This window comes from Symphodus melops (assembly GCF_947650265.1).
Source record: "Symphodus melops genome assembly, chromosome: 8".
Taxonomy (NCBI): domain Eukaryota; kingdom Metazoa; phylum Chordata; class Actinopteri; order Labriformes; family Labridae; genus Symphodus; species Symphodus melops.
Window position 1 is genome coordinate 13,086,727 of NC_136698.1, and position 117,714 is coordinate 13,204,440.

Sequence of the window (117,714 nt, forward strand, 5' to 3'; positions counted from 1 at the left end):
AATACTGTTTTGTATTTGCTTGCTTAAAAAGTAGAGGTTTGGCTTGATGCACTCACTACGAACATGAAACAAAAGAATGAGTTTTGAATTTCAGAGTGTGTTGTTATGTTTGAAACTTATTTCATGTAATGAAAATGGTCCCAAAGACACATGTGGTTAGCGTTGACAAAAGCAAGCTATACACTATTTGTTTTACATGGACACTATTATTATTGAGTGTGCCTTGCCAAGTAGGATCAGTCATGTTTGGGCTCTGTAGTATCTTTGCTGCAGAGCTCCGGGTCCCTCTTGTAGCTCACATTAAAAATAAAAGATGACAAGCCAGTAAAGGAACCAGATGAGGATTGCTTTGTCCTCATATGAACACATGTAACGCAGCCTTTAAATCCCACCCCTACCCAAATTCCATGTTTGTCTGCTTTGGTAAAAAAAAACTATCGTCACTGATAGGTGGAAGTGTCATGATTCAACATCATGGTTTTGCATGCGAGTTTGTTCGAAATGAGATCAGGTGTAAGCCGACTCTTTTTTTCCTATACTTTTTCTTGTTGAATTCCTGAAGCGATGCCGGATCTCTCCCGGTGCTAAAAGAAAGATCCTTGAGAGACCACAAGAGTATGATGGGGGCTTTTAAACTGTCTTTAGCCCTGCTAGGAGAGCCATCACTAGTCCAGATAAGTTCCATGACATCTACTCTGCAGGGAGAGATTCATGGCCAGAATTAGTCATACTGTACTGCTGTTTCTGGGGGTGAACCAGTGTGTTTGGGGATCTATGATTCAGGACTGTGCCTGAGGAGAATATATGAAATGATTTAAATCTATTTGCATTACAGCTTTGTATAATAGCTAGTGGTGTCCCTTAGGGGATAACAAAAGGTAAATGTTATACAGCCAAGTCATTATTCATGTTTACATAGAGGTTACCACAGACATATATACATTAAAAAACACATAAAAAAGATACTTTAACCGCAAGGTTGAAATAAATAAATAAAAAAACCATTTAAAGTGATGTGAGTGCACAGAATACTTATGCTTTTATAGGGTGTTTAATGTGCGGTAACTCCACAACCCTTTGCCTCAGGTCTGGTGCAAGATAATCCATATGGACTTCTTAGAAATCACAAGTTTAACACAGGTGGGAAGGTTGGATGAACATCAACGAAAGGATGTTCAAGCTACATCAAGGGTTAGCCTGTGTTGTATTTGGTAATGGGAAATTGAAGGTCAATGGACTCTTGAGAAATAGACAAAGAAGAATAATGATGTGTTCCAGAGCAGAGATAAAATCCCCAAAGTTTATTTAATGCTTGTTTGAAACTGCGGGGTTAAAAGATTAAAAGGGGAATTTTTTAAGGATTTCTTGTCATTCTACGTAATCGAGTCAAACGAGGCAGAGATGAGACAATGATGAGGACTTATTTGTACATCACAAACTGTCACAGTTCCCATTTTCCACATTGACTCTAAAAACTCTGTAACTCCGTAGCTTGTAGTTTGTTTTGGCAGAGTTTCATCTTAAGGTCATTGGAGCAGGGAGGTGTGTGTGTTTGTGTGCGTGCGTGCGTTAAGGTGGGGCTGAGGGATTAGAAGTTGGTTGCATGGTGTCATCATGGTCTTGGGGTTTGCGGTTGGAGCCTGTCGGGTCAGGGTGGAGTGTGACTGGGTCTAGAGATGATCCCAGTTTGGGAATCCTGTGGTCCACTTGTGGGTTTTTTCCCTGGTCGGATGGAAATATGATCTACAACACAAACACATTAATTTAGTATTTAAATTTATTTTGGTGCTTTTTTGAGAGAGAGGCAGTACGGTGGATAGTTTTGGAAAATGGAGAGCGAGAGAGTGAGTGGGGAATGACATGAAGCAAAGGAGCCACAGGTAGGCTTTGGACCCAGGCTGTCCACTTTTGAGAAATGTTGCCTCTGTACATAAGGCATGTAAACTAACCCATAAGCCCATAGACAGACAGACAGACAGACAGACAGACAGACAGACAGACAGACAGACAGACAGACAGACAGACAGACAGACAGACAGATAGACAGATAGATAGATAGATAGATAGATAGATAGATAGATAGATAGATAGATAGATAGATAGATAGATAGATAGATAGATAGATAGATAGATAGATAGATAGACAAATCATGTCCTCTCACGTGCCCACAAAGGATACGCTTGTCCCCCTCCTCACCAACATTTTTTTCTTTCCATCATAACTTCCAAACAGGCAACTTGCCTCACCTTACCTGCTTCATAGTTCTGCCTGTCTTTGCAAAGACCTGGCCTTGTGCAGCTGTGTGCCCTGGTGATGCAGTGGGAGAGGAATGTCGAACTTCAAAGTATAACACGCGCAGAGACAAAGAATGGCAGTGTTCAAGGGGGATGAGAATATGTGATCTCATAAAATGGCACACAAACACATTGGTCTATTTTATGTGAGGTTAGAAGCAAAGGAAGATGATGAGGAGGAGGGAAGACCTGCCTCACATGTCCCCTGTCTTCCTTGTGGGAACCAGGAGAGGAAGAGGCGGGTGTACACGTGAGGTTGTTCCCCAGTGGTGGAGCACATTGTAACTCTGCACAGCTTGTTTGTCATCGGCTACATGACTGTTAAAACATACAAACAGGAGAGGGATGGAGAGAGGTTGACGTTTGTGGGACTTTGTTGTAAGTGGGGCATGGACTTCCTGAATAAGAGTTTTAGAATTCCATAACCGTTGTGAGTGCAAAAGACAGACGTTGGGGCCCCTGAATAAAGAAATAAATGAGAAGAGAAAGGAGGCAAAGAGGGAAATGTAGCAAGAGTCCAAGAGAGCGGAAAGAATCCTGAGACTGCTTTCTTACAGTTTAAGAGGCTAATGGCTTTCAGATGTGCACGACGTCCATTGTATTTTCAAAGGAGCATAAAACATTCCCTCAGAGGAATCCAAACAACGGCTGGAATCCACTGACTGAACGCACATAACAGTTGACTAAATGTTTATCCAGTGTTTATTCATGTTACAAGTACTGTCTGCTTTAAACCCCCATATTAACACTACCTTTTATGTATTATTGTGATAGTAAAAGGAACCACTATGATGCTAAAGCTTCAGGTAAAGAGTGATTCTATTCTCTCTCTTAATGCTGATGTTTTCTCTTCACGAGTGCTATACGGGGTGCATGGAGCTGGGCGGTGGTGTGTCCCTATTTCCTGTTCAAACTTTGGGGGAGTGGGGACTTGGCCGAGGTGAGGTCATTTCTCGCTCCAACTGTAAAGTTGACTTCAGAAGTAAATGCAGTGCTGTATATTCCTGTCCACTCTGCCATACGTATGCTTGTTAGAGCTACTGTGTAATAGACCAGGGACTTCTTTTATCAGGACACAATTATTATATTGTCATGTTAGTCAAAAAATGTATGTAGGCTACAACAAACGATTCAAATGTTAAACGCAATTAAAAAAGGTGATCATATTTGATAACCCATTTTCTACCATCAGAACACAGCCAACATGAGCATTCAACCACTTGCTATTGAACATTTAGATTTTGAGAATCACTCAATCATGATAGGAAAGACTTAGATTAAAGAATTTAAAGCTTATCTTGAACACCATTAGCTTGATAACTACTAGATTTTCATTTTTGTGTGGGCCTGGCTTTACAAGTGACCTTGTCTGGCTCCTTCTCAGATTGTTGTTTCAGGTACTGTTGTAGAAAACAACTCAGCCTTATTTCACAGATTTTGCTTTCGCTCTGTGTTTGGCTGTGATTTCTCACAAAACATCCTGAGATTAATTTCAATATTTGTTCAATGAAATGATTACAGTATACGCTTACTACTGTAGCAGTGCCGATATTTATTTCATTTTTCTATTTTCTTTGTAACGTTAGCTAACGTTAACGTTAACAGGCAGAACCTGGGGGTCTTACATAGATATAGCCTCAATCCAATTGCTGTGTCCCATTTTTGAGTCTTTAACAAGGCAAACTAATCTGCCCATTTGTTGAATTGTCTGAAAAAGTGCTTGTCTATAAATACCGTCTCGTCAATTTAGCCATTTTCACACAGACTCCATGACACACTGCTCAAATCTAACACCCTGAGCATAACGACATCACCAGAAAAAGTGGTTGGCATATGAATATGGTCCAGGCGAGGAAAATGCCTGACATCGCCTGAAAAAGATACTAGGAGGATCAAGAAGATGTGGTCAATCACAAATCAAAATAGACATTAAATAGTACTGGCTGTTTCCAGACATGTGACTTCATTTGACTGGAAATGACTGACCAACTTTGTGTAATGCTATTCAATAACTTTCACTTGTAGTTTGCCATTTGTAATAAAAAACCTCCATAAATTTCCCCCAAGCCCAGTCTCAGTGGTCCATACTGGGTGTGGTCCTTCAGAAAGTCTGGTGCCACTGAGTTAAAAAGAAATAGAGTGATAAATGATGCACAATCCTCTGTCTCCCCCTCCGGTTGACTTTGGGAGGGGGGATGGGAAGCAGCGCCAAAGGAAATGGTGTCTGGGTTTAGGAGCAATCCATCAAGCAGAACCTGAGTATAACATCTTCGATATCTCCTTCCTTCCCCTACTCTTAAATGTATGCACTTTAGCGCGCCATAAACTTGTAATTTCTATCACAGGGAGCCTTAATTTTCACAGTGCTGGAGTACAAATAAAACCTGTAGGATTGTAATCTACCATAGTTTTATGTTATAAAAGGGATTTTTGTACAACATATTACAAGTTTGAGATTTACTTGTGGAGGATCTTGTTTCCGCAAGGCAGTTGTACATAGTTTAAGCCCACTTTTATCCTTGTTAGCATAAGCTTGGTTGGAGGATTATGCCTGAATATCTCTGGGGCCTTGCATGCCAGGGCCTTGCATGCTTAGGAACATAAAATAATCCCGTTAATATATTAATATACCATTATCTATCCTGAACAAGTTTGTTGTTTTTTGAGGAGATACTGTTATTTTGTTCACCTCCAATTTACTCATTTAAAAGAATGTCTTTGACAGTCCCAATAAGAACAGGCCTGATCTGTAAGAAAACATAGCGACAACATCATTTTGTATAAATATTTGAGGCATCATTTGCTAGAATTTCCAGGGAAAGACCATGAAGTAGCTGTTTTCTTGGCTTGGCAGGGTGTTACTGTAAAAGACTGCAGTGCAACTTTGTGGATCAAGTGTTTGTCCAGAATGTCAACATGAACGGCACAGACAGATGTCGTTCTTTTGTTCTTCAATTCTTATAAACATAACCTTGACCTGCACCCTGCTGAACCCTGACCTTAAATGTAGTAAAATTAATAAAGACACTTTGAATTGAATAACATTTTTCGAGTTTAATTGTATATCATGTACACATATTGTGTGTATATTTGTACTCAACATTCAATATATTCTGTCCAGTTTAATGTGTAAATAAAAACTTAGGAAAATCACATTGGCAAGAAGGGAGCCAAAAGCTGCAGATATTAAAAATAAATAATAAAAGTATTCAAAGCATTTTGGAGACAGACCCCTTCATATGATATAATACCTAATTTGTTTCTGTTTAAAGTGATGAAATAAGGTCATAAGCTATAAATTAGATCTCAAATGGACATCAACTCACCAAAATGTATGATTTCACCCTGTTTCTCTCTCTGTCTTTCTTACACTGCGATTCATTTCTTTAGTTGATAAACCAAAGCTGGTTTCATCAGCATCCATGTCATAACAAACATTTATCATGTTTAAAACAAAAGTGTGGAACGAGTCAATAAATTAAACAGTCAGGGCTGTGTGATTCTGCAAATCAATATAAAATTATGCATTCAGAGAAAAACTTCATTTTGATAAAGATTTGTTGATCAAATAAATGTCAGCGGGGTAGTTGGATCTTTTACACAACTCTTGGATATCCACAGTTGTTTGTGACCGAAGAACTGAAATGACTAAATCAAAGCAAATATTCAGTCTAAACACCTCACAATAACAATGAGTGCATGTGAGACTGACCAAATTTCCTCCATCTGGAAACTGGACCTCTCCCATTAAAAACACAATTAGATTTTTGAATGCTTGTACCTAAATGTGAGCATAGATAGTGCAGAGAAGAGGTTCAGACTGCATGAAATCAGATCAACAATGCCATAAAATACTATTTCTTACAAGTAGTTGAACCATGTTCTTAATTCATCATTCCAACCCACAATGTCAATTTATTATTTATAATCAAGCCAAAAAAGCCCTGCTTCACCTCACTTTACTACGTATAAAATCCATGCCATTGGGCATCTTTAGAGCTACTCTTTTTAAAAACTATCTTGTAATATGTGTATAAATGTGCAGTAGCATAGCATGTCGTGTTACCCGTGTCTTGGTTAGAGAAGCCACAAAAAGCACTTTTATGAGTGTGAAACTCTTGTAAAGCAGGTGTACTTGGGACAAATGGGAGAACAGGACATCCAGCTATAGCAGCAAGCCTGCTGCCCTGTCTTATGTTCTCTTCTCTGCTGCTGTGCTCTGATCATTAAAGGTTTGGATAACAGATGCTAAGATACTTGAAACATCCTCTTAACCTACCTGCCTATCAGCATTCCTTCCACCTTTCATCCATCCCTCCAGTCCTTCCTGCTGTTGTCTCACACTCACCTTTTTTCTTTTTTTTTGGCTGCAGCTGTTTTCATGTGGGAGTGATCATAGAGGTGAAGAGGAAATCAGGGGAGGTGCATCTGTAAAGTGAGTGTATATGTGGAGAGAGAGAGAGAGAGAGAGAGAGAGAGAGAGAGAGAGAGAGAGAGAGACAACAAAACAAGACAGAGCTCAGAGCTTGATGGAGAATGTGTGAAGATTCTGAGAAGAAACCCTCTCTTTGTGCTGCACTATAGCTAAACAAAACATCTACAGTAAAAGATGTAGTAAAACAAATCAAGAAAATCTTCATGACCTCCTTGTGGGAAACTGAAGACATGTCTTTCTATCAACACAAACAGATTGTGCTGCGACTGTCTGTGACACATTTGTTTAGGGTCAAACCACGATTGCTGTGTGACACGCATATGCTGTGAGGCCTTATAAAGTAGCGTATCAATGGACCACCCAAGAGTTTTACACAAACCAAAAAAAGGGGAGGGTAACGTCTAGGAACACAGAGCAGAACATACGTAGTGACAAGAGGGAAGATCTAAAGATCTGAAGAGATGATGAGTCAATTTTCACGCTCTATACTGCAAACATACACAAATGGTCCCATCACATACTCACTCATGTACACAAAACACAAGTCTGTGTGGTCACTGCCAAAGTGCTTTTGAGTGTGGAAGGTCAGTTTGAGTCGAAAGCATTATGCGGCCAGATGTGTCTGCGACATCATGGCACTATGCCCCCTTCATACTGTACAAACTTTATTTCAGAGCTAATTTATCTACCGTATTTGAGTTAATTAAGGTCACAAAACACTCGTTCCCTAGCACAGTTGCTCAAATCTACATCTGTGTTTACTCAAATGCCTTGACCCTTTTTTTGTTCTTACTCATACTGTGTGTGTGTGTGTGTGTGTGTGTGTGTGTGTGTGTGTGTGTGTGTGTGCATGTATTGACTAAGCTTACAGGTTGTCTAGATCAGGGGTCCCAAAACGTTTCAGTTCGCAATCGCAAAATAAGTGTGCCAGAGACTGGTTGTCAGGAATGTTAGCCTTCAAATGGCAAATTGCAGGCTAACATGGCTCGCTTGCCATTTGCCTGCCCTGGGGTCAGCTCAAAAGATACTGAAGTGGAATCTTCAGAACTGTTTAACTCTTTGTTAATAGTTCGATAAACCCTGAAATTAACCACTCGGATGGGTACTTGCCCAGTTATTTTTGCAGGGTTCAATGGAGGCCTCAGAAGAAGCCATGGTCATAAAGCTCCAAAATGTATTTTTATTGTCCAAAGTTCTAGTTGCCAAACATCAAACACACTCATTAATTGTAATCATTAATTTCTAGTTCCCGGTAGGCAGCCTGGCTATTAACTCTTAATGTTTTGTGTTTGTCACCTGCCTGGCTGACACCTTCTCCTGTTCCCCCTCAGCTGTGCCTGCTCTCCTGGACTCTCTGACTCCCTGTCAGCATCTGCAGATCTTCTGTTTCTGATGAGATGCAACATACCTTTGTTCATGCAGAGCTTCGGCAAAACTCCTCCTGTTGCTTAGCTGCAAATGAAAGACTTTTGGTCCAGGGGTCTTGGATCAGAATCATGAACCTGCATTTCTGTTTTAGTTTGCTTGTCTGTCCAACTATATCATTAGCAAACCATAACATTCAAATCAGCATATGTGTTATAGTCCTTTCCTTTCTGTCTGTGCTACTCTCCATGACACAACTGTTCTTTGTCTTTGTGGAGACTTGTATTTTTATTAACCATCTTTGAGTCAGCATTGAGAACTACAGAAGTAATATTTCAGAGAAACCTGAACTTTCATATTTGTATTTTTACACCATTCTTTCCAGACCTCAGCAAAAAGCTCCACTAGACTCGAGCTTCAGCTATGATTGGGAAAATAAAGCTTAGTGTGGACACCACCATTATACTGAGAACGATTTTGTTAACAGCTGGGTCTCTGCTTGCAAAACCTGATTATTCAGCCAAGTGTTAAATGTGCATGTGCACATGGAAAAGCCTCTGATTGGGGAAGTAACGTAAAACAAAAGGAATGCTTTCGAGCATTTTCTTTTGGATACAATCAATCACACATAAACAACACAAAGGAAATAGGATCATATTTTTTTAGGAAATGCTGAAACACATCACACAAAACATGTAGATGCATTTCCAATTTCCATCCAACTACTCTTTCCTGTTTCACACTCTTAGTTAAAACAAGAAGTTGCTCTTATCCAGACTCCAACATGTGTCTTCTTGGCATTGACAAGTGCAATCTTGTGAAGCTGGGCTCTGGCTGCTTGTCACCTCAATGGAGCTCCCACATGGGGTGCTTTGAAGTGTCACAGGCCCCACACATGGAGAAAGCAGAACTAGGTGTATGAGCAGACCGGCCTGGGGGGTGTAGAGTGTCGTTTCCCCTCAGGATGAAAGGCAGTGCTGTGGCAAGTCCAGCTGTTTGCGCTGCCATCCTCACACCAAAGAAAGACAGTAGTCATGAAAGAGTCAATATTTGTTGATTTGTCTATGTGCTTAAGTCTGTGATAGACTCAGTGAACTCTTACATGAAAGATGATGAGATGTGAGCCAGGCTGCCAGTTCATCATTTTTGTGGTTTTTTGAATTATTCCTTCTAAAATGCAGTGGAGGGGGAAAAAACACTTTTTAAAGGGATCTTTGATAGAGAGTAAACTTGGCCATCAATTTCCTGAGACTTCCTGTAATGTTGTTTGGAAATGTAAGTGTCTGAGAAGTGAGTGCGTAGGTGTGTGGTCCTACTGAGGAAGTGTGCGTAATGCTTTCTATAACATGGTCTCCAGCATCTGGTACTAGTTGTGGTTTGCTCAGCGTAGTTTTGAAGTCCCCACTACATCACTATCCTGTTGAGCTTGATTAGCATACTTTATTTTTTTTTTCAGGACTCCACATGTGGGCATTATAGACACTTCATTATAGACACTAAGAAAGTGTGATTTTGGCAATTAGATTTTAGAGAAAAGAAAACAAAAAGTGAGTCAGTGTTCAACCACCTTTGTGTCTGTTTGAGAGGTAAACTGTGAGATTTGTTTTTGTTTTGCGTATCTTGGTAGAAATACAATTCAGATTAAATTCAATTAAAATAAAGGAAGAATATTGAATCAGTGTACATTAGGATGATTCTTTGTAAGGACATGGCAGAGGGATATTAATATTTGTATGTGTCTGATCGCAGTAAGATGAGGACTTGCCTGTGGAATGCTGTCAGCTCTGTCAGCATCTCTCTCCAGCCCGTCCATCTTCATTATGGCCATTCCCACATACTGGTCATGTGATTTACAGCTACGGGCCCAACTCTGGTAATCTAGGGCAAATTCCTGACTGGGATCAGTCAAGTTTCGTACACACACAAGACATTAGGAGCCTAGAAGAGAGGAGAAATAAAACAAGTGAAGGAAAGAGGACACAAGGAGGTACGATATTGGAAAAACAAAGGAAAGGAAAAATGATTGATTTGTAGAAATATGGCATGGTGCTACTAGCACGCAGTGAAAGCAAATTTATTTTAGTGAGGGATTGAGGTGAGATGCGCATACTTTTAATTCAAGACCTGGAGTGAAACAAAGAGAGACATAAAGTTGGTAAGGTTTACAGGAGGAGATGGGGGAAAAAGGGAAAAAATACAGTAGAGAGGAAGAGTCATTTCCAAGTCCAGGTTTTTCTCTGTGAGGTGTGAGGTTTTACAGTGTTTAAAATCTTCAAAGTGTTGTTGACATAAGACCACTGGACCAGACCAGTTTGGTCAAACAGCCAGCTGAGCGCCTCTGCTTTATACTGTGGCGGTCATCAGATTGAAATGTAACATATGCTATTCATGTTTTCATTTGGGCATTATATATGTCTCAAATACATGTTCACCATGGGAAGCATTGTCAAAGTCAAACCATGCTTGCTCTACAGATTAACTGAACTTTACAGATAACAGTTGTAGCAAGTTTAATATCAAACAGATTAACGCTAAACTTTAGCATGTTCACAAGCTGAAACCAATGACTTTTCCCCCCAGAGAAGGCGCTAATAGGTTTCTTACCACTAAAAAACATTCCAAGCCATCATTGCCAACAAGAGTGTTGCTTGTTGGGAGATCATTGTGATTGGGTCACAGTGGGAAAAACAGAGCCATTACCTTCTTAAACAATGCACTGAGCTTGTAAAACATGAGATAGTGTGAAAGAAGTGGGTTGTCATTTCCCTAAGACCACTTTAAAAACTTCAAATAAAATATTGCGGGGAAAGAAAAATCAGGATAGCATCAGTGGTCAAAAAGTTGATATTATTGTTAAATGGAAACAGTAGGTCATGATAATAAGAAGGTGATAAAAACAAGATTTGTTATTATTTATGGGATAATGATAAGGAGAGGGACAGTCCAGGTGGCAGACTCTTTCCTTGTCTCAGGTGAATAGACTTAAGTAACAGCAGAAGTTATATAGCTTTTTCCATTATGCCTCCTATCCCTACCACCTTTCCATGTTCCTCCTGCTTCACCTCCCCCCACGCCTAAACACCACCTCAACCCGGTCTGTGATCCTCTCCTCCTGTTATCCCAAAGCACTTTTTATTCTTTTGCAATTTTCTAGACTGGTAAGAAAGTCAGCCAAATATGATGCAATCTGAGAGACCTTAATGGTGGTATGATAATGATAATCATTACTGAAATGATGATGAAAGATGTGTTGCTGTGAGTAATTCAATGATGTCACTGAAAGACAATGAGAAGCTGAGGTGAGGAGAGGCAGCTGTGCGCGTCCCAACCTGTTAAAGTAAAGGGACCACGCTGAGGCCAGCTGGGAGGAAGGAGAAAGAATTGCAGCTGTTTTAGTAGAGGTGGCTTCTTTTTTTTAAATATTCATGCAGATATGTATTAAAATGAGAGTCTGGTGGTTTGCCAACTGCTGAAGGACTTATTGCAGATTGATTCATTAAAACGCTAAAGGTTGTAAGGAGAAAAGGAGTGATGACGGCACACTGGTGTGGAACATGTGTCACAATTAGACCCAAATGAAACTCATCTGAGCTAAAATGAACAATGCGTGCAAAGTTAACATGACATGGCAAACGGAGATGATTTTCAATTCTCTTCTGGAGTTTCACTTCTCTGGAATCCAGATTTATTTGTTTCCAAATATTAGTTTGCAGAAGACTGGCCACGTCTTTTCTATATTTATCTTAAAAACAACAGACTCTATGAACAGACCTAAACAAACAGATCTACAGAGCTCTTTTTTTACAGGCAACAATGCCAAGTTGAACTAATTTGACTCAATGACACATACATCTATCACATACCAATAAATACGATTGCCCTTATCTACACCTAAAAAACCCTAACCTATTTCAGCAACATTTAACCAGAGACTTAATTTAGCAGCTTTATTAAAAAGGACTTAGCTTCAGTTATGTATATTAGTTTTTTTAAGGCCCTCGTGTCTCTGTGCCACAGACAGCAGATTACTTAGAGAGAAAAAGAAGACCAATGAATGATTTATTTTTGTGGTGTTTTATGAAGTTGGTCAGTCAATAGTACAAAGAAAAAGAGGCCTTAACTTTTTAACATTGAGGTAAAAAAAAAAAAACCTCATGAATGAGTTGCCAATACATTGTTTACAGTCAGAAACATTTCTTTTCCACCTATGTCTGTACACCCTGTTATTACCTTCAATAATGTCTTCAAAGTCACAGCTCTTGTGTCCATCAATCATCTCTACTGTCTAATAAATTGTGTAAAAGGTGGACTCCGACACCTCATGCTCTCAATCCGTCACACGTGGCTGTTTTTGGTAATTAGGACTGCAATGATCATTAGATGTTTTCTCACTTTTTTTTAACTTAGTTTATATGCAAGAATATGACAACAATGTGAATAACAAGTTCAGATTTTTTTAGTTTTTAGTTTTGATGAATAAAATGGATATAATAGGGTAGCTGAAGAAATATATAGGACAGCATTCACTGAGGAATGCTTTGAAAGAGACTCAAATCAGTAAATACCTGTGACCTTTGACCCCAACCAAAGTATCTAAACACCAGCTGTACTGTAATGGCCGGTCATTAGTTAGGTAAGAAAGGCGTCAATGACTGATAACAATGCTCAGATCACCTGGTTTCTCTTTCCAGACATTTCATTGACTTTTGGTTGAAGACCCCGAAACATGTCGAGCATGAGGTTGAGAGTTGAGACGCAGTTGATGTTTCTCTCCTTAAATATGTTTTGCAGTAATTGGATATCAAAATCACAAACTTCTGTCAAGTACTATTTGTTTGAGAATGCGCTGATACAGGGTGGGAGACTTTCAACAAAATCTTCAAGGAATCAGAAAAAAGTTTCATGTTCCTTCAAATAAACAAAACTAATTATCTGCAAATGTGGTACCTGACTCATATTTGCTCATATCAGCTGCCATTGCTTTAATAAAGTTATGTCTTTATGAAATTTCCATTTCCATCACTTCACTGTGTTATTTGTTCTCTTTGCCAAAGAGGTCAAGTTATAGATGCTGTTTGTTTGTGTGTTTTTCAGTAGAAATGGGAAAACTACTTGCCTGATTTTCCTGAAACATGTTGGAGAAGGGAAGCATGTGCCAAGGGAGTATCCAATAAATTATTAAGCGAATTCAGCTCAAACTCAAGTGCCAGTCAAAATATTTTCCAAATTGAATTCTACAGGATTCAGAAATGCATTAAGGAATACTGTATTTATATTAAGTGTGTTCTGATTTTACAGTAGATAGAAAACTGGACTATTGGCTTTGTCTCAGGGTTTCTCCAAGTACTCTGTTGTGTCAAATTACACAGAACATTTGGGGATCATCCTGTCACTGGAAGTCATCTTTTTTTTGTTCATGGTTCTGTTTCGCATATTTAGGCTTGTTTTCTTTTCATTTCAATCAATTAATCTTTATTTGTATAGCATCAATTCATAACAGGTGTTATCTCGAGACACTTTACAAAAGCAGGTAAAGGACCTTACTATTTGTCTGTTAACATTATCAAAATAGCAGGTAAACAAACCATGCTCATCGTCATATTTACAAAAAGCAGGTAAAGGACCTTAGTTATGGCTATATTACAAGAGCCCAGCTTAATCCGTCATAGCGTGGCAAGAAAAAACTTCCCTTTAACAGGCAGAAATCTTCTTCAGACCCGGGCTCATGACGGAACAGCCATCTGCTAAACTGCGCTTGAAATGGGATGGGGGAGATGGGATAAGATGCAGAAAGAAGGGTAGGATAAGGTAGGATTTCCCCTCTTTTGTTGTTAATTTCTCCAGTGGTATGCACTTTTGTCCCTGAGATTAACAACACACCTGCACATTAAATTTCAAACTAACTAATGATTTGACCTTTATGAAAAATATCTTAAATTGATCGTAATTCATCAAAGGTGCTGTGTTTCTTTGTTTTATTAAGCTCCTCTATTTTTCTTCCATTTACAAGAACAATAACTTCTAGAACTGAATGCCTTTATTTTGAGAGAATGATGCCGATACTCAGCGTTGGTTTGTTGTCTGGGAGGTTACGTCTTATAACCTAAGGGTGTATTAAATACTTCCCGAGTTAAGCTGTGAGAGCATTACACAAGTGATGACATAACTTCCATCTGACTTTGTATTTGCCTGTTAATTAAAGCTGTAAACAGGTGGGTGAGAGTGGCTTTGTCGGTGACTTTTTACTTGACAATCAAACTTCCTCACTGGAGGTTTAATGATGTTTACCTCCTGTGGTGCCCTTCAAGGATGGAAATGTACCTTTAACCAAGCACACACACACACACACACACACACACACACACACACACACACACACACACACACACACACACACCTACACACACCTACACACTCACAAAACGTGGAGCAGTTGGAGAAACAACTAAACAGCTGGTTGCTGTATGACACTAAGTGGTGTACTTTTAATTTTCAACAGCAGAATTTCATTAACAAAAGATTCCAATAATTCTCTTGGCATGCATGACACACCTGAAAATCATATTATTTATTATTTGTTTTGTTTTAACTTTATTTGAATGTGAATTTGGGCATGTTTGGACATGTCAGATTAAGACTTAATAACTTAATCAAAGAGCATGCATGAAGCTGAAAAATGCAAATGTTCTGCAGAAAATGTAAGTTTGCTGATTCTTTGTTAAAGATGATTGACCTCCTTTTAAATTTGGATAACATTGTGATTTAAAGAAAAGACTTGAATTTAAGAAATGCCATTTAGGATACCAAGTTAGAAGTTAGAGTTACAAAAATGAAACTCTATGGGTTGAATATTTGCTTTTTCATAGAAAGTAAAACATTGGAACTAATTAAGATATATTGTATTCTTGATAAAAACACAGCTTAAACTCCTTTAAGCTGACCATTTCAGAGTTTGAAATGGTCAGCTTAAAGGAGAATCAAGTCAAATGGTTATGGAACAGAGAGAGTCTGAGGATCTGGGAGGTGATGAATAGAGTAAGAAGGGGAACAAATGTGAGTTCATGTTTCAAACTTGTCTCTAACTTTTGCTTTTTTCATAAATATCGGACTGTTTTTCATTTGGCTCTTCAAGGCTCCTTTTGCTAGAAGTTAAAAGGGAGAATAGGCTATCTTTTTAAACAGCTCACAATCTTTTGAAACATGACAAAGAGCCCAAACTACTTATTTCTAGGAAAGTATTTTATTCTAAAATGCAACCAAAAGTTTCAAAGGAATCTGGTGGAATAAAAAGTATAATACTTTGCTTTTAGATGCACATTAGACCTACAAAGAGGCCTTTAAAGTAAATAAGTAAGTACAGACCTCAAAATTGTACCAGTAATTGTGTAATATACTCTCCAACTGAAGGGGTTAGTGAGCTACGATTGAACTATATCTCAAACTCAGCCTTTAAATGTAGACAGTAGGCTGATTTTACAATGTCTGCTTCCCTCTGCTGGAACACAGTGGTATCAGCTTCAGTCCACAACGTAAAAATTAGGTCAAACCTGGTTCACGAGGGAGACTTCCAATTACCCCAGCAAGACAATTCTTACTGCATGCCTCCAGTTGTTGTTGTTAGCCTGCTCTCAGATAAAGTGTGTAAAGAAGAGGCCACACACGGTTGTCTTTAGAGCTTAAAGCTGGAGAGCTAACCGGCTTCACTCTGGGAGTCCCAGGGAGATCTCACGCCAAAAACAACAGACAAAAAGTATGAGAAACAACAGTGGAGAGCTCGAGGAATGCTTTGAGAGAAAAATTAATAGAGGGAGGAAGAGAGGGATGAGAAGAAAGAGGGGAATCACAAAAAGAGAGTGTGCAAGTCAGAGCTGTCCAGAGGGCTTCCACAGGGATCTGAGAACAGAGGCCCTGTTGTGGCTGCAACCTACAAAATACTTGGCAAAGAGAAGAAGAAAGGGATGACAAGGACTGTCAAAGCTCAGAGAGACCAAAGGGATATTAGACATAAAGATGAAGAGCGTGTGCAAAAGAGTTGGGTGTCTATGTGTGTGAGCTGATAAAAGAGCAAATAAGAAATTTAGAAAAACATGAAATTAACATCATCAATGTGTGAGAAACCAAATAAAGTATACTCTCTTGTTCGTCTCCATAACCATTGGGTTACAAAAGAAAATACGTACACGTGTGTTTTGCGCATGTTATCCCCAGTCAGGGTCCCGTGGGAAAAAAGTGTGTAGTGTGTGTGTGTTTCCTGGAGGAACCCCCTCTTGGCCCCTCCTGAAACGTGACTGTGCTCCAGCCAGGTCCTCAGCAGCTCAGCTCAGCCAGGCTCACAGCCGCCACTGCTGCTGCTGAGAAGCACTGGTTTCCTGTGCACATTCCCCACCTCCCCGGCTGTGTTATTGTTGGCCCAGATAGGGGGGTGCACAGCTAGGAACCAAGGGTCTTACAGAGGCCTCCATGGTCTCTAGTCCTAAAGGTATCCCGATCCCAGAGAAGTAGTTTGGATGACGATAGCGCTGTTGCTTTTAGCCATGGTAAATGTGTGCCTATATTTTTGAAGTCAATTTTGTGTTGGGTATGAATTACTGTGTCACAATTCAGTTGCAGCATTTCCCATTTCCAATGGTTTTCTCAGTCAAAACTAAAAAAAACTTCTGATTTCAACAAAATGACATCTTTCTGCATGAAACAACATCCAATATATTAAAATTAACAACACAAAAAAGGCTAGGCTAACATTTGCCTTAGCAACAAACTTTACAATCCACCCACTCAGTATAAAAAGCATGATGGGAAAAAGTGTTGCGACATTATTACTACTGATTCCTTTGGATTATAAATCAATGTGTGCTAAATAATTAAGATTCAAGTTTGTCTCTCTCTGCTGACCTTTTGGTGCTAGTCACGCTGGCATGCTAACACTGAAATAAAATGATTAGCATAAGTTTTGGCATACCTGCAGCATGCTAGTGGAAGATTATTTATTTTTAAAGACTTTTTTTGAAGACATCTTCAGTTGCATAACAAACCAATAATTGCCTTGTATCTTTGATATATTCCTTGATGAGAAATAACGTTTTATAACATGGTGCACCCTGCTAAATCAAAACAAAAGTGGCAGATTGATTTTAATTCCAAAGGATGTATCACAGTTGTTAGTGGGATTCAGTTTGCCTAAGCTTGAGACGTTAATAAAAGAGTAGACACGCATAAATTATCCCTGTGCTCCACATCCCAAATGTATTTTTAAGTTTAAGTTTGTATAGTGTTAAAACCAAAATGTGCCCATGCAACTTTAAACATGTTATCTTAGTTTCTGGTGTGTTTAACAAACAATTGTATATGTCAAGAATTGTTGCTTATTTCAAACATAATACGGTTGATAGACTGTTATACCTACTGGTTGTAGTGCTCTTGAAGTTCCAGAAACCTTTCAACACAAAGAGATCTGACTTTCTGTGTTTCTATGCATACTGTACATGAATCATTAGGACTGCACTACACATGGACTGAAGCTAAATTCTGTAATAGTACAACAAGAAAACAAATTAAACTCACTGGTTATTGCTCAATAATAGAAAGTGGCTTGTCACTTTTTCTTACGCTTACCTCAAGAATTTGATGGCTGCAGACAGATAAATCTCTTCATCTCTCTATCAACTTCCTGGTCAGTCATATGCTCTGATTCATATGCTTTCACCTGAAGTCTTGTGACCTGAACAACAACCTTAGCCCAAAAAGTAAGACCAGGAACTCTTACACAATTAATAAAGCAATAAGCACATGTTTAACCCTATAACACTTATCCTATAAACACAGTGGGAGCAGTCTTTCCTAAGCGTCGCCAAATGATCCCTGCAGAGCGCTACACAAACATAATACATACACAAAAGCTAACATTATTAGCTTTTTTCATGTTGTTTTTGCTAATGAATGATATATCAGAAACTGAAGAAATCCACCATATACTGCATTTCCTGAACCCACTCAGCCCATGAGAACATGTGGCTTCTGCATGCTGGAAGCAATTGAAATATTTTGATGAAGATATCTAATTGAAACTAGTTAGATGAAGCTAAACAGATGCACCAACCAGTGGCTCCTTGGCCCTATCCCCATCATGTTCTTAGGATGTTAGTTCTAAAAAATAATGCAACATTATAAGGTCAATTTTTGGTCAAAGTGAGTAAATACAAATATGCTTACTATAGAATTGGCTTGCTCTTGTAAAGCACATTAAATTGAGTTGTACTCATTATTTACTTCATTTATAGTTTAGAATCCACATTTTTCTTTATCAGTAAAATAGTCAATATCACAATTTAAACAGATTATACCAAAAAAAAAAGAGAAAATAATCAGTCATATCAACAAAAACAATCCTTTAACCATTCCTCATGGCTTTGTCACAGCCATAGACTGCACAAGTCACATAATGTGGCTTTAGATTGCTCTGACATGACGTCCGTAAGCTTATCCAGTGCCGAGTGACAGCTTCATGTGAGATGAGACGATAATGTTGAAGGTGAAGGTGACGGTGGTGATGATGATAGCGCGCGCCTGTCTCCGCCCTCAAAGTGGGAGCAGGTTGCGTCAAACGTGCTCCTCCTCTCATACTCTCCGTTGCTTCCCATCCCCATCACAGGACCGCAGTCAGGTAATCGCAATGTCGCATTTATTATTGTATAAATCATACATTTATTTTAAAGGGGTTCGTGGCGTTTAGAATAGATAATTTGATTAAAAAGGTATAGGCGGTTTGTTTGGAAGCAGTTCACTTTGAGGCGGTTGGGTTGGATTTGATTTGTTGGCTTCCTGTTTGAAGCTGGCAAATTTTATGGGATTTCTCTTCATACCATGCAGTTTGCAGTTTTTGTGTGTTACTTACTAATTTATCTCTGAACAAATACGTTATGTGGTGTTAGTCTGTTAACACTTTCGGTTATGCGCAAGGTGCTTGTTTGTCAGCATGCTGCATGGACGCTGACGTAGGCTACGTTATCTTTCTATACCGCTGTAATCATTATGCTGGTCATTATAACGCTGGAGGGAGCAGTTTGTAAACGCAATTAATTCAGGTTTAAGCATGTGCTTATGTGTTTGAGTGCGTGCGTGTATTATTTTTGTTACAGAGTACTTGAAGTCTGATGCACCCACTAAGGTGTTTGTGTGAGTGAGTGAGTGTTTGAATGAGTGGTGAGTAGTTTAGTCATCTTTGTATGTTTGTGATGCCTTAACCCATTACCAGAGATTGAACAATTAGTTGATTAGTTACCTGACTAAAAGTAAGTATAGACACATACTTTTTACACACACGCACACACACACACACTCCTGTTTTGGGGTACTTTTGAAGTTAAACGATCATGGATTAAGAATAAGTCATTTTACAAACAAGAGATCATTCAAATAAACTCGTGAGAGCAAGTGTGTCATGGACCATCTTTAGAAGCACATTTAGATGAGTGTGAATGTTGAACATGAATGATCCTGCTCTCCTTTGCTCCGTCTTTTAACATCTAACCTTTTGGGTCTTGGTTGCTGTTTTGCATTAATATGAATAAACAGAAACCTGACACAATGTGCTCTTTCCCTCAGGATGGAGGCCCTGCTAAATGAGTGGCTCTGGCAAGAGGAATACTGGCTCCCCCCTGGTATCGGCTGGCGGGACATTGAGTTGAAGGACGACCAGGGCCGCTTTCCTCTGCCCAGGGATCTTATCTACGCCCTGCCACTGGCCTTTGCCTTTTTAGCGCTCAGATATGTCTTTGAGAGGTGAGACACACCGGCCTCCATCACAGATGGATCATGAAATCCCAATTTTGAAATATTGACTACACTAAAACTCCTGCTATGTTTGACTCTCTGAAGCAGTATCTTTCTAAGATTTACGGTGGACTACAACTTAAATGAAGTGTGACTCACTGAATGTGTTACAAGGAAACAGTTCTGAACAATGGTAATATCTTTGATGGGTCTGACTTCCTCTTTCAGCTGAATTGCCATGCTGGCTTGACAACTGGTTTACTGCCTGTGTGGCCCAGGATAATGGCTCCTTTATCCTTCATTAGAGCTCCCTGTAGATGGAAAGCACAGATCAAACAGGCAGTGAGAGAGATGAGCATCATGAGTAGACAGGTTTTAGCTGCTGACTGTGTGAAAGCCCTCTTTTCTATCCCAGGGGAATTTAATTCAGCCCTATAAAAGTTGGAAAGAGAGGCAGGATGATTACTCTGATTCGGCAGCTTTGTTGATGGCTTCTTAAAAGCTTGAGTAATTCAAAAGGAAACCCCATAAATCGGCTAAACTAATGCTGAATGGTTATTTCTTTGATGGCCTCTGCAACTTTTTAGAGGAGATATAACCACCACTAGGTGTACAGCAGGAAGAAAAAAAAACAGATGGGAAATCTTGACTTTTAGCCCCTGTAGTGCTTATAATGTGAATCATAATAAAACATCAAGAGACTTTATTAGGAATATTCCCTCAGTGATGCCCCTTGAAAACACTTCTCAACAGGAAAAGGAAAATGTATCTTATTTTCATTTTGCGATGATTTCTATAGGCATTGATGTGAACAGGAGCAATGCCAAGGGTTTGTACCATCTTTTGAAACACCAAAAAGGCTATGTCAGTTCAATCCCAATCAAGTGATATGAGTTTTGAAAAAAAATACATCTGCAACTAGTTGTGCTAAAATGCCTCAAATGGACTATTTTAGTTTTTTTTAATGCAAGGGTATTAGATTTTCTTGCCCCTTCTTTACGGCAAATCAAAAGTTTTGTGTGTAATTGAGTGTTGATTGGGCAAAATAGGATATCTGATAGTACGGCAATGGGCGACGAGAAAAGTTGTTTTCCAAAATATAAATTCAAACCTTAGTTTACATTTAAATATGCTTATATCTAGAGCTACTTACATTTAATGCACATTTATGTTAAAAGAAAGAAGAAGAAAGAATTATGCAAAAGACGCTAAAACCAACAGCGCCAACAAAAATTATATCGCAGAACCCAATTTCATTAATTTCTTTGCATCTTGTTACATTTTGCCTCCTGCTTTGCTAAGACTGAAAACATATGACTAAAAAGTCCCACATTATGTCAGAGTGATACTTATTGATGAAATGATTGAATAAATAAATCGCTGACGTGAAGCCCACTTAATAGTATTGACTATGCAACTAATGCCTCTTCCTGGCATTGGAGTTAAAAGTGACTGTAAGAGGATGATGGGACATGTGATGTATGAACTGATAAGAGGCTTGTATTTGCATGCTTCTAGTTTTCAGCTGCTGTATCTGCCCTGAAGTCAAAATACTATGTGAGGTTTCCGGGCATTAACTATCTGTGAGATATTAGTACCATTGTTTGGCTTTAAGTCTTTCTCGTAGTATGTTTTATTTCATTACTTGCATTGGAAGCGTCAGAAAATATTATGCTGAAGACCAGCATGCACCCGAGTGTGTGTGTGTGCTATCCAATGAAGTATTAATGTGTTGTTCACGTCTGTGCAGCTGTAGCTTAATGGGTGTCTTTATTCGATGATCCTGCTCTGCAGCTGTTTCCCTGTATTAAGGTAGGGGTGTGCATTTGGTGTGTGTTGTTTAAAGGTTCCTGTAACCAGAGAACATGTTTGTCTCTAAAGCTGACCTGACCTGCTCATTCTCTCTGATCTCTCCCTCCCTGCCCACTTCAGGATAACTATCTCTGAGCTAGAGTTACACACGCTTTATTGTTCCTGGCATGCACACACTTTTATCTATATCTCTGTGGCACTGTCTGACTGTCTCCATGTCTTTGTTGAACAGATATGTCTTTGCAGATCAGATGTCTCTTAATGCTACGTCAGGTGTCGACAAAGCACCTAGCCAGTTGTCACAATACACCCATGGGAGGAGCTTTGCAGGCTGTCAGGGGCGACACTTAATGAGATATCTCACAATGAGATATCTTGTTGCCACGCTCTGTACTGTCCCTTGATGGGCTCACATTTAGCAGCTGTTGATGTCATCTCATCCCTCTGCAATTATATTTTCTCTCTTTTTCTTGTTCTGACCTCATAGGCTCGTTGCTGTCCCATTAAGCAAACGTTTAGGTGTGAAGGACCGGATTAGGATCCGAGCCGCTTCTATCCCGAAGCTGGAAACCATCTACAAACAGAACAGTCGGCAACCATCACAAGTTTGTTGTCCTGTTTTAACTTCCCTCTCTAACCTTTATGTAAACCTTCTCTAAAATGTTTCAACATTATCCAGTAATACTCATACAAGTAGCACTTACTCACAGGACTTTCGAGCTGTAATGAGTGGTACATTGATACATTTGATATCAGTTTATTGAGTGTTAGCAAGACAGTCATCTGTTGTCCCTGGATGCATTTCAAAGTTATACACAAAACATCCCATTTTTAGCTGTTCATGTGAAAAAAAGGAACTGATAAGAGAAGGGAAGTGCCCAGAAATTAATCTAATACACATAAGTCACACAGGCTAATGTGTTAATAATGTTGCACAAATACAATTCTCTGTCATGATACACACAAGTGTTCTGTTTTGTGTTCGGCCTGTTCACTCTGTGTTACGTGTTAACTTCCTCTGAACAACACTGATTGAACACATCGGTATGCTGTCTGGTCCCCTTTAGTTATTAGTTATCTTTTGAGCCATCTTTTTTGCCACCATTTCCTTGTGTGAAATTATTCACAACTACCCTTCAAAAAAGTCTGTATTTCTTTTCCCCAAATCAGTAAACAGGTGCAGGTCATGTTACGTATACGTTTGGTTGTGTTTGATAAGCCAACACTTATGATGGGTCAAGACTTGTCACGACTTATGGAATTAAAAATCCCTGAGCACTGGTGTGTGTTGTTTGCATACTTCCAGGTTTGTATGCCTACCGTGACCTACATTCAAATCATCACTTTGCATGTGTCCTGGACCAACAAAAGCAGTAAAGGCTCCTGCTTGATGCCTTTGTTGATCTGGCATGTACTATAAATATGTGGCAACAGGCACAAGATGGAACAGGCCAAGAAGTTTGAAATATATCTCTTAGGATGCGTTATGCTTTAAAGTTGATCCTTTTTCCGTTTCATAGCTGATATACATATAGGCTTCATGGATCAAACAAAACTTTAAATACTTCCTGTTTAAAACCACATAGCTACTGTAAATGCAATGGTAGAGTTCAACAGAGTGTTACAGCTAATAAGGATATTCAGCAACATGGCTGGTTTGAAAGAATAATTCAAAAATAAACTATTGCATCATTCCCCAATCTAGACTCCCACTTGGTACAGTCCACCTCACCAACACCTGGTTGAGCAAGGGGCATTCAAGCTTGCAGGTATATGAGAGCATCATCCTCAACCAGGAAAAGGAGCTAAGAGAGTATAATTATTAGGAATAAAAGAAGACAAATACGAGAACGATAACATGAAAAATAAAGCACTTAAAGAACGCATCGGAAGGGGATCCGAGTTTTAGCAAAGAGACACATACCATTTGACAACACCGAACAGCTTGGATGATTTGAATTTTCGTTTCATTTAAATTTTCGCTGTGTTGCTTCTATATCAGGAGTTGAGAGAGCAGCCAGCTGCAGAAAACCTCTTCTGAAATGCAAATATAAGTCCAACCCTGAATGTTTAAATGTATGTTTGTGTGTATTCAGAGTGAGTTGGTGACCTTGGGGAAGCAATGTGGACTCTCTCAGAGAAAGATCCAGTCCTGGTTCAGGCACAGAAGAAACCAGGACCGACCTACTAGCACCAAAAAGTTCTGCGAGGCCTCGTGAGTTTTTTAAGTCTTTGATAAAAATGCCTGTTGGTCTGTTAAAGTTGTACAAGGCTTATATTATGAAGGAAAGAATAAATACTTTGTCAAGTCAAAAGTGTTTTAAGGAGAGCTTGTTTTCAATAAAATTGACTCCCTTTAGTTTTTTAAGCAAATAATAATCTCACTTATTGTAAAAGGCCTCACTTTAAAGATAAATCTTAGTTGCTATATTTCTTCATTTATAAAGCTTTATTTATTTTCAACCCAATTAGATAATTTACACACGATTATCTGTATTTACGTATTCAATTCATACTGCAGTCTCTCAAAAGTGATGGTGTTGTTTTTATTATTGCAGCTCGCGCTTTGTCTTTTACCTCGTAGCGTTCACTGCAGGTCTCGCCTCTTTAATACATGTAAGTGTGCTACCAACTACACCAGGACTGACAAGGGTTGTTGTTTTGTGTGATAGCAGTAAGACTCATAGCCATCCACTGTGTAACTTTAATAGTTTTCAAGACTTGAGTTAATACTCAGCCTCAAGCTTGTATGATGTGAACAATGTGGATGTTGATTGTTTCATCTTTCAGACTCCATGGTTCTGGGATCAGAGAGAGTGTTGGAGGGATTATCCAAAACAGGTAAGGAAAAAATTGCAAGGTTGAGCTTAAAATGGTGATGTTATTAAAAAAAAGGCAGTTGTTCAATAAAGAAAACAGTTCTTATGTAACTAGTCACTTTAATAACTGCTTTTTCATCTAAAAAGTAAATAAACATTTAGGATAATCCAGGCATCTAGCTATTTCCACACGAGGACTCTTTTCCATTTTCTTCATTAATTTTAATGATTAGAAGTTTAATACTTTTGGCTTCAGACGGATATTTCAGCATATACTGATTTATTTCACTATTTCCCGACATTGTAATGACTTGTAAGATAAATTACAAATTTATTAGCAGTGAAAATGATCTATACTCAATAGAAAGTCCTAAAGCAATATTGAGGTTTTTTTTCCTTGCACAGGTGGGACATTAACTGAGAAGGAAAACAATGGCTGGGAGGAACTCAGTAAAACAAAGTCTTAAGTATTTGTTGAAGGATTTAGCCATGGTAGACTCCTTCTCTAACTTTGAAGTCTACTCATTTGTTTCTTAAGAGTTTTTTTTGAACTCATATCTCTGCTATGTTTGTGACGGTTAGTTATGCCTGCAGGTCAACATTCCTCAGGAGTAAACGTTCCTTCCTTGCGGGGTTATGGCCTTGAACAGCAAACACAAGAACAACTCCTCTGTCGTCTGTATCTGCAGTTGAACTGATTACAGCTCCTGCAGGCAACACTACACCTTTTTTAATGTTGTTTTGAGGTCTTGTTGCCTCTGACCGAGAGAAGGATGTGGTTTTAGAAGTTAAATGTCTCGGCCAGCTTCCTGCCATTGTGTTTCAGACCTTGAATGCAGGAAAGGGTGAGAGTACACACACCACTTTCTTTAAATAAGAACATTTCCTCTTTTGGAAAAAACAGGTTTGCGGCTTTGGTACTCTATAAAGTTCGATGTTGATGTGAAAGTGAAGCCGTTTTTATATGGCTAGTTTCAAGGTGTCCATTCTCCTCTGGAAAAGTTCCCATGGAAAGAAAAAACATTCTTTTCCATTTCATTCCAGAGTTCCTTTGTTAGATATAATATAACATATTTCAGTGAAGCAGTAGCTGAGTATTTTTACATATATACATACACATATCTGTAACTTTTCTCTTCCTACAGAACGTTTCAAATGACTCACCTGCACTTATAGGCATTTACAAATTTTCAAACCAATTAAAAAGCTTTATCGAAGCTAACGATCCAATCAAATTCATCCCAACATTATGTTTCTTCCATCTTGTGATTTCCCCTTCTTTACTGTTTGAGTAAGAAATACGACACAACACGGCAGTTAATCTGTTTCATAGGGACTCTAAATACTGTTACACTGTCACAGTTTCTCACAGCTGTTTATTTATGTTGTATTTTTTCTATACTGTATGAAGAGAAAGAGCCAACGGACATTTGTCACAAATGTGGGGAGGGACATTTTAACAGATGTTAAAACAAGATAAGAAGAAGGCTTTAAGAAATCAGCTGCTTTCAGGAAAAAGCTAATATTCACATTCAGCCTCTCCTAGCTAAATCTAATGATAGTTAGGAAGAGACTGAATGCTAAAATAAGTTGTTGGATGTGATGTATAATACAATAGAAAATGCATAATTTGCTGACAGTTATATTAAGAAAGGGCTGACTGCTCACTTTAGTTGTATGCTGAGGGTAGCCAATGTGTCATCAAATAGGTTCTATGAACTTGAAATATAGCCAAATACCATTCCTTGTTCCAGTGAGGCTTCTGTTGCTGATCAATCAGGAAATGCTTTAATGATGACACATTTTCAGACATTTTTAGAGCCTACAACAGTTTGACATTATAGAGCATTTGAGATGTACACCCTGGGTGTGAAGTCAGAAGTAAATGGCATGTGTAAATATGGTCACTTTCCCAAAAAGTCTTCAGATCTTTTTCAGCTTACACGTGCGGTAGAAGCCAGAGTCGGTCAGCAAAAGCAGTTCATTGTCCTGATGCTAGACTGATAAGCAGCAGTCACATACCACTGAGTGTAAACATTTGACTGTATGTTTCTCTTCCTTTCATTCATCAGCCGGTCTCGGAGGCTCATCATTGGTATTACATCCTCGAAATGGGATTCTATTTATCCCTGCTGCTGTCTGTGTCTGTGGATGTCAAGCGAAAAGTGAGAGAGCTCAAATACACACACATGTACAGACACACACATACCGTAATCTAAAAGCTCAGAGCAAAATCCTGCTGGTTTCCAGATGTTTTCTTCTTGAGCTTTGAACTGTTAGTCAAATGGTGAAAACCATGAGCTGAATTATACCATCACTCGCCTTTTTTTGCAGTGTAATCCCAATGTTGCTTTTCTTTTGATGGATTAAACTAAATAAGGATTATGCACTAGATAATCTGGTATTACATCATGTTTGTGTACTTTAGGTCAGTGTCATTTTAAAACAGCAGCCTCTGAGATATTTAGTAAGAGATTAGCAGCTACTGCTAAATGTGACAGTACAGTTCACATTCATTGATGTGTATAAAACATATTAAATAAGTAGACCTTAAATATATATCCAAAAAAACTCTAAATATATGGTACAGTAGACCCTGCTGCAGCCTTTATTACCAACTTCTTGGTATAGAAACTGTGGTTGTGTGTGGTTTACCCGGGGCTTCAATGGTGGAGATCAAGGATATCTCAAGTGTCCAATAAGACAATAAATCCATCCAAACAATGTAAATGTGCCTTTCAAATACTGAGGCACTTGATGAAAAAGACTAGTTAGTTGTGCTAGTTTATATTTTCCTCATACTGTGAGGTCTCTGTGTGTTCCAGGATTTCAATGAGCAGGTAATTCATCACATTGCCACCTTATTCCTCATTGGTTTCTCCTACTGCGCCAACTATGTGAGGGTTGGCACTCTGGTGATGCTGGTGCATGACTCCTCTGACTTCCTTCTGGAGGTGAATAACCAGATTTTTTTCTGCAATATTGAATGATATTGAATGTGTCTAGTTTTTCAGTCTATTTTGTCATATTTCACTTCATAATTGTTAAATTGTTAAAAGTCACAGGGAAGTTGACTTGAATACAGCCTTTTTTTATTTTGCATTAACTCAAACTAATCTAACTCAAACATTTCATAACCTGACATACCTGTATCAAATGAGTCACGCATGGCAGTAAAATATTTACTGGCGAGTCCCTCTGTGAGAATGTAGGTTTATTGTCTTTGGTGTTGCTGTGCTGATTTTCCTGATGATAACATTTTACTGATTACATCGCAAAAGTAAGACTGTAACTATCAGCTTACTGCTGAGGAAATATGTAGAACCAAGAATGTGACTTTAGGCGTGACCAGGTGGGGTGTGGCACATATAGGTACAATGATGTGGGTGTCCTTTTAAGACACACACTTCACAAACTGGCAATGGTATCTCTATAGTGGAACTGTAAAGCTTTATTTTACTGTATATATGTTCAGATTATGGTGTTAAATTTGATAATGCTAAGAAGAGTGCTATGTTAATTTGTAGAGTAAAGGGGGATAAGGAGCTTATTTTCCCATCTTTTTCTCTGTCAAGGCAAGTGATATTTGTTAGTGATAAAATTAAGTATCTGGAACACATCATTACATATAATTTATGTGATGACGATGACATGTATAGACAGCGCCGTATATTATATACACAAGCTAACATGCTGGCAAGGAAGTTTTCTTGGTGTTCAGATACAGTTCAGGTGAAACTCTTTAGAGCTTACTGTACCCCTCTCTATACGACTCCCTTGTGGGTCAAGTTTAAGAAGGCAAGCATCCAGAAGCTGAAGCTGATGTTGCTTGAGAAAACCTAGATGGGGGAGTGCGAATGAACTTAAAACACCTTACTTCAATCATCTCTGTCCTGCCATTGGTTTTATGATTGGATTGAAATGTAAATGATAGCGGTCTCACGATGGAGTCAAAATTTTAAGTTTCGTTCAGTTTCTATCAATTGAATTGATCAAATCAAGGAGCGTAGGTAGACTACGCTGTAGTCATTTTATATACCGTAACCTTTTTATTCCTGCTGAAACAGTGCTGACATTAGTTATGGGAGAAAGCTGGTATGGCCACTTTTTTCTAACCACTAAAAAGTTTCTTTTTTCTGATAGTCTGCCAAGATGTTACACTATGCTGGCTGGACGAGGACGTGTGACACGCTGTTTGTCATCTTCTCATTGATTTTCTTGGTGACAAGACTTGTGGTGTTACCCAGCAGGTAATACACCATGGTGGAGTAGATTTATCAAATTCATGGTTTTGCACAAATCCTGAAGATTTTGAAGTGATCACATTTTTTCACAAGATTTCAGACATCAGATAGCTCTCATCCTTTCAGGATTTTTTTTCTGTAGGGAAGATAAACCTGTCTCTTTTACTGTGTTTGTCTTTTAGAGTGATCTACTCAACCCTGGTAGTTTCTCTTGACTTCTTCAAGCCATTCTTTGGATATTATTTCTTCAATGCTCTGTTGTTAGTGCTGCAGGCACTGCACATCTTCTGGGCCTATCTCATTCTTCGAATGGTCTACAAGTTTGTATTCCTCGGCAAGGTGAGAAAAAATGTAACAAAATGAGGAGGGGAAGGACAATGTTGACATTTACTTTGGCACCGTAAAGTTCATTCCTTTCACTCTGTACAGGTGGAGCGGGATGAACGTAGCGATGAGGAGAGTGAGGTTGACGACAAAGAGGAAGAGGAGGAGCCTGAGGAAGAAGGTGACGGGTGTAGCTGGGAGCAAAGAAAGGGTACAATAAACTCCAAGCTGGCATCTCTGGCTAATAACTGTGTCCTGAATAACCTGACCAACCAGAGGAATATAAACAGCATACTGCCCAAAGCCAGATAGTGGAGCAGACTCAACCAACTACCAAAACATCCTTAAAAAAAGACGTCATTTCCCCTTCCACCTGTTGGAGATGAACTTCTTACTGACAGATGATAAAAAAAACACATGGCTTTGTGTAAAGTAATCATGGTCCACTGAAGATTTCAGATGAGGGTAAGTGTGCATCCTGCTTATCTTGAAAAAAATTGCGAAAGAGAAAAAAATGTGATTGTAAATATGTATCCCCAGTTTTAGATTAAACAGACACACCATCATTACTAACACCCACACACCAGAATCCTGAACATTTGGCAGAACAAGGACAGTCAACCCTTTTTTATGTGTGGTATGCAGATTTTATATTTATTGTCACTACACTCGAAAAACTGGTATGTAAATACATTAAGGTAGAAGACCCTAGATGTGCTATGATGCCTTTACACTTTCCTTTCATCAACATGTGAAACAAAATGTTTTTATATGGAAATTAAGATATTCTAAACTAATATAGGTTCACTTAAGTTTTGAACAGAATAAACTACAGGCAATTTTAGAGTTATTAACTCCCATGGCTTTGTACAGTATTGTGCAAAAACACACGTTATGTTGACTTTACATTGACTTTGATTATAGCAAATCGGTTGATGAACCATTTTATATCTATATTTTTTATTAATCATTCATTCAAGAGGAAAGCTTTGTGTTGTTATAATATCCCTGCAGAGGTTTCGTAGATATTTTAACTTTCTTATTTTTTCTCTAATAGTATTTATTTTTGTCTTGATTTACATTATAGAAAATCTATGGCGCCCCCTGGTGCGTAAAAAAGAGCACACCATTACAGCAGAGGCACTTTCAATGTGACTGATGATGCATGTACAAAAAAAGTACACATGGACTTAAGTGATGTGTACGTGTGATTGTGCATTTTTTTCTACTTTGATATCACTACGCTAGGCATGATTCCTCAACAAGGTCTTTGTTTCATTTTGATGGACTTTATTTTTGTGCCTTGGCTGCTTGTAATTGGACAAAGGTTTGATTTTTTTTTTAACTCTGTATGTATGTAGGTAGGATTACAGACCTTCATGAGACAAACACAAAGGACAGACCTTACTGTGACTGGTTTCAATGTTTTTACTGCTTAATATGTAGGTGAGGCTGCTAGTGTTGCTTACATAAGGGCAAATATAAAATGTGAGATATTTTATAGACAGGGAGTTGTGTTCAAAAGTTTAAATTCATTATCCGCTAAAAAAGTTCTGGCTGAAATAAAAAAAAGTGTATTACATATTTTGATATGATAAGACATTGCTATACTACTTTCATAGGATCAAGAGGTTATTTCATTTATCATGTAGGTATTTTATCACAATGAAAGACGAGGCTCAATGTCTGTAAACTTTGTCCGGGGTTTGTTCTCAGGTTGGATTAAGATGATTGTCAACAGAACAGCAGGTGTTTTTTCAAACCTCCTTGTCTTTGTTACTGTAATTTAAAACCAAGTTGCTAACAGCAACTTATAATGTAAGTTCCTGTGTCCACTTACTTCAGCTTATACAAAATGAAGTGTCAATAACAGAAGAAAGGTTGTGTGAACGGGGTCTTAATTGTAACAATGGCGCTCATAACACAGAGTGGGAGAAATAAAAGGGCTATTCCACTAAATATCACACCCAAAACACCCATTAAAATGATTTTCATTTACGTATAGACTAAAGAAATCATGTTTTCATAAAAGTAAAACTGTTCTCTTATTACTGCACATGGCTGCTTAATTGATTGTGTGTAAAGTTGAAAAGTCTTAATAAATCACTTCTAATGAAATAAATGGCACTGCTGTCATTTTTAAGGGAATGATTACCCTTGTGTCTGTTTAATCCTATTGTACTTACTTTTCCATGTATTTAATTCATGTAAGCTCAAGACATGGCCCATTTGAAATAAATCTAAGTTCAGAGACATGCAAATAGGCTGAGTGAATTTTGCAAAATAAATCAATGTTTTGTCCTTCAAATAGGCATTTTTACAGTAACACACCCTCTGAGGGGCACAGAGCAGGGCATGGCATCATCCACTTCCATACAGGTGTCTATGTAGGGGTCCATCAATACCATGTTTGGGATTGCTTTGTTACCCTTTTTTTCACTGACCAGATATATCTGTCCGCTGACTGTTGTGCAGCCAGAGAAGAACTTTCTGTCCAGACATTCTTCCTCAAATAAGGTCCATTCATCTGTTTCCACGTCGAATCGCAAAGCTTGGCCTCCAAACAGGTAGAGGGCACCATTGAGCACTGTTGCCACCAGGTCATAACTGATGGGGTTAAAAATGGTCAATACAATACAATATACAATAAAAATACAATACAATAAAACCTGCCAACTATAATAATAATAATACACATGACAGTGTCATTAAGAAAAGCAGAAAAGTCAGCTTGGAATTCAAACTTTGACTTACCGTGGAAATGGGGAATAGGAGATCACATCCCATTGATCCTCCTTCACCACATATCGTTGAATTCCTCCATACGCCTCCCCGTTTTCATCCAGGCCACACGCAACGTAGATGCACGAGTCTAAAGTAGCAGCGGCTGCCCTCTCAACAGCCCTCACCATGGGGCTGATCGCCTCCCACCCTTTGTCTGGTCCCAGTACCAGTCTCTCTACATCAGTCACAAGTCCTTCATCCATGCTGCCACCTAGGACATACAGTGCAGAATCCAGCCCGATGGAGCAGTGGCTGTGCCTGGACTTCTGCAGGGCCGGCCCATCACGCCAGCGCTGGTTCCCACATTCGTAAATCCTGACCCAGTCCACGCTGAACCACAGGACGTCCCGGAAGTAGCCCCCTGTCACAACCACATTGTCTCCTACAAAGTGTAGGTGTTATGGGATAAAGGGTTAAATAAAGAAAATAGAGAATGTATGATCATTATCCACATCTCCATCATTCTAATCCATGTAACCCTTACCTAAAGCAGCTACAGAGTACTGTGTGAGGTTCTTCCTCTGTAGAGGTGCACAGCTCTGCCATCTACCACTGTGCGGGTAAAACTGATACAGCACCTGTTGCTCCTGATCATGTGGTCCTCCCAGCACAAAGAGAGTCTCTCTGGCTCTGGTTCTCTTTATTGACCTGCCCATTAACCACGACTCTGGAATATGTTCATTCAGCATGCAGACGAGTTTGGCTCTGGGGTCAGAGCTTTTCATTCTCGTCAACAGATCAGTGAGAAATTGTAAAGAGAGCAACTCAGGCCTCACCAGCTCAATGAGCTCCAGAAAATGTTGTTCTCGTTGGGAGTCAAATGACACCCAACGTAGGGTGGCCTCCAGGGCGAGATCATCCTTGAAGATGGCCAGGTCATCACTTGCAAGAAGGTCTGCAATGTTCTCTTTAGACAGGGACAGGAAGTCCTCTTCAGCAGTAATAGCAGAAAAGTGTGTGAGTACCACCTGTCTTGCCACCTTGTAGAGTTGAGTGCAGCCAAGCCTCCAAGCGTAGGCCATCATCCCCAGACAGTTACTGAGGTGCAGCTCACGCTCCAGGAATTTGCAGCACAGCAGTCTGGCTCCCTCTAGTTGTAAAAAGTCAGCAGTCTCAAGGATCCCAAGAACATCTTCTCTGTTCAAAGCTAGGTTGCATGTCCTGGTGTACTCCATCAAAACCCTGAAGTACTGCAGACCCACACCTTTGATCTCAATCATCCTTCTGCGGCTTTCTACACCACAACCAAAAAACAGAGCCCTGAAGTATGGACTCAGAAGGGCGAGCTGTTGACGGTTGACATAAAAACTCTCTCCTTCTACCTGCAGGGTAGCATCTGGTAATACTTCAGGCTCAGAATCGTTCAAATGTTGAACAAATGCATCCTCCTGAAGTTTCTTCTGTTCAGACAGAACTGTGAATTCAAAACGCTGAGGTTTAGGATCAGTGTCAGCTCTGCAGGCCATTTCACAACACACACAACAACCTCTCCTGCATAGTCCCCTTGTCCCCGTCCTGGTTTACAACACACCAACCAACTGGTGTTATTAATAGACTGTTGGCAGCCTGGATGCAAACAGGAAAAAGTAGGTCATTGCCAAAAAAAAATTCTAAAAACAACTGGAGGAGGTAGAGACAAGTACATTAAGTCGTATAGTTTTTTCATTACACGCTATACATTTTTATTTGGTTGAGAATTAGCGATATTTTAAAAACAGAAAAACCCCAAAACAATGACGTAAGCAAAGCGCTCAGCCATTTCATTGGTTGAGCATCTGGGGTCAGAGTTTTACTTCCGTGTCAAACAGCTAACATGACGGTAAGTTCGTATGGTTTTCGTTTTCATTCAAACAGCCCTTTGCATTTACACAATTAAACGTCATCAGGAACAATTCCTTACCACTTACTGTTAACTGTCTTCATAACCTGAAATGTAGGAAAACGAATCGAAAGAGACGTTCACATTTAAGACCTTGCTAGCCTAAAGAAGCTAACCCCAGGCTAACGTTAGTGTTCATCCGCGGCCAGCTCACATGTGACTTACCAAACAATATGTCCTATCTCTCCTTGTAGGATAAAGAAAAGAAGAAAAAGGAGAGTATCTTTGACTTGTCAAAGTACATCGACAAGCCGATTCGAGTAAAGTTTCAAGGAGGACGGGAGGGTATGTGGATTCATTGTTTAATATGCTAATATGTTTAGCCAGGGGGTGGGAAACACAACATGCCGCTGAAACAGTCTATGAAGTGATCTAAAGGTCTACTTTGTGTGTCTGTCCACTGCAGCCAGCGGCGTGCTGAAAGGCTTTGACCCTCTGTTAAACCTGGTGCTGGACGGCACCATCGAGTACATGCGGGGTAAGTTCAACAAAATACACCATGAGAAAACCATCATCAGACATTCCTCTCCAATGAGACCATGCATTAGTATTGGGAAGATGTCCTTACGCAAGGGTGCTGAAATGCGGCTCGGGGGACATTTGTGGACCTTGGGGGTATTTTTTGCGGACCTTGACTTAAGTCGAAGAATCAGGTTTTTGTCCCGAGGCCTCATTCAGATGGCATATTTTGTTATTTTTCTTTTTTTTTTTTTTTTTTTTTTTTAAGCGAGGGCTGAACTATATTCCTAAAACAGAAAATGTTCAGAACAATGTACGTTTTTTTAATAGCATTTTTGGTTAACTATGAAAATGAACCTATGGCTCAGCGATTCTAACACGACAGTTTTGGCCCTCAAGAAAAAAAAGTTTGGACATCAGTGTCCTAGTATAGATTTGTATCTTGTTACAAGACTGAGGTTGGATGATGGGTCTACATGTTCGAGTAATAGTAAATGTTAAAATAATAAAACTTCATTTTGTTTTGCAAATAAATGCATGCATACATAGGCACCAACTTCACTATTTCTTCAAGAAGCACATTTCAAACATTTGCATAAGTCTTGAAATCAAAATGGCCTTAAGACAATAACATGCATTTCAATCAGGTGTGTCCAAACTTTTGATTGGTAGCTTACCTCTGTAACATTAAATTGTTTGTGTGTAAGTAACGCTTGCCCATCCCTGCCTGTCCAGATCCAGATGACCAGTTAAAGCTGACGGAAGACACCCGGCAGCTTGGGCTGGTGGTCTGCAGAGGAACCTCTGTTGTACTAATCTGTCCTCAAGATGGCATGGAAGCCATACCAAACCCCTTCATACAGCAACAGGATGGCTAACAGTCTCTCTGTTTCACACACACAGGCATACAAACAATTACAACCATGCACACTTAAATGTTTGTAAAGTCTTTTGTTGTTTTATATTAAGACTTACCAGTAATAATGTGTATAATGAAGCAAATTTCAGTTGTGCAAATCAAACGTTCATCAAGAAAAGGACATTTTAAGCACTCAACTTTGTTTTCTGTCTCTGGTGTACAAAGTGTGAAAATATTTCAGTTGTAAACAGCCCACAAAGTTGGCATGTGTTCTTGTGACCATTTTCTTTTTATCCAAAATAAGTCAACTTTTTACTATTCTTTGTTGTTTTTGATAAGAAAATAAAATAATGTGAGTTAAGTGTTTTTTCCTTTTCGCTGTGCATGTTGAAATTGATAGAATCTTGCAGTGATTATGTGATTTAGATAACTTATGTCGTAATAGTCTGTGTGGCTCAGCAGATGAATCAAGCAGCCTCTGTCTGTACACATTTCATACAATACAGTAGTCTGACCACTTGTGTACTAAGTCTGTGTGTCACAGTCAATGTGACCGCTGCCATATTTAGCCAGAGAACAAAACCTTAAGATAAAAAATTTACTGAGAGCTAAATAATAAATCTGCGCAAACGTCTCCAGAAAGTTATAGGTGTAGAAGATATTTTACTGCCACTAGATGAACTTTGATATGGTTCAATATATTTTGTGCTAAATTGGCTCTACCCCTTTTGTCTTGACTAAAGCATTTGATTGTGATTTTTAAAGTGTTTAAAGAGATAAAGGGAGTGTGTTGTGTGTCAAGATAAGCCATTTAAGCCTGTCTGCACACCGACAATTAGACATTTGTGGGAATAAATGTTTTCAGAAGGAATCACTTTAAGCAGGGTGGAGGGGGATAATGTAAGTTAACTGATTTACCTTTGTTAGGATTGTTCCTCCAGTAGAGGGTTAGCTTCTGCTCTCAAAATTAGTAATTAGATCCCTTATCAAGATATGGTGAAACACATTTAGAGCCTGTTGAAAATATATCAAATTGTTGACAATTTCTATAAATTTCAAACAAAATGCAATAGGATAGTTAAGTCAATGTAAAAGTTCTCAGTGAGAAGAGGAGAAAGGATCCTGGTGGGTTGCCAGGTGTTTGGATCTGGGACATGCAGCCAGGAGTAAAAAGGCTTCCCCCTCCTTTGCTCAGTCACTGTGTCAATGGAGCGGAGACAGCCAGCAGCCATAGGGAGAAATGAATCTGTTAAGACTTTTTAATGCCCTATTATTTTCTGGCACTACTTTTCTCCATCTAGCATTTAAACAACGTGCGCTGCTGCGTGTAGGAGTACAGCTGATGATCATTCTTTACCTGGAGATAATGGGCGCTCTGTGGAAATGCCTGTGCACATTGGGGTGTAACGAAAGGGATCGGGACTAAAGGGAGGGTCTGTCGGAGATTATTTCCCAAAGTAAACTGTAAAAGTGAGCTACCTGCGGAACGAACACGGCACGCCCCTCGACAGGTGGAACAAATAGCGGGCCTCTTCGCCCTGTAACTTGTCTTCCTCCATCCGTCTGATTTCTCTGAGATCTTTAAGATATCGAAAAGTCAGCGTGTAGAGGAATGAGAGAAGAAAGAGGTGAGTGAGTTCATCTTACAACATAAAGCTTGTATTGTTTAATGCTCTACACAGCGATGCGCACGGAGTTGCCGCGCGTCAGTGGCTGGTTTAGTGAAGTCCTCATGAGTCTGTTTAATCGTGGAATTCCGTTCTGTGTACATTTTCATAAACGATCCTTGTTTGTAGTTTGAAGGGTTATTTTTTTCACATTTGATATTTGGGAGGCAACAGGGCCTCTTTGGTCTCCTTTTCGCACGCTCTACATTCTCAGCCAGCTCTCCGGAACAGTGCTTCATGTTTCTGTTAGTAATCTTCCTTTTTGTACTCAATGTTTTACTTGAACAACTGATTTTTAATAAAGTAATCTCTCTGCCTTATGATATGCACATCCCCAGTTGCCATTATTGCACACGATGTTGTACTTTAGCTTTTGTGAACACCGTCTTCATGTTTTAGATGTATTATTGTAAAGGCACTATGTGAGGTTTGCCACGCTACTACTATCACAAAAACAAATTGATGTAGGCTATTCAAATTTGTTTTGTCAGGTTTTTTGTTTGTTTGTTTTGTTTTGTTATAAAATGTTTCATACGTATCTCAGGTTTTACCTGACACATCAAGGCCACCCATTTGTGCAGGCTTTTGTCATTCACTTACCATCTCTGTTATTTCATAGTGTTCTCAAATATTTTGGGTCACACCTAGAAGTGTTTAATACAGAAGAACTTTATTTTCTTCTTCAGGACTAGGTCACTCTGTCGGTCTAACATTAGAATCTGGACACAGTGGCATATGATTTGTGAGGTTGGTGCTGTGAATTCAACATGGAGATGAAGAAGGATGGAGGAGGAGGAGGTTGGTCGTCTTCAGGAGCAGCTTCTTCTCCCTCAAACCCTGCCTGCTACAGGTTCACCCTTGGGGTCTTCTTCACCATCTTCCTTGTTATCGGATGTTTTATAGGCCTGATTATTGGTAAGTCTCTAGACTGGTGACTGTTTAACACACAGTGTCCATATATTTGATGAGCTATATTCCATTGCTCTGTCATTTGCAGCCTACATGGTTCAGGAGCAGCATTATTTTATGGAAACGTTGGAGTTGAAAGGTCTGAAGTACGATCCTGCTCTGCAGGATGAGAACTCTGGTTACTCTATAGTTCTGTCATCAGTTTTGAAAGCCAAGGTAAGTCAGGACTTTCACTAAGCCGAGGAGCCAATGTTCCTCTAAAATGCGTCTTATTTTCCATTTTTAATTTTCTCTTACAGATTCAAAATGTCTTCACTGTCTCATCAATATCGCATCACTTTGTTGATTGCAGTATTGTTGCCTATGGGTAAGCCAATCATACTGTAGTAGATCATTTATGCCAACATTCAAATATTACAACCTGCTTTCTGGTCTTCTCAGTAACATTAATGGAGACGTGATGGCGACGTTCAGATTGGTCTTCAGGGTGTCCAAGGTGCAGCAGTATTCAGATCATTTTGTTCAGGACTTGATGAGAGCCGGACTCAGCTCAGTGATGCATGGGAAGACCCTGGAGGTGCCAGAATTTGGGGAGATCAGCGCAATCATCTTGCTGGGTATTGAAACTATTATGTCATCAGTTGACTGGCTATGGTCAGAAAGTGCTTTATTTTTTTCAAAGGAGAAACAAAATAAGCCAAAGCTGTGCAATACATTCACTGGATCTAAAGATTTATTATCTCCTTATTTCCAGGAGCCAGCGGGAAATCTTTTTATGCTATTGGATATGATATGATAGGTGAGTGAATATCATGTTTACTGTAAGTGTGCCTATCAATAATCCTTTAGAAAGATTGTCCTCAAGCTATCTAAGGGTCTATGTTTCTAATAACAGGGCTAAAATGGTCACTTGTTGGCCACAGAGAAATGGTCAAGATGTGCTACTTTGTGATTTAAAAAACGTTTTCAAAAGATAATGACATGCTCAAAGGTCTTTTAACAGTTTGGCCCCTTTGCCTGAGACCCCAAACTTAATAAATAGCAATGTTTGACAGTGAATGATTAAATCTACAGCTCTCTTTCCATGCTCGGGTTAGGGTCCTTTGTAAAGATTATCTTCAGCTAATATAGTCAAGTTTATAAGAGGTCTTCCAAATATGAGTTATTTGTAGTGGGAAATTCCTTTCTTGTGTAAATGTCTCTACACCATGGGTGAGATCAAAAGCAGAACTCAAAGTAAGATAGAGATTAACTTGATTTAATTAATTCAGGCTTAAAAATCTTATCAGCCTTTGGTTTCTATTTTTGCATTTAGTCATGGCTGTGGATTTTGTCCCAACATATGAGATTTATAATATGAATGGAGCTCCATGCAGTATAAACAAACATATGTGCAAGTGGGTATTGTAGAATGTACTGTAGAAGAGTATTCGCTTATGATTCAAGGCTATATTTTATTGCCTCCCATGCTGAGACTGTAGCTTTTACTCTAACCCTCATAATCTCATCTTTATTCTCCAGCCAGGTGTCCTGACAACACCTTTACCTGCGACAATGGAGAATGCATAACCAAAGTCAACCCAGAGTGTGACTTCATCCCCGACTGTGAAGACAGATCCGACGAAGCGCGTTGTGGTCAATTATTATTTATACTTAGCTACTATAAACTTAGCTAACTGGCATACATTAAAGTGAGCTCACCTGGAGGAAAACTTATCATTGATTCATCTCCATGCTGAGCACATCTTCCGATTTTCTCCCTCAGCCTGTGGTACTCGTCCTGCGATGGGGAGTCGGGTGGTGGGCGGTGAGGACGCTCGTCATGGAGAGATGCCATGGCAGGTCAGTCTGAGGTTCCAAAAACGCCACATGTGTGGCGCCTCCATAATCAGTGACCGCTGGCTTGTCAGTGCAGCACACTGCTTTGAGAGGTAGGTAAAGAGGATGATTTCAAAGTCATTATTCTCCTCATCAGTGTTCTAACGACGCTTGCTAAAGCAGCATGCAGAATGTGATTTCTATATATTTTTCTTCTCTGTTTAAAGGGCCAATGACCCCAGCGAATGGACGGCCCTGGTAGGAGCCAGACTCGTAAGCGGTGAAGAGTACGAGTCCAAAATCCTCAACATTAAGTCAGTGATTATGTCTCCAGACTACGATCCCATGACGACAAACAACGATGTGACTGTGCTGGAGCTGGAGACTCCTCTCACCTTCAGCTCTTACATCCAGCCTGTGTGCCTGCCATCCCCGTCTCACGTCTTCACCCCTGGATACAACTGCGTGGTGTCAGGGTGGGGGGCACTGCACCAGTTTAACCGTGAGTTGGCCTACACATCAATCAAGAGATTGCTGAATTTACAGAGCAACTTGATTTCTAGTATGAGCAGCTATGGATGTTTAGGAGTTGAATTTCTTTTAAGTCTATAACCATAATTTAGATATAAAAAAGTGAACAAGGCATTTGATGTGAGACAGATGAGATTTAACAACAGTAATGTAGAATTTTCGAGAAGAAAGATCATATGCAGGTAATAGGTTGTTTAAAATGAGATCTTATCTTCTGTTTCAAAATGTGTGTTTGAGAACATTGTCTTATTGACATCGACTGTTTCCATCATCTGTATGGACAATTGGTAGTCAAAATACAGCACAAGACTACTTGTTGAATCAAAATTCTGATGAGCTAGTTGTCCTTGTCCTTTCCTGACATGCAGCTGCTGTGCCGCCTGTGCTGCAGAAGGCTGTAGTGAAGATCATCGACTCAAAGGTTTGCAACAAATCATCTGTGTACAGAGGAGAAGTTACTGACAACATGATGTGTGCTGGATTCCTTCAGGGCAAGGTGGACTCATGTCAGGTCAGTACTCCTTCAATGGATTCACACGAGACGATATGGAAAGGATGACATATCAAATGTCCTTTTTTCATACAAAGCTATACACCTCGGGGCAATGCTTGTATACTTACACTGATAGTCTAGTCTTCATTTTCTGAACTCAAAACATAAAAAAGGCCGTCACTATATACTAACTAAAAATTCAGATTACATAATTCACATAAGCAAAACTACATATCTGTTGGGCAGTGGGCCCATCAGAGAACAAACAGAGGCAAACAAGGTGGTGAACAAACACACACTAACACTGTTCTAAAACTAAAATTATAGGCCTTTAGGCTTATTCTGTTTTGTTTTTAAGTACAAAAATCTTGTAACTTCTATTCCAATCCTAGTCACCAAGCTCTAACCTTTAGTTTAGAGAACTCTAACAGGTCTAAACTGAGTTGAATAGCTGCTCCTACATCAGAGACTCAGATGCCTATGTTTTTACCCTGCAGGGTGACTCTGGAGGGCCTCTCGTGTGCGAGGGGGCCCCAGGGAAGTTCTTCCTAGCTGGGGTGGTAAGTTGGGGAGTGGGCTGTGCACAGGTCAACAGGCCTGGCGTGTATTCCCGTATCACAAGGCTCCGCAACTGGATTTTAAGCCACACAGATCCCAGCCTGCTCATGGATTTTTACCCCCATCAAGTTCCCACTGTGCCAGTTTCTGTGACGGAGGGAAGCTTTATTGTTCCTTCTGTGCCCAGGACTACAGCCATGGACGTAACATATGCACCAACGCTGCCTGGTAATGTCTTCATACTGAAAAGAGTAGATTAAGGAATGTTAATAAAGTCAGTCATACATTTTGTATCAAGAATGTGGATCTTTGTAATTGATTTTGTACCACAATCTCTAAATATGACTTCTAGCCTCCAACTGCAGTGGTAACTTCCAGTGTAGCTCCACTTCCTGCATTAGCAAAGTCAACCCTGAGTGTGATAACATCCCGGACTGCCCCAACCAGGCCGACGAAAAGAACTGTGGTATGTTTAAATTGACGAAGGAAAGCATTGAGTTATGCATTTAAAGAAAATGCATCTGATGTGTCTTTATCTTTCAGACTGTGGTGTGCGTCCTTCACTGGGCGTTCACAAGATTGTGGGTGGGGTTACAGCTCGAAGAGGGGAGTGGCCTTGGATTGGTAGTCTGCAACACCAGAGACGACACCGTTGCGGTGCCACACTCATACACAGCAAGTGGCTACTCACAGCTGCACACTGCTTCAAAAGGTTTAGTATTTTAGCTCATTTAAACTGATGCTACAACTCCTCTGGTACATTATATGATACTGAATTTTTAAATCCCCTCAGTGATCCCAGCCCAACTAACTGGGCTGTAAGCCTGGGATCCGTGCTGCGCTCAGGTGTAGGAGCCCTTGTTATACCCATCCAGAGAGTCATCATCAACCCAGCCTTCAACGGCACCAACATGGACCATGATGTTGCTCTGCTGGAGCTGACAATCCCAGCCCCAATGTCATACACCATCCAGCCTGTCTGTCTCCCATCACCGGTGCACAGCTTCCTCAAGGAAACAGAATGCTACATCATGGGCTGGGGATCCATGAGGGAAGGAGGTGAGGGGTTAAAACATATTTACATAATTATATGAACACCTTATAACTGAATGAAAATCATTAGTCATCAGTAATAAACAGCATTAAAAGAGCTACAGCACCATTTCACTAATGCAATTATTTCCTTTTATTTAGGATCATTGACCAACCTACTGCAGAAGGCTGCAGTGAGCATCATTGAGCAGGCAAACTGCAGGCAGTCATATGGAACCGTGCTGACATCTAACATGATGTGTGCAGGTTCCATGGAGGGAGGCAGGGACACCTGTTTGGTAAGATCTATATATATATATATATATATATATATATATAACTGCCCCCTCATCTTGCCTCCCCTCTGTGATCTTATATTATGACTCTCTCTCTCTCTCTTTTAACCTGCTATTGTCTTGTCTCTTTTCATTCACTTTAATTCTTCTTAACAGAGCATTATAGTTGTTTGAATTCCTGCCAAAAGCCCCTCTTTTAATCATTATCCCCTATTTATTTCATCCAGGGAGATTCAGGAGGGCCGCTGACCTGCCGTCAGGGATCTGGGCAGTGGTTTATTGCTGGAGTGACCAGCTGGGGACATGGCTGTGGTCGAACAGGTTTTCCAGGGGTTTATACTCGTGTGACTTCTGTCAGGAAATGGATATCTACATACCTTCCCTTCTAAAGACAGAGAAAAGGAGTAGAATCGGTGACAAAAGACAAATTAAATGGACATAGTGCATTTTCCTGATGGATCTTATCAAGGGAGTGCACTGTGCTAAGATTTTTGGCCTTCTCAAAGCCACACACACACTAATGGGTGCTCTCTCTAATACTGTGCAATCAATTTGAGCTGGGAACTTGTCATAATTCACAGAAGAATTTACAATCATACAAAACAGAGGCCTTTGGACATTCTTCTGGAGGGTTTAACATTTAAAGTATTTATTTCAGTTATTTATTTTTTGTGTGCAGCAAACTTTTTCCTTTGTGTGGGGATCAGAATATATGTGGTTCATTTATGGGTACATTTCCTTGTTTCATTGATGTATATTCATTGAAAATAAGATGCAGATATGTTATAAGCATTAAAGGTAAGTGGGTTGTCTTGGTAAAATATATATTATATAAAAATGATACTTGACTCAGGTCTTGGGGATATTCAACTTTTGACTCAAGGAAGATGAAGGCAATTCATGTTTGGGTTACTGTATCCAAACTCATTAGAAAAACGAAACTTTGATTGACAGGTTTTATTGATTATTCATGAAAATATGCTCACAATCACACTGGAGATGTTAAAGAGTCGTCTGGCTCTTGCTTCCCTACGCTGAGGGGGTTACCAGATATCTGACAAACTGTGCACACAAAGCTGAGAAAGGTTCAGTCCCCCCTGTACAGCGAGCAGACCCTCCTGAAACAAGCCCCCTACTGTGGAGGGCAGCAGATAGAGTAACAACCAGAAAACAGGTCAGACAAAACATTTCTGTTCTCCAGGTGTACTCTGATATAGGACTGTTGGTAGGCCTGTTAATGGCAAGTTGTGTGAAGACGAAGGTTTCTGCTGAAGTTTTCTCAATGATTTACAGTCCGTGAAACGCGTTTAGAAAAGTCTGCTTTGTCTCTTAATGGCTCACATTGTGCTGCTTACTTAATAAGCATAAATATTGAGCCCCTTTGAGCATACACACAATGAAAAGAGAGGGCTTCAAACACGAGCATAGTCACAACAGTTTTAGAGAGAAATTGCAGTGGCTGAGTATCTTCATTCCTTTTTAAAATGATTCTAGTATCGTCCTTAATATGCCTTCTTAAAAACAAGAAACAGGCGACCGTAGCTTAGCAGAAAGATGAAGGTGTCTGCTTTAGCAACACTGTAGTACAGGGCTGCATGTTTCAATACTATATATATTTTCTCAACTGCTTCATCTATACAGGGGACTGACACATATCCCAGCATGCACTGCACAAGACACAAGAGGCATTCCTGGCAGAATTAAAGTAAAATCACAGCTTTAGCACATCCAACACAATTAAAGAATTCTTTGATGAAAAGTTCAGTTTAGACGCCTACATGTCTTTGGACATAAAAGGTCTAAACTGCAAATTTCTTGAAACAACACATGCTTACTTATTTACCACGAGAATAATTATCTTTAACAAAAAAACCTGTCCATGAGAGTTAGGGGAAAATATCTGAAGGAGAAGTGGTTATGGCTGTGGTCCACAGGCTCTGTTGGTCTGTTTGTCTGTGAAGTGTTGTGACAGCAGACAGTTGATGGAGTGCTGCACCATCAAACCCGTAAAGAGCTGCTAGTTCTCCAGGTGTACACTGTGCTCCTCCATACTGTAAGCATCAGCTTAAGGAAGGCTGACAAAGGGGTTGTTCACATGCGAGCCCTTTCTCTCTGTAGTCTTGAGTTGTATGTTCGGGACACAATGTTCCAGGAATCCATATACCGGTCCATACACATGGCAATACATTTCTGTGAAGAAAAAGGAAGCCACATTCATAAGAAAAAAACATGTTTTTAGAACAATTCAAGGTTTACTATTTCTGTCAGATCAACTGTTCCAAACCCAAAGCCTAATAACCTAGGCTTTAGATGAATCTATTTAAAGTATGAGGGAACATTTCTTGTCAACTTAATTTCATTTATCATCCACTAAACAAACTAAGCTTATTATTACCAAACACATACCTGCTCCGAGTTGTCCAGTGTGCTCCCAGGTTTACCTATACACTTCTTAAAGCATTTATCAGTCATTCTCTGAAACACAAGGATACAAGTTCATGAGAATAGTAATCAAAGATGAGTTGTAATCTCAGGAGCAGCATCAGCTAAGACGTTAGTACACATGTTGAAGGACCCTAAAGACTCTCTGATTCTACAGGTTAAAAGGTTAAGATATAATAACACAATATTTCAATGACGCGTTTAATGCCGCCTCTATAGCCGACATTAACTGCGCTCAAGATGACGATAAACAGCTATGTTAAAGGTGCTTACACCATTCTCGTTTAACTATAGGCGACACTAGTTGTAAGTGTCGGATAACTTAGCAGCTACCCTGTGACCATTGATTTACCTGTAGTAGCTCCTGAGCGTTAGCCACCGCTATCTGGACCTTCACCTGCTCCATAATCGTGCCAGTATCCATTTTACCTCCTGATCCACCTGCAGAAAAATCCGAACCGAACCCGTCCATCTTTCCGGAGTATCTTTCTACAGATTAGCAGCTTTTATCGGTCTTCTTGTGTGCACGTGCAAAAGCCGTTGCTAAGTGCGTAAGTTTCTGATGCCCTTGAAAGCAGCGGAAGATAACCAACGTAACTTCCGCTAAATGATACCAAAAACGGAAGTGTAGTTTTTGAAAACTGATACCATTTAGTCACATATCCAAGAAAGTAATACTACTTTAATGGTTCCCTGCGTGTTATATTAGCTATATATGGTATATTATATCTGCAAGAGCTGGATTCAGATAAGGCTACAAATACTGCTTGTTTTAAAATCTTTACTTATAAAGGAGGGGTCAGTCTACGTTTTAGACTACATATATTTCAGTACATTTTAGTAAGTAGGCCTTATGCACATACACATAAACTGTTTGTACAAGTGGACAGTCTGCCTCAGCTTCATTTATCTATTGGGACCAAGCTAAAACCCTCAGTAATACTGGGGAGAAAACTGAAGACAAATAACGTTTTTTGAATTAAATTGAATTTCTGGCCACATCTCTCACTCAGTTAGCCTTTATGAGCAAAGGGCTAAAGGATGACTTTCCCAACTTGTATTGTTACTGATGAGCAATAATCCACCAGTGAAACTTGTTTTAAATTAGATTCTGTTTCAGCAGAGTTGTTCTCATTATTTTTTATAACCTTTTACTGTTTAAATGCTGAGGATCAGAGCAAGAGTATATGGCTCAAACTAATATTAAATATTTCTGTTGCATTTCACTTTAGAAGGTGTTCTGGTATTAAACAAGCTGTGTGTGAATTCATATTCATGTATATTTTTCTTCCCATGAAGGAGAGATGAACCTCTCAGATGTAAAGTGCAGCACTGTACTCAGGGTGCTTCTTCAAGTAGGTCTAAATGTAAAAAGAATCACTGTTTACATTTTGAATAAAGACCATTTGTTTCACTTGGAGTCCCTGGACTTTTTTTAAAAAGGTCTTATGAAGCTTAGCTCGCAGTGACAACCGACTTACTACACATTTTCTTACCTAAATGTTTTGATGCATATTTTTGAAGACAATTTGTTTTGTTTGCTCAGTCATAAAATCCATCAATTTATGAAGAAGATGATCCTCTTCCCCATACTACATAGTGCACTTCTAGGACATAAAATGTAATATTAGAATGAAAAATATCTGCCTTTATTACATATGAGTTTATAATAACTAAATTTGCAGTATTAATGCAAAAACTGTTGATAATCGCCCATATGTTCCGATATTTACAGCGACAAAGCTAGTCCGTCTCAATCATCTCAGATGTTTTAATGTTTGGTAAGGCTCAGTTACTCAAAAGAAATGTAAGAAATTGCATTTATTGCATACATCATTGTTTAAAGCAGACTCTAGGTTATGTCTGTTTACTACTCAAAACCTTTTGAGCTGGAATCTTTGGGTCACCTTACAGTTTGTTGTTGTTGTTGTTTCAATTTGACAGTAGCAGCATTCATGTTGACATTTCCCTTACAAGTAACATTAACTTTATTTATAAGTTTGTATTTCTTATTTTGTATATCACATTGAGGCAGTTGTGTGCAGCCTACATAATGATGACGTTGTATTCTTAGTTGCACTGATATTATAAATCTTTAAAATGCTGAATTTAGTTCTTTTACTATCTATAGAGCCCATCGAGTGTAAACTGTGATAAGTTGAAGTAACGTCCAAGTTCTTTACAGTCGCCGCGACCTCCAACCTCCCCGCCGGCCCTCCATCGTGGGTGTGGGAGGCAGGCGGGTTCAATGAAGGTCACCCCAAAAAAAAAAACCGAGGGGTATCATCATTATTGCCACTATCATCCCTCGACTGGTTGACATCTTTTATCCAGATCAAGACAAATGCTTGATATATTTGTGGCATCTCTGCTGCCAGCTCTTTATACCGTGACATCTACTAACAGTTTTTTTCAATCGCTAACAAGCGCTTACCCATACTTCAGATACTTTTTCTAAACTCTTAGCACAGACTCACACCTACAAACACAATTGGCCAAATGGATAATTTTCTTCTCAAAAGCGCATTTTGTTAAATATATACTAACTCTTCATTTCAAAATAGAGCCCATCTTTCTCTGCACACACTAACTTTACCAAAACACTGGAAATCTGACTCAAAATGAAATTATTCTGTCAAAGAATAACACTTGTTTTCACTTCACAAGGTACATGCAGTCAATCAAAGTACACTAGGTTTAAAATACTGGCTACTTTGACATTACATAAACTGCATAGACTTTTATGTCTAAGTTTTACTGATATTTACATGTAAAACATGCAATCCAAAAATGTTTACACTAAATTTCTTGATTGGGGACTGTATGTTTTTTTTTCCTTTACTGTTTTCTACAGGAGGTACAGTAGAAATACTGTTCACAATATGATAGAACACAACAAGTTTTACAGTATTGCTTACAGTGAACAAAATATCCAAGAGCATTCTGAATAAAAAATAACAGCAGCCCAGATAAAAAGGGGGGAACTAAAAAAAAGCACAAAATTACTGTATCTAATTTCCGTGATTTTCAATATTAGGCCACATGTTTTCATCAACATTGCATCTGATATTATCCAAGACGATGCACCTGGGATAAAACCATTTTTCCAATTACATTTCGTTCACGTCGACGCCTTTTGGCCAGATTGTTTCCTGCCTCACCGATATATATATGAATTCATGAGGGGCCTGATTGGCCTCCAATTCCATAACTCTCTGAAACAAAATGTATGTCAATCTCATTACTGTATGCCAAACTGTACTGTAAACTATTACTGTGTAGGTTACCTATTTGCAAAGTGCAAAGCTTATAGAACTGTATATTCACTTAAATATACCTGGATATATTGTCGTTGTAGCTCCTTGACTCTCACTGTTCCTCTCAAAGGTAACAGTGTAGAGCTGCTTCATCCGCACTCTGTGTTTGGACAATGTCCGCACAATAGTTACGAGGCTGATGCTATCGATATTGCCAAATATCTCATGGTCCTCCACAATTCTCGTTTGAATTTCATACAATTTTGTTGCATTATTTGCAACAACCATTTATACAATGGCAAGCTCTTGATCATTATTGAGGAGCTTTCCTCTTCCCCCAGAGGGAGGAAGACGTTGGTTTACTTGGTGAATGATAGTTTTATACTGTATCTAAGGTTTGGAATATTGTTTTTACTATTGTGGGATGTTGTGTGTTAACATTCTTAAATAATACAAAAACAATCCATAATTGTGTTGGGAGGTTTAGCTGATCTGTTAAGAAAATGTAAGCATTGTGGAAATGTGTTCACCGACTGCATATTGTGTGAAAACAACATGAAATATGTAAATGGCATGGCCACAAAAGACTGATGCTGTGCTAATTGTGTGAAGAGTTTTGAAAATGTGACTACTGGTTGGACAAACGTTTGTTAGCGACTGAAAATTTGTTTAAATTTGTTTAATTTGTTTGTGTGCTCGAATCTACTCAATTTAAACAGTTTACTCTTTAGCAACTTATTTGAGTTATATTAACTCAACTTTTAAAAAAGGTTAGATTTAATTAATAATAATGTGTGCAATCTGTTGCCTCAATTTTATTGAGTAGTTAATGTGTATGATTTCCTCCAGTCATCAATTCGTTTTTTACACATTTAAAGGAAATTGTTGCTATCCTTACCCTAATCCTTATTGTTATAAAAGGGAATTATTTGTTGCATGTCCAAAAAAGGTTTACAATTAATATTTAGACTATTTAAAAATAATAATTGGTCTTCTGACATTTCATAAAAAGAGGACAAAACTCAGAGTCAAAATGTTGAACAAGCATGCCAGCTCTCGTAAGCACACTTACACTTACACTAGTTTGCCAAATGGTGGAGACAAACTCCACTGAGTCTTTCAAGCCAAACTGTTTCATGAAATCAATAATAATTTAATTGAGACTTTTTCTCTTTTCCTAACAGATAACTGTTCATAAAAAATGACCATGTCTACCTACCTACCTTGTAATATATTCCATGCTATGTTAATATATTAATTAAAATGCAAAAATAATAAAGTAAATTGTATTGCTTTGCAATTCAAGATGCCTTAGTATTTGATGAATTTTCAGCTTGTTTTTGTTTATTTGTTGAGTTTTGTCAATTTCTGTCTGGGTTGACTTGGTCATAATTGTGATGAAAAAAACATTTTATCTTTGCAACCATATGTCAGCGTGTTTCTCCTTCCACTTTGTGTCATTTTAATAAGAATACTTTCATTAGATGTTTTTGTTCTTTCTGTCATTAAGAAGTGTTTTACTTTATTATTCAGTATCCTTGGCTCTACATATAAGTTCAGCCAAAGCTCATTTTTTAAACTTGTCTGTGTGTTGAAAGCAGGCGCTAACGGCAGAAATAGAAAGTCTAAAGAACCTTCTGCATTGTTTTGTTTTGAGTCCTTGCCATTTGGATGACCCCCTCTGAGGACCCGTCTCCTTATGTTTCAGACAGGATGACCTCACTGAGGAGACCACCTGCCTTGAGTGAATAAATATGTGGTACAGTGATTCTATAGGCAACAATGGAGCGACGGTTACTGTCAACTAAACAGGGGAGGCTGTGAGAGGCTGGATGTAATGCTGGGGGCATTTAAGAATAATGTGTGTGTGTGAGTGTGTGTGTGTGTGTGGGGGGGGGGGGGGGGTCTGATTAGTGGCGTGCCCGCCTAAGAGTAATTAATGAACAGTTATACAATGCTACACACACACCCAAACACATGCAGACACATAAGTCTTCAAGCCAGTTTGGCTTCAGGCCACTGGGTTGAGTGGGGGAGGGTTGGGTTGGGTTAAAGTGCAGCAAAATGAATTAACCCTAGATTACAATCATGAGTTCATTAATCTAATCTTCTTAAATTCTTAATCTCCTTTCGGCACACTTGTGTGTATGAAAGCATTCAGCCTAGTAAGCTACAAGGGAGGCTTCTACACCAGCAACAATGGTTATGAGAATGTGAAGTGCCCATAACTATGTTTACAATGTCAAACTCTGAGGTCATCCACGACTGTTAGAGGTCAAGGGCTTTTATGTGTTAGAAAAAGGAATATAATGGTAATTTGAGATCTGGGTAGCAGTATTATGAAATGGGAAATGATGGGAAAATGTTGGATTAAAGATACACTAAAGGAAAAATGCCCACACATGATCTCATATGCACACAAATACATACAGTCTCGAAACACCAGCAGCTTTTCATCTTAAAAAGCAGCTGGTGAGTGACAGTAAGAGGGAATGAGTAAGAGGGAGGGGAAACCTGAGCTGTGTGGCATCCACTCTGACAGTCTTGTTTGTGCTGTTGGGGAACACACAGCTCAGTGCATGGACAGCCTCTACCATGATTATAACGGGAATCAGTTCTATCTCCAGAGCACTGATCCATTAACTGTAATTGACGTCCAATTTAACATTCCAGGGTATTGTTTTTAATATATTTTAACTTTAACAGGAGCTTTTTATGACAGAAATAGTCAAATGAACAGGTGCGGCTATTTAAATTAACAATGTCTCTGTTTCATTGGTTTTTCTGTGAATCAATAGGTATGTATGCACAGTTGCAGGGCGTTAGAGTTGCATGCCTAAACGGAAACAAGACATTATCATTGCCATCAATTACACATGTGGACATGTGGGGACATGTCCCCAACAAAGTAACTTATATAAAGATCATATAATGCTTGAATCTGTTCTGTATAGATTAGATCACTTTTATGTAGCGATTGCTTGCATATGTTAATATTGTAAACTATTTAGAAACTGTACATACAAAGCAACCATGGGAATGTCCTTGTATGTGCAGGCTGACTTTGCTGGTTCTCAAGTGACCTTATTCTTGTCTAGATAACTCAAAAGAACTTAAATCCTGCAGAAAATGTCAGGAATTCAGCTTGAGACCGATCTCATGGTCCTCAAAGGGACTTTAACCTGCCATCATATGATCCCTCAGACTGTGGATTGTGTGGAGCTGGCTGAAGCAGAGGGAGGACTGTTCTTGTGTCTTGTGCCAGAACAGAGAAGGCGTTAGGATGAGTCATTTTGAACAAAAATCCAATAAGGATACTGTAGAAATTTACAGTCAGTGTCATAAGGGCAACGGGTCATTTGCCATGGATTTATGTTGTTTTCTTTTTCTTTTTGGAGTTCTCGTTGATCAGGCTAACTTGTATATACAGTACATGAATGTATTTTTTTCACTTTACTATGTAAGTTTTTAAAGGAGACGTGACAAATAAAACTGTCAGTATATCTCTCCAAACATTTGATTTATTGCAGTGTGTAGATGGCATGTAGACCATCACATTTGGTTGTTCAATGTATAAGATAACATAATAACTGTCTTACTTTATTGATGCCTTGTAATGTTCTCACATCTAATGAAAATCCCTCTTCTGTTTTTGTACATGAAGTGAAAGAAAACTAATTTCATCAGGTGAAACCCACAGACACAAACATCTCTGCAGTTTTTATGGCAGTGTTTTTTTTTTTGTTTTGTTTTTTAACATTGATGTGCTAAAGTTGGATGAAGAATAAAGGGAGCCTTTAGCTGTCGTGCTTTTTTTCCTCATCTCATTGGACAGCAGCAGGAGGAGAAGGAGGAGCCAGTGTGCACACTACAGGCTGCCTGGGCTCAGTCTCTACTCGTCACTCTCCAGCAGACTGCGTGGCCTGAAGCCGACGACACACGGAGCAGCTCACTTTGTGCTACTTTGTTTCCACGCGTGTAAACTCAGATCTCGTGACGCGGACAAATGGCTCAACATTGTGCTAAAAGCTTTGAGGACGATACATGTTTTAAACCGGAATGTAGATTTGTCTAACTTGTGTCAAACTTGAACCAAATCAACAACGGAGGAAGTTGTAACCGAGATAAAGGAAACCCGGATCTGATCTGCGCCCATATCAAGGTAAACCTTAAACCCCCTGGAAGTATCAATCACTACAACAGACTAGTGTTTCTTAATCTGTGTGAGGAGTTGAGTTACAGGCTGTAACTATGAACTCTCTGATGTTGGCTGTTTGTTGCAGACTGCTAACTTGGGAGGAAAGTTGAGCGCATGTTGAACTGCTGACCGTAGTTTCACATTTACTGCGCAAAACGAAGATTAGATTTCACACTGCAAAGAAGTCACCCGGCTGCATTTCAATGACTTTCAAAGTCAACTTTAATGTATCTGCAGTAAAACAAAGGACGCTTTAAAGCGGAAGATATTCAGCCTGTTTTTTATTATTGTTATTTTAATTATGGACAGTGTGCCATGCTCTGGTTATTTAACTTGTTTGAGTATTTTCGTTTACATCAATGCGAACTTGTTTAACGATCGCACCTTATTACATAACAATATACAGAATAAATTAAGTTAAATAAAAGAACCCTGAAGCATGCATTTGATTCTCTGATGTAATATTCATGCCATTGCTACGGGCCTATCCACATGAATCAAAGTTGAGCAAGAGAAAAAAAGTGGGTTTTCATCTATTGCACTGTGGTTGCATGATGTTCACTCTAACGAGCTGGTCTGAGGTGTCACATCTTATATGGGCTTTAAAGCCTATAGCCTTTGGCACCATGTTGTATTTGAGCCAGCCGAGGAGCAGAGAATAAGTTGACAGGAATGTCTTGGCTCCTCCTGTGGCTGAAGGTGACTCACAGCCCTGACATGTTCATGTGATACAGGACAACACACCCAGGTGCTGTTTCTTTCATGAATCACAGGAGAAGGCATTAAACGTGTGTTAAAGTAGCTCATTCGAAGAATATGTTTCGGACACTTGTTGTTTATGTTTTTTTGTGATTGTAAATCTTTGTGTCATGCAGTGAGCCAACGCGCTTGTTTCCAGTGGGAGTGCTCCTTATCTCGCCTCCTTTCATCTCTAGAGTCCGAAGTTCATTTCCGTTGTACCTCAGTCAGCGTACTGATAAAGAGTATTTTATTTCTAAACAGCCCATTCATCAGTGGTTGGCAAGGTAAATCATGTTTAAACAAAAAAACAGGAGGAAGGTTTTATGGTAGCATTCACATCAAAAGAAAGTTAGCTTGACCCTCATAAAATCTGTTATCCTGATGCAGCTGTCATAATCCGTTGCGTACGATAAGCAGCTGTAATTGTTTTCTCCTCCAGGTTGAAATCAAGATGTCTGTCAGCAACCACGAGAACAGAAAGTCCCGCTCCAGTTCCGGCTCTATGAACATCCACCTCTTCCACAAGACATCCCACGCAGACAGCCTGTTGACGCAGCTCAATCTGCTTCGCAAACGAAAAGTCTTCACAGACGTCGTCCTGAAGGCTGGAAACAGATCATTCCCCTGCCACCGGGCCGTGCTTGCCTCCTGCAGCCGCTACTTTGAGGCCATGTTCAGTGGCGGGCTCAGGGAGAGTCGAGATGCCGACGTAAACTTTCACGACTCTCTCCATCCAGAAGTGCTGGAGCTCCTGCTCGATTATGCTTACTCGGCCAGAGTCCTCATCAACGAGGAGAACGCAGAGTCTCTCTTGGAAGCAGGCGACATGCTTCAGTTTCACGACATCAGGGACGCAGCGGCAGAGTTTTTAGAAAAGAACCTCCACCAGTCGAACTGTTTTGGGATGATGCTGCTGTCGGATGCCCATCAGTGCCAGAGACTGTACGAGCTGTCATGGAGAATGTGCCTGGCTAACTTCGCTACTCTGTTCAAAACAGAGGACTTCCTCAGCCTGCCCAAAGACAAAGTCAAGGAACTGATTCTTAGCGAGGAGCTGGAAGTGGAGGATGAGAGCCTGGTGTATGAGGCTGTTATTGACTGGGTGAAGGCTGATATGGAGCGCAGACACAGCGAGCTGCCCGAGCTCCTGCGATGCGTCCGTCTGGCACTGCTTCCTGAGACATACCTGCTGAAGAATGTCGCTTCAGAGGAGCTGGTGATGTGCCACAAAGTGGGACGGGAGATTGTTGAAGATGCGGTGCGGTGCAAAATGAGGATCCTGCAGAATGACGGGATTGTAACGGGGTTCTGTGCCCGGCCGAGGAAGGTGAGCCAGGCTCTGCTGCTACTAGGAGGACAGACCTTCATGTGTGATAAAGTCTACATGATTGACAACAAGACCAAGGAGATCTGTCCCAAAACAGACATCCCCAGCCCCCGGAAAGAATGCAGCGCTTGTGCCATTGGTTGCAAGGTACGTATAAAGTCTGGACTATGTTATACATAATTCTTATCTGAAGATATATAGACGTACCTTTTTAATGGGATTTCTTCCATTTCAGGTTTATGTTACTGGAGGACGTGGGTCTGAAAACGGGGCCTCTAAAGATGTCTGGGTGTATGACACACTGCACGATGAGTGGTCCAAAGCTGCACCTATGCTGGTCGCGAGATTCGGACATGGATCAGCAGAGCTCGACCACATGCTGTTCGTCGTGGGAGGACACACTTCCCTCGCAGGATCCTTCCCCGCATCTCCATCTGTGTCTCTAAAACAGGTGGAGCAGTACGACCCGCAGACCAACAAATGGACCCTGGTGGCTCCGCTCAGAGAGGGTGTGAGCAACGCTGCCGTAGTTGGTGCCAAAAACAAACTCTTTGCCTTCGGGGGCACCAGTGTAAACCGGGACAAATACCCCAAGGTGCAGTGCTTTGACCCTCTCCAGAACCGATGGTCAGTGCCGGCTGCCTGTCCGCAGTTGTGGCGCTACACCGCAGCGGCTGTGGTCGGAAACCACGTGGTGGTGATTGGAGGGGACACTGAATTCTCAGCCAGTTCTGCTTACCGCTTCAACAGCGAGACGTACCAGTGGTCGAAGTTTGGCGACGTGACGGCCAAACGGATCAGCTGCCATGCAGTGGCATCGGGAAACAGACTATATGTGGTTGGGGGCTACTTTGGAGCTCAGAGGTGTAAGACATTAGACTGCTATGATCCATCGTCGGACTCTTGGGACAGTGTGACCAGTGTGCCCTACTCACTCATTCCCACTGCTTTCGTCAGCACATGGAAGTACCTCCCAGCGTAGACGCAGGTGCACTGACTCTCTGAGGTTCATACGGTGAGTCATTTTATGGTTTAAAGTGAAATAGATAAACAACGTGTCAATTAGACGTCCTATACATAGTGTCCCTTCTACTGCGACATACTGTGTGGAAACTCATTCAGATAACATTAGCATTTAAAAAGCCTCAGGTGAATGTCAGTTATATCCGGAGCAGGCCAGTTTTTAAAACCCCTCACTGTTTTCAGGGTTGCTCGTGGTTACGGTTACACATTATCTAGCTGCTGTGATCGCTGAGTGTTGGATAAACACAGTGATGTCTGGCTTTAGGGAGCAGGAGGAATGTCAGCAGTGCCGGTAATTACAGAGCAAGAGCTACAACTCAGGACCTCTGTCCCTGATGGATGCAAGCTGGAGAAACAGGGTTCAGGCCTGTGCTTGTAGCTCAGAGAGGCAAGTGAGCTCGATGCTCCGCAGGGACCATGCTGGACTCCATAAGTCAGTATCTCAACAGGTGGCACGTGGTGATAGAGAGGCTGAGGAGCACCAGGAAAGCTTTAGATAAAGGTTAAAAAAAAAAACAACATTAAATGATTGTATGTGAAATAAACCACGTTAAACAATGTCCACATAAAACAAAGACAACAATAAAAAAACAACTTCAGATTTGTATGTGCTGCTAAAGGCTGCCTGAGTGACTGTTTCACTGCTCACAGTGAAACATTCAAGTCAGATCAGTGATCTCAGGATTCAGGAGTGTCGGTCGTTTCTCAAAGATATGAAAGTATGATTGACATAAATGTAACATGTCATACCGGAGAGGCATCACTCTTCCTGAAGGAACATCAGAGACGAGAGACGATAAATATTTCCTGAATGGTCTCATAGAGGGGCAAGAAGATGAAACTAGAAGAGGCGTTTTTAGTGTTTAAGTATTAGTTATTTTTGTTTGGCCTCGATACAAAATGGGACATTTATTAGTAAAAAGGTTGTTTTTTTTAATCGTCATGACAACGTACACTTTGCTTTCACTCAGCTGGGTTACAACAATACTGTATTGTTTTGTGCTAGAGGTTTAAATGTGTAACGCAGCCCTTTCCTTCAAACGCCGATTTGAATACAGCACTTCACTTGTTCCTTTATGCAACATCCACACTTTCTGACTTTCTTTTCCATAGCGAGATAAAAAAGTGGAAACCTCTCTCCTATCTGTTTGTTGTGAAGAAGGCTGCAGCGAGCAGGCTGTTAGTTTAGCACAAAAACTGCTAACCAGGGGAAATAGTTCTGTTGGCTCTGTCAGATGGAAAAACCTTCCACCAAAGTTGTTTCCACTCTTAATACTACGCCAAGCTAGGCATCCTGCTGCCCCACTGTTGTATTTACTAATAATCTTCTCATCTAACTGAAAAGTGCGTTTAAAATGTCAAACTAGTGCTTCAAGTAGCCAATTCTTTTTTTGAATCCAGACACTGTGAGATTCTACTTTACTGTAATGAATCAGTGTAAATGAGTCCAAAAAAAGCTCTTTTAATGTTTCCAAGACTTTTAAGAAGGAAAGCTGAGCAGAAGTGAGCGAGGAGAGTTGGTCTTCTGTGTGCCTCACGTCGACAGCGAGGAGCTGTATATGACAGAGCAGGGGGCTTAGAGCATTATGCGGCTGCTGCTATGAACTGCTATCTTCGTGGTTTCAGTGTTTTTTTTCTAGGCCAGGATGGAGACAGACAGGCTGGCTCTGAAAGATCAAGAGCACAGCATCCTTATGAACTCTTTCAGCTACAGTAGCTTCCATCCAGAAGCTCAGTGCCTTTATGTTTAATTACTGCAGACTTGGAAAAAGCTCCGATTTCTAGCTCGTTAAACCGGTTGGCTATTCTCTCTTTCAGCTGGGGGGGGGGGGGGGGGGGACAGAGACAGAGACACGCACATTGACACCACACAAATACACACACAGAGAAGATGAAGAGCAGAAAGAGTCAGACCAAAGCAAAGCTATATTTTGCACTGTTTGGCAGCCGAGACTAACGCCTGCCTAAAAATACTTCTTCTATCCCGAGGTTGTCAACTTTGAGCAGGGGTCAGCGAGAGAAATAATTAGTGTGTGCGTGCGTGTGCGTTCATGGCTCCTTAAACCAGCAGTCAGCTGCTCAAGTATTCACCAGTAGTATTGTGCGTTTTTACGTAGTAGTGAAACCACTCGTTTTCCACTAGCACTACTCTGCCTCACACTCACTCACTCACTCACTCTGCTGTCACGGCCTGTCCTTTAAAAAGCCAACCATCCTTACTCTAACTCGGGGGGGGGGGCATGAAGGTGTGGCCTGCATTCCTGCAAGCAAAGATGTTTTAATGCTGCGTGGTGGTTCAGGCCTTGTTGTTGTCCTGTGGCCTGTTTAGGGGCTTAGCAGCCTCTCTGCTTTTTTGTTACCACCTACTGCAGTGTGCAGCCCTGCGCATTTCCACCAGATGTGACTGACCGCAGACTCGAGGGCCAAACCAGAAGCCACAGTTGATGGAAAAGTATTTGTAAATGTTAAAACATTATGGTTTCCATTTTTGTTATGGTCCAGGCAGGAGAAGTAAATATGATTTTAAGCTGCATACTTAAAGACGGATGGACAAAATGAACTGAGGAATTTTGAAAATTGCCAAAGTGTTGCAAGTCAGACTTTAAATGATATGTTTAGTGTGTTTTGAAGCTAGTTAGCAGAGTAGCCTTACTGTGTAATCTGGTCACTTGTTGATGCCAGACAGGATGTAACCAGAGATCTCTGCACAAAGTTCAGCCCTGTCTCTCTCGCCTTTCAACCACTGGAGTGTAACAGTCCTAAAGATGACTGTTATCAACGCTTGGGCCCTTGTTTTCTAAAAGCCCCCCCCCACACACACACACACGCACACGCACACTACCCCTCCCTCCTCACCTCCCCTTCATGCTAATAATGACAAATATGAGCAGCATCCTCTGTGTTTTTTTAACGGCTTCAACCGACATCCTTATTTATGTGGGCACACAGCCCTGTGTGATAGGGTCCACCTGGAGGGGTCAGGGGCCACGGGGGGGGGGGGGGGGGGGCTCGTGGACTCTCCGCATCTCCAGACATCTGCTGTAAAATGGAAGGTCACAGTGGGATCAGGGAGGAGGAGTGCAGAGGCCTCCAGTCACTCGATACTAATGTTTTATTAATGCCTCGCTGTGAGGGCCACCAGGAACACATCTGAATGAGGCTTTTATTGTGGCATCTGTGTACAACAAGCCCCCCCCCCACCCACCCACCCCTCCCCGCTCACGTCAGACACACACACACACACGCACAGTCAGAGTCAGCACGTGCACACACACACTTCATCCCCGGTCCCTTGAGTAATCAATCTACCACATTACAGTCTTTGGGACGGCTGCTTAAATTAGCATAAAGCTAATGGTGTTTTTATTGGTCTTTTCTCCACGCGGCGAGTAACAAAAAAGGAAAACGGGGAAAAGATGCCGAAAATGGCTGAATAATCACCCAGACTAATTTGATTACCACCCTAAAAAGAGACGAGCTGTCATACAGTTATGGAGGCCTCTTCAGAGAGCCAGCTGGGATGGGAGCGAGTGTGTCTGCCTGGTAATTAATCTGAATTACGTAATAATTGCGCCTCTGAAGTAGCGCTGGAGTGGCGCACATTCAGGCACACAGACGCTCTTTGTTCTGGTCTGAAACTGGAGTTTCTGTAAGGATTCATCAAGAAATGCCTCAATGTAATCTGCAGCTGCTTTATGGAGATACTTGTGTCTCTTGGCTCAAGCTGAAGTCCTTTATTAGTCCCTGAAAACAACACAAACTCATGTAAATGAAGTGGCGGTGAGTCATACATTAGTCAATGCGGTGAAAGTCTGGGTGGTCATTAGTAAACAGTACAGAGCTCGTTGGACACAAGGGACAGATAAAGAAAGGACTCGGCATTGGTGTGGTCAGGTGCATTGTGGGTAATTGGGCCTATAGAAGACGCAGATGGAGCCCAAAGTACAAAAAGGAGGGAAAAAAGAGCTCAAAGAGCTGGAGGATTCATGCGAAAGAAGTCTTCCTTCTCTCTGCGATTATTAAACCATTTAAAAAAAATAAAAAAATAAAAGTTTTTGACTTTGGAATAATTTGACTTTTGGTCTCTCAAATCTGTGTATTGTTCCCAAATGGAGGAGAAAGATAGGTGATCGCAGCAGACAGACTGAGGCAGGTTAAACCACGGAGTGTCACATCCAATCACTTCATGAAGGCCCAGGCCATCTGTTTGCTCTGCTGAAGGACATGCGGGGGGGGGGGGGGGGGGCTCACAGCGGCACACACAGGCCACCGCAGTGCACCAAAGTATTTTACACCTGTTAGCATCCCAAACATGAGAAATCGTACCCCTGTTGGCAGATGGAGGTGAGATTCCTGAAGGTCAATTTTGGTTATTTTAGTCCGAATAAAGTGTTGTGGTTTGAAATGCTACAAATCAGTGTGGAGAGTCAACAACCTTGAAGTGACAGCTAATGATGGCATTGGTAATAATGCCAAAACTCTGTTTCTTGAGGGAGCTGAGTTAGATCATTTGAGACTGGGATGATGTTTTATTTATCGATGTCCTGATCATGACAGACTGTGTCTCTATGGAAAACAACGACTTCACAGAAAGCTGCAGCCGTCATGAAAAAGTGATGTTTTACTCCAGTTTTTGTGAGCTTTAAAATGAGATTAAACATGTGAACCAGTGACAAGAACGAGCTGTTCCGTCTTGTCGGTACGGTTTAAAATGAGATTGATTAACTGATAAAATGTGAGCTTCTGAGTTACTGCTGTTTGGAAAGTGTGACCTGTTTAAAAACAGCCAAACTAACTATTTTCTTGTTCCCAGTTTTGTGCTTGGCTCAGCTAACGGGCTGCAGAGTCACATTTCTTAGGATTAAAATGAAATGAAGTGTGTTAATAAGTTCTCTTAAGAGCAGCTTTAAGGGGGATTTTGTTGCTTTTTTGACAGACAGCCTTGCTGATTCTGCCCGTTTTTATTTTATCATTATTATTATTCCTTATACTCAAGTTAAGCTTAGCTGAGGTGAATAACTGCTGGCTGCAGCATCTTATTTAACTGATACATGAGATTTGCTAAATATTTTATTTCTAACTGCAGACAAATAGAAAAAAGTCCAGAGAGACAGAAACTGTTTTTTTTTTTTTTTTTTAAACAAATCGGCGATACCGAGCAAGAGTAGTGTGCATGATCCTTTATTTCACAATAATACTGGAAACTATTTCTGTTCTAAACTTGTATTTTGTAGAGATGATCTGTCTTTTAGGAGGCATAGTTTGCAGCCGGATTGTTCCAGAACAGTGAAAGATGTTTCCTCTTCTGAAGCTTGTTTGTCACCTCGTCTCTCCGTCTGTTGTGTCGTTTCCTACCGTTAGGCCTCGGGCGATGTATTCACAACAGCTTTTACGTTTGGATCGGTGGAGGCTTCTGTCGTATCAACCTGCTTTGTGAGGAAATAAGAATTTACTAGTTCCTCCACCCCCCCCCAAGCAGAGCACGCCTGTGGCTGTCAACTGTTTTCCTCCTGCTAAAGCAAGCACACAAACAGCCTTCATCCACTCTGACAGGCCGGAGTTATCATCAGAAACATGCAAATCAGAGTAAACGACATGCTGGCCTGCTTCAGTGTGAAATAGCTTCAAAAGGGCGGTAGAGGAAATGAGGGGAAAAAATTCAAATTTGTTGTAAAAGGTGATCAAAGGTCACAACACAATCCGAAAATGAGCTTTTCCAGAGCTTCTGAACGTACGAGTCATGACTGTATGGATGAAGAAGATGGTTTATGTATGTTTAACGGAGTCCTGTGAGGCTCATTTTCACAGGTTGGTTTGCTCTCCTCTGCCATTCGCAGATGTTTATTACCTAGCAACATAAATGGCTCAGCTTAATCCCACATACCAGCAGGCCTTTGGTTAAATAACGCGCCGTCCAGTGGCATTATTAACGCTATGTGGGTAAGCCTGATAAAATGGCTTGGTGATAAGCTGATGTGTAGCCCGGAGCAAGACTGGCGTTCCTGCATTCCTCTCTGCTCCCTGAGACTGACGGTCATGTGGCTGGTCCCCATACAGCAGCACCTAAACATTAATCTCTCTGTCTCTCCTTCCACAGATCAGCCATGGTGTCTGGCATGCAAGCATGCGTCTCCCACTTCGCCGAGGAGGACAGAGAGGAAGAGTTTGTGTATTCCTGCTGTGGCTTCATGCAGCCAGAATCACATTATCTTCAGCTGCAACTGCCTGGAAACAGCCCAGAGACTAAAAGTCTGGGGCCTCTTTTCCACCTGATCTGTTTACTGATACTGCTCATGTAACTTTCCCATGTAGCCTGAGCTGGACTCGTTACTATGTACTGCACAAGCGTCTCAAGATAGAAAAGATGTGTGCTCTTAGCCCGTCTTACTTTTTCTACTGTGACTGTCTCGGCTGTCTCACTGCTCCACTGACTCACTCCATCATCAAACCAGAAGATTACCAGTTTAACAGATACTCCATAAGGAGCTGTCGCTGGCACGACATCAAGAAAGACAGCACGCTGTCCTTTTTTTGTGGTTTCCCTCCCCTTCTGACACCGCACGTTTACTCAGGTGTAATTTATTTGGACTGCTGATAGACTGAATTAGACCTTTGCTGTTCCCGGCACATGCAGAAGGAGAAAAGACGTTCAGGGTAGTGTATGATTTTGTGCACAGAAATAATGTCGGTCTATATTTTTAGACTTTGGACTCGGGCTTCCCTCAATTTTGGTGAACTAAATTTGTATCATCCTTCCCGACTTAAAACACACGCTCTGCAGAGAGAGTGGTCCATTATGGCTGAAGATGCGATTTTGCTTAAGTTGTTTTTGTCTTTTTTTACGTCTGTTTTTTTTTTTTTTTTTGTCTCAGGGTTACATTGAGTATGCATGTATATGTACAAGGAAGGGTAAGATTCCTTTTTTTTGTTTCTGAAAGTATGATTTTGTGAATGTATTTTGTGCTAAACTATTTTATAGAATCTCTTTGTTTTAGAGTGCATTTGTTGACAATGTTTTGCCAATGGAAGAGTATGATACTGCTGAAAGGCCATGGTCATATGTCGAACAGAAATGTTGCCAAAATCTGAATAACTAACCATTGTTTCCTTCTGACTCTAATGACACAAGCTAAATATGTTGAAAGTAGTAGACCGTAAATACTTTGTAGCTATAATGTTGTTTTTGTACTTTTTCAGGACCTTTTAATGGAAGTCTTCTGTGTGTACAGTTTGTTTTTTTACTTTGTCATTTGTAGAAGCCTTTGATTTTGCACATTTTGTACAAAGAAACCTCCTCATTGTCTTGTTTTTTGTAACTTTGTCTTAACCCAGTTTGGGTAGTGTGAATAATCAAAGCCTTTTTGTAGCAAATTCTCTATCCTTAAGAATTCTTCTTAAAAATGTCCAATTCCTCCGTGTGCAACTCTGCAGATTTCCAAATATGTCAAAGTAGATATATAAAGCTCTTACTGCTACATCATCTGTTACTCCATGTTCTGCAGCTTGTAATTCATCAATAAATATCTGAACCAACATATTTCCTTGCATGTCCCCTGTTTGTCAAGGGAAAGACATAATCACACAGGTACTCCTAACATGCCTGAAATAGTTTCCAAATGCAGCTCAGGAGTGGTTTTGAGGTTAGCAGGAACACCTACAGTATCTCCTTCTGATGCTGCTTTTTTTCCCCCCACATACCTGTATCTACTAATCCTCCACTTGTAGGAGCGATATCACACACTCTGCTTATGTATGTGAAGTGTCAGTCTCTGCTTTGGTACATGTATATGGAAGACATGCACACATAACAAACTTTTGAGAATGTGCAGCTCAGCGTCAGTCGGGATGCTTCTCTATACCTCCTATAATGTGAGAAAATGGTGCCTGTAGACTGGTCATTGGGTGTGGAGGAGACTGGTTGGCGTATTTTTTCAGACTGGCAGGGAGGAGAAGCAGAGAGGAATGTACCCACACTCAAGTTCAGGGAGGTGGCTCTGAATGTGCCGCCTGCAGCCTCCACATTTTTTCACATCTCTGCTACTTAGACATTACTGTGGTGATAAAACATTCCAACCCAACATAAAAGTCTGACATTAGGCCGCAGCATTTTTAGTTGCAACCTTTGCTAACTTGAACGTTCATCTTTATTTTAAAGAAAATAAATGTTCATTTGTTGAGGATTTTGGCCTGACAGCTGATTTCAGATTGTAGGTTGATAAACTCAAAGAGAGAAAAGATGACAAATAAAGGATGTCAAATAAATGATCAACCACTGTTGCTTGATACAGAAGCAGAAACAGTTTTATGAAATTGGAAAGGGTTTACAAGAAAAAGGTTAATCTCCGCTCAGGCTCCAGTCTAGCTACCAGATCTCTCGTCAGGTTTTCCTCAGTTCCTCAATTTTTTACCATTTAAGACAGGACTAATTCGATCATATTTTAATGGTGTATGAGTCATAAAAGGGTTGTTATTTAAAGCTCTGGAAAAATCTAACAATACACAGATCTTACTTTTCGCGTTTATTTTATGTGATTTTTTTCAGGCCTTTATTGTTAAGGAAACTTGACAGAGAGTGCAAATGTGGGAAGGAGAGAGTAGTGTTCTCATGGACCAAAAGGACGAGGCTGGGAGTAACTTCTGTTTATGGGGAGTTGTGCGTGGACACCCGTTAAATGAGCTCATAAAACTTAGAATTTGTTGAGACTTCAGACTTTTTTTTTTCCCTTTTCTTTTTTTTTTTTTTAATCAAACTACATTTACCATGGTTGTTTTGTATCTCGTCACAGAAACGTTGGCTTTAACAACAATGGCTGACTGTATGACTGGCAGTATAATAAATAAAGTTTCACATCTGCACAATCAGCAGTTTTATTCTTTGGGAAGTTGCTTGTTGTCCTCTCTCTGCTCTTCATGCCTCATCACTCAACTTTGTATCCTCCTCTTGCTTAAGCCTGGATGGAGACAAGACAGATGTTTGAGGAAGATGGATGGATGTATATCAGAGCACACACTGTATGTGTGTGTGTTTTTGTATTATGTGTGTTAAACAGTGAGCTTGTAATGCTAACACAAAGGAAACAGCTGCACTCTTGAAAATGAAATAAACACCTCTTCAGATCTGTTGATTGCTGTAACTACATCGTGTACAACATATTCCAAGACAGTGTGAAGAATGTCTGAATAACAGAAAATATCACAGAAAAGGCTCACCAATAAATAACACAATGTGTGTACAGAAGCCCGAGACTGCCCGAGACACTTCAGTGACATAATGAATCTTCAAAAGTCTTTTTTGAAGCCGCCTGAAAGGCTTCAAAGTGTGTTGTTAATTGGATGTAAACAAGAGGCGGCTTCAAAAACTCCCTCCCTTCAGCCATGACATCATGCCTGTAACAGGCCATGTTCAGTCAAGCATGCGGACATGTTGGTGCCCGAATGGGTACAGGGCTTCATCAAAGGTTAATTTATGGATTTTTAAAGACAATGCAGACATGCATAAAAACATGAAACAGTCCTTTCTGAATGGGGTGAAGCTGGCACTGGACAGATGGATGAACTTGCCACACAATGGCTTCAATTGTGATGCAAAATGTGCAAACAATTTCAAACAGATCTCGCCGACTAGACAATTAAAGTGAGGCAAATAAATAGATATTTGAAAGTTGGCTGCAGACGAAAGAATCTTGAAGGTCACAAAAACAAAAAGTGGGCGGGAAGAAAAGGCAGAAGGAGAACAAACTGCCGTGACAATCTGGATTCAAAGACATGTGGGGACTGTATATGAATCTATGTTTTAGGTGTATGTATCTCTGTGTGATTGTTTTCAAAAGGGGGGCTTTGAAAACAATCACACAGAGACACCCGGTCAGGGTGGGGTGGGTGGAGGGATAGTTACAGCTTCTTGTTAACCCTTAAGAAAGGAGGCAGCGAGGTGGAACGGATGGGATGTCGCACGCAGCCGCTCCGCCCAAATATTGGCGTGTCTGCTGGCCTGAGACTTCCAGCTGGAGTCTCTGCCTGATCTGCAAAGGGGACACACAAAAAAAAATGGTGGTGTGATGAGGCCAGATTCGACCTCTTCACATGGTCCCCAGGGGGCCTGGAGGACGCAATTGCAAGCCAACTGCCGGCTGAAGGGCAGATCAAAACTGTATGTGGCATCTACAGTACATCGAAGATCAGATGTGACAGATATGCTAAAAGCTGAAATAAGAATGTTTTAATGGTGGATGAGTTATAAAAAGGGTGTTTGTCTTTCTGGTTGTAAATCTCTGTCAGTAAACATCAGTCTTCCTCTCTCACTCTTTACTTCCTTTTACATTTCATTTGTCAGCAAAGGTAGTAATAAACACACAAGGAGCCTGTCCGATCTGCAAGGATGACTAATTTCAACTGTATTCTCTTGTCATCTCTGTTGGTTACAGTGTTAAATGTTTCTCTAAATCTTTCTGTCTCTGCTTACTCTCTGTTGTAGTCTCTCTCTTTCTTGGTGTGGGCAACTGAGCTGGCAGCAGCTCTGAGGTTTCAAAGCTGACTGGGTAAGCAATAAGTGAGGAGTAAACAATGTGCCAGGCAGACAGTGAACAGTCAGTGTAACCAATGAAGTGAATGCAGGGGAGGGTGTGTGTGTGTGTGTGTGTGTGTGTGTGCTCATTTGTGCGCGTGTGTGTGTGTGTGTGTGTGTGTCAGCTGGCACCAAAGGGAACAAAGGATCTGAAGTCCCTATACATCTGCAAGAATATTTAAAGCACCTTTTCATATAAAATGTTTCAAGTTTGTTTTGCACAAAAAAAAACTACATTTCAGTAATAATGGGATGAAAACACGCCCAAACTTTAAGTATTCAAATATTGTAATTATATTATAATTGTATGTTTAATTCTAGATTAATACATCCCCCAAAACAAAAAAAAGTATATGAACTGTAATATCAACGTTAAAATGTAGTTTTGGTCTGTGTTGTGCTGTCATGCAATCCACCATTCAAAATGTATCTTTACATGAACTATGAAAAATCGTTCCTGCTTCTGTTTTGTGACAGTGTAGTTTTCAGATATTCTAACATGCTTTTATAGGATGTATTCATCTTCGGATTTCATAAACATGAATATTTCAGTTATCTATCATTTGGAAACCACGCTCTCTGGTCATCATTAGCTGGAGCTGGGAATTATGAAATAAAATGTGTCCCTATCTATGGGACAGTGTGACCAAAATGAATGTAACCCGGCGGCTAGCAGAGCTCGCAGACTCCAGAAGCCTGATAATGCCACACTGGGATTTGGACCCACCAACACCAAAATTCCTTTTTGACAAAAGTATGGGGCAGAGACGTGAGCTTCACGTTCCAAAATCAACTCGATTTAGATACAGTGGTTAAAATGTGAATTATCGATGCTGCATTGGAGGCAGCAGGTATAAGCTACAGAGATATCTTTATCACAAAATAAGATGTTCAAACATGTCCCAGTGCAGAAGTAAAATTGCCTACAAAAGGAGGAGTGTGAGGGGAAAAGGGACTTCATAGACTGTCGTCACCACCACCCAGGTATTTTTTAAACTCACTCTACACGACAAAGTTCATTATTCGGAGTTCAGGCCTTTGATTTAGCAAACACACGAAACTGAATAATTCAGTTTCATGTGTTTGCTTTCCATTCATCTTCACTCAAGCTCCAACATGCAAATGCCCCTCTGATGATTTTACTGCTATTTGCCTACAGATTCAAATTCCAAGTTGTCTGTGATGATACAAGAAACCTTTCTGTTGTCGTCATCGTCATCATAGGAAACGTATTGAGTACATTTCATTAAGAAATAAAACTCTTCCTGTCTTTACTTTGTCTTTCTTTTGGATCAATATGAAGCTGTAACTATTTAGTTAAAGAACGCAACCTCTTTGGCATGAGGCATGCTTAAATAAAACCTGATGACATATTGTAGACGTCAACAAGGCTTACCTGGTATTTAAATGTGCCCTGAGTGATCAGGTCACAAGAGGATAGCCTAAAGTACAGAGATAAACACACATTGAGGAAATTTTGAGATGAAATCCCTTTGTCAGTGTGCATGTATGATTGAGCCCTTCTTTTCAGTATTCTCTGATTCAGTACTTCTGCACGGTGTTGTGTTTTTATCTTTTTTTGTTGTCTGCTAAGCATGTGAAGCTAATATAGCTCATACACGTCACGTTTTATAATCAAAGATGTTTTAAATATCACTTTAACACTTCTGTCCATTATCAACCCTTCCCCCCTTTTTTTTTTTGTTGCTAAATTCATGCAAGCTCTCTCTCTCTTTGCTGCAAGTTTGCATTACACATTTGTTAATGCCAGGTGTAAAGCAGCCAAACTCAGTGCTGTCAATTGTGATTTGATCAACGAACAGGAATCTTAATACAATGTGTAAACAAGGTCTGAGTTTAAGGAAGTTGCACCACAGAACATTTCTCCTTGTTATTGCCCTCGTTATGTTTTAATGGTAATGCAAAAAGGGGACACAATTCAGTATCCAAGCCTTAGGTAATAAGCTTTTATTTAGGTTTTTTCATAAATGATGTACTAAGTTAAATTCAGGAGCATTGTTACATTGTTGTACTTCTACAGAATGAAAGGATCCCTGCACTTCTTTCAACTCTGACCTCTGTTTCCTGAATGCATATGGCTCCCATATGATATGACAAACGGCATTTTTAAGATGCCTCTCTCCTCCCACTCTCACTCACAAACAGAGGTAGGAGGGTTATCTAAAATATGTGCCCTGACACAATAGCCATTGTGATTTCTCAATACGTCACAAAGCCAACACGGGGACAGCTTCATTCACATGGAAAGAAAACAAAGGCTTCGTCCACGGACCGAACAGAAGAAGTGCTAACACTCTGGGCAGAGCGGGACATTCCAGGCAGGCCTGGCATACTTGAATTCAAGTGGCACAGAAAAAAATATATTTCTCTTTTTCTTCAGTAGAAGGCCCAAAAAAAAATCCTTTGTTGAGATGTTGTAATATAATTGACACTTCCTCTGACTCTCATTAATAAAACATCTAGAGCTTAATTCCCTGTTGGGCGACAGTGAGGCAGAGGAGGGGGTTGCTGGAGGTTGGGTTGATGGGGGGATGATATGTTGCCTGAAGTGACACACACACACACACACACACACACACACACACACACACACACACACACACACACACACACACACACACACACACACACACACACACACACACACACACACACACACACAACACTATCCCCGTGCTTCTCTGATCACAAGCCCCTTTCTGCTTGATGGGGAGGCAAAACAAACTTCAAAAGCATCATTCTCCAAGTGTGGCAGATGTAAACCCACCCTCTGGCAAACACAGTCACACATTTACAAAAATACACACCAAACAGAATTTAATAAATAGTAGTGTGTGTGTGTATGTAGGTGTGTGTGTGTGTGTCTGAGATGACCCCTTCTGTTGAAACGTGTCCTGCCGACCACTTCAGATGGGATGTGACACTGAGGATGAATAATACAATAGAGAGATCCTTGGACGTGTCAGCAGCATCTGTCTCTGTCTGCAACTGACGTGTGTCGTCCACCCTCCTCATTCAAAACTGATGGAGCAGACAAATTCTGTTTTAACACACACACTCATGCATGCATGCATGCACACACTAAAGACATAAAAACGTTTATTCTGCCTTAGAGTAGATGGTGCCATGTGGCCAGAATGTGACCAGATTCCTCACGTTTTTTGATTCACAAAAAAGGAAAGATCAGTCAGGTGGAAGAGCTCAGCAGAGGGGGGTCAAATAAAACGAAGCTCCAAAACACTGGCAGACGTCTATTCCCAGAGGTCCTAGGACAAAGATGATTAAAAGGTAGATGCTTTATATATATATATATATATATAAATGTGTATATATATATGTGTGTATATATATGTGTGTGTGTGTGTGTGTATATATACATATATACTGTACATACATACATACATACATACATACATACATACATACTGTATATAAAATGAAAACAGATGGAGCTGCGAAAGTAAAAGATGAACAATGGTGCACTCATCCTTTGTTATCAAACAGGTTCTTGTGCAAACAGAGCCTTTATTGCAGCTTGTGTCACATTGTATGATCCGACTTAACGCATTTTAACACTCTACTAAGAATCTCTGACATGCTAATGGTCTGAAATAATAAAAAATGAGAAAAACACAGACTGTATGTTTATCTGTATGTTTTTTAAGGTGTTTTTACTGTATACTGTATGCAGTGCTGTGTTTGCATGAGGAATTTCATCGAGTTGGCAAATAGATGCACATGTTAAGTTTCTTCCTCAGAAGTGATAAATGCATTATCCAGTGGCCTAAACCCTACAACAGTAATGTTTCTTGCAAAATGTTTTTGCAAAACAATTTAGCTGAGTAAGGCTTTAAATAAATGAGGTAATAGCTACAACATAAACATGGATCAGAGTCATGGCAGGCTCTCATTTTGCATTTAGAAGCCAGGTTTTCTTTAAGTTATGGTTTTGAAGTCTTAAGGTTTATTTTTTTGGTGGCCAACTTTTCTCTGGATTTTTTTCTTTTTGAGTTTGGTTTAGTCAGTTAAAAATGCCAGTTTCATTTGTAATATTTTTGGAGATTTCAAATTCAATACACTGAAAAGTGTTCTTTCTCCAAGCTTACAAACAAATCCAAGCCTGCTGCTGTTGCAGCAGTTAGTGGCCTTTTGGTCTTTTGGCAGCGTTTTTCCATCTCCACTCCCCCCTCCTCCCTCCCCCCTTTAAACAGTGGCCAGACAGCTATCCAACACTGCCAGTTCTGGTGGGAGGCTGGAGACTTTTCCGTTCCAGCTCTTAAATCTCAGAAAGGCTGTGTTTAGAACCCTAGAGCAGCGCTGCACTTGGGATGAGCTCTTCTGTGCTACTCTATTCGTGGAAGAAGAGAAGTATGGAGACAGCTGGAGGCAAACTAATGTTGGTCAATTTAGAGATTAGTTCGGAACTTAGTCAGACATTTCTCAAAAACATTATCCCTTTGAATCAGTTCAACATTCAATACAAATATTTTCGGGACAAAGAGATCACATTACTATTATGGTAGTAAAAAGGACACATATCATTTTCAAAACTATTTTACTTCGACAGTGGATGCAACCATCTTCTTTTCATGTGAATTTGAACGGTTAAAATACTAGAGATTAAGTGCACCACCTCAGGCTACAATGTTCGAAATGGTCATCAAAGAAGGTTTAAGTGCAACATCAACTAAAGTGCATCAGCTCCATCTGATATAAGCAGATACAGCTCCCTTTTATTCACTTTATAAAGATGCCACTTTTCTGTTTGCATTCACGAGCTTTCTGCAGGCGTTTTGTGCCCTTTTACTCCAGATATAGCCTAGATTCCTGGGAAGAATTTTTTTTTTCTATTCCTTTTTGTCATTTTCTTAAAAGCAATCCAAACCGTTTGGCCAAGACTTTTGATTAGCAACTTTTTATGATAGAAGAAACTCACACAAATTTCCTTTTAGTTCTTATGAGACTAAAGAAAACACACATTCACATTGAAATAGAGAGGGTTTCCATGTGAGTTGCCAGGAGGCTATTTGTCTTGGCACCACTGGGATTTGCTTTTGGGTATAGAAAATGTGTGTGACTTTGGTTTGTGTGTGTGTGTACCAGAAAAGTTCTTTCTGCTGCTTTGAAAAATAGCCACACAGACCTCCCACATTGCAGCCTTAGACAATACAGATGTAAAATGTTTAAAGATGTAGTATCTCGTGCATTAGTGTAAGATGTTAAACAGATTTCTGTGATCACAACCATTCCAACTCCGGTCCAAAAGAAATCTTGTCATTAACATGATTTTCAAGCATTTATGAAATCTTCTGGAAAATAAACTTTTTTGTTAAATTAAAGTAAGTTAGATGTAAAGGTTGACACAACTCACCGAACTTTTTATTCACCGAACTTAAATTACTTGAGTGTTGAATATACCTTGCCAATAAAGCTGATTCTAAAAAACTAAATAGTTCATCTTCTTCTGGACATCATTTTAAAAGCAAGCATTGATATTTCTTCTTGTATCTAAAGGGGACACTATTTGAAAATATCTTGTTTGCTCTTCTCTGGAAAAGGCATCACAATAGTGTCATTCATTGGTTGCTTTTGCAGGGTAATTAGCACACAAGCACATGGGGATAAACTGGAATGACCAGACAGTCACTCTGCTACAGATGGCTGCAAAGTGCAAGCTGTGAGCACAAAGGGCAAGTCAGCACAGAGCACACTTCCTTTGTAATACATTGCCCTCTTTCAATTCACCTGAGGTATCTCCTCTGGCAGAACAATACACCTCTGATCTGATTTCTGCCAGGCATACCCTTTCTCTCTGGAGTCTTTTCACCGTTCCCCCCACACAGGGACTTTTGTTGATGCAAGGTGGAAGATCAGCTGAGGAAGTTGGAGGAACAATGAGTTCCGTTCATCCAAAGCAAAACTGAAGCAGACAGCATAAAATCTGTCCTAGTTTACAAATTACACTTTACAATCTATGTACGTATCAAGACATCCGTACGATAAATATGCAGACTATACACAATTGTTGCAGGCCAGAGAGCTTTACTGTTTACAAGCGATAATATTCAAAACATCTTAGTATGAAAACACGAATAGTTTCCAGAATATATCACAGCCTGCCAAGGGATTATAAACAGAGCGAGAAGCCGCCTGAGACCTCGTGTTATCCTGCTGGCTATCTTCTTCTAATCACCTTGGGTGCTAGCAGAAAAAGAGATAAAGTATGCTTTGTGTGCTTCAAACAAGAGGATCTTTGTGTCAGCTATAGGAGCGGATAAACAACTCCTAGATAACACGAGATGAATCAAAGAGAACATCATCAACCAAAAAAATGATTTCAGAGTTTATACAGTTTTTGCGGTTTTGTGGGTCTTTAAGCTATGCTACACTAAAACTATACTGCAATTAATTTGGCATCTAAACGGCATTAAAAACTGAATTAAAGGCAAAGGTACAAGACTGTGTACATGATTTTCACCCGAAGTCAAGGAACTACCCATCTTTTGCAAATTGTGTATATATATATATATATATATATATATATATATATATATATATATATATATATGCACCTTGGCGGTAGAGTCAAAAAGGACCCTGGGTTACTGTATGCAGAATTCTGGTGCCAGCAACTTATACAGTGGTTTGTACAGATAAATAAATACATATCTGGTTGTTAATAGTATTTCAATTCAGGGGGTGCATTAAAAAATGTCTGTTCCCTAGGGGGGGCATGACAGATAATTGAGAACCACTGGGTTAAGGTAACATAGGGTCGAGTGTGCAAACATAGGGCTGTGGGGCGCGCTCCTGTTTAGTTAACATCGCAGCATTTGAAAGCCTCAAATAGAAGCTAGCTAGCTGTCTTTTTTTTAATTGAGAATTATTTGATATTTACCTCGTCAGACCCTGAAGACTAAGGTAAGAAAGAATACAAAGCTCAAAGTAAATTCATCTGTGTTGTCCTTAAGGTGTTTGATGTTTTCTGAGGTAACTTCTGTGAGAGAGCTTTTAATTATTTGTTCTTGTTTAGCCTATAGGATCTGCAGCAAACTCAGATGTGCTCATCAGTCAATCCACTGCGATTCACAAAGAAGCATTAGACAGGCAATTTCCTTAACACCTTTATTGTAAAATGTGTAAATTAATAGTTATTTTAAGAAAAAGTGTACTGTTTTTTTTCATGTAAATGGGCAATCTAACCCCTCTCTGTCTGCCCACTGATTCCATGCCTTAGATCTCAAATCAGCTGGCTGCAAAAGTTTGTTCACAGTTAACCTGCCCATGACATGCACAGTTTGAGAAACTGCACCAGATTATTATAACCTTGATTTGTTAACCGTGGGAATGGATTTAAAACATTTATTTTATTTAGCCAGGCTGGAGTCTGTATAAATCCATCTCTCTTACTCTAACCTTCATGGTGCCAACGTGCTAGATCCGATGGAAGAGTGAAAACCAGAAACAAAACCAACTGCTGACACAGAGTCTATCAAACTTATATTAGTCTCAGCGTTTTAAGAGCCTGCAGGGAGATTCGTCTGCACGTCTCCTCTCTGTGGAGCACCATCTATTTGTTTAACTCTGCGGTGAGAAGGGCCTCTCACACACAACAGCCAAGACTCTTGATGTCCTGCAAACTGGATTACATAAAACTCCTCCGAGCTGCGGGGCGGTTGAGCTAAGGAGGATTGGAGACGCTGAATGAGAGGGCAAGCGACACAGAGACATGAAATGGGCAGATCTGTGGAAGGAATGAGACAAAAACAAAGATGAAGTAAAATGCAGCTTCCCCCCCACAGGGGAAACAGCCTGGAAACAATAATTGTTGAGAAGAGACAGAGGAAAGCCACTAATGACAGCAGACAATAAAAAGTGGCTACTACTGTAGCGTCTTCCCAGGCACCAAGACAATAATGCAGGAAGGTCTACAGAGGGTTTGAACAGCCACAACCACAGCACCTTTAAATAAGGCTTTGTCTGGGTTTGGACTGTTATTAGCCCGTCTAAACACAGGGTCAATAACGCAGTAACTGCACCTCTTACACACAGAGGAATTACTAGGGTGCTAGCTAATTGGGTGGTAAGGATTATTTTGACAAGCAGTGAATAGAAATCTAAATAATGAGGCAGAATTACATGTTACATGTGCTTTATGGGGGGATGAATATGGAACAAATCCCTGTAAATACACATTTACTTGAAAAGGCAACATTGATTGCACGCTCGACTTCAGCCTGAACAACATGACCCAAATGTTCAGTATTTAAAGGAAAATGATACACAGAGAAAAATAAGTTAAGTTTTTTTTTATTACTAAACTCTCTCTAAGGCAGCAGTTTGTGTCCACAGGTTGTTCTAACACGTTGCAGTGAATAAAATGAAATGGTACAAAAATCAGTCTTACGGTGTGCTACAAACGTCATTAGACAGCTCTTGGTAAATAAAAGTTCACAGACAATAATAATAAGCATGATAAACATTCATTTTCCTCTTCAAGTATGCTACTATCCAAAGTGACTAGTGTAGAATTGGCCGAGGAAACAAAACAAGTCTGTGATTATTTACAAATGACAGGTCCAACGCGTGTCTGAAAGAGAGAAAACACAACTCGAAAAGAGTCCGTCTGTTATGTTTCCACTGCAGGTTTTTTTGTTGCTACTTGGCAAGAGTTCACAGAGAAACATGCACACAGAGACACACACAGTGATGCGACTGACTAGCTTCCAAGTTTTAAAACAGTACAGATAAAAAAACAAACATTTTAAGACGCGAGTGGATCCAAACGATGGCATCAACAGGCAGCATCCATGTCTTCTGCTGATCTTTACCAACAGCTTTGTACCTGGAGCAGAACTTAAGTGCTCTTATGACTGTTTTTCCCGTTTCCTCGCTTTCAGGAGAAAAGGAAGACACAGTCAGAAACACAAGAAAATGAACGTGCCAGGAAATGTCTTCAAAACTTCAGCATGGAAGCTGATTCTTAACCTAGAACACAAGTTTCTTCAAAATCATGTTCCACTGAATGAACGGTTCTCTGAAGCTTGTGACCACATCACATGGTCATCGTTAGAAGAGGAAGCTGAATTGTCACGACATGCAAAACAATCAGTTGGTGTGGTTTGATTCAAAGTATTTATGGACTTGATTCCATGTTGGATTTTAGGCAAATCACTATTAAAACTATTCTGACATGCAGTATGATAAGTATGAAAGCTCTGGAGAAAAAAAAAACATGCAAAGTTAAGTTTGAGTAGTTTTTGTTGAAATGTAGAGAAACGTGCCGTTTTTACATCCATCATATGAAACCACCCAGTCTGTTGGCATGCACATTAATAATCCTCTTTTTGGAGATGTCAACATCTACATGATTCTTTGTAAAAAAAAAGGTTTCTATTTGACATTACAGAAATAAACAACGTCTCAAACTGAAAACTTGGAGCTGAACCACAATGTGCTGTTATATAAAAAAAAAAAAAGCAACATTTGTTGAGACTCTACAGGATGTGTTGAGAAGTATAATATTTTGTGGATGACCACACGACCAGCACAGTGTCATTTATCCTTCATAAGAGCGCACAGACAGGAACCTTGTCGGCCAGATGTGTCTTTGGTTTTAACCAACTGAATCGAGCCGATGATTTAGTTTTCACGAGTGCTACATAATCATGGTGAAACATCAATGATGAACTGCAGGAGAAAGACGACTTACAGTTAACCTCCCCTTCAATGCTACAACACAAACATGTTAACGTTAGATATATGCACAACTTTGTATTCAGTTCATCTTCACTGGACGAACGACCGATTGTGGTTTCTTTAAACTGCTGCAGGTCTGTCCAGGTGAGACGTACCGTATCCTGCATACACACCCACGTGAGCATTTTCAAATATATTTACAAGTCTGCACAAAATAACTTTTGGCTTCCTCTTGCATCTTGATTCGCGTCAAATAGTTCCGGTCCTAATACAGGTTTGTGTATAAGGACAGTCGGTGCATTGAATATCACAGTATGTACAACAATATACATAAACACTTCACATAAACATCCAAGTTTAAACTCCAGCAAGTGATCTTAGCCTCCGAGACCAGCGTATTCAGTCAAAGATAAAAAAGCTCTTCTGACATGTTTCCCTCTACAGACACTAAATGTATCCTTTCATGGTGTACTTCATGGTTCAAAAGCTTCTCATGAAGAAACCAGTGAAGGAACTCATCAAATCTCAACATTTGTAAATAAAGAAGAAGAAGAAAGAAAAAAGAAAGAAGACAACAGCTGGTGGTTGATTTTGCTTTAGGATCACTGCACTGGTCACAGTACCGCTCGTCTGTCAGGAAGTAAGACCCAGCTAATACATCACAACGCATAAATCAGCATCAATAAGACAACGTGTCAATTCAAACTGACATTTTCATGAATATATCAAAAGATATATCTTTTCGTTTCCTGACTTCAGTGAAAAATTGGTCCAAAGTGGAAAGAATCATAGAATCCATTTTTCTTTAAAAGTATAAACAGTGAACGATATAAGTTCACTTTTTTTTCTCTAATCTGCACATTTTGGCTTTGCTGTGATTCTCTGTTTGATCTCAGACATTTGATAACACAGTACTGTACAGTACAATGGTTTAACTAAAACAGCAACAGATGCGTCTCTTAAAGAGATGGTGAATACTGAGAACAGCTCCCTTACTTTAAATTCAGCATCCTTACAGCATGGATAAATAATTATGTTTGTTTGTGATGTGCTTATCAGAGTCAAGTTTCACAACCAGTGACATGCGCTGCAATTATTCAGCCTTCTCTGCTGATTAAGAAAATATAGAACATGGAGTCAATTTGTGAACAAGAATCAAGCAGCACACATTTAGTCCGGAAGAGTTCATTCATTTGTCTGGAATGAAAGTATTTACACTGTGCAAATGAAACAGCGCTCCGACTGCTCACGTGAAGATTTTGATTTTTTTCTGAATTGCCGTCGTATCGTCGCTTGTTGTTGTTGCAGAGGAAGAAGCTGTTGAAGGCCAGGCTGCACCTTGGACTTTCTCTGCTTCACTCGCTCCTTCATATTGATCCTTTCAGTCAAATCCCCTTCAGCTCGCATGACGACTTGTGTCTTTGGATTGATTTAAGTCCATTTAAAACTTTGACGCTCCTTCATGATGCCTTTATTTTGCCAGAGTCGATCTCATTTAAAACGTCGGTATCACATAAGAAAATAAAAACAAATATGCAGTTTGAGCGTTAAAAAGGTCAAAGGCTTTGCACTCTCTTACGGATTGGAAACGGATATTTAAAACCCTATCAAGTCTCAACAATGCGTCTGCACGCACTGACTAAAGCATCAACTTCACATCATCACTAATAAGAGACTCTTTGAAGTGGGACACATTTTGAACCAGCAACCATCCCATAATTCTTTTGTTTTGGTGATGAGTGGTTGATCCGAGGGCAGCAGACTGCGGTTTAAAAGAATATGACGTCCTCCTTGTTAAGGTCTTCTGTGGTGACTTTGTAGGGTGGTGGCATGCTGTGGCTGTGGGTGAGCCCGTGACCAGGCACCTGGACCTGGGTCTGGGTATTTGGATTGAGGCCCTGCGGCTGCGGGTGGGCCTGGAACTGGAGGGACCCGATGCTCTGAGAGTGGGAAGGAGGGATGCTGGGGGGCTGCACTGAGGGTTGAGGGTGCGGCTGTGCAGGAGGCATGGGGGGCTTCTGAACAACTGGGGGATGGGAGGAGCTGATGGAGGAGGTGGACTGGGTGTCTGATCCAGTGCTGTCTGGAGGACTGTGTTTATCTATGGGACATAGAAGAGATGCTATTAGATAATAAGGGATTTGTTTAAAAATAGCAGAAAACTAGCAGCAGATTAATATTTTGTACCCGTTTAGTACAGCTGGGTTAACTCAGCTTAACTGAAATCGAACATCTAATCCTGCCAGATTTTCTTTTTTTTGTTATTTGGCAGAGGCAACTGTGAATGCAATGGATTAAAGTGTTAAGATGTGTCAGCAGCACAGCCTCATTAATCACAATGCAGCGTGTGAAATTGATGTGTGTTTACACAGGGTGAGGCTGGGCATGACTGTAAGCTTCAGAGAGGAACATAATCAGGCGGGGTCGGGTTTGCCCAGGTGGAGAATGTGTGTGTTTAATGCCTGTGTCTGTGAGAAGCAGGTTTAATAATGCAGCAGGCAAAGACAACGAAGAGTGTGTGTGTGTGTGTGTGTGTGTGTGTGTGTGTGCGTGCGTGCGTGCGTGCGTGCGTGTACCTGAGAGGTGATGGAGGGAGTGAGGCTGAGGAGGGGCTGACAGAGGGAGCTGCTGGTGGGGGCTGATGGAGCGCTTGGCCTTCAGGGAGTTGTCATCTCTGGCGGACAACTTTAGTGGCAGCATCTGCTTCATATCCACTGAAGCTGAGGAGAAGGGAGGGAACAAAAGCACAGAGGAGACGGAGACAGAAGGTGATTTAATTGTAAAATTAGATTTTCCAGAGAAGCCTCTTCTGTCAGGACACTATTTGATATATTCGAGGGCAGACCCAATTTAGATGGCTAATGTGAGACTAATGACACACTTAAATCAGAATCAGGTCAAGTTCACGTTGGGCACAGATGGCTTGTGTATCAATATCAATGAGCAAGGAAAAAGTCAATTTTACAACCTACAAGGATGCAGGGTTTCAAATCGCCTGCAACAGTGTGCAGGTGGAGAAAAGAAATGAATACAACACTCATAAATACAATGCATGGTTATAGGTCAATAACATGGTAAATCTTCGAAGGAAGCTAAAGATCATTTTAGGATGGTGTAATTTGTCATGAATAAAAGAGACGACAGGTGCAATGGAAGCAATAGCAGGATCTCCCAACAACAAAGGGAATGGTTTTGCGCGTGTTGGCCACAGATAATTTATCTCTTCTGATCCTTCCTGGCTGATTCTTCTCTAGTCTTGTGTTCTGATACTGTCCATGTCACTGCAGGTAGCATGAGACAATACAGACGGCACATCAGGTTGCACATGTAGCCTGGTCCAGCCCCTCCATGACTTCCATACATGCATCTGCAAGGAGGCGTGTTGCGTCTCACAGCACAGACTCAAGAGCATGGAAGAGAGACGAGGAAACCAGCAGTTACATGTGGAGAGATGCAGGACTATAGAAGGGCATCAACCCAGCAGAAGGACTGGTATCTGCTCCTTTTGTGTAATGAGGAAAAGGAGGAGCACTGCCAGAGATCTTCAAAAAAAAAAAGATCTTCAGCAGACTGCTGGTGTGTATGTTTCTCATGGAGTCTTGTCAAAAGCAGACTCCGTGAGGGTATTGCATGAGTGCTCATCCTCTAATGGGACCAGTGCTCACAGACCAGCACAATGCAGGTCCACTGTCTACACCCGGTTCTCTCCACAGATGAGAGCAGATTCACAATGATTTTTTTTTACTTTGACTTTTGGTGTAATGTTAAATCCTATTGAAACATTGTGTACTGTAAAATGAGCCATGACAAAACTTTTGAAAATGCAAGCATGCACAGGTAGAAAAAAACAAACAAATGCAGCTGTAAAAAAAAAAAAAGAAAAAAAAAAAGGAAAAGCTAAAAAGATACGGTTTTAAGTTCAGTAAAATGTTCTGCTCATGTTAAAGTCGGTGCCTGAGGTCTAACTTCTTACCTGTGCTGTCAGTGCGATAGGATGCTTTGCCAATCTTTCCACCTTTCCCTTTGCCGCTGCTGAAGGCCGCCAGCTTGGTGGGTATCTGCTGCTGCACCCCCACAGGTTTGTGCAGCTGATTGGTGGTGCTGAAGAGATGGAGCGGCACCTCCGTCTTTAGTGGCAGGGTGGAAGAGCTCGTCTCTCGACGCAACATCACCTCAGGCCGCTCCGGGTAGTCTGCTGGGGACACAGACAGGCTGGCGCGCACCAGGGGCTTCTGTGGAAGGGGTAGGTCTGAGACGATGGTGGAGGAGGCGAGGCCAGAGGACATGAGGAGCTCCCCATTTAGACTGCCAGATAGAGGAGCCACCTTGAGAAGGAGAGGACTGTTAGTTATCTGCTGAGAGGTGACCCAAGTCTTTAGTTATTAAAAACAGCATATTAAAGAATTAAAAATCTGTAATTTACTTCAAACTATGCTCCGTGATTTTCCAGGTTTATCGCTGATTCTGTTGTTGATTGTTGTTGTTAGCACAATATGTATGTGTGGATGAGTGTGTGTAGGAAGTCTGCAGTGTTTTTTAAGAAATAAAAATGAACACGCCATGACATCTTATGAGTTCAGAATACACACACACACACACACACACACACACAAAAGAGAAACAGTGAAAACGATCTGTGAGACGCAGTGCCATCAGAGAAACACAATCTGTTGAGGAGGAGGATATTTATAGGCTCAAAAAGGAAATCAGAAACACGTGCGTTCTGCTGAGCACAGTTTGGTAAGTTTGGTTAACAGGCTTTTGATGTATTCCAAGCGGCTCAAGGATAATGTGTGCACACGCACACAAAAAATGGGAAACATAAAACTCTTAATAGCCTCTGTGCAAATACAGGCGTGCCTAACAAAACAGACGGGCCTGTTAGACAAGCATGGGAACAAGACAAGGGCTCATGACATCAGCGGACAAAGACACGAGCTGCATGGAAGAATAAAATGAAGGAAATATCTGAATAATGACAACATGAGCATCATTCAATTAGATGAAGATTTCTGTAACAATGAAGTTGTGTGATTTATATGGAAGTACTCGAAGAAGTGTTACATTACAGAAGGCACAGAGCGGATCTTTCACTGTGAGTAAAACATGAAAAGCTAAAGCAGCCCGTCACTGTGACCTAACATGTTGCACTTTTTTTTCTTTTTTTTTTTTTTTTTATAAATGCAGCGAGCAAGCCAATGGCTTTTTAGGCAGATGTTTGTTTCTTAAAGTTGACGTGCCAGCAGGTTTAAAAGTCTCTGAATCCTGATAATGAAAGTGCCGTTTACACAGACATCAGGAGGAAGGTAGTTGCTTGCTGGTATCAATCTGTCACCCCTCTGTTGAGTATGAAGTGCACATGCTTCATGATTGATGACGACGCAGAATACTTCCCGTCGGGAAGAGGAACATATGAGGAGTGTGTTTTACGAGGCATGACAGGCAGACTCATTGGACTGTGACTGCGCGTGGTGGTGACTGTAGCTTCCCCCCGGCTATAACTATAGCATGACAAGACGACCCGAGGCAGAGAGGGGCCCTGCAGAGGATAAAGTCTCCACACCTCCTTCCCTGAATCCCCCGTTCTGCCATTCAGCACTCACTCACCTCTGCAAACAGATGTTCCATTGTTCGCAGAACAAGGTGATCGGCTTTAAGCTGCATTAACATCGGGGCTTTCAGGGCCGTTAAATGTGTGAAAGTTACAGAGCAGACAGCTCCGACTGACAGCATATAAACAATTAACACTGGCTGCTTTCCAACATCTTCGGTTAATGTAAGGCTTAGACCAGCTAATTATACAGCCAGGATACTCCCATATCATCCAGATCTCACACACTGCACAATGTGTTGCCTTGTACACACAATGGAAACCAGTTGGAAGGAAATGACTGGTTATTCAACCTTACCTGTACAGTTTCCAATTCTGACTTAAGGACAGGTTTCTATTGGCCATGTGACATTCAGATCACATGTAGAAGTTCAGATTAGCAAACGATGAACTAATAAAACGTTGGGGTGGACAGAGGAGCAAGAACTGGAATGGCTGTTAAAAGTTTGATGTGTTTAAACACGCTAGTTACGTCTTGAACACTTGGAAAACATGACAAGACAGTCAGTTTGATTTGTGTTTAGTTTGCTTTCGTTTTGTTTTTGACAATGAATAGACCAACTATACACTCTGATCCTGGAACATTTAAATTCATGGTGTCAAGCAGACTGAGTGGACTGGGTTTGTATGACACAATAATAATGCAAAAGCGTCGACTAAAGCCTGTAAAATCCAAAATGAAATGTGAGTCGTTGATTCTATTTATTGATGTTGTCATGCACATTAAATAAAGATTGAATAAAGATTGGTGATGAGCAATGATCCAGTAACAGATCTGGGAATAAACATCACATCAAAGCTCATATGAAGAATTGATGAAGTCTTTTGTTTGGTTCATTAATTATTACACACGCTTTTCCAAAGCCAAGCTAAGTCGCCTCGACCATCAAAGAAGAAGAAATGGAATACACGCAGGTTTGAAACTGTGGTGCTAGAAAATGGGACATTTGAATTCACGTGGATTCTGGGGATCATTGATGGATACTTGTGATCATTTCTGAACTTTTACACTTTTCAGAGCTCAAACGATTAACATAACAGCTTTTTGAGAGTGGTTGAACTTTTCTAATTCTGTGTGACTCAATGAACACAGTTTTAAAATAAAAAAAAAATACTGAGAAATAGGTTGTTTTTCCTAAATGTTAAAATGTGTTTTTGTTTTATCAGCAACATGCTAGATCAATGTTTTATTGGATTGGATTACATCCCCATCTCTCGTGAAACAGAGAAACAGACATGAAGCAACAAAGAGTGTGAAGTCTACATGGAACATTTGTTTTTCTCCTGCGCAAACGACTGGCTCACTTTCGACTTTCTCTACAGTCATGAGCTGAAACAAGCCACAGAGCACAGCAAACGTTGAGCTAGCTACACTAACAGATGGAACAGAATCGTAAATCATCCTCGAGAGTGAAGCCGAAGAGGGGAAGACATAGCTGAGAGTGTTGAAGACACAGGTACGGGTCAGTTTTATAGCTGACCTTTAAAAGTTTCTCTTGAGTTGTGCCAACATTCCCATGTTCAAACGACGACCTCTGTCATGCTCGTGTAGTTACTCACACCAAGAAGCTTTCTAGTTTTATAGTTTGTGGCTCCTGAGGAAAGAGCAGGAGTAAGGGCTAGTTGTTAAATAAAGTGCTCTGCCTGAAGGCTTCTCAAAAACATTTTTTTCCTGAAGTAAGAACAGTGCTTATTCCTTGATGCAACTTCGCCCCAAGATTCCATCAGGAGGTCAGGCATTACACCCTCGACCGCGTTGTCATGAGCTCAGTTCCTTGAATCTTGATTTTTTTTCCTTATACTTAGAAATATACTCTCCTGTTAACTGCCGATCACAACCCTAAAAGCCTCATCTCTAACCTTGATTTCAAACACGCTGTACGTCTTTAGAGTCTAATTGAGCAATCAGACCCAAGGCTCCATCCTCTGGAAGAGCCAATAAAAAAAGCCCGAGCCCAGTGCATTCCTTATCACAGGGCCAACTTTGATCAGCTCAGATAATACATGAAAGAATAGTTCCTCTAAAGTCTGGACATGCCACGACTAGCGTCGCTGTTTGGCAAACACTCACACATGCTCCGTAACACACAAGGAGGCATGTCTTTATTTTCTTTTTTTCTTTTTTTATGAGGTCTAACAATAGCTCCCTGGATCTGCTGACGAGTCTCAAAGTTGGCTGGTGGTGATTGAATGTCTGTTGATATCTGGCTGGCTTGTAGCCTGGAACAGATCCTGAGGTCACATCTGATGAAAAGGCTGTTTGATGTGTTTGACACAGAGGGGGAACAAACCACTTCTGAATCTTCCATATCCACAGCCGAAAAAAAAAAAAAAAAGTCCCACAGCAGAGCCATCTGTATCACACTGAAGCGTGTACATCTGCGAGTGTACGAAACACACTGGTGCACAACACATCGGTAAAAAAATAAAATAAAAATCAACGTTCAGGGCACAGTTTAATGGGGTGCAGCAGACTACATCTCAAGTGCTCATCTCGTCGTCTATGTACAGTAACAAACAAACAAACCACTTAGTAATCTTAGTCACCATGGCTGACTCTTGTGAAGGCCTCTATAATTACCACGGTCACTGTATTGCTCATCAAACAGAGGAGGTCAATTCAGCCAGAGGGTCTGATTTAAAGAGACACTATGAGGTGTACCTCATGCAGTAATGACATGGTTAATGCATTAACTCATGTCAGCGGCTCCTGACTGCAGACTCCACTCAAAGATCTTGTTATCGTGAGATCTTTGACATGGTAGGCATCAGGGGTGAGACAGAATATCAATATGGTAACACATCTCTGCGTGGACTCGTGCGACAGGCTAATCAAATCGCTCCGGTTAGAGAAATCAACGCGGCGCTCTGAACAGATTTCTTACGGCTTCATGAGCCCCTGCAGTGTGAAGGACGAGATTGAAGGGTAACATGAACGAATGATAACGGCCAGAGAAGATGACGGTAACGAGATGAAAGAAGAGGGCAGGATGTTGGACAGTAAAAAGAAGTGAGGGGATGACGCAAGGTAAAGGTCAAACTCGATGTAGTGATTAAAGACATGAATCCCACAATTTACCTTTTTTATTCTGAAGTCAGTCAGATACTGTGGTGCATCATTAGAATGATTGTACTGCTATATATCCATTATCACTTATACTGAATGGTGTTGTGTATTATCCTGCGATTTCCAGCCCCAGTAGACAGATATCTTTAAATGTGCCAGACAAACTTTTGAATCGGATTTAAAAGAATACAAAAAGAATTCACAGTTGAACAAAAGCACTGCGGCCTGTTTAGAGGACAAGTCAGGACTTGATCGGATTGTTGTTTCACGCGGCTCGGTGAAGAAACTGTCAGGCGTCAAACAAGCAGGGGATGTGTGGCAGCAGAGAGAGAGGGACCACCGACGTCCCTGAGGAGGACCTCAGTCAGAAAATCACGTGTCTACAGCACATGTACCAGTCTGACACCGAGGGAAAGCTTGTCAGGCTGTCGCTCCAACATATAAGGAAAACAAGTCTCCTGGTTTGTGGAGAAACAAACTTCTCTCGTATACAAAGCAGGAAAAACGAAACGGTGTCTTGATCGGCTTCGCTTTTTTAAATGGAAGTCGCATGAAGAATGCCATCATTAGATGTGTTAAACATGATGACAGGATCTTCTGTGGGAGTTCTTGTGATCAGTCTTGATTGCTTGTTTGACTAATGTACAAACATTCACCGTTTGTAGTGGGACAAACAGTATGATGAGATTTTAAGCAGCACACTGGGAGGAGCAACACTCAAAGCTGAGATTACTGTAAGTAACTGCTCGTCAGATCTTTTAACATTGGGCATGAAATGACAGTCTGAGGATCGTTCTCGCTCTTCTTCCATGAATCTCACAAACAATGGCCAGCATTGTTCTGAAAGGAGAGAAGACGGATACAAGTAAGGCAAAGCAGGGACAGAAGAGGAAGAACAGAGGTAAAGCAAGGTGAAGAGAAATACTGCTCCCTGTGTTCATAGGTGAATTCCTAGCTCGAGTGGTTAGAGATGTAATCAGCTGTATGTTGAGCTCATCTGTGTGAGCAGAGCTTCCTCTCTACCGGGACAGACGACCTGAACTAGAGAACTACAAGTTCCTGCAGCGGCAAGGGCAGGAATTTGCGACAAGTTAAAAAGTGTGTCGCTCTAAATTATGGGCAAAAAGATTTGTTTTTAAAGTTGATCACCTCAGAGTACCTAAGATGTGTCAGTCTAAGATGTATGCCAGGGAATGGGATGGCATACACAAATGCAAACCAAGTAGGGAAAGGTTTTGAAAGTTTACTCAAATAAATAAATAAAGACGTAAGAAGAACAGGAACGCTCCTGCATACCCCATTTCTTACAATCCTTTGTCTTCATACGTTTGCTGAGCCTTTCTTCAAAGTAAGAAATACAAGAACGCACCATAAACTCCGTCTTATGTTTATAGTGCAAAAACGAGCCTGTTGATGGACATCCTTTCCACACACATGCTCCTCACCTCTATAGTTTTCCTCTTGATCTTTTTCTGATGTTCCAGGCGCTCCTTCTCTTTCTCCACAGTTCTGGTGGACTCTCTCAGCCTCTCCAGATCCTGCTGGTAAGTCTCCCTCTGACTCTCCAGCTCCTTTCTCTCTTCAGCCAGATGTTCCTGCATCAAATGAACCAGCGACGTTAAATGATGTATTGCTGAAAATTATTATTTATTTTTTTTAACTCATATCCTGTGTGTCATCTCGTATCTAATAATGAGGGTGTGACATGTACTCATTGATCTGATGCACAACAACAAGTCATTTGAGGAGAGTTTCGATCTCTTAACAAATGATAATACAACTCTGTCTTTAGTCTTTAAAGACAGCTCTCAGGTAGGACTGAGCAGCTCACCTCTAGCTGCCTGCACTCCTCCTCCCTCTGTCGGAGTCTGGCCTCAGTGGCCTCCACTTGCTGGCGGTGTCTCTCTCTCTCTCTTTCCCAGCGCTGCTGCTCCTGCCGGTGTTGAGATTGGAGCTTGTGGAAGCTGGCCAGCTCTTCTCTCTGCAGGGCCAGCGTCCTCTGTTTCTCCTGCTCCAGGAGCACGTTCCCTCTGTAGCGGCCGGGCAGAGAGGCGCGCTCAGTCAGCGAAGCCCGCTGCAGCTCAATGTGACTGTCCTGCTGTGATATTATCGCCTGAGCATGGAAACAGGAGTCGTAGTGAAAGACTGTAGTTATTAATAAGTAAATTAGGATCATTGACATCATTTTACTGAATGGAGATGTAGGTTTACAAACCAAAAAAAACAGTGATACCTGCAAACTATAGAGCCTTTGGGAGAGCATCAGCACTTTGTCAAAGAACTAGTGAAGAGACACAGGAGAGGAGTTAAAACAATCACATAAGCAAACAATGCATCATTTGACTGTTTTAGAGAACTTCTCACAGTTCTCCTATTAGCAGGCATACTGTAGCTATTCAATTTAAAATCCAGCAGTGCGGTGTTACACGAGGTGAGTGATGGTCAGGGACGGAGAGTTTACCTCAGCCTCAGGGAAGGAGTTGGACCAGATGCGGTTCCATCTGGCAGGAGAAGAGCAACTTTCATCAACCTGAAAAACAGAGATACACAGCAAGTCATACTAATGAAGCAAAAGACTGAGCGTACTGCTATATGCCATTATAACATTACACAGTACCTCATAGTGTGACATAAAATAGTGTTTTTTTGTTCACTTCTAAACAAGTGGTCCTTTTTTCTACTACCCAACACAGAAAACACAGTTAAGCATAGGTCAGAGAAGGAGAAAACAATTGTTCGATTAAAAGAAAAAAAAAAAATGCGAGGCCCACAAATCGTGCGAGGTCTTTAAGACTACGCACGCTACTTAAAAGTCACATGTGGTTCTGTTTGGACCACCTGATCAGTCTCAAGGGGATTTACCGGTATGTCAATTAGAATGTCATTCCATCGAAACAAATGAGGTGAACTGTGTAATCAGTACAGTAAACATCAGGATGTGGAGTCTTTCCAGATGACTTGGTTTGGTTATTACTATTTACAGGAAACAACAGTGACTCATCCCAAGACATACAGTGTGTGTGTGTGTGTGTGTGTGTGTGTGTGTGTGTGTGTGTGTGTGTGTTTAGGTTATGTCCTTACCGTCTGCTCCAGGGTGTGGCTGCCACACAGGTCTTTGAGCTGAGGGTCAGAGCTGGCTCTCTGGCTTCTGTCTCTGCTTCTAGACTCACCAGAGAAGTTCTTCTTCACACTGCCATCTGGAGCCGACACATCAACACAAACACACACACACGCGCGCGCGCACACACACACACACACACACAGACGGTGACATACACACAAATGATTAAAACAAACAAATACACAGAAATATGGACCAAAACAAACTCTGCACAGACCCAACACACGTATACCGATAAAACTGGAGCTGGGAAATGCTTTTATTGGTGTGCTGACTTTGCTGCCGAGAAATTCGTTTTTGAGAAAAAACAAACATACACACATTTCAAAAGTGTATCCAATTTATTTTTTAATTTAAGTTGACTGAAATACAGCTGCCAATCTGTTAAAAAGTAGACTTCATCTGGGCATGGCTGGTGCAGGACTCACTCTTACTGAGGATAGTGGGGCTGCTGTCATAGCCCCCAAATGTGTCTGCTCGCCTGGGCAGAGCCCCAGAGCCGCTTACTTCCTCAGAACGGGGGATTGGAGACTCTTCCCTCACTCCGGACTGAAGCAGGTTTTGGAGGTTCTCCACTGACATGAGAAAGAAAGAGAGAGAGAGAGAGAGCGAGCGAGAACAATTCAGGATTGTACAAAGATAAAGCTTTAGGTTAGCAGTTTTCAACAAAGACAAACTGTTGATGTATTTCAGAGTTGCAGGGATGAAAAGGTGACAAAATATGTCTACAATCTTTTTTTCAAGAAACAATGTTCCCATGACTCTGTAGCTGGTGCACACATCATGCAGCGCTGTCTCACCCTCAGTGATAGCTCCTTTGAGCAGAGTCTCCCCCTGCTGGAGGTCTGAGGCGTCTCCTCGAAGCAGAAGTCTGGAACGTGAAGCCGTGTCCTCTAGACCAGCCACAGACTCGGCCATGTCTGCAAACAGCTGCAGCTTTTCAGTAAGAGCCTGAACAATCACTGCATCCTTTTGGCCCAGACGTTCTACAATGACAAACAATGAAAATGAAATTGGAGGATAATATGGATCGAGAGGATTTGGTTTCCTCGGAAAGAAGAGCAGTTTTTCTATAACAATCTAAATTCTTTAGATGTAGTCAAACCCCCTTGGAACATAGTAAGGTTAATATGAGACATGATCACCCCCTTGTGGCATACTGTATGGTATTTTACCTGTAATTAACAGAATGTCATAGAGAGTTTTTTTCTGCAGTTACCTTGAAATTCTTTCAACCTGAAGGCCCGTGCCTCTTCCTGCTCACTGAACAGCCTCTCTTCTGTGTGAGGACAACTAGGACATAACAGGAGGGGAGAGAGAGGAAGCACACCGAGTAAGGCTCTTGTAAAGTTACTGTAACCTTTGAATGGGAAAAAAAAAGTACCAAACTGTTGGTGTCTTTGCTCTGTGTGTAAAAGGCAGCTACCTTTCAACGGCTTGCCGAATCTGTGTCATCCAGCTGTTCCGCTCCTCCTTGGAGTTGGTGTGAATCTCGTACATCTCTGGCTCATTTGAGGAGGCGCAGATTAGAAACATAGCTTTCTCCTCGTGCGCCACTTCCCTGACAATCAGCTTCTGAAGAGAGATCACTGATGGCTTGTTATCCTGGGTGAAGGAAAAGAAGGACAGATACAGAAAGGTGAGCTTTTGAATTGCTGGTATTAAATGTAAGAACATCTGCAGGAGGTGTGCGAGTATTCCTCTTTGATCCTCAAATGGGATTCTTAAAAAGTGTCATGCTGGTAGATTAAGTACTTAAAATACTCACAACTGTAGCAAAAACGTATCTCTGATCCTTTTCTTGTAGCAAGAGCAACACATCTGACAGAAGCACTGCAAGAATGTCTGAAAGAGCAATTGTACAAATAATGCATAAAAACTTCAGACACTTTGTTCATGTTGAATTATTTCTAAACTTTCAGAGCACAAGAAAAAAAGTTGCTTTAGTAGACAGCATATATATATATATATATATATATATATATATATTACTACAGAAGAATAGAATTACTACACAGTAGATCAATAATGTCTGTTTATACTGTACATACTGTATCATCAATTTCATTCATGCTGTGTGTTTTTATCTGATCCGTCTTTCCAAGTGAAAGTGTACAAAGTGTTTATGCCTAGTATTGTTGAATTTGTAAACTAGATGTTTTTTTTGCTTTGTTTTTTTTTTTAAACTTTTTTTTGCTTTTGATTCCGTCTATATTTCCTGTTTTTTTTTGCAGCTGCTGCAACAATCAAATTTCCCCCATTGGGAATCAATAACTTATCCTTAATCCTTATGTTTTCACCAAACACTTTCCTGCATCAATTGCACTGTTTTTACATTCCTCTTATAGCACATATTTCTATTAATACATTATATATTTGTTCTTCTTTTTATTTCATCTGATTTAAATCCAGTGACAGCAGTACTGCTGTTCACTAGCTTTTACATTTATTTTACCTTTTAGCCTGCCAGAAGCTGCTTTCCAGTTGACCGTGCCCTCATGCAGCAGCCGCCTCCTCCCCTGTGCCAGGTCCTCCCTGCGAAACACTCGGCCATCTTTGATTTTTCCCATTGCCTTTGGCTCCATCTTGTTGTGTATGTCTCGGAGTCGAGAATTCTTCTCATGGAGATTAACGAGCGAGTCAACCTGAACAATGGTGTCTTTAATCAGACCAAGCGCCCGGATCAGATCCTCATGCTCCTCTGTTCCAGCTAGAAGCAGAAAAAAACATATATAAAAGGTTATTTGTCATGATAAATGATGGTATTGGGTGTTCAGTTTTGCTGAAAACTCCTGAGAAAAACTTCACCTTCAGTGTTGTGAAGAATACGCTCCACTAGTACTGGATACTTCGTTATGCGTTGTGTCACCAATAGAATACATTCGGTTACTCCTAACCTCCGCACAATGGACAGGTTGTTAATTTTCTGAAGAAAAAAAACAAAACAAAAGAGAGACACTATTTTAATATCCCTCAGACTCAACATGGATTTAATGTGCACAGATAGTGAGGATAAATCCGACACAAACAAAGAAGAAGCCTGCTCATGTGGCCTACCCGTATGATGTTTTGGAACTTTTTGTTGTTTTGTAGCTGTTCTTTGTAGTAGCTGACAGCCTCTGTGTGGTGACTGCAGAAATCTCCATAACCATCCTTCATCCGTTCCCCTATTTCACCTGAGAACTGAGGAACAAAGGAAATGTCATCTCTGCGTTTTGCACCAGAGTTCGTTTGAGCGTTCACACCGCCCCAAAGCAAACAAACTACTTCAAGCGGACCAAACTGTCTTAGGTGTGAACGCACCCTAAGTGATTTTGATGGACCTTCCATCTGTCTCCTCTTTACCTGTGCGATCAGAATGTCTGCTACTCTGCTGATAGCGTAGTTTCTCTCGGTAGGCGATACAAGGTTTTCTCGCTGCCGCTCTTTGAGACGAGACAGGAAGTGTGTGTGAAGGTCAAGGAGGTTTTCCAGGCGGGGAAACAGACACTCCAGCCTCCCCGAGTCCATGTGGAGGTTGTCCTTTAACTCCCGGAAGTAGACACGCAGCATGATCTTCAGCGTTCGCACATGGTGCATCTCCGTTTGCATCAGCTCTGCATAATGATATTAAGTAAAACAGTTAAGCTTTTCTGTTTAATATACAGACAATGATAATGTATTTAGGGGAATGGACACAAAGCAGGTGTTTTATGCATCCAAAGCATTCATAGCAGGTGTCCACTTATCACTTCTAGTTCATACATACATAAATGCTCCTTAAAAACATCTACAACTAAAGAAGAACTTGCATAGACAAAACAGTCATACAGAGTGGCTCCAGAGGAAGCTGTGCAACATAAATATAAAACCTTGAGTGATGTCACTTGAACCAGCATCCTTTAGGGCTTGAGTGTGAAACACAGAATTAGATCTCTCTGTTTTTGTACCATTTCAAATAAAATATGAGACAAGATTACTGTGAAACTATCTGTCATACAAAAGAAATGCGACATCAATTGAGTACACTTTTAAAATCTTATTTTATTTTCTATTTTGTCTCTTGCTAATGTGTGTTGCATTGTTCACAGTTCACAAAAATGATCTGATCAATAAGCTATTCATCAATCAATCAATCAATCAATCCATGAGACGTCTTACTAATTGACTGGACAGGGACGGTGTGCCTTAAACTTACCATATATCACATCCTGTCTCTTCACCATTTCTTTAGAGTGGTTCTTTATATACTGCTGGTCGACTGCCAAACTCCATGACTCTGCTTCCAGGTCCTGAGCGTCACACTCCAGATCGGCCCGCACTGCTGCATAGTGAGCATCTGAGGAGAGAAGCTGGGATGACTTTCAGCATGATAAAACACATGAGAGACGAGATGTTCAAAGTGAACACTCTCTGTAGTATAACTAGATTGGTATAAGATTTCTAAATATTTGGGAACAGTGTTTAAGTTTATAGACAGACTTTAAGGTGAGGACACACATCCTGAAAAGAACAAGCAAACCAAGTCTTTACACAAATTAAGCATTAAAAAAAAGTTTCGGGGTTACTCATAAATGATCAATAACAACTTGCTTGTTAGAGAAGTCACTAATAACTTATTGAGAACCAGCCAAGTTCACTGCTGACGTTTGGCAGGGCAGATCATGATGAATCAATAAATACAGAAGTGGATATGAACTAAGTGTGCTCCTTTCAGACTGACAAAAAACAGTTAGTAACAGAACTGGGAAATCTGGCGCATTTACTTTTTGTAAGTGGCTTGCTAGTATCATGTTAGCCTGCATCTTTCTCTCCCACACACAGAGGCGTAATGAGAGAGGGTGAGGTCACCTCTGACTTCACTAAACACACTGCACACTCTCACCTCCCTGGATATAAAGACAAACACCCTGCAGACAAACTATCACTGTGCACTCAGGAACACATTTAGATCACAGTTGTAATAGTCAAAGTCAATTATATCCAGCCCATGAGAGTATATCATCTAAATTGCCCACTGGTCTAAAACCCACACCCGTCTGACACTACAAACAAAGAATACGCTACAACAGTCAGGCCGCCAATCAAGACTCCAGCTCAGAGAAGAAGGAGCTCGAACTCCGCCTCCCTGCTGTTGTGTCTGTGCGACATAACAGAGTGTGCACAAAACTTCAGGGACGGATGGACAAACATGCATCATGCATTCACAGCTTTCTAAAGCCAAGCTCCACCTGCTGGAGACTCAGATGCAGTAAGCTAACTTTGTGCAACTCTACCAAACAATGACAAACACGGTCTTACCCGCTGTGTTACCAACTGCGCAAAGTATGGTAAACTGAGCGCACCAAGTTCAGACGGCAATTTTCCAACTTGTCGCTCAGATATGCTCAGTAATGTTTGCAGTTTATGGGGAAAGTCATCCCTGAAATAATGCCTGAACTCCGGACGGTCTGCATGTTTGGAAGTACGTAACTGACGTAAAGTTGACTCTTTGATGAAGGACAGCAAAAACAACAGAACACAGGTGTCTCTCTCTAAAACACACGCTTCATCCTGTTCATCAAAGCAGAGGGCTTTTTTTCCTGATTATCACGGACTGGATCGTTTCTGTGTGAAATATTTGCACATTTTCCTGAGACATTGAAATATTCTTTTTGTGCTTCGTGGAGTTCTTCATGTAAAACAACAAAATATTTTAGATGCCCTTAAAAATAAAATTATTACTTTTTGATACCCGTTTCAAAACTGCAGATAGAGAGGGAGACAACAGATGAAAAGAGGGTTTTTTTGTATATCTTTGGTTTGATTTTATTTTTTCCCCCTCTATAATCTACTGTGACACCCCTAAAAATGTGTCCGGTCCCAATGAGGTCTCAACTCAACAAATCAGGTCCACTACCTAACATGAGTTTGTCACACTTTGATCTCCTGTCGATTCTGTCACCTCTTTTAAAAACTGTTTCACTCCAAACTAGAACTGTCACAAATTCAAAGTTCTGTCACCTCCTCAGTCGACTCACCTTCAACGATGATGGACTCGGTGGTGGAGGGAGCGAGGGAAATTGCGTCTTCGTTGCAGCGTTTGGAGCGGAGAGCATCTGTCTCATCCATGTCCCCGGGGAGGGATCTGAGGGACGACAACCACAGGTCCAAAGTAGCATACATGCTAACACTGACACCCAACACATGCACTTAAAGGATCAGAATATCAATGAATTAAAATTGGACAGAGAACTTCAAGCCAGCCAGCTACATTTTCATATCTGCTTATCGTTGCCCATCATAGCTCCCTATCATCTGTGCCTGTTTAAACCTCCACCGTGTCTCCGTCTACCTTCCCGTCTCCCTCCACGCTTTTCTTAGAGATGCACGAGACAAAATAGTCCACTTCTGGGAACCGTCTAGACTCAGTTTCAAAAGGCTTTTACAGCTTGCTTGAGCTGTCATCTATAAATACACATCTTGTGATAGCGTCGAGAAAATAGCATTCGAGGAGTAAAGAAACTAAATATATCCAGCATTAACATAAAGCAGGTTCTGCAAACATCTACAGAGTTATAGATTTAAGAGACGGAAATCTACTTTTGCTGGGGGGTTTTTCTCCCCGCTTCTCAACCCTGATTCCTGTCATTCGGGTGAAAACCTTTTTAATCTAAAATCGTTGCAAAGAAATCGAAATAAAATATGTGTGCTGCACCCTAAAAGGGCCTTTAAGTTGACTAAACGGTAACTGATAAGGAAGCTGTACTCACCCTGAGTTGTTGTGGTTACGGAGGCTGTGGCCAAGGCTGGAGGAAGTGGCCGCGGAGGAGCTGATGTGATGGGTGGCGGTCAGCTGAGAGCAAGGTCCCCACTGACTAATGGTCATGCCTGGGGTGATGAAAAAACCTGGGTGGCCATTCAGGGCCTGTGAATGCTCCTGCTCTCTGTCCCGTTCTTTTGATGCTGGGAAGGAAATATGAGAGACAGTTGAGCGGAGGAAATTGGAGGACATGCGGCGTGGACATGAGGAGAAAAGAGCAGAGGACACAGAGAAAAGAGAATTTGACCGCTGAGGAGTAGAGGAGGAGGAGGAGGATGAAGTGGAAGGTGGACGCTGCCGCCCGAGTCCACCCAAGTTATTTTTCCGCCTAGATTGACGCACAGATTGGAGAAATCGACAGGTGATTAGGTCACGGTGCATCAAGAATCGAACATTAGCAGAAGCGGACAGGCCCCCCGTTGAGGAAGAGGAGGACTGTTTCGAAATCCTGTAGCAGTTTCTGGAAGCCCCTACGGTTTGTTTAGTGCTTTCTCTAACTGCTCGCTCCATTGTCAAAGCATCAAGATAAGAAAAGCAAATATACTCTGTAGTCCGTTGCAGCATCAGTCAGCAAAGACAATGAAACGTCTGCTTTTATAAGTCCCCCCCCCCTCCTCCTCTAGATCCTTCTCCTGTAGAAAGTTCTAAAAAAACAAAAACAACAACAACAACACCTCCTCACAAGCTACTGATTGAGCAGAGAAGGGCATGAGGAGAGGAGAAGTGTGGCTGGAAGGACTCCAGCTGTTCAAAAGAGAATAACAAACGCTAAAGGAGATTAACTTAAGCTGCCACTACTGCAGCCACTTGTGTCTCCTGAGGGTTTGATCACACGTAACCGAGCCTGCTTAAGGGCGCAATTAAGTCTGATTAAAATGTACTGAGGTAACAATATATCATACACGCGTGTTTTTTTTGAGTCAAATGACCTGAAACTACAAGAACAAAGGAGGAAACTGTTAGAAGTTAGATTAAGATAAATCACCTGACTGTCCTTAACAATGGCTTATCATTTCCTGTGCTCACACACACACACACACACACACACACACACACACACACACACACACACACACACACACACACACACACACACACACACACACACACACACACACACACACACACACACACACACACACACACACACACACACACACACACACACACACACACACACACACACACACACACACACACGTTATCTTTTTAATCCTCTGAAAACCATCAGGGAGCCAACCACCTTATTAATTCTACAAATTGGGACTTAACCCCCACTCAATCAATGTATCCCCCTCCTCCATGGATACTGTGGTCACGTGAACGTTCTGCTTACCAAGGTTAGGAGATCCTGATGAGCCAGCCCTTGGCAGAGAGTCTCTCTGTGAAGAGAAATAAAGAGAGAAAGCATGCTCTCAATCTTTCAAAGAAACCGATTAGAAAACGTACAAGAAATAAATCAAAATCCTGATCCCCTCAGTTCTTTCTCTAATAGACCTGACTGCTCACACAACTAAGCACTTCGATTCACAGGCAAGTCTATCTCAGGCAGATTCATTAGAATTTGTGTTGGTCTTGCCGGGGAGAAAAACCTGCTCAGCGCTCCCTGCCAAATTTAGATTTAAGCTTCTCCAATGAGGGGCTAAAGCAGATACATGTGGAGGTTTTGATGCAAGATGGAAAGAAGCTTAATGCACTTAAAAAGTGTCACAACAGCTGCAGTTTCAAGAACCCTCAAGTTTGTTAACAATGAAAACACAGCAAGCTGTATAACGATTTTAATAAATTAGCACATTCATCTAAAAGTCATCGGCAAATCCTTTGTTCTTTCCAATGATGAAGGGGCATTTTTCACATAAAAATAAAGTCACAATGCCATGCTAATACCCAAACACGTATGACATGACCCCTTAAAATACAAAGAATCCTGTCTGAAGCAGGTGAGCCCTCCACGCTGCCTTTGAGTCACATTCAGGGTTCTTGTACTGTAAACGGAAACAGGGACGATTCTGGGCCGTTTTATCAGGTCAGCTGTTTTACACGTACGACAACTCATGCCAGCAGAAGATAGGTCGAGAGGTGATACTCCAAGGGAAGTAAAAAGTCAGCTCTCTGAAGTTAATGAATGATCCTCGTCTCGTTCACACCTGAGACAAGCAGCTCAAGTATCAAACATGAACCTAAAGCTCACAGCTCTGCTATCCATATCAATCCTGAACAATAACCATCCATCCTTTATCTGAAGTCTATCTTTTTTTTTTCCACTCTCTACTCATCCACACTTTGACCACAGACGTGTGCGTATAATAAGTCGATGGAAGGAACAGTACAGGAGTGGCTTCACATGAGCACAGCTTAGTGAAGTGTTTACCTTATTCTTGCCGCTGGTGCATTCACCCAGCAGAGACTTGCAGCTCTTGTGAACGTTCACAGCACAATCTGGAAAACAGGAACAGAGTCAGTGTCGTGTTAGATGCGGAATAGACGTCGAGGCCTTCTGGGAGGAATAAAGACTGTGGTGGAACAGTGAATGAGTAAAGCCCATTTGAAATGTAAAAACCAACCACACGATCCTTTAAAGCAAATTCAAAGCAAGAAACTTTGTGATTCTACACAAATCTTTGCTCAGGTGCCGCTGTGGGCTATCGTCATGTCAAGGATTCATCTGACATGGAAGAATGATCATCATACATTAAAGAAACACTTCTCGCCAATGGCATTGCAGCATTTCAAACTCTTCTAAGAGGAAAAATGTTCGCCGGCAACTTTTTTTTTCCACGACAATGACGAGCCAATGTGGACTCAAAAAGTGATTATTGATTATTATTAAAACTCTGATGACATGGTGTGTTTTGCTTTTTTTATATAGGAGAAGAAGAGGGAAACACATGATAATGGGTTCATAATACAAGAAGAAGAGGGGAGATTCAAATACATTATTTAAAAATCATACAATGTCATTTCCTGATTTTTTTGTTGTTGTTCTGTCTGTCACAGTGGAAATGCGCCCACGATGTAAATTTCAGACCCCTCCATAACTCCTGTTCAAATACTTATGTTCCTCACTGTACATCGGCTGACATCTTTCTTAGACCTTCGTTCAAGCTGCAGAGGTGCACACATTTATTGTGTTGAACACTCACTTGCAGTTCTTAAACACTTGTGGAAAAGATGAAGACACGATGGTGTCTCCACTGGAAGGAGACTTGTACGAGTCATAGCGCTTGTTGTAATCCATACAGCCCACAAATATTTTTTTTTTTTTAAATCTCTTAATAGTGTTACATTGTCTGCGCTAAAACTAGCCAACGCAGTGACAGTAACTGGATATGTTAATATTGGTCGATATTATCAGCTGTCCATCAGTCGAGCTTTAATTTTACAGCTGCATTCATATTCATGTTGCAGTCAGCTGTTTAAGGTTGAAGAAAACTGAATTAGATTTAAGAGAGAAACTGTTTTCTTAATGAATGACTAAAATCTAATGACTTAAACTAGACCTGTTTTGTCATTGAGTAAAATTTCCCTCAGGATCAATAAAGTATCTATCTATCTATCTAAAACTACACTAAGCTGTAGGAGTAAAATGACTAACATTGAAGAACATTTTAATTTCCTCCATGTATTGAAAACAAGCTGCTGTTCAGATTCCTAAATAACAGAGATAAGAGTTTTGGAAAAACATGCTGCTGGCACCGAGTTCTTCCCTCAACGTTCAACTCAATTACTCAACAGAGAAAACTAAACAATCGCTCCGCCCGGCGACATACTGTATAAGGTATGCAACAGAAGCCTTTCCTGAGGGACTAAACAAATTAATTATATCCCTATGCAAAGTTGTATCCCAACCTTGCCAGGAAACACCGGGAATGACGTGGACAAGAAACACATGGCCTTCGATGCAAAACATGCGAGGACGTACGCAAGAGCAGAAATGCATATTCACACTAAAATGAGAAACGCTTGTCTGCATGTCGACGCTGCTCAGTGGAAACAGGGTCGGAGAGTTTAGCAGTCGGATCTTAAGCAGAAGTTATTGAAAGCAAACTTCATCGAGGCGTCACTCAATACTGGGAAATATTGTGGTTAAAAAAAAAGTACCAAAGTAGATAGAGTATGTCTCCCTAACACTGCCCCCTTTACAGCCCCCATGTCAAACAGGTGAGTATGGGGATTATTCAGATCTGACTGCATGTTGACAAAGGCGGTGCTGCAGTGCTGAACAACATACTAGCAACTTCCACTAAGTGCTCTACAGCGTGCTGTAAAAAGGCCTCTATTGCATGTTCCTCTACTGTGTGCTGTCACAAAAGTCGTTTTCACATAATGCACTCCGGATAATTACGGGAGGACTGTTTTGGAGATTCTCCTGACCTAGCCTTTCACACATTCACCTCACAGTTGGAGACTATCCCTGTCAGATGGGAAGGGGGCAAGGGATTACCTTGGGTAATACGTGACGTAAAAAAAAACAACAACAAGGAAGTAGTGGACGAAGCAACAGAGTCCGCTACACAACACTATAACAGACAGTATTTGCCTTTATTCCAATGCTACATGTAGTCCAACCGAATGGGCTGGCAGGAGAAACTCTGGGTGAAGTGCCAGTGAAAAATGCGGCTGTTGTGTTCACACATACTGTACCAAGTATGTGTGAAGAGTTTATCAGCTGATTTTCGTAAGTGTGAAAAGGGCCCAAGTCAACAATGACAATAAGTCTTTTTCTTTGAAGGTATACGTGAGGCAGTTGGGATGATAATTATGTTTGTGTCGGACTAATAGGGATTAAATAAATCACTTATGATATCTTAGCATCCCCCCTTTCTCTGGTAATAAACAAAACATTTCTGGCCGCGCTGAAGGAAAAGAATAATGAACTGGTTTCTGAATAATCTTCAAAGGCAGTGCTGCCCTGTTCCTCTATGAACTGGATCCTACAGAGCAACAAAAGTAGAATTCTGGACAAGTGCAGGTCCACTAAATACCAATGAAGACTCAGACAGCTCGCAAATCAACATCCCAGTCTCTCTGCCGGCCTTGTTCTTTAAAAAGTCTTTACTGTCTAATAAAGTCTTAAAAAAACCTTTGTCTTTAGCCCTATTCAAACTGCCAGTTCAACCCCAAAAGTATGCTCTTTATCTTTAGAAATGTGGTAATTACACTCAAACTGCATTCAAAAGAATGTTTGCTTGATAGAAATAAAAATATCTCAACCTAAGAAAGAATGCTGTTTTCTGTTTACTGATGCCAGAAAGCTTATCAGCGATGACTCACTGTAACCTCAGACCACCTTAGTGTTTGAGAAAAGCAATCTGTGTGAAAATATACCAGTGACAAACTCCAAAATAAGTCTTAACCAACAGATTTAAAGTACACAGTGTAGATATTTGCCCTGTACATAACTGTCTGAGCAGTTTTATTATCAGCTGGACATAGTGGTTGAGCATCAAGCAGCTCTGCCACTGTGGTGAGATGACTTTTAGTCATTCTGTTATCATGTCAGCACTCAGGACACCCACCAAAACCAGTAACACACCCAACATCTGCTGACTGGTTACTTCCCCATTACACAAGAATCACATTTAGCAGTGTGCAGTTTGGTGAGTTAGCCAAAGAACCATAAATGCAAATGACTTCTAGGTTACCACTGTGATGACGACAAAACCAGCAAAGAAAGCAGCAGTGGGTAGACTGTAAATAGTAATGAGTGACGTCACACATCGGTGAAGTGTCAACGATTGCTGTCTAAACCTAACTTTAAATCAACCTAACAACAATAGAGCTATAGAGAAAGATAAGCCAGACATAGCTAAAGTCCAAATAATTAAAAAGGTATACTGTCAGGGAAACACAAAGTGATATTTGTATTAACCTTTCCATGTGTCCATTTTTTATTGTGTCCATCATCACATCTTGTGAGAGGTACACAGAGGTACACAGAAGAGGCTGTTACAGTTTTAAATCTTGTTCAGGGCAAACACTCAGAGATGCAGGCGTGCTGGAAGGCAAAGCAGTGATGCGTGAACACACAAGTGGTGTGCTAACAGGGTGAGATGGCTGAGACCAGAGTCAGTGCACTGGGCTGTTATGCACAGGCAGACCTGCCAAGCACAATTAGCACCATGTGACCCTGAGAGGGAGAAGCTCAGTCAAAAGACAGAGCAGTAGGAAAGCGACAAGTTGACACCCCAGAAGAAAAAAAAACACATCTAACACACCGAGGACTGTAGAGTTGCATAATAGCAAACTAGTTAGCCGAGTCCGACAATAACGGGTTGTGAGGACAGCTTATACTAGAGACCGTTAAACATCCTATTTTCATGCGAATACTGTCACCTGTTAACACCTTTAAATGTCCAAACAGAGAGCACATCTTCACAGGTTACTACACCTGAACAGCTGACTTTGTATAAATAAACCCTCTGCTGGAGGCTATGGTTAGCTGGTATGATCCACCTGTTGAGCTTCATACAAACAGTACAATATAAACTACTACTACTATAATTACGGTGAGTTTTCACCAGAATCAAACACGAAGGTAATAAACAAGAGTGTGTTTGACTTCCGTGTGATGTAACTACAAGTCTAAGCTAATTAAAGTTAAAGTTATTAAACTCACCTTGTTTTTTTAAGCGGCTGTGCTAACAAGTTAGCGTTGAGTGGCTAGTTTAGTTAGCAAGCTATACGTAAAGAGTGACTGTGGTAGGATATGGACCACCTTCAAACACATAATATATCATAGAAAACTTGGGGAGTGGGTCCCATTGTTTTTAAACTCATACAAGCGCGCACACACACATAAACAAATTGGCTATGCAAGAAGCTGTTGGTTGGCTGTGGTTAGCACTTAGCTGCTAAGCTAGCGGTCAGGATGCCCGAAAAGTCCATTGAGTGAAACAAGGAGGGAGTGATCCACCTGATCCCGACTCAGATCATAGCTGGCTCTTACCTCCCAACAAGATCCACGTTTATCCGACCCAACTCCGTCCGAAAGATAATGTAGACTGTCCGTCAGTTGGATGAATGAACTCGTCCATTGAGATCAATAGCAACAAGTATCCCACATGTTGGGTTTTGTCCACTTTAGTGTTGTGCTCCTCTCTCTGGGAACAAACGACGCATTCCTCAGGCTGAATCCACAGCACAGGGCTCAGTTCAACTTAAAGGGACACTCACTTGTTTTCTATAACGTGTGTACTATAGCAAGTGTCAAAAAGCATGATATAATTAGTTCACTGTTAACGGCCACAATAGTTAGTCCACAATAAAGTATATCTATCTATCTATCTATCTATCTATCTATCTATCTATCTATCTATCTATCTATCTATCTATCTATCTATCTATCTATCTATCTATCTATCTATCTATCTATCTATGATATAATGTCAAAAGAAGGTGCTGTCTGAATCATAAGATGTTTGTGTGCTGTGTGAAACATGTCAGAACAATTTTGTTCAATAAATAAGCTACTAAAATAAAAGCAATTGTGTATTATACCCTGACGCCAGACTGCAGGATTTCTCTTCTAGTCTTTTGAAGTGATGGCTCTGAATAACTACCTGCTTTGTGCACAGTTGTAAATAGTCCATCTCAGTGAAAGCAGTTCTGTGTCCTTGTTCTTTGTTTTGAACTCGTTTTGCTGATGTGAAATACAACAGACCTCATGGCTTATAGGAGAAATGAGAGTCCAGTTTACAGTAATGACAAGACGTGTAGCAAGATCACCATTTTATTCCTCATTCTGTTTCATGAGGAAATACCCAAGTTTCACTTTAAAATAACTTCTTACAGAACCCATGTAAGAGTATCAGTAAAAAAAAGTACCGGTACACACACTAAACTAATCCTAATATATGATAAATAAAAAAAAGGGCTTTTGTGATTATTTTTACATGTAGGCTATTTACATTTAAAGGTAGGCCTACTTACAGGACTTATATATGATGATTGATATCTATATACTCATTACATTTTGAATTTTTAGGATTTGTTTAGGATTCTGTATTACTCTCAAAAGCATCTTTCATAGTGATGCAGGCTTATCAGCTGACCTGTAGGCTGCTATGAAGTGGTATGGCAGCAGGGGGAAAAAAAGAGCTGCAGGGTGTTGAAATATCCTGTTCAGGTCTACCAAAAAGCCTTTGGTTGCCTCCAAACAACTTTGCCGTGATAGAGTTTATCCAACACACAAAAGACACGAAATGTGAAGAATGTTTCAAGCCAGAGGACCAGAGATGAGACATGCTGTAGATTCACATAAATAACTGATGATGCTATTTCAAAACACATTAAAACAAGTGAGCTAAATTGTGCAAAAGTGTGATCTATAATAATTATGCAGTGTGAAAAAAAGTAGAAATGTCACAGAGTTAGGTTATGTAAAGCTTCAGTAGTGGTAATGTGTTCTTAAAGAGAACTGAAACAACATCTTCTATTTAGCAGAATGATGTGAAAGTAAGAGAAAGCCCCCTTTATGTACATGTTGTTCCCTGGCTATGTTACGAATATGCCAAAAATGTGTATTAAAAAATCATGAAGTAAGAAATAGTTAGTTTACTAAATCATTTATAAATGTCTGTTGTGTATTACACCAGACACCCCTTGTTAATAGGTGGAATATATTGGTTAAGCGAGCATGCATGCTGCAGCATGGGTAAAAATACATGTGAGTTTGTGTATGAAAATAGAACACCAGTGCACATGTGTTAAGCTGAGAACAGGCATGGGTGTGTGTACACCTGCGACTGTGGTGTTACTCACTCATGCATTGCAGGCCATGCTTTTTCTGCAGGGTCTTGCTGCACAGTGAGCAGGTGGCACAGCTGGAGAAAGCACCCGGCACCAAGTCATGACTTTTACGCCTTCTGTTGCACACTTTCTCGATGAGCTCTCTCTCCTTATCCTTCCCTTTTTCTTTAGATTGTTCCTTTTCTCGGTTCTTACCCTGCAGAGAAGCAAGAAAAGCAAAAACATGTCAGAAGCAGGACATAAAAAAACACCTTTTGCGTAGGTAGTTTACTGACTTCCTAATGCAGTTCAGGCTGCATGCTATATGATATAATGAATTTATTGCAGCATTGTGCACTTTGTCTCTTTGCTATGAGTTTACCTTATCTTTATTGAAGGAACCAGTCACTCTGTTCCTCAGAGAGCTGAGAGTCCTCTTCACTTTTGTTCCTTTCTCCACCTTCTCTGTACGATCCTCCTCTTCTTCATTCCTAGTTGAAGAGGCCGCAAATTAAATACAAATTATATCTCCTGCATATTGTATTATAACTGTCTTTGTGAAAAAAATCGTCTTTTTGTATTTTATTAGTTAGGAAAAACTGGGAGAGAGAGAGAGAAGGAAAGGCATACATACGAGGAGCCATAGGTCAGACTCAAACATGCAACTCAAACAAACAACCGCTTAGAGGATCACAGCCTCCGTACATGGGACACAATCTAACCGCTAGGCCATCATTTCCCTCTCTTACTTGATATCTGATTTACAAATCAAAAGAACTAAAAAATTTTGGGAACAGGTTATATTAAGTAGTTACAGCTGCATTGTTACATTACATTACATGAGGTTTTTACCTTTGAAAGCCAGTTACTGCTCAAATCAAATATAAAACCCTGCTGCTTGCAAAACATCAACAAAAAATGGTTACTCTTTACCTAAACTCTGTCATCCAGGTCTACACTATCTCCTTTCATCTGCTCTGCCAATAAAAGGCGTCTGATCCATTTGTAACAACAAGGCCCTAAGTTTCTGAATTGTTGCTTCTCCTCTGTCACACCCCGGTGGTGGAAAGTATCTCCCAACTCCATTTGATCTGCAGAGTCTCTTTGAGCATTTAAGAAAAAAACTAAAGACCCAGCTCTTTCGTGAACACCCTCACACTCAATTTTATTGATGATTTTGATGATGATATTGGTTTATGATTACTAATAACAATGAAGTTATTTACAATGGTTTTGATGCTGATTGGCTCTCAAGAACCGCTGTCGATGTTGTGCTTTGCCTCGGTTCACTGCTTGTTTGCACCTGTGTTTGTTTGCACTTACTGACATTTGCTTTTGTTGTTCTTACTCTCTGATGTAGGGTATGTTACTTTGGATAAAAGTGTCAGCTAAGTGAAGCGTAGAAATAGAATTGAAAGTATTACTGCATAAACGGTTCATGTTTTGATCCTTTTGGTTTTGATCAAGTCCGATAGATTGTTATCAAAACAATATTCTGCAAGTAAACAAGACACACTATTAAGCATAAAATCACATCAATCAATCTTTCTTTTTTTTGCAGTCTTCCTTCCAAAGTCCCATATATGTGACTTACTCTTTAGAGAGGAACTCATACCAGGTGAAATTTCCTGCCTCTTTGGTGTCTGATTTGATGTTTCTCTGCTTCGCTCTGTGAAGGAACAATAAGATGATGTCATTGTGGAGCGCGTAACATTTTTTAAGAGACAACTGGCCAAAATGATAACGAAAGAAACAAAAGGAAATGTTTTCACAGCACAAGTGAACACTGTTGACAAAAATAAATCCTATTTCAGAGTATTATGTTTGATAAAAAGATTGTTTTCACTGAGTCAGCTGGTTTTATGGCAGGTGATTTTGATGTCAAGAAATACTTTTGGTGAAATCAAATAAACCCTATAGTGCTTCCCAGTCTCTTCCCAGGAGTAAGGGAACCTTGTGTCAGTGCACATGCACCCAAACGTGCCGAGATCATGCGTGGACATATGTGTAAACACACCCAAACAGTGCTCCCCTGCGCAGTCATAGTTATCTGGATCTGTTGTTGCTCTGAACACTTGGTGCTTCATCTTCCATTCTGTTTACTTACCCATGGTACAGCTTTAGCTCCTGCAGAACTTTCTGTACCTTCAGCCTGAGACAAACAAGACACCAAGGCTGAGTGAGAGGAGAGGAGAGGAGAGGAGAGGAGAGGAGAGGAGAGGAGAGGAGAGGAGAGGAGAGGAGAGGGCAAGACTGCTGGGCGCTAGACGTTAAACCACTATTAAGGGACGCATCCTCCCTTGTCTTGTCCACACAATCACCAGACACATATAACACATAGACACACATACTAAGGGGCCATCTAGGGAGCTGGGAGAGAGAACTGAAGGAGGAGGAGGTTGCAGACGTATGACATGGAGCAGAAGTGTCAGGAAGGAACAAGGAAAGCCCCTCTTTTACATGGGAGTAAGAAAGCTGACATGATTTATAACTAAAGAACATCATGTGAACTATAGTAATATAGTAACTACTCTGATTCCAACCAGAGGAGAATTGTTTCTTTTAACCCTGATTAAACTTGAGCTTCTCAAAATAAAGTTATACAGGGTTGTTTGACCTCAAAAATGAAGTCGTAGGTATACTTACATATGACTTTGTCCTTCAGTAGAGTGTAGGTTTTCTTCAGGATCAAACTCCTCTGCTGAATAAGAAAACAACGAAAGAGGTAAAATGTGTTTGAAAAAAAACCCCCCTGAGTGTAAAACACATAAATAATGTGCTCTACAAGCATAGAAACTCTGCCCCACCTCCTGCTGCCCTGGCGGCCTGTTTGGAGGTCTGGACTACTCGGGAGATGTGTGCAGCACGGGAACATTCGTCTGTGGCGAGGATCTCCGAGCGTGAGTACAGATGCCTGCCAGACACGCCACTTGCCTGGAAACATTGCAGAATATACAGAATATTGCATGCTCATTCGATTAAATTACCTCCACCAGAAAACACACAGTGGCACTATACCTCGAATGACAACGTTTGATACTTTACCCTTTAAAAGGAAGAACTTTTATTAATGAATGAATTAATAAATATAATAAATAAATTAATACTTACTTTTTCATTATTCTACTTTTATATCAGTGTGTTTAAATATCACATAGAACTAAGAATATTGTCACTGTTGCTTTAATACCATGCTACTGACCCTGGCTCTGTGACTAGAGACATTCAGTTTGGGACAATCAGTCTCATCTCCAGGACATGTTGTGTCATTGTAGTTCTCCTGCTGGCTGGGCTGGAAGAGAAATTTTTTTCTTTCTTCATCATCCTCTCTCTCTCCATCACTGTCCATATTCATGGTGTCCAAACTCAGTCTAGTGACACAGCAAATAAAGAAATAACAACACACAGCAGAGGATTAACCATGCAGTGACAAATGTCCGGTAATCAAACCAAATTGTTGAACAAGAAGCTATGACCTGTGTTTGTTCTTGATCAGCTTTTTCAGTTTCATATTCTGGTGCCCTGTAATTGTTCTCAACCTAAAGTAAAGACTGGCTGTTTAATTTAACACGCTGTTAAAAAGCTAAATTACAGGAAACCCTCTGCATATCTGTGTTATTGAGTGAAACAATGAGCAATGATGCCGAAGAAAATGGTTAAACATTCAGATTTAATGAAATGAGTTAATCATAACTGAAGATATAAATTCTGTTGATTTTTATGATTTGACAGAATGAGTGTTATCTGTTCTTTCCACCCATCCACCTTACCTTCTCCCCAGGTTAATCGGGGATACAGGGACACCCCAGCTGTGCCTCCGAGATGTTGACATGGATCGGACCAGTATAGGAAAGCTGTCAAAGTCTGGCTCTCCCTCTAAATCCATACTGGGTTTGTCTTTCAGCACTTCTGATTCCATTATTCCTTTTTCTGTTTCCACTGATCCAAACAGTCCATTCAGATTAATGGTCAAGCTAAGTCCCACTGCAGGGCCTGAGGAGTTACCGTCGTCGATGATACAACCTGGTAATAATTTAGGAGTTAGCTGAGTGACCACAAAGTTGTGATGAAGTTCCTCCACAGAGTGTGCAAAATACTGGGGAGATACATTGTCCTGAGGAGCATGTGTGGTCAAAAGAGTTTGTATGGTTTGGTTGATGGCAGTACCGTCTGTGTTTAGAGAAACCTTTTGGCCAACAGTGAGATTTTTGCCCTGAGTTTCTGTAGTGATTGCAGATACAGTAGACTGTGGAGCAGGTATCCCTCCCTCCAGGTCTTTAAAGTACTCGGAGTCTTTAAGAGAAGAGCTGAGGCCCAGTAGATCATCTACACTGTTGTTTTCTTCTGCAAAGGGGCAGTCATAGTCACTGACTACTGAACACGCATCCTGCAAATCCAAAAAAGAGGATACAATAAACAAGATGCTAGAAACGTAATCTCCAGGATTAATAAAAAAAAATAAGTAAAAACTGAATCCCAAAAAGTAACTCCTAAATTGGATTGTGAGACCTAAGCAGTGCTGTCCTGGGCTGAAAAGAGAAACCATTGCAAAAGTACCCAAACCTGCAGTTTCTTTTCTGGCCACTTGAGGCTGGCTCAATGAGTCAATCCCAATGGAGGAGAATGTCAAAATGCCCAACTTGACATAAACATGTTTTGACCCTGGTACAAATAAGCTTTGGCCCATATCACCCATGCCCCATATTGTTAAAACCATATATGGTTCACATTTTATATAACTCACAAGCTAAAGTAATTTTTAGGATTCGAAGGTGATGGTTATTATGGGAGTGGCCACAGTCTATGCTTAGGCTGTCCTCCTCTGTAAGTGATGCTAACATTAGCATCCTAACAGTCACAGGGCCTACAGGCTTAAATTAAACTAACAATACTGCATGCTAATATTTGCCTTTTACGAAGTTAAAACAAAAATCATCTAGCATGTTGTAAAAAAGAAGATGGCTGTTAACTGACCCAAATTATACAGCAATCTGTTCTAGTTATTTATGTATTTTCAGTTCACCTAACAAAAACACTTCACCTACACTTCACCTAACTAAAAATAAATGCACAAAAACCATTGGTGATGCTACAAGCGTGCCTAAAAATACAACGAAAAACAGGTTGAAATGACAATGATCTAAATCAAGCGTGTAGAGCTTTACCTGGTCTTCATTGTTGCTACCAAAGAAGACATCCTCGGGTATAGAGGCAGGGGATATTGAGGATGTAGACCCTGTCCCACTGAGAGGTTGGACACTGAGTTGACTACCTGGAGAACCACAGGTTTGACTGCATGGCTTGCACTCTGATGCTGAAAGATAATAGATACATGTCAGTTTCAAAAATCCAATAGACTCAACTTTTCCGTAAGGAAAAAAAAAAGAAAGGCAGACATGGCTGAATTTAACAGCTGCACAACACCTGAGTAATCATTTTGAGTGATTTGGGGTTTGGTGGGAGAAAAGCTCAATTACAGCCCCTGTCCCAGCCTCAAATGAAAGCTCCTTTCCATTTCCATTGCCAAGACAGATTCCTGTATTCACATGATGCCACAAACCACTGTCATCACTGCACACTGTCCAGTGAGCCAGCTTTATTCTACATGAGAGCTAGAGCTTCACTGAGCTTTCAGTGGCCTGAGGACTTGCCTGTGCTAAATCCATCTAAGTACAATAAGAACATCCTATATGACTCAAATAGACTTAAAGAAATACAGTGTTTGGTTACAAGGTGCGTGTGTGGTCAAAAGTGTGTCATGTCCTGTAGATAAAAACAAATGTATTAGTGTCTCACAGCTGAAGTGTCTGTGAAGGCTGCGGAGTATAGGTTTGAGTCACAGCTGCGAAGGGAAAGTCATTGCTATGACAGACTACATAAGATTCATTTCATAAAGGACGTCTCCTGTGAATATGGGTCTTAGTCTAAGCCTGCCTGGCTCCAAAAAGACTGAATTCAATCTCCTTGGAAAGTCATTTCTTGTTTCTTTGAGCGGGTAAAAGTTCTAATCAAAAATGTCAATGTACACAGGTAATCTCCTGTTGCTAGTGCTATTTCAAACAGGTTAAGACAAGCTTGAAACAGTTGTCAATTGAAACACAGTTCGAATTCAGAGACGCTTATTACATCCATTCTGTGTGGCTCATTTTTATGTCACTTATTGTTGCTTTTAAACTTGAGGAGGAGCATGTTGGCTCGTCACTCATGACAACAGATCCTTTAAACGGGAGCTCCTCGGTGTGCGTAACTTGTTCGCTTCTCTTTACCTGTTGTATAGCAATGGCACTTTTTAGTAGAAGGTGTGGCATTTTTGGTGGGTGGGGCCTAGCTGGAGGCAAAACAATCTTTCAGATACATTGACCAACGCTAGCTAGCAAGTGTTTTTGGCTTGCTTTCCACATTAGTAAAAAAGTACAATTCTCTCTGAATATGTGAAGTCACTTCCTCTCCCGGACCAAGAGTGTTGCTGGAATAAGTTTGAAGGAAGAAGAACTGAAGGTAGCTATGTAGGCTTGGGTCATTGTTAAATAAGTATATCATGACAAGGAACTCCACTGGTTGGTTGTGTAGTGAACCTACAGTATATTTATGAAAGTGGTTGTCCTCCTAACTATATGATTGTGTCCGTTGTGGTTTAAATGTAATTAAACAGCCAAACGCTTAACAGTAAAACAATTAGCCACACTTGTTTTGTTAGCTTTGGGGTTAGCAACATCTTACATGTTGCTGACAGGCAGTGGTGGTTGATAGATAGACATTACTGTTATTACTACTTTTAATCTGGCAACTAATCTTTCAACAAGATGCCATTTTAATACTCATATGTCGCCTACTACTCTTTGGTGGCAATTTTCCAAAGTTTCCTTCAAATGTACATTAGCTTGGTTTTGTCTCCAGCTAATACTGTTATGTCATTGTGACGTAGGCCCTATAAGTTTATCTAGGAGACCTCAGGTATTGATGTATGTTGAGACAATATGCAGGCAGACCACACTCTGAGTCCTGCACTGTGTCTGGCAATAAAGCAGCAACATAAATCCTCGTCTTCAGTGCAGCCAGAGGTGCTCTTACATAAACACAAAGACAAACATACTGTAGATCTATTTTCCATAATAATAAATTATTGGAATGGCAGTGTCACTGCTGGAGGGAGAATTTGTTTGCATCCAAATACTGCTCATGTTAAGTGTAAACTTAGTTGTCAGTAAAGACACTGCAGGGGCTGCTTGATGCTTTTTTGTAGTGCCGCTGTAGCCTTTTATGGTTGGCCTTTCATATCTGCTAATGCATCACACAAGGATGAAACATCCTTGTGTGTGTGTGTGTGTGTGTGTGTGTGTGTGTGTGTGTGTGTGTGTGTGTGTGTGTGTGTGTGTGTGTGTGCTTGCTCAGGTGTGTGTGTATGTCTCCATAATGGTTTTGGCACTGTCAGAACCAGCTATTTTCCACACAGCTTGTCTCCACACACAAAGGGAGGTCTGCTATAAAACTAATGACAATAGTCAAACATAAATCACCAAAATACACCTCACCTAAATCTTTTCAAATCATTACTCCTTATGTCCACTCGATATAATAATTCATGCAATTTACACACAGCTCTTTGAGAATTTTCTTAATCTTAATCATATGTTCACAAGTCTGTGTGGCAGAGGAAAGGATCGCTTTCCTGCTGCTCTTTCTGAGGTTTTCCAAAATGTTCCCTGTTAAAGGAGTATCACTATTCAACCGGTTAAAATCTCCTCACAACAGCTCTAATTTTGGGCTTAATCAAATGTCCCACCAAATGAAATGTTGCACTAAATTATACTAAACTCAGGAGGGTGTTCAAAGTTAAAAAGTAGTAACTTTTGTGTGAGTAAAATTATTTTTAAATACCCCAGTGTTTAAGAGTTGCTCAACACATGTCAAAGTAATTGAGGGGAACAATCCCAACAAAGCAAACACCATTTTCAATCTATGTAGATGTTCATTAGTATCTTAGTACGGTTGAATACGGCTTAGTTGAATCCTGACTTCAATAAGTAGCAGTCATTTTGAAGAGTGTTTTGATGGACTTCTTGACAGGCACATGAACAGGAAATGAAAACACGTGCTCGCCACAAAGCTTGCCGTACTCTGCACACATCTGCTCAGCAACATGGCAATCACAAGGGGAACTTGGGTATCATAAGATATGGTCAGTTGATTATTTACAATACGCATGATGAGTTGACACAATGCATGCAGATTTAGAAAACGTAGTCTAAAGCTCGGAGAAGCTAGTATATAAAAAACCCTTTCAACTCTCAAAAAGAGAAACACACAAACACACTGAGCCAATGTATTAGCTGGTTACAAGTGACAGGAAATCTAAATCTAAATTAAAGTTTGACTTCTTTGCCCCAGGGATACAAATGTTTAGATCAAGGTCACAATGACAATTCATTACCTGATGTGTTCACTGACTGTTAGTGTGAGTCAGTGATTGTGTCTGTGTATGGCGGATGTTATGTGCAGGTGAATAGAGAGAATACAGAGACCGTTAGATCAGAGGTCGACACACAACGAAACAACTGCCATCTCACAGATCCTCTTTGATCACAGATTCATCTCTTTCAAAGGACGATGCCACACAGACGCCACTGCTGAAGCAAAACGTTAGACTTCTACCCACTTTCTCTGCACGTTATACAGTAATACGAAGCATGAAAGAAGGTTTGCTTGGACTTACTTGTCTTACCAACATTGCACTGAAAATACCAAGAAAACAATACATTTAGGCTTTTAAAAAGAGATCACAGTTACACAACTCAAGCCAACATTATCACACAATATAACACGTTTTCAATAAACACTGAAAGGGTTATTTTAAATAGAAATCTAACGTGACATCTCTTCTCTCATCTTATACAATGAACCTGAGTTATGATGAATTGAATCACTGAGTTTTGCCCTTATCTGATATATTATAACCACTAATCACCACAAACCCAAATCAGGTCAAACTCCCAACACGAGGCCACATCAAGTCCATGACCTATTCTAAAGCTGCTCTTCTCTTTATACCCCACTTAGTCTTTCCTCTGTACCATCAAGCGGACCCAAACTACCTGATATCGTATCATTGATGTCGTATCATCAAAATGTCAAAAGTCATATTGTACCTCTTTTAAACGACCATCTCTTCATCCAGAGTTTGGAGAATGACGGCCAGGAGTGGTTAAGAGGAGATTCAGCCATGGCAGCAGAACAGCAGGAGGGCCAGCTGAGACTGGAGCTTGCTCACACTGGAGCTCTGGCACCCAGCGAGAGGAAAAGGGCGGGGGGGGGGGCAAAGAGAGAGGGCAGGACGGGGGAAAGGAGGGACGGAGGGAGGGTAGTCGAGAAAGAGCAAAGCAAGAAAGAGGAGGCTGCTGATTTAGAAATCAGCTCAGGAGGAGAGACAAAAAGAGCAAGTAAGCCAAAGAGGTGGAGAAAAGTTGACAGGGAGAAAAAAGGAGGAGCGTTGGATGATGTAAAAGCTGTTGGGCTCTTTCTCAGATGTCTGCGAGTTGTAGGCTGTTCCATCAGAGAGACATCCCCTTCTATTGCTCTCTGAAAGTTTTTATTTGAATAAACTATACAGAGTCCAGGAAAGGGAGGGAAAAAAAATGCAAAAACATATGGGGCATATTTCTTTTCCTCTTCATATATCTTCTCACAACTCCATAAATGTCATCTTTGGAGGGTCCCACCAAAATGTAGACAACCAATGACCTGTCTGTACAAACAGTAGTTGTAGCTGCACCTGGATCACCTAAAGCAGGATGTTCATTTACTAATTGATCGGTTGCAGTGTCACAATGAATATCTGTTACATTAAAGGTTTTGAGCAACATTTCCAGTACTGTTAAATGCATGTTGACAGAGTAGGAGGAAGATCAGCCATGGTTGTTTGTAGACGCACCAGTAAACAGAGAAGCAGTAAAGGAAGGTATTGTGTGCTTTAAATGTCTAATGTCTCAATCAAGCAAGTTAAAGCCCTAAAGGGTGTAACTTTTCCAGACCAGTTTTAAACATTGTTTTGAGGAAACGGAGCAGAGACATAAAAGAGAAGGAAGTCTACGCAATGAATGCATAGGGTAGCGCTATGTCGTTTGTCTGAGTCACAGGTTTACACCACCACATCCTCTGTGCAGACGGAACTCAAGTGAAGTCTTTTAAAAATGCAAAAACAAACTGTGCAGAAGAATGATCAGCACAGAGGAGGGAACATTTCCCTTAGCTGCTTCAGTTTGTAGACACAGAGCCTGACAGTGGTTGCAACCATCTAGCTTCTTAATTTGCACAAGTGTAACTATGGATGACCGTCAAGTTCAGCTCACTGCACATCGAGCGGAAAAGTCTCCTGACTTTCCCACAGACAGAGGAGGCAGTGCACTGGCACGAATAACGCAAGAAGTAATCTATGAAAAGCAGAATTATATTTCACGTTTCAAACAACGATGAGGCATGACGATCACTAACTCAGAACAAAGACAAGCAACAAGAACTGTACTCACATGATAGATAGGAATAAGATAATAGCTTGTAAATCCAGAGACAGAAGAGCTGTTTTGAAGTCACTCAGGTCTGACTATGTTTAGCTGTGTGAACGCCTGTTTCAACTTCACTCTGACGACAGAGAAACAGCTTCCTCTTTTTCTCACAGCTGAGAATGAAGTGCAGCAGAGCTGCCCACAAACATATTTTCACATAGGCTGCTATGAAAACTGTTGTGGTTGGTTCACACACTAAATAAAGCAGCACTTAAGCACCTATGCAACGAAGTGGAAAATATGTCACCGTTACCAGCTTAGAAATATGAACCAAAAATAGGCCAACCCATTGACGAATACATAAATACAAACATACATTAATGTTATTTTAATTAATGTACATGTATGTTTGAATTGGAGTGTAAGTGTCTTGTTTTGGGAAAATCTCCATGAGGTACAAGGTGTGTGTGTGACAAAATCTGGCTATAAAAAACCAATTGAGAGAAAACACCACAAACACCAGTCACTGCATTATTTTGTTCTCATGAAACAGACTGGAGGTGGATCTGTCTGTGGTTGCTTTCAGAGTAGAACTGCAAAGACAAACAAAGTGTACTGTATCGCTGCCTGTCTGCTTTTATTCTGAGGTGTGTGGATTTTCTTCTTTCTTTTGCAAATGCATCTTTATGTGGAGTCTGTTTCGTTGTTATAAAACACGTGGAATAGTTGTTGCATTTTGATTCCCCAAATTTATGAACCTCCTGCAGACTCTAAGCTTAGAGTCCTTCTCTTGAAGAGTTTAGGGTTTTGAGATCTAACCACTCTGTTTCTAGTTGTTTAGTGTCTGTTGTTGTTGTTTCAATGGGCTTGTTATCTCCATGGCATTGGAAATGACAAAAACCTCAATGTCCTTTCAAGCATAAAAAATGGTTTAAATAGATAATCACTGACTGTGAAAACGTAGCACATAAAGAAGGCAAACTCAACCAACCTTCTGACTGCTGACAAAATTCTGTTGAGGTCATGTGATCTGAACACTTCAGAGGTAAGAGAAAACAAGACTGTTCTGCATAGTTCAGTCCACAGGTAAGAAGCGCCAGAAGACATATTCTCCAATAATTTTATTCATAATTTTAATATAAACAGTTAATTGTTGAATAATTTACACACAGCAAGATTTTATTTTCATATCATTGCAACATTTTCTGTACATGTCACTACTTGGCTCTCCTTTGAAAACATAGAAAAAATAAATTGTCAAGCGTTCATTTAGTCATGGCACATTTTTGATCCTGTACAATATGCATGTATTTCTGTGTATGTGTGTGTGTGTGTGTTCAATATGTTGATATACATAAAGATAATGGCACATTTGGATCCAGTGTGAGGGATGAAGCGATCTCTGCGGGTTGCGGGTTTTGGACTGTACATACACACATATACACCTGCTGTCTGCATACGCATTGATGTCTCAACATAATGTATACATAACATATCCCCCCCCCCCAAAAAAAAATAAAAATAAAAATACATCAGCATATTCATCGGCAATAATTGACATTTATAAAGAGGTATCCTGCAAGACTCCACACAGCATTCTGGGGACCACCTATGTGCACTGAGGAGAGAAAGAGGACACAGAAAGGAGGAGGAGGAGGAGGAGGAGGAGCAGCAATCAGAGACAAGGAAGCTGTGATAAAGACTTCAACCAAGAACAACACAGACAGGACTCCAGAGATGTCAACAATACACAGCACAGGGAGCAGGACAGAGATAAATAGAAGGTATCTGTGTGTAAACTGGAGCAGACCACTGGACTGACAGATGACTCCTAAAACTGAAGAAGAGGCTGCTTTTCCTCAGATTTGTGCCAAAGACTGTCTGTCAGTGGTGGAGCTCTCCCAAATTGATAACACAGACGGATCATTATTTACACTACTGACAGACAGCACTCAATTCAATCTTAGCCTGAAGGTGGATCACCTTTACGCTGAGCCTCTTGAGAAGGAACAGTTTTGGAATTACATTTGTTTGCTCGTATGCCAGTCACATTCATGTCTCAACTAACTGACTCTTAGCTTAGCATAAGGGGAAACTGTGAGGCTGTCTATTTCCAAATGTATTATTTCCCTGAAAACATTTATACTAACTAATAAACTTGTTTAACCTCATTATTGTTTAGTCCTTTAGATTTTTACTAGCAGTTACTAGTCCCTCTGTTTTCTTACACTTAAAGGGGTTTTAACACATTATCTTTCCCCGTCGCTATAATCTGGTAGAGCGGTTTGAGAACTCTTGGACCACGCTCTCAGTTTCTGCCTTTTGATGCAAAGCTGAAGCTAATGAGATGCTGCCACTTATTTTCCATGTCCTCTCTTTTTCCTCTGAGCAAGAAAACAAACACTGGTAAGCACATTTCCCAAAATGTCTCCCCTCTCTTCCCGAAACATCTCCAACTTTACAGTCTAAATGTAAAGACATGGATGTTGATCATCAGTAAAATATTCTATTTCTTTTAGCTTATTAAGGGTTTTATCACTAATGTTTCCTCTTCTTCAAAAAGGATGTGCAGTGGTCTTTCCAGTTTTCACATACAAAATAAAAACACATTTGCAAACAAAACACATCTTTTGTCAGAAACAATTTCATATAACAACATCTGCGATGGGATGTGACACGATAAAGGCTTTTCAGGTGACATGCTGCTGTAGCGGGGCGGTTGGAAGAAATGCACAACTTCCTGATGACCAACATTTGGAACATGCATCAGAGCAGGGTTTGATTTTGAGTTATTCAGGCCACATACTGTTCGTGTCTTGTTTCACAGTAACAAGCCCTCAGAATGCAGCTGTGCAGCTCCTATTATAGACACGGACAGACTCAACTGCTCTCTTCTCTGTGTAGTGGGTTTTGTTACGAAAACAACAAAACGAAACACAAACATCCATCTTTAAAATTAAAAAAAAAAGTTATATACACATTGATAACAATGTTAAATTCATAACGTACAAGAGTAATAAAAGTACAGTCAGAAAAAGTAATTGGATTTGCCCTCCATACTTTGGCTAAAAAAACAAAACAAATCAACATCTCTAAAATGTAATACTTTTTTCTTTACTTTAAAACAAAACAATAATACATACAATGCTTTGTCCGCACCCTGCGCTTTCCTTACAAGCACGCTCTGTCTGACCACTTTCTAGGTCATCAGAGTTGAACTAAATGAACCCAAAGATCCCTCAAGTTAAGTGCTTTTTGTTTTCCAGGGGTAAAAGGGGGTCTCTTGCTTTTTTCAGTGAAGAGCTTGAAAACCAGTTTTATTTTAATCGCAGAAAAACTCAAACAAAAAAACCCAGATTTTAATGCTAGTATCGTGTGCTGCTCATCCGAGTTTCTGCATGTGCTTTGTGGCACCGCTGCTGTCAATACAGACTGATGAGAAGCTAAATCAGTAAGCATGAAATAATCAAGCTACCTGCTTGTATAGATAATTTATTTCCATGCAAAGCAAGCTAGAGCTTAGCAAAGAAGAGACACAAGTCCAAAACTTTCCTGTCGGAGAAAACTTCAGTCGTTTCGATGAATTGAGTTGAATTTACCTCGGGATCAATAAAGTATCTATCTATCTATCTATCTATCTATCTATCTATCTATCTATCTATCTATCTATCTATCTATCACCCAAATTACAGTATTTTTCCACCAAGCACTTTGATAACTTTATCCGCAGAATACTTAACATATTTTCTGCTTTTTCCTTTTCATGTCTTGAGGAGGTAAATCCGGAAACATGCCAGTCAGAGGGTTCAGGAGGGCTGTTAGTCTGAGCAAGGCACTATGGGTCATGGAGGCCTTGTTTGCTTTGCCATCCCTGCACCTGCTATTCTCTCATCCAACCACTAGAGAGCAGTCCAGATCACATCAAATCATAGTCAGGGAAAACAAACGATCACGTTGTGACAAAAGGATTTTAGATTTTTTTGGAAATAAGGATCTTTGTTTTGCTCTTGCAAGGATGCTGGAGAACTTCATGCTTCAGTCAGAGTAGGTAAAAGGTAATTAGGTAGCTCTTCTTCCTCCTCATCCTCAAAAAGAAAAGACTCAGGCTGCCTCCCTGAGACAAGAAGCTACAATCTAGATTTCATGTCTGTTAAAAGTTAATATGGCACATAGGATTGTCCCAGTTCAGTTTTTATGTGTCTTCTTTCTCTCCCTCTTCAGGGGAGGGGGGAAGAGAGAGAGAGAGAGGGAGAGAGAGAGAGAGAGAGAGAGAGAGAGAGAGAGA

The 117,714-nt window shown here is 40.5% G+C and overlaps 7 protein-coding genes across 8 annotated transcripts; 4 read left to right on the forward strand and 3 right to left on the reverse strand.

The window, feature by feature from the left end:
* The first annotated feature begins 18,690 nt into the window (after positions 1-18,690).
* Positions 18,691-30,523, forward strand: LOC306827962 (ceramide synthase 2-like). Its single transcript, XM_079350108.1, has 11 exons — positions 18,691-18,755; positions 19,697-19,873; positions 22,164-22,281; positions 23,773-23,891; positions 24,235-24,292; positions 24,467-24,517; positions 26,568-26,660; positions 27,321-27,449; positions 28,639-28,745; positions 28,922-29,078; positions 29,169-30,523. The coding sequence occupies exons 2-11, from the start codon at positions 19,698-19,700 to the stop codon at positions 29,373-29,375; spliced, it is 1,215 nt and encodes a 404-aa protein (XP_079206234.1). The 5' UTR covers positions 18,691-18,755; position 19,697; the 3' UTR covers positions 29,376-30,523.
* A 109-nt stretch (positions 30,524-30,632) lies between these two features.
* Positions 30,633-33,498, reverse strand: LOC306827961 (kelch-like protein 23). The gene is made up of 3 exons (XM_079350107.1): positions 32,332-33,498; positions 31,818-32,229; positions 30,633-31,670 (listed from the first exon to the last, which is right to left on the reverse strand). Exons 1-3 carry the CDS (start codon positions 33,311-33,313, stop codon positions 31,367-31,369), a joined length of 1,698 nt encoding a protein of 565 aa, XP_079206233.1. The 5' UTR covers positions 33,314-33,498; the 3' UTR covers positions 30,633-31,366.
* An 84-nt stretch (positions 33,499-33,582) lies between these two features.
* On the forward strand, positions 33,583-35,410 carry lsm7 (LSM7 homolog, U6 small nuclear RNA and mRNA degradation associated). The gene is made up of 4 exons (XM_079350109.1): positions 33,583-33,666; positions 33,921-34,011; positions 34,133-34,204; positions 34,921-35,410. The coding sequence occupies exons 1-4, from the start codon at positions 33,661-33,663 to the stop codon at positions 35,061-35,063; spliced, it is 312 nt and encodes a 103-aa protein (XP_079206235.1). The 5' UTR covers positions 33,583-33,660; the 3' UTR covers positions 35,064-35,410.
* A 531-nt stretch (positions 35,411-35,941) lies between these two features.
* Positions 35,942-43,196, forward strand: tmprss9 (transmembrane serine protease 9). Of its 2 annotated transcripts, XM_079350124.1 has the most exons (16): positions 35,942-36,672; positions 37,404-37,626; positions 37,709-37,836; positions 37,920-37,987; positions 38,062-38,237; positions 38,375-38,419; positions 39,142-39,255; positions 39,386-39,551; positions 39,666-39,940; positions 40,338-40,480; positions 40,960-41,248; positions 41,373-41,486; positions 41,564-41,732; positions 41,814-42,079; positions 42,215-42,351; positions 42,576-43,196. In XM_079350124.1, the coding sequence occupies exons 2-16, from the start codon at positions 37,479-37,481 to the stop codon at positions 42,735-42,737; spliced, it is 2,400 nt and encodes a 799-aa protein (XP_079206250.1). In that variant the 5' UTR covers positions 35,942-36,672; positions 37,404-37,478; the 3' UTR covers positions 42,738-43,196. The 2 variants fall into 2 exon arrangements, with proteins under 2 accessions (XP_079206250.1, XP_079206249.1); XM_079350123.1 differs by lacking the exon at positions 35,942-36,672 and having other exon boundaries at positions 37,208-37,626.
* Positions 43,197-43,290: 94 nt separating this feature from the next.
* timm13 (translocase of inner mitochondrial membrane 13 homolog (yeast)) lies at positions 43,291-45,395 on the reverse strand. Its single transcript, XM_079350125.1, has 3 exons — positions 45,143-45,395; positions 44,755-44,823; positions 43,291-44,538 (listed from the first exon to the last, which is right to left on the reverse strand). The coding sequence occupies exons 1-3, from the start codon at positions 45,260-45,262 to the stop codon at positions 44,440-44,442; spliced, it is 288 nt and encodes a 95-aa protein (XP_079206251.1). The 5' UTR covers positions 45,263-45,395; the 3' UTR covers positions 43,291-44,439.
* Positions 45,396-51,864: 6,469 nt separating this feature from the next.
* Positions 51,865-62,873, forward strand: enc3 (ectodermal-neural cortex 3). Its single transcript, XM_079351504.1, has 4 exons — positions 51,865-52,209; positions 53,426-54,460; positions 54,549-55,328; positions 61,434-62,873. The coding sequence occupies exons 2-3, from the start codon at positions 53,438-53,440 to the stop codon at positions 55,293-55,295; spliced, it is 1,770 nt and encodes a 589-aa protein (XP_079207630.1). The 5' UTR covers positions 51,865-52,209; positions 53,426-53,437; the 3' UTR covers positions 55,296-55,328; positions 61,434-62,873.
* An 11,341-nt stretch (positions 62,874-74,214) lies between these two features.
* Positions 74,215-112,159, reverse strand: arhgef18b (rho/rac guanine nucleotide exchange factor (GEF) 18b). The gene is made up of 33 exons (XM_079349910.1): positions 112,077-112,159; positions 108,096-108,244; positions 107,098-107,317; positions 106,701-106,953; positions 106,133-106,301; positions 105,738-105,864; positions 105,577-105,631; positions 105,038-105,082; positions 104,525-104,599; positions 103,313-103,421; positions 102,964-103,147; positions 96,572-96,639; positions 95,537-95,582; positions 94,151-94,343; positions 93,419-93,525; positions 91,597-91,737; positions 90,765-91,015; positions 90,477-90,602; positions 90,228-90,345; positions 89,875-90,129; positions 89,188-89,264; positions 88,846-89,024; positions 88,639-88,712; positions 88,220-88,405; positions 87,848-87,994; positions 87,380-87,495; positions 86,760-86,828; positions 86,532-86,579; positions 86,130-86,411; positions 85,744-85,893; positions 79,594-79,945; positions 78,197-78,340; positions 74,215-77,721 (listed from the first exon to the last, which is right to left on the reverse strand). The coding sequence occupies exons 1-33, from the start codon at positions 112,150-112,152 to the stop codon at positions 77,390-77,392; spliced, it is 4,923 nt and encodes a 1,640-aa protein (XP_079206036.1). The 5' UTR covers positions 112,153-112,159; the 3' UTR covers positions 74,215-77,389.
* Between the last annotated feature and the right edge of the window lie 5,555 nt (positions 112,160-117,714).

Excerpts from the sequence above, each read along its gene's own strand:
- LOC306827962 (XM_079350108.1), top strand. The coding sequence starts at position 19,698 with ATGGAGGCCCTGCTAAATGAGTGGCTCTGGCAAGAGGAATACTGGCTC. Across the intron at positions 22,282-23,772 it reads ACAGTCGGCAACCATCACAA|AGTGAGTTGGTGACCTTGGG; the intron begins GTTTGTTGTCCT and ends GTGTGTATTCAG. Across the intron at positions 24,293-24,466 it reads GTCTCGCCTCTTTAATACAT|ACTCCATGGTTCTGGGATCA; the intron begins GTAAGTGTGCTA and ends TTCATCTTTCAG.
- LOC306827961 (XM_079350107.1), bottom strand. The coding sequence starts at position 33,313 with ATGGCCTGCAGAGCTGACACTGATCCTAAACCTCAGCGTTTTGAATTC. Across the intron at positions 32,230-32,331 it reads GTACTCTGTAGCTGCTTTAG|GAGACAATGTGGTTGTGACA; the intron begins GTAAGGGTTACA and ends TACACTTTGTAG. Across the intron at positions 31,671-31,817 it reads TCCTATTCCCCATTTCCACG|TTATGACCTGGTGGCAACAG; the intron begins GTAAGTCAAAGT and ends TAACCCCATCAG.
- lsm7 (XM_079350109.1), top strand. Across the intron at positions 34,012-34,132 it reads GTTTCAAGGAGGACGGGAGG|CCAGCGGCGTGCTGAAAGGC; the intron begins GTATGTGGATTC and ends TGTCCACTGCAG. Across the intron at positions 34,205-34,920 it reads CACCATCGAGTACATGCGGG|ATCCAGATGACCAGTTAAAG; the intron begins GTAAGTTCAACA and ends CTGCCTGTCCAG.
- tmprss9 (XM_079350124.1), top strand. The coding sequence starts at position 37,479 with ATGGAGATGAAGAAGGATGGAGGAGGAGGAGGTTGGTCGTCTTCAGGA. Across the intron at positions 39,941-40,337 it reads GGCACTGCACCAGTTTAACC|CTGCTGTGCCGCCTGTGCTG; the intron begins GTGAGTTGGCCT and ends CCTGACATGCAG. Across the intron at positions 41,249-41,372 it reads ATATGCACCAACGCTGCCTG|CCTCCAACTGCAGTGGTAAC; the intron begins GTAATGTCTTCA and ends TATGACTTCTAG.
- timm13 (XM_079350125.1), bottom strand. The coding sequence starts at position 45,262 with ATGGACGGGTTCGGTTCGGATTTTTCTGCAGGTGGATCAGGAGGTAAA. Across the intron at positions 44,824-45,142 it reads ACGCTCAGGAGCTACTACAG|AGAATGACTGATAAATGCTT; the intron begins GTAAATCAATGG and ends CTTGTGTTTCAG. Across the intron at positions 44,539-44,754 it reads CACTGGACAACTCGGAGCAG|AAATGTATTGCCATGTGTAT; the intron begins GTATGTGTTTGG and ends TTTTCTTCACAG.
- enc3 (XM_079351504.1), top strand. The coding sequence starts at position 53,438 with ATGTCTGTCAGCAACCACGAGAACAGAAAGTCCCGCTCCAGTTCCGGC. Across the intron at positions 54,461-54,548 it reads CTTGTGCCATTGGTTGCAAG|GTTTATGTTACTGGAGGACG; the intron begins GTACGTATAAAG and ends CTTCCATTTCAG.
- arhgef18b (XM_079349910.1), bottom strand. The coding sequence starts at position 112,152 with ATGGCTGAATCTCCTCTTAACCACTCCTGGCCGTCATTCTCCAAACTC. Across the intron at positions 104,600-105,037 it reads GAGCTAAAGCTGTACCATGG|AGCGAAGCAGAGAAACATCA; the intron begins GTAAGTAAACAG and ends GTTCCTTCACAG. Across the intron at positions 90,130-90,227 it reads TATTCTTCACAACACTGAAG|CTGGAACAGAGGAGCATGAG; the intron begins GTGAAGTTTTTC and ends TTCTGCTTCTAG.